Here is a 141,724-nt window from a genome sequence, read left to right as displayed (position 1 = left end):
CTCATTGTTATATTTATCCTGATACCAGATTCGAATTTACGCAACTCTAACACTAGTCACTTTAATAATGGCATTTTAATGTTTACATATCTTGCATTACTCATCTCATATGTATACTGTATTCTATATTATCGATTGCATCTTAGCATCTGCTGCTCTGACATTGCTCATCCATATATTTATATGTTTCTTATTCCATTCCTTATTTAGATTTGTTGTGGAATAGTTTGATATTACTTGTTAGATATTGTTTGACTGTCGGAACTAGAAGCACAAGCATTTCGCTACACTCAAAATAACATCTGCTAACCATGTGTATGCGACCAATACAATTTGATTTGCTGATCTAGGGTGTAATCATTAGTCCAACAGTTGCAAACGAGAGTTTCTGTTGGACAGATTCAGATATGTTTATCCCCATTTCACTCCGTTTGCTTCCATTTAAGAAATGTTTTTCAACAGAATCGGCGGAATGGATGCAGTCCTGATCACACGTAACCCAGTTACATTTCATAGCAGCCAGATCATATAATTCCTTCTCGAATCTACCTGCTGTCCTACTCAACTTTTTCCTTTGCTTGGTAACTAGGTAACATAGCATCCCTCTCTGTTTGAGCCAGGTGTCTGGATAGGCTAAACTAGCTAGCTGCATTCGCTAGCTAAGTGAATGTGAAAAAAATTCTAAATATACCTAGGTTTCTCTCTCTCACTTGCTTCTCCATTTTTTAAAGAAATGTATATGTTCAAAACGGTTCTCTTTCTCTCTCTTTGAGTCAACTACTCACCACGTTATGCACCGCAGTGCTAGCTAGCTGTAGCTTATGTTTTCAGTACTAGATTCATTCTCTGATCCTTTGATTGGGTGGACATGTCAGTTCATGTTGCAAGAGCTCTGATAGGTTGGAGGAAGTCCTCTGGAAGTTGTTATAATTATTGTGTAAGTCTATGGAAGGGTTTTTTGTACTGAAGCCAATGTAGCCAGAAGAAGACAGAACCTAGCTGTCCTCCGGCTACACCATGTTTGAAAAAAAAAAACATTTTACTTCACCTTTATTTAACCAGGTAGGCTAGTTGACAACAAGTTCTCCTTTGCAACTGCGACCTGGCTAAGATAAAGCAAAGCAGTTCGACACATACAACAACACAGAGTTACACATGGAATAAACAAAACATACAATCAATAATACAGTAGAAAAATCTATATACAGCATGGTGCTGCCCTATAGAGTGCTGTTGAACCTACTGTAGACCTCCATTGCAAAATACTGTATTTTGTGAATATATTTTGTATAGTTCTATCTAAAAATGATAACTTTTTATGTTTCACTATTTACATTTTTATGAAATTCACTGGAGGATGGTCCTCCCCTTACTCCTCTGAGGAGCCTCCACTGATGTATAGCCAACTGCTATGGTAACACTGCATGCCATCTATCATACATAGCATGGCAGCATACACAGATCTCGGCCCAGGCTAGCACATTTCTACGACATGCACCACCAGCTTGGTATGTACAGCAGCCACTTCCAGCAGCATCACAAACCAGTTCAGCTGTTTCTCTGCCAGTCAATGTTCACCTGTCTGTCCTGTGTGTGTGTGTCTCATACTCTTCGTCCTCATCTTCACCAAGTAGCTTCTCATCAAAAGCATCTTCCTCCAAGAAGTCCATGACCTCTCGGTCCTCCTTATCCTGCAGGTCTTCCTCAGAGATGACCCTTTAGCACGTAAGATGATGAATCTAAGGGAATTGTGAAGACACAAGATATCAACCTGTTTGTAAGGTGACAAAGTTACATTTTATAATTCTAATGTTTTCTCTATAACATTTGAGAAAACAGTTAACATAATTGTATATCTGAAACTCCATAGCTTGACCTCCAGCCTGAGCTTTCATAAGGCTTATGATCTATCATAAAGGTTATACATTCATTCTTGCATTTAACAGCCAGAAGGTTTACTATTTTGGAATCATATCACAGATAAACATTGTTAGAGTCGCATCAATTTGAATCTGGTATCAAGATAAATATGACAATGAGTCACCGATTGTATACTATGTATTTTTTATTAGCTAAGCAATAAGTGGTAAATGCAATTTTCGTATATACGGAGAACTGACTGGTTCTTGACGAAGATGTTATAAATATACCCTGAAAGAAATAGTTCCTGCTTCCGAGCCGGCCTGTCAGTGTAGAGACTGGGCGTGGTTTAAACTCACCCAGCCTATCGTTGATTGTTGGCGCAGAGGCTGGTCCCAGCCCCCGCCCCCTAAGCGCTTCAGTTGATAGATTCAACTGTTGCTGTGAAGAATATCTATGCGCTCATGCTCGATACTGTTATCTCGCACCTGCATAACACAGAATCCTCATAACATACACCTAATGAAATATCTACCTAGCTAATAACATTACTATACCCTCTCTTTTTTCTGGATGTCAGGCTAGTATCTACTAATGCAATCACATCCCAGTTGTATTTAGCTCTAATACTAATGAATACTCTTCAAATTGTACATTTTAGCATTTTACTTTGTAAAGCCATCAAAAGAAAACATTAGCATCAAAACCACAAGACACAAGTTAAATCAAGTAGGCTACCTTGGTCTGTTTTGGGTGACTGACAGAATTTTGAAGAACAGCCAACAGGCTAGCTAGCTACCTTTAGTTAGCTCACAGACGTTCGTACTGTAGCTAGCAATCTAGCTAACGCTATCTGAGGAGACACCCGGGAAAAAATTACATAAAGTAGACAAGTAATTAGTAAGAAAACAAGTTTGCCATCATTATCATATCGTCAAATGTACTTTAGAAAGATGGCAATTGCCATACAACAGGTAGAACCGTTAGTCAAAAATAGCTAGCAATACTAATGGTAGCTGTCTAAAACTCATGAATAGCATGTCCTTTACTTATAATCTAAAAATAAGTACCTAAACACTTACTTCATGAATGGTTGCTGCCCATTTCAAAACCCACGTGTGTACCTAGCCTGTTTTGCAATGCAGTCTGATGAGAAGTGTGCTGTGCATATGCAAATGTTTGGAACTTCAGACCGAACTTCTCTGACAATTATTATGAAAACCAAATCGAAGCCAAATCAGACGTAGTGATTGCTTGAATGGAAGACAGTGCAAAGACACTGCACAATATCTTGCTTATGAGCGGGACCAGCACCAGAACTAGGAAGATATGTAAATAAACAATGAACCATCTTGTTCATTGGTCCATTTTCATCAGATCGCCTTGTGACCTTATGCTTTGGGCCCAAAAACTTCCCACCTGAGGCAGATGAAATTCCAAGCATTTTTTTTCAAACAGCTCTTACACAAAATGGGCATTATCATATTTTCGTGAATTTCAGGTTGTTATTTCGACCTCATAGCGTGGAAATAGCATGAAAAAAATGGTAAATAACATGTTTTTTTTAAAACTACACTGGGCCTTTAAACCTAATAATCTATAGGGTTTAATGACAGGTGGCAGTATATCCGCTTCTGATCAGTCAAAGGTAGTAATTACATGTCTGTTGTGGTTGTTGTTTCCACAGGATGGTGAAATGAATCCTGGGAGGTTAATTTAAAAACTCATTATTTGGGGATTATGGCCAAGCACACACTGTATAATATCAAGAATCATAATAACATGTAGACAGTTTGTGGGGGTGTGTATGTTCTCATGGAAGACTGCCGTGACCAAATGTTCCAGAGCAGCCTTTATAAGGGTCAGCCCTGGTGTGGCTTTGGCTTGAGAGGAAAGGAGAAGGCAAGTGGTGATCACTAAGCATCTAAAAGGTAGGTTTTCAGTCCTTCTAACAGTTTAATTCGAGGAAACTCATCATTTCTAGTACGACTGTGCACCATTGTCTAACTGACCATGTACTTTGTGACAGGAGGACGTGCAGGGATGAGACCCATGGACCACAGCGTGCTGAAATGTTGTCTCTTCTCTCTACTCTTGCTAACAGGTAAGACATTGGGCTCCATTTTACTCTTCTTAAAACAACACAAATTGCACCAGAACAAATGTCATCTTTATTGTTCCTATTAGCATTCGTAAAGTATTCAGACCCCTTAACTTTTTCCACATTTTGTTACGTTACAGCCTTATTCTAAAATGTATTCAATAGTTTTTTCCCCTCATCAATCTACACACAATACCCCATAATGACAAAGCCAAAACCGGTTTTAAGAAATGTTTGACCCCCTCCCCCAAAAAACAAGAAATATCACATTTACGTAAGTATTCAGACCCTTTACTCAGTACTTCGTTGAATCACCTTTGTCAGCGATTACAGCCTGAAGTCTTCTTGGGTATGAAGCTACAAGCTTGGAACACCTGTATTTGGGGAGTTTCTCCCTTTCTTCTCTGCAGATCCTCTCAAGCTCTGTCAGGTTGGATGGGGAGCATCGCTGCACAGCTATTTTCAGGTCTCTTCAGATATTTTCGATCGGGTTCAAGTCCGGGCTCTGGCTGGGCCACTCGAGGACATTCAGAGACTTGTCCCGAAGCCACTCCTGCGTTGTCTTGGCTGTGTGGTTAGGGTCGTTGTCTTGTTGGAAGGTGAACCTTCACCCCAGCAGTCTAAAGGTCCTGAAAGCTCTGGGGGAATTTTTAATCAAGGATCTCTGTGTACATTGATTAGTTAATCTTTCCCTCAATCCTGACTAGTCTCCCAGTCCATGCCGCTGGAAAACATCCCCACAGCATGATGCTGCCACCACCATACTTCACCGTAGGAATGGTGCTAGGTTTCCTCCAGGCGCGACGATTGGCACAGGCCAAAGAGCTCAATCTTGGTTTCATCAGACAGGGGAATCTTGTTTCTCATGGTCTGAGAGTCCTTTAGGTGCCTTTTGGCAAACCCCAAGTAGGTGTTTTACTGAGGAGTGGCTTCCATCTGCCACCTGCAGAGATGGTTGTCCTTCTGGAAGGTTCTCTCATCTCCACAGAGGAACTCTGGAGCTCTGTCAGAGTGACCATCGGGATTTTGGTCACCTCCCCGACCAAGGCCCTTCTCCCCCAATTGCTCAGTTTGGCCAGGCGTCCAGCACTAGGAAGAGTCTTGATGATTCCAAACTTCTTCCATTTAAGAATGATGGAGGCCACTGTGTTACTGGGGACCTTCCATGCTGCAGAAATTTTGTTACTCTTCCCCAGATCTGTGCTTGACACAATCCTGTCTCTGAGCTCTTCGGACAATTCTTTCGACCTCATGGCTTGGTTTTTGCTCTGACATGTTTTTGCTCTGACAACTGTGGGACCTTATATGGGGTGGCAGGGTAGCCTAGTGGTTAGAGCGTTGGACTAGTAACCGAAAGGCTGCAAGTTCAAATCCCCAAGCTGACAAGGTACAAATCTCTCGTTCTGCCCCTGACCAGGCAGTTAACCCACTGTTCCTAGGCCGTCATTGAAAATAAGAATTTGTTCTTAACTGACTTGCCTAGTAAAATAAATATAGATGTGCCTTTCCAAATCATGTCCAATCAATTGAATTTACCCCAGGTTGACTCCAATCAAGTTGTAGAAACATCTCAAGGATGATCAATGGAAAGAGGATGCACCTGAGCACAATTTCGAGTCTCACAGTGAAGCGCCTGAATACTTATGTAAATAAGTTTATTTTTTATTTTTTTGCAAATTTATAAATTTGCAAACATTTCTAAAGACCTGTTTTCACTTTGTCATTATGGTGCATTGTTGAGGATTTTATTTTATTTGATCCATTTGAGAACATAACAAAATGTGGAATGAGGGAAAGGGTCTGAATACTTTCCAAATGCACTGTATGTACAAAAGTATGTGAACACCTCTTCAAATTAGTGTATTCCGGCTATTTCAGCCACACCTGTTGCTGACAGGTGTATAAAATCAAGCACACAGCCATGCAATCTCCATAGACAGACATTGGCAGTAGAATGCCCTTACTGATGAGCTCAGTGCCTTTCAATGTGGCTCCGGTCAACTGTAAGTGCTGTTATTGTAAAGTGGAAACAGCTAGGAGCAACAACGGCTCAGCCGCGAAGTGTTAAGCCACACAAGCACACAGAACGAGACCACCTAGCGCTGAAGCGTGTAGTGTCTAAAAATGGTCTGTCCTCGGTTGCAACACCAATCTGCCTCTGGAAGCAACATCAGCACAATAACTGTTTGTCGCGAGCTTCATGAAATGTCCACATACTTTTAGTCATGTAGTGTATTGGGGCGATAATGGACTAGCGAAAGAGTATCAGGTCACTTTTGACAGATGTTGAGTCACTACTATGAAGACATGCAACAACCTTATATCATTTAATTTAGATTAAGTTGGTCATTTCTTGCACTGTGTTGTTGAACTATTGGAAAGCATCATTGGTTCCTTAGAAAAGCACTATATACAGTGCCTTGCGAAAGTATTCAGCCCCCTTGAACTTTGCGACCTTTTGCCACATTTCAGGCTTCAAACAAAGATATAAAACTGTATTTTTTTGTGAAGAATCAACAACAAGTGGGACACAATCATGAAGTGGAACGACATTTATTGGATATTTCAAACTTTTTTAACAAATCAAAAACGGAAAAATTGGGCGTGCAAAATTATTCAGCCCCCTTAAGTTAATACTTTGTAGCGCTACCTTTTGCTGCGATTACAGCTGTAAGTCGCTTGGGGTATGTCTCTATCAGTTTTGCACATCGAGAGACTGACATTTATTTTCCCATTCCTCCTTGCAAAACAGCTCGAGCTCAGTGAGGTTGGATGGAGAGCATTTGTGAACAGCAGTTTTCAGTTCTTTCCACATATTCTCGATTGGATTCAGGTCTGGACTTTGACTTGGCCATTCTAACACCTGGATATGTTTATTTTTTATCCATTCCATTGTAGATTTTGCTTTATGTTTTGGATCATGGTCTTGTTGGAAGACAAATCTCCGTCCCAGTCTCAGGTCTTTTGCAGACTCCATCAGGTTTTCTTCCAGAATGGTCCTGTATTTGGCTCCATCCATCTTCCCATCAATTTGAACCATCTTCCCTGTCCCTGCTGAAGAAAAGCAGGCCCAAACCATGATGCTGCCACCACCATGTTTGACAGTGGGGATGGTGTGTTCAGGGTGATGAGCTGTGTTGCTTTTACGCCAAACATAACGTTTTGCATTGTTGCCATCTGACCAGAGCACCTTCTTCCACATGTTTGGTGTGTCTCCCAGGTGGCTTGTGGCAAACTTTAAACAACACTTTTTATGGATATCTTTAAGAAATGGCTTTCTTCTTGCCACTCTTCCATAAAGGCCAGATTTGTGCAATATACGACTGATTGTTGTCCTATGGACAGAGTCTCCCACCTCAGCTGTAGATCTCTGCAGTTCATCCAGAGTGATCATGGGCCTCTTGGCTGCATCTCTGATCAGTCTTCTCCTTGTATGAGCTGAAAGTTTAGAGGGACGGCCAGGTCTTGGTAGATTTGCAGTGGTCTGATACTCCTTCCATTTCAATATTATCGCTTGCACAGTGCTCCTTGGGATGTTTAAAGCTTGGGAAATCTTTTTGTATCCAAATCCGGCTTTAAACTTCTTCACAACAGTATCTCGGACCTGCCTGGTGTGTTCCTTGTTCTTCATGATGCTCTCTGCGCTTTTAAATCAAATCAAATCAAATTGTATTTGTCACATACACATGGTTAGCAGATGTTAATGCGAGTGTAGCGAAATGCTTGTGCTTCTAGTTCCGACAATGCAGTAATAACGAACAAGTAATCTAACTAACAATTCCAAAAAAACTACTGTCTTATACACAGTGTAAGGGGATAAGGAATATGTACATAAGGATATATGAATGAGTGATGGTACAAAGCAGCATAGGCAAGATACAGTAGATGATATCGAGTACAGTATAACATATGAGATGAGTATGTAAACAAAGTGGCATAGTTAAAGTGGCTAGAGATACATGTATTACATAAGGATGCAGTCGATGATATAGAGTACAGTATATACATATGCATATGAGATGAATAATGTAGGGTAAGTAACATTATATAAGGTAGCATTGTTTAAAGTGGCTAGTGATATATTTACATAATTTCCCATCAATTCCCATTATTAAAGTGGCTGGAGTTGAGTCAGTGTCATTGACAGTGTGTTGGCAGCAGCCACTCAATGTTAGTGGTGGCTGTTTAACAGTCTGATGGCCTTGAGATAGAAGCTGTTTTTCAGTCTCTCGGTCCCAGCTTTGATGCACCTGTACTGACCTCGCCTTCTGGATGACAGCGGGGTGAACAGGCAGTGGCTCGGGTGGTTGATGTCCTTGATGATCTTTATGGCCTTCCTGTAGCATCGGGTGGTGTAGGTGTCCTGGAGGGCAGGTAGTTTGCCCCCGGTGATGCGTTGTGCAGACCTCACTACCCTCTGGATAGCCTTACGGTTGAGGGCGGTGCAGTTGCCATACCAGGCGGTGATACACCCCGCCAGGATGCTCTCGATTGTGCATCTGTAGAAGTTTGTGAGTGCTTTTGGTGACAAGCCGAATTTCTTCAGCCTCCTGAGGTTGAAGAGGCGCTGCTGCGCCTTCTTCACGATGCTGTCTGTGTGAGTGGACCAATTCAGTTTGTCTGTGATGTGTATGCCAAGGAACTTAAAACTTGCTACCCTCTCCACTACTGTTCCATCGATGTGGATAGGGGGGTGTTCCCTCTGCTGTTTCCTGAAGTCCACAATCATCTCCTTAGTTTTGTTGACGTTGAGTGTGAGGTTATTTTCCTGACACCACACTCCGAGGGCCCTCACCTCCTCCCTGTAGGCCGTCTCGTCGTTGTTGGTAATCAAGCCTACCACTGTTGTGTCGTCCGCAAACTTGATGATTGAGTTGGAGGCGTGCGTGGCCACGCAGTCGTGGGTAAACAGGGAGTACAGGAGAGGGCTCAGAACGCACCCTTGTGGGGCCCCAGTGTTGAGGATCAGAGGAGTGGAGATGTTGTTGCCTACCCTCACCACCTGGGGGCGGCCCGTCAGGAAGTCCAGTACCCAGTTGCACAGGGCGGGGTCGAGACCCAGGGTCTCGAGCTTGATGACAAGCTTGGAGGGTACTATGGTGTTGAATGCCGAGCTGTAGTCGATGAACAGCATTCTCACATAGGTATTCCTCTTGTCCAGATGGGTTAGGGCAGTGTGCAGTGTGGTTGAGATTGCATCGTCTGTGGACCTATTTGGGCGGTAAGCAAATTGGCGTGGGTCTAGGGTGTCAGGTAGGGTGGAGGTGATATGGTCCTTGACTAGTCTCTCAAAGCACTTCATGATGACGGATGTGAGTGCTACGGGGCGGTAGTCGTTTAGCTCAGTTACCTTAGCTTTCTTGGGAACAGGAACAATGGTGGCCCTCTTGAAGCATGTGGGAACAGCAGACTGGTATAGGGATTGATTGAATATGTCCGTAAACACACCGGCCAGCTGGTCTGCGCATGCTCTGAGGGCGCGGCTGGGGATGCCGTCTGGGCCTGCAGCCTTGCGAGGGTTAACACGTTTAAATGTCTTACTCACCTCGGCTGCAGTGAAGGAGAGACCGCATGTTTTCGTTGCAGGCCGTGTCAGTGGCACAGTATTGTCCTCAAAGCGGGCAAAAAAGTTATTTAGTCTGCCTGGGAGCAAGACATCCTGGTCCGTGACTGGGCTGGATTTCTTCCTGTAGTCCGTGATTGACTGTAGACCCAGCCACATGCCTCTTGTGTCTGAGCCGTTGAATTGAGATTCTACTTTGTCTCTGTACTGGCGCTTAGCTTGTTTGATAGCCTTGCGGAGGGAATAGCTGCACTGTTTGTATTCGGTCATGTTACCAGACACCTTGCCCTGATTAAAAGCAGTGGTTCGCGCTTTCAGGTTCACACGAATGCTGCCATCAATCCACGGTTTCTGGTTAGGGAATGTTTTAATCGTTGCTATGGGAACTACATCTTCAACGCACGTTCTAATGAACTCGCAAAGATATAAAACTGTATTTTTTGTGCAGATTTTAACGGACCTCTGAGACTATCACAGTGCAGGTGCATTTATACGGAGACTTGATTACACACAGGTGGATTGTATTTATCATCATTAGTCATTTAGGTCAACATTGGATCATTCAGAGATCCTCACTGAACTTCTGGAGAGAGTTTGCTGCACTGAAAGTAAAGGGGCTGAATAATTTTGCACGCCCAATTTTTCAGTTTTTGATTTGTTAAAAAAGTTTGAAATATCCAATAAATGTCGTTCCACTTCATGATTGTGTCCCAGTTGTTGTTGAATCTGCACAAAAAAATACAGTTTTATATCTTTATGTTTGAAGCCTGAAATGTGGCAAAAGGTCGCAAAGTTCAAGGGGGCCAAATACTTTCGCAAGGCACTGTAAATCCAATGTACTATTCTGAAATTAAATACCTGTCTCTGGTTCCACAGTGTCTGCAGCAGACCCTCCATCCAATGCAGCCATTTTAGCTAGTGAAACGACTCCAGGCAATGCATCCAATACAGCCAATGCAGGCCAAGCACCCAATACATCCAACACAGCCAGTACAAACCAACCATCCAACACAGCCACTTCATCCAGTGCAACGACACCCTCCTGTACAACACGTCGATGTCTGGCCAGCATGCTGATTGCGAAAGAAGCTCTGAGTCAGCCACAGTCTCCATCATGCATCTCAAATATCAGTGTGCCGTTAATAGTGTATGAAACTCTGTCTGTCGTAAGTCACTTTCTGTTCCTTTTAATTGAGTTTTGTACAATGTGATGAGTTTCAGAGATAACATATTGACATATATATCATTATGTGATGAGGAATTATTCTCTTCCTTTTAAGGATACAAAAAACCTCCGCTTCGAGAGTCGTCTGCAGGTCATACTGGTAAGTACACATCAAACATCAAGGGAGACATTCAATGAAATGTGACATTTTGTAATACTTCTCATGACTATGATTCTTCCCCCAAGCCATAAGACTGCTGAACAATGAATCAAATGGCCAGCCGGACTATTTACATTGACACCCTTCCTTTTGTTTTTACACTGTTGCTACTCACTGTTTATTATCTATGCATGTCAAACTTTACCCCTACCTACATCTATAAATGACCTGGACTAACCCGTACCCCCACACATTGACTCGGTACCGGTACACCATGTATACAGCCTCGTTATTGTTATTTTATTGTGTTATTTCTTTTTTACTTTAGTTTATTTAGTAAATATATTCTTAACTCTTGAACGGCATTGTTGGTAAAGGGCTCGTAAGTAAGCATTTCACGGTAAGGTCTAAACCGGTTGTATTCAGAGCATGTGACAAATAACATTTGATTTGATTTAAAACTAGTCTTGGGAAGACCCTGATTTATCATGGGACACATCAGTCTATCATCATGATATGGTGGTCCTGCCTGTCAGCAAAATCTGGACTCCTGAACTCCACGTGACTAATGGGTGAGTCCACTTACAACAGAATACAATAACTTATGTTATGTTTCATTCATTTTAGGTGGCTTGGTGATGGAAAAGCACACTTCTAGATTTATCTCAGTCTTATTAGTATCATGGTTATTATATTTATTCCGCCTACTCTAGAGTTTAAACGATTTAAGTTACTAACACGAAATCAACTTCCAAATGTCCAGACTGAGTGCTTGCATTCAGAATTGTTATAACATTTAGACTTTTTGAACTATAACCATTTTAAATGGTCATAAAAGCTCCATAGGGTTGAATGGAAAGTATTTTAAATTATCATAAAAGCTCCATAGGGTTGAATGGAAAGCATTTTAAATGATCATAAAAGCTCCATAGGGTTGAATGGAAAGAATTTTAAATATGCTCTGACACCAGTCAAGCTATCGACACCAACCAGTGTTTACATGTTCAAACTGAGACAACTTAGATTGTTTTTATACAGACTTGTTATACTATTTATACTTTCTGAACTATAACCATTTAAATGAACATGTGTTTGAATGAGAACCATAGGAATACACAGTAAGCTATTCAAAATGTTTATCAACTATAAGCATTGCATAACTTAGCATGAAATAAAACTCACCAACAATAACGCTTGAACTGTTCAAGCTAGAGACGCCAAACCGACGTTTACATGTTCACTAGATCTATCTTCAGTTGTCTGTTTAGAGTGGCCAAATGTTTAGGTGTGACAGTTTTAGTACATCAATCCTCAGTCTGTCCTCAACCTCTCATGTCTAAAGAGTGCAAACAACGATGAAGCACGGCAACAAGGATTTACTGGTGCACAGCAACGGGACTATAGAGCACATGGTCATCATGAACACTGTGGTGGGCTGTGAAGTCAATCTGTACAACTACCCCTTCGCTTCAGATTTCTGTGCCATCGGAATCAATGTATGGGTATTTAGTGGTAAGTGCATCACTTCAATCCTCATTCTGTCTGCTAAACCGCTCTTGCACACTTACTTACCAAAGATCTTAATAAAAACAAGATGTTACTAAAAACAACTAAAACATTTTAAAATCTGTGTAGCCTACTGCAATTCAGTATATAATGCAATAATGCATGTCTAGTTTTATTTTTGGTCTGGACACAGTAAATATTATTTTTGGTGGTTTTTTAAATTCATTTTTATTAGAATTTATTTTGGGAAACAGACATATACAACTAAATGTACAATGTGGACCCAGAGGATATCACTTGAAAGTATTCATTAAAACGTTTCCAGAGTGGTCCTCAATGATAAAAACAATAACACACATAATGATTAAAAGACCAGACAAAATTATAAACCACCATAAATACTTTCATTTATATTGACATCCTAAAAAAGTGGCACTATTCACTGCCCTTCTCCCTAACCTTAAAAATCAACCATATTCATTTCACATTAAAACAATCTATGAATTGAACATCATACCGATCCTTCAAATAAATCCACCTGACCAGCAGTAGGGGGCACAAGGGGCAGTGGGGTGGTTTCTCTTACTTAGACAACCTTGTCCAAATGAAACATTTTGCTTTTTAAACCTATTTTTACTTTTTCTTTGCTTGATCTCCAAGAGAAGGCTATTCCACAGACAAATGTCTGTATGGAAAAACGTGCTCCTCGCAGTACTGTTTGCTTGGGATTTTTTTGCTTGGGATTTTACAAGACATAACACTAGCTCTGGTATTGTGACTGTGTTGGTTATAGACCATTTCAATGTGGTTTTTCATATAACCTGGAGCGCGATTATTTAAGATGTCAAACATATGATTAAGTTTAAGTTGGTCCACTCTGGACTCCAAAGGCAACAAGCCCACCTCCCAGAACTCCTGTACCCCTATGTGGGTCTTAGCGGGGACATTCAGCATATACCTGATAACATTATTTTGCATGACCTGCATTCTCTTTTTCAGCTTTTTTGAAAGCACACTATACAAAGCAGAGCAGGCATAATCAAAATGACACTGAATCAAGGTTGAGTGAAGCAGTTTATTAACTTTAATGTTAAAATATCTAGTGTTACGATATAAAAATTTCAATTTGTTTGCCATTTTAGAAAGAATTTTAGCAGCAATCAGGTCTCCGACAACAAATTGTCATTACATTTGTGAAAAACTGAATCGATTTTGTTTGGAACAAAACGTAGATTGCTTAGGGCTGACAAGATAACGGTAAACTGTGCAGGCAAGGAGGTTGAATCTCAAACAAGACAACCAATCGCGAACAAAATGCAATTCCTTACTCAGGGTCTTTATGTAAACTGTATCCTTCCCTGATTTTTATTTATTTATTTCACCTTTATTTAACCAGGTAGGCTAGTTGAGAACAAGTTCTCATTTACAACTGCGACCTGGCCAAGATAAAGCATAGCAGTGTGAACAGACAACAACACAGAGTTACACATGGAGTAAACAATAAACAAGTCAATAACACAGTAGAAAAAAGGAGTCTATATACATTGTGTGCAAAAGGCATGAGGAGAGGTAGGCGAATAATTATAATTTTGCAGATTAACACTGGAGTGATAAATGATCAGATGGTCATGTGCAGGTAGAGATAGGTGAGATACTGGTGTGCAAAAGAGCAGAAAAAAATAAAAACAGTATGGGGATGAGGTAGGTAAATTGGGTGGGCTATTTACCGATGGACTATGTACTGCTGCAGGGATCGGTTAGCTGCTAAGATAGCAGATGTTTGAAGTTGGTGAGGGAGATAAAAGTCTCCAACTTCAGAGATTTTTGCAATTCGTTCCAGTCACAGGCAGCAGAGAACTGGAAGGAAAGGCGGCCAAATGAGGTGTTGGCTTTAGGGATGATCAGTGAGATACACCTGCTCGAGCGCGTGCTACTGGTGGGTGTTGCCATCGTGATGGGTGAACTGAGATAAGGCAGAGCTTTACCTAGCATGGACTTGTAGATGACCTGGAGCCAGTGGGTCTGGCGACGAATATGTAGCGAGGGCCGACTAGAGCATACAGGTCTCAGTGGTGGGTGGTATAAGGTGCTTTAGTAACAAAACGGATGGCACTGTGATAAACTGCATCCAGTTTGCTGAGTAGAGTATTGGAAGCTATTTTGTAGATGACATCGCCAAAGTCGAGGATCGGTAGGATAGTCAGTTTTACTAGGGTAAGTTTGGCGGCGTGAGTGAAGGAGGCTTTGTTGCGGAATAGAAAGCCGACTCTTGATTTGATTTTCAATTGGAGATGTTTGATATGTCTGGAAGGAGAGTTTACAGTCTAGCCAGACATCTAGGTACTTATAGATGTCCACATATTCAAGGTCGGAACCATCCAGGGTGGTGATGCTGGTCAGGCGTGCGGGTGCAGGCAGCGAACGGTTGAAAAGCATGCATTTGGTTTTACTAGCGTTTAAGAGCAGTTGGAAGCCACGGAAGGAGTATTGTATGGCATTGAAGCTCGTTTGGAGGTTAGATAGCAGTGTCCAAGGAAGGGCCAGAAGTATACAGAATGGTGTCGTCTGCGTAGAGGTGGATCAGGGAATCGCCCGCAGCAAGAGCAACATCATTGATATATACAGAGAAAAGAAGCTGATACCAGTATGGCTGAATCATCAGCATAAAGCAAGAGTTTGTACTACTGTATCTGGCATATCATTAACGTATATAAGAAATAAGAGAGGCCCTAAAATGGATCCCTGCAGTACTCCACAGGATATTTCTTTGGCCTCTGACAAAACATCACCATTACAAACATCACCATTACATACTTGTGTTCTGTTGGTCAGATAGGTGGATAAGTCAAGTATCAGTGGAATGAGCCGTTCTAAAGCCAGATTGGAGTTCATAAAGAAGTTTGTGCTCCAGAAGGTTGATTAAAAACAAATCTCTCAAAAACTTTGGAAGGTGGTGAGGATTGACACAGGCCATTTGTTTTACTGCTCTTCTTGAGGAGCGGAACCACCCGGGCTGTTTTGAGATCCTTGGGAAATGTACCACTACTAATATAAAGGTTTACAATATGCGTTATCATTTTAGCAGTGACACAAGCACTATCCTTTATGAATCTTGCAGGAAGGTTATCCAGCCCAGTTGCTTTGTTTGTGCTCCTTAAGCAGTGTAGATTGGAAACATTGTCCTCTGTTACCATGCACAGCTCTAACAAATCATTTGTGATACCTTTGGTATGGTAAAAGGTGTTCATGAAAGACTGGCCATAGTGTCCAGAGCAGGTGGGTAACTTCTTAACCAGAGATGAGGCTATAGTGGTAAAAAAAAAAGTGGTAAAATCAGTGGGCTGGACACAGTGAATATTATTTTGGTGCTCATTAGTGGGCTGGACACAGTGAATATTATTTTGGTGCTCATTAGTGGGCTGGACACAGTGAATATTATTTTGGTGCTCATTAGTGGGCTGGACACAGTGAATATTATTTTGGTGCTCATTAGTGGGCTGGACACAGTGAATATTATTTTGGTGCTCATTAGTGGGCTGGACACAGTGAATATTATTTTGGTGCTCATTAGTGGGCTGGACACAGTGAATATTATTTTGGTGCTCATTAGTGGGCTGGACACAGTGAATATTATTTTGGTGCTCATTAGTGGGCTGGACACAGTGAATATTATTTTGGTGCTCATTAGTGGGCTGGACACAGTGAATATTATTTTGGTGCTCATTAGTGGGCTGGACACAGTGAATATTATTTTGGTGCTCATTAGTGGGCTGGACACAGTGAATATTATTTTGGTGCTCATTAGTGGGCTGGACACAGTGAATATTATTTTGGTGCTCATTAGTGGGCTGGGCACAGTGAATATTATTTTGGTGCTCATTAGTGGGCTGGGCACAGTGAATATTATTTTGGTGCTCATTAGTGGGCTGGACACAGTGAATATTATTTTGGTGCTCATTAGTGGGCTGGACACAGTGAATATTATTTTGGTGCTCATTAGTGGGCTGGACACAGTAAATATTATTTTGGTGCTCATTAGTGGGCTGGACACAGTGAATATTATTTTGGTGCTCATTAGTGAGTTTGACACAGTGAATATAATGGTCCACAAAAATGTTGGATTGGATCAGTCCTTGGATTTTTGACAGTTTTTTCTCGGTTTCAGGAAGGAAAAAAATACCATTACACCATTGTTTGTAAATTATAATAATAATGATCGACAATATTTACTGCAAGTTACCTTCCAAATGAATGCCTGCCAGAATGAATCAAACAGCTTCTTAAGGCCATGATTGACAGCTAGTATGAACTTGAGAAACATTGCTTTTATATTGATGACCTTAGAACCTGATACCAGAGCCACTGTAAGAATGGATCCTATCAGTGATGTTGTTACACCAAATTGGCTCCCTCAGAAATATTAGTTAGGCTACTACCACTGTAGTAGGGTTTAAAACGTTGACTACTTTACTCAAAATCATTTCTCATTTAAAAATTTTTTTTTTTATGTGATGGTTTTTCCATCCATTTAGTTTTTCCCACCCTCTCCTGAGAACCCAGATAAAACCGAACCAAGAGCCAAAAATCATGGAATGAACAGGAACCAAATATGTTACACCCACAATGCCTATTGATAGAAACAAATATTTTTTTGTTATAAGCTATGAATGACTGAACTAGTATCAAATATCTGCTTTCCAGGATGTGGCATGTTCCTGAACTTTGGGAAAGTGAGCAAAACTAGTGCAAACCGTGGGGACTGGCTAACCGAGGAGGTGAAACTCAATGCTAAAGGAGGCAGAGATGATCGCAACTATCTATGGGTTAGTGAGAGTTCCTGGTGATTTCAGTAGTTTATGTGATATGTAGAGTATCTTTATCTATGGGTTAGTGAGTTCCTGGTGATTTCAGTAGTTTATGTGGGACATGTAAAGATACTCTACTCTTCCTGTTTTTAAGGGCAGAGCTTAAACAACAATTACACTCAAAAAAGACAATACACTTGAATCAACATTCGCTAGATGTACACAACCGATGGTGAAGGATGTGGACTCATTGACATTAGAGTTCTGAAAACACCTGACAGTTTGATTTTGAAGTGTAATGCTCTTCCCTTTCAATGTCAAACTAACGTTTAGATGCAAAAACGCTTTCTCTCTTCCCTACCCATCTGTCTTCACAGGTGTCGCTGAAAATGCGGTCTGAAAACCCATTTCTGTCCCTGGTCCTGCCCAGTATACTGATCATTGTGGCAGATGTGGTGAGCTTCTCCCTGCCACTGGGAGGGGGCGAGCGTATCTCATTCAAGGTTACACTGGTTCTCAGCTTCATCATGTTCCTCATCATCCTCAATGACCTACTGCCTGGAGGAGGCCAGTGCAGCCCCATCATCCGTGAGTGTCCTGTTTAAACAGGGTTAAACTGTTACATCGCAACAAAACACAACAGCCTAGATCATCAATAAAACATTACATCATACAAGACCTTACTCTATTATTACAAATGTACAATATAAAATCCACCACAACATGACAATGTGTGTTTGTGTGTATAGAGTGCATCCATATAACACTCACACATCTCTCTCTCTCGTTGTTCTCCATAGGAAAGCACTTCTGTTTCTGTTTGGTCATCCTGGTGTTGAGCACGTTGCAGTCTATGGTGCTCACACGCCTGGCTAAGTGTGGCACTCTCTGGCCCTGCAGCCTCTCCAAGTCCAAAGACTCACTGCTTAAAGACACAGACAATGAAGAGGGTAAACATTTTCATTATTCTGTCATCTCAGTTATCCACAGAGCAAGATATATTTTCATGGTTTCCAAAGACATTAACAAAACGTCCTTATACAACCATTTATAACCTGACCATGAAGTCATAATGACGTTACTGCAACCAGTTTTACTGGGGACCCCATAAATTACTTTCATCATCATAAACTAGTCAAGTTGTATTTTAATGCTGAACCTTCCAAATTCAATAATGATACAAGTCTTTTTTGTAGTTACCTGTGATCAGAACATGTGCAGCTGCCAGCACGCATCTGTGTCACAAGTAGTGTGAAGCGTTGTAAATAGCCTAACTAAATCGCCTGTAAAGAAACGGGCGGGGTATAGGTTAAGGCTGCTGTCACGATTGGATTAGAACAAGCGCATCTCTCCCTCTCTCACTTCCTGACTGTCATTCCCCGGCACCTGTCACACATATGCCGTGTTCACGTGCTTATCGATACTTCCTAACTTGTTGTAGTTGTACACGGGAGGTTGGTGGCACCTTAATTGGTGAGGACAGGCTCATGGTAAGGGCTGGAGTGGAATGAGTGGAATGGTATCAAATACATCAAACACATGGTTTCCATTCCATTAGCTCTGTTCCGGCCATTATTATGAGTCCTCCAGTCAGCTGCCTCCTGTGTTATACACCTACCTAGAGAAGAACCTTTTAACCACTTTCAGGAACAAGTGTTCTGTCAACAATGTCACTAAATAATGTAGGAACTCTAAACCAGGCACAGCAACCCTGGCTATTGGCGCCGTACAGACAACATCAGCTGCTATAGAATCACACAGGGTCACAGATACATTATCAGTGTTTCCGGCCCAGAATGGAACCAAACTTTAACCATAACATTCAACACTGGCAGACATTTGATACTGGCAGTTTAACAAGTCATCAACAGATACGAGTTTAATATTATTCATCTTAAATTCCTCACTAAATCCTGTGCATTGTTAGCTGTCGGGATCGTTTCTTAGCTTTGATCAATGTGTGAATGAGTGAAGGAACATACAGATGCGTTGTGAGATGTGCTCTGAGTGACGGCGCAGTAATTTGTGAATGAGGTATGTTCTTTACCTGCATTTAAAGCACACTTCTGGGTTTTCCGATCTCGAGTAAATCCGATTACAACAATCAACTGTGATAAAACGAATACGGTTACAAATAGTTTTGACAAAAATGTCTTCATTTTTTATCTCTTATTTAATAGTGTTATATTTAATTAATAAGGCCTGAGGGGATGTGGTATACTGTATGGCCAATATACGCAGAGTGCCTTGATACAGCCCTTACCCGTGGTATATTGGACATATACCACAAACCCCAGAGAGGCCTTTTTGCTATTATAAAACTGGTTCCCAACTAAATTAGTGCAGTAAAAATGTATGGTTTGTCATACACGTGGTATACGGTCTGATATACCACGGCTGTCAGCCAATCAGTATTCAGGGCTCGAACCACTTATTTTATAATAACTTATATATAATTTTTTCCCTCTCTCTTACTTTGTCTAGTATCCAAATCTGATATTACTGTCATCAAACTGAAAGCCTCTGAGGAAAAGAAGAAGAATACAGCCCTCCAAAAGGTGGTGAAATTTCTCAACAAAATGGCTGCACAAGACCAGAAAAAAGCAAGACGCCATCGCTTTGCCAACAAAGTGGACTTGATCTGTTTCTGTATCTATCTCACCGTCCTCATTGTTTATGCAGTCGTCATTTTATATTTCTCCTTTGGTTCTTCATGCGAGATCAACCATTTAGAATTCTGGGAATACTAAATTGTTAATTTGCTTTTAACAAAAATGTTTAAAGAAATGGTGGTCATATGATAGAGAAAGCATTCCTATATCGTTCCTATTGTGGCATCTGTGAGCGCACAGGCAGTGCCATTGAGGCAATCTCCATTTTGAAGTAGTCAATTTTCTTCTTCTACTATTTCAATGAGTTGGTAAACAAACTGAAAGGGTTTATCCTGCCACATGTAGGGAACAGGTATAAAGTTAAGGTTGATGATTTACTGCCACATGTAGGGAACAGGTATACAGTTAAGGTTGATGATTTACTGCCACATGTAGTGAACAGGTATAAAGTTAAGGTTGATGATTTACTGCCACATATAGGGAACAGGTATAAAGTTAAGGTTGATGATTTACTGCCACATGTAGGGAACAGGTATAAAGTTAAGGTTGATGATTTACTGCCACATGTAGGGAACAGGTATAAAGTTAAGGTTGATGATTTACTGCCACATGTAGTGAACAGGTATAAAGTTAAGGTTGTTGATTTACTGCCACATGTAGGGAACAGGTATAAAGTTAAGGTTGATGATTTACTGCCACATGTAGTGAACAGGTATAAAGTTAAGGTTGATGATTTACTGCCACATGTAGGGAACAGGTATAAAGTTAAGGTTGATGATTTACTGCCACATGTAGGGAACAGGTATACAGTTAAGGTTGATGATTTACTGCCACATGTAGTGAACAGGTATAAAGTTAAGGTTGATGATTTACTGCCACATATAGGGAACAGGTATAAAGTTAAGGTTGATGATTTACTGCCACATGTAGGGAACAGGTATAAAGTTAAGGTTGATGATTTACTGCCACATGTAGGGAACAGGTATACAGTTAAGGTTGATGATTTACTGCCACATGTAGTGAACAGGTATAAAGTTAAGGTTGATGATTTACTGCCACATATAGGGAACAGGTATAAAGTTAAGGTTGATGATTTACTGCCACATGTAGGGAACAGGTATAAAGTTAAGGTTGATGATTTACTGCCACATGTAGTGAACAGGTATAAAGTTAAGGTTGTTGATTTACTGCCACATGTAGGGAACAGGTATAAAGTTAAGGTTGATGATTTACTGCCACATGTAGTGAACAGGTATAAAGTTAAGGTTGATGATTTACTGCCACATGTAGGGAACAGGTATAAAGTTAAGGTTGATGATTTACTGCCACATGTAGGGAACAGGTATAAAGTTAAGGTTGATGATTTACTGCCACATGTAGGGAACAGGTATAAAGTTAAGGTTGATGATTTACTGCCACATGTAGGGAACAGGTATAAAGTTAAGGTTGATGATTTACTGCCACATGTAGTGAACAGGTATAAAGTTAAGGTTGATGATTTACTGCCACATGTAGGGAACAGGTATAAAGTTAAGGTTGATGATTTACTGCCACATGTAGGGAACAGGTATACAGTTAAGGTTGATGATTTACTGCCACATGTAGTGAACAGGTATAAAGTTAAGGTTGATGATTTACTGCCACATATAGGGAACAGGTATAAAGTTAAGGTTGATGATTTACTGCCACATGTAGGGAACAGGTATAAAGTTAAGGTTGATGATTTACTGCCACATGTAGGGAACAGGTATAAAGTTAAGGTTGATGATTTACTGCCACATGTAGTGAACAGGTATAAAGTTAAGGTTGTTGATTTACTGCCACATGTAGGGAACAGGTATAAAGTTAAGGTTGATGATTTACTGCCACATGTAGTGAACAGGTATAAAGTTAAGGTTGTTGATTTACTGCCACATGTAGGGAACAGGTATAAAGTTAAGGTTGATGATTTACTGCCACATGTAGTGAACAGGTATAAAGTTAAGGTTGATGATTTACTGCCACATGTAGGGAACAGGTATAAAGTTAAGGTTGATGATTTACTGCCACATGTAGTGAACAGGTATAAAGTTAAGGTTGATGATTGCAGTTATGGAATGTTTGCTCACAATAATTTATTGGCTGATCCCTACTAATGACCCGAATGGAATCATGTGATCCTTCCTTAGTCCTGCCTTCAAAATGGTTCAAGTCCCATGCTGCTGCCAATGCTAATACAGGCGTTTGGCCACAAGAGGTCTCTATCATTCTCTATGGTTTGGTCATCACAAATTTTGCAAGAACTAGCAAAAAGCTACCTTTTGAGCTTCTGTGTGGTAAAAAAAAATTATTTGTGTATTCTTCACTAGAGATTTACATTTCAACATGTTTAAAAATAGATAGTCATATGTGGAATAATGCATTTAGCAATTAGAATTCTAATAAATACATGGACAGTGGACTGTAGCTGTAGCATTAGTAGTGTGGAAACAAATCAACAGTGTGTTATTTCCTATAGAGGCAGTGTGAAGGCCTTATATTATCACCTAACTAAGCAGGTTCTCAGGCTGAGATATCAAATAGTCTCTCGATCATCTCCTCCACCTGCGCTGGGCTGTATTTGTGGTATTTCTCAGGGTGTTTGGAGAAATCATGGTCACATCTGTGTAAAGTACAGGCAAAGGACCATAATAAATGAATATCACTGTACCAGTGTTCTGTATGAAATTCTTACTGCACATCAATATTGAACAGTGCTGAATTAAAAATATACTTGACATACAGTGCCTTGCAAAAGTAATCATCCCCCTTGGCGTTTTTCCTATTTTGTTGCATTACAACCTGTAATTTAAATTGATTTTCATTTGGATTTCATGTAATGGACAAACACAAAATAGTCCAAATTGGTGAAGTGAAATGAAAAAAATCTAATGTAAAAAATATAGAACGGAAATGGCTATGAAGCCCCTAAATAAGATCTGGTGCAACCAATTACCTTCAGAAGTCACATAATTAGTCAAATAAAGTCCACCTGTGTGCAATCTAAGTGTCACATGATCTCAGTATATATATATATATATATATATATATATATATATATATATATATATATATATACAAACCTGTTCTGAAGGGCCCAGATTCTGCAACACCACTAAGCAAGGGGCACCACCAAGCAAGCGGCACCATGAAGACCAAGGAGCTCTCCAAACAGGTCAGGGACAAAGTTCTGGAGAAGTACATATCAGGGTTGGGTTATTTTAAAAAAAGCACCATTAAATCCATTATTTACAAAAATGGAAAGAACATGGCACCACAACAAAACTGCCAAGAGAGGGCCGCCCACCAAAACCCACAGACCAGGCAAGGAGGGCATTAATCAGAGAGGCAACAAAGAGACCAAAGATAACCCTGAAGGACCACTTTAAGCTGTACACACCATACAGCTGGGCTTTACGGAAGAGTGGCCAGAAAAAAAGCCATTGCTTCAAGAAAAAATAAGACACTTTTGGTGTTCACCAAAAGGCACGTGGGGGACTCCCCAAACATGGAAAAAGGTACTCTGGTCAGATGAGACTAAAATTTAGCTTTTTGGCCATCAAGAAAAACGCCATGTCTGGCGCAAATCCAAAACCTGTTTCATCACCCTGAGAATACCATCCCCACAGTGAAGCATGGTGGTGGCAGCATCATGCGGTTGGGATGTTTATCATCGGCAGGGACTGAGAAACTGGTCAGAATTGAAGCAATGATTGATGGCGCTAAATACAGGGAAATTCTTGAGGGAAACCTGTTTCAGTCTTCCAGAGATTTGAGACTGGGATGGAGGTTCAACTTCCAGCAGGACAATGACCCTAAGCATACTGCTAAAGCAACACTCGAGTGGTTTAAGGGGAAACATTTAAATGTCTTGGAATGGCCTAGTCAAAGTCCAGACCTCAATCCAATTGAGAATCTGTGGTATGACTTAAAGATTGCTGTACACCAGCGGAAGCCATCCAACTTGAAGGAGCTGGAGCAGTTTTGCTTTGAAGAATGGGTAAAAATCCAAGTGGCTAGATGTGCTAAGCTGATAGCAACATACCCCAAGAGACTTGCAGCAAATGGTGGCTCTACAAAGTATTGACTTTGGGGGAAGGGTGAATAGTTATGCACGCTCAAGTTCTGAACAAAGTGTTATTATTTCGAGGGTAGTTTCCAAATGTACAATAAGTTTGACTATTTGTCTCTTCCTTCCTTTATCTACCCCTCCCTCTCCATATGTGTACCAAGCTGTCATATCTTGTCAGTCTACTAGGGACCTTTGTCTCATGTAAGTGTGTATGTGTATACTGTGTTATTATTTAGTTAGTTAGTAATTAAATCAATTTGTGTAGTACTGAATAATCAACTTCTTCTGTGGTGCCCCAAATTCCTAATGTTCCTAATTGTTACATGATTCATTTAACTGGGTAACAATTAAGTTGATTCGATAAATAAGTCATCACATTAATGCAAGTCACATCACAACACCCCTCATCCTAAATTTTGCGCCCTCTTGTTCAACAGGACTTTGATTAAATCGATTTAATGTTTCAATTTGTGTCAATTGTGTTTTTTATCCACTAGATGGCAGTAATGTTCTACCATTGTAATCTAAATAAATTGTCATGACACTGTCTCACTGGGCATTTCCTAATGTGAAAGGTTTGCTGCAACTCTGCATGATTATGGCAGTAGAGTGATACAGATTCATAGCCCAAGGACCGAACCTACAGGCACAAACAACAAACAGAAGACTGGGTACCCTTACACATAAAAGTATTGGACGATGTAGGAGTGCGGTGTCAAAGCCTGACAAATCGTGTCAATACAATATATAAAAAGCCAAACGGATCCTCTATCTGCCCCAAAATGTTTTTGAAGCTCATTAAAGAAGGGCGTGTGGTCAATGGTGAGAGCTTATGGTGAGGCAGGAAAAGCCTGGCCCTGGTGCGTGTGTTTACATGTGTGTTCATTTCTGGACTGATGTAATGGATATAAATTGCATTAAAGAAATGCACTAGAAGGTGAATATAATTGCTTAAAACCACACATTGCATTATATTATAGCACTTCAGTGGTAGTTTTATTGCTGTTTTAAGGCACCTATTGTAGACATACTGCCTAGTAGCCAACGCAACTTGTAGAATGTGCAACTCAATGCATTCAAACCTGACTTTTTGTTTTCAGAGCATCTCCACAAACAACAGACAAGGAGCCAGAGATCATCAGACACCAGTGGATAACTGAAGTACCAAAAAAGCCAGTAGACGTCATACTGACAGAGACCTTTTTAAAGTATAAAGTACAAGTCATATTATATACTGAAGTGGTGCAGCGGTCTAAGGCACTGCATCTCAGTGCAAGAGGCGTCACTACAGTTCCTGGTTGGAATCCAAGCTGTATTCCATCCGGCCGTGATTGGGAGTCCCATAGGGCGGCAGGGGTAGGTCGTCATTGTAAATAAGAATGTGTTCCTAACTGACTTGCCTAGTTAAATAAAACTATTTAAATAAACATTAAGGGCAGACGTGCGTTCTGTTTGCTATGTTGCAGAACGGTTTGTACCGAACAACACGTTTTCCAAAAATGCCGTTGTACGTTCTTGAATAGACTTTTTAGGTATGTTTGGTGGGTGCGGCGAAGTGTGAATTGAAGCAATGAATGACATATTTAAAGGGCAGTGGCCATGCTAACAGCGTTCCCCAACCCCTCCCATTTTTTTTTTAACTGATCGAGCAGCACATCACCGTTTCCATTCAATTGAACGTTCCAGAACTTAAACACGTACTGACCGCAGCCCTGGTTTCCCTGACACAGATTAAGCCTAGTCCTAGACAACAACAAAAAAGCACTTTCAATAAATCATCTCCACTGAGCTTGATTTTTACTCTAGGACTAGCCTCAATCTGTGTCCATTAGCAGCAACAGAAATATTACACTAAGTAGGTGTAGGTAGATACAGAGCCATAGTGGGAAAACTATTCTCCAACTTGCCACTAAAATTACCATGACATTCTCATTCATTATTTAGTTTTATTGTGGCCATGGAACCTTTGGGTCAGCATAGCACCCACCAAAATTGTAATGTCAAACACCCTACGAGAGTTTGTAAACCCAGTCTCTACGTTCAGCGGTGTACACTTTTAACATTAGGATATCCTGTGGGAGCAGCAAGAACCTTTTAGCGCGGAGGTTGCTAATAGGTCAAAGAATATGGCTCCGTTTCACAACCAGGGGCAAATGAGCAAGATTTACTACATTGAAATTAGGACTGTGTTTTACTTTCCTTTTTTTTAACTCTTGACCCAAAAACGACTGGAAAATTGGCTTTATGCTCATGTAACGTTTGTGCGCATGTAAGTGTGATCTGTTACCTTTCAGTAGAGGTGGTAGTACATTACTGCCATCTAGTGGAGGAACAATTGTACAACATGGGTATTCTGTACATACACTACAATTCTGCCATTTTTGAGACTTGACCCAGGATTAGGACCATGCCTTTGGGCAGTTCTTTTCTAGGCGGTAACACCAATTACATAACAGTCAGTAAAAAAATAAATAAATAATGAATGGTCTCTTTCCTAAATTAGCCTTGGATGGAGATAGGGATTTGGACATGTGGTTTTATTTAATTCTCCTTACTGACTAATGATTATGCCAGCGATTCTGATACAAACATTAATTCATACATTGTGCCCCTGGCCTGAGAGGATGGAAGTTCAATATGTAGCTAATGTACTGTAGTAGGCTAATGTTAACTAGCGGCACATCGTTGCCCATGAAAGGAAGTTAGGTTGCGAGCAAGAATTTTAGCCAGGTAGCCTAGGAAAACTAAAACTAAAAGTGTGTACTGTATGACAGAGTCATGAAAGACAGGAGGATGGCATTGGCGTTTCTCTACAAGTAGGGTGAGTCAACATGTTTTTTCAACTTTGCATGCACACGCACACAGTCTTGTACAACTAAACTTGTGGGGACACACAATTCAGTCTCATTCAAAATCAAATTTTCCCTAACCCGTACTCTAACCTTAGCCCTAAACCTCCTAACCCTAAACCTCCCAACCCTAATTCTAACCCTAACACTAATTCTAATTCTAACCTTTACCCTAAACCCCCTAGAAACAGCAGTTGAACTTGTGGAGACAACAAAATGTCCCCAGTTGGTCAAATTTTGGTTTGTTTACTATTCTTGTATAGTTAAACACGTCCACACACACAAAAAAATCAGTACTGAACAGCCACGTAATTTTACCCATGCCTCGCTACTGGTAGCTGATTTTGGTAGTTACCTGTATGTAATTAAGCTATGGAATAAGTAGTACATGATTGTAACAATAAAATAAAACTGTGTGTGTATCTGAAGAAGTCTTCTTTTAAAAGTGGCACGTTTCGATGTCTGCCTGTTTATATAAGCCTCAGTTATTGGTAGGACCAGACCGACATAACTCGGGAATAATATGTGTCTGTTGCTAGTAATGTAGTAGATAAAAAGAAAATGCTTCAGCCACTAACATCAGCATTGGTCAGGGTGAAAGCCTGTCAACAATTATATAAACACTCTCCTGACTTCTGTTGATAACTACACCCATGTAACATATCTGCATACATTTCTCGACAAATAGTATTTTTCTAAAGGATTGTGCTTATCAAATCAAATCAAATTTATTTGTCACATACACATGGTTAGTAGATGTTAATGCGAGTGTAGCGAAATGCTTGTGCTTCTAGTTCCGACAATGCAGTAATAACGAGCAAGTAATCTAACAATTCTAAAAAAAACTACTGTCTTATACACAGTGTAAGGGGATAAAGAATATGTACATAAGGATATATGAATGAGTGATGGTACAGAGCAGCATAGGCAAGATACAGTAGATGATATCGAGTACAGTATATACATATGAGATGAGTATGTAAACCAAGTGGCATAGTTAAAGTGGCTAGTGATACATGTATTACATAAGGATGCAGTCGATGATATAGAGTACAGTATCTACGTATGCATATGAGATGAATAATGTAGGGTAAGTAACATTATATAAGGTAGCATTGTTTAAAGTGGCTAGTGATATATTTACATTATTGCCCATCAATTCCCATGATTAAAGTGGCTGGAGTAGAGTCAGTGTCATTGACAGTGTGTTGGCAGTAGCCACTCAATGTTAGTGGTGGCTGTTTAACAGTCTGATGGCCTTGAGATAGAAGCTGTTTTTCAGTCTCTCGGTCCCAGCTTTGATGCACCTGTACTGACCTCGCCTTCTGGATGACAGCGGGGTGAACAGGCAGTGGCTCGGGTGGTTGATGTCCTTGATGATCTTTATGGCCTTCCTGTAGCATCGGGTGGTGTAGGTGTCCTGGAGGGCAGGTAGTTTGCCCCCGGTGATGCGTTGTGCAGACCTCACTACCCTCTGGATAGCCTTACGGTTGAGGGCGGTGCAGTTGCCATACCAGGCGGTGATACAGCCCGCCAGGATGCTCTCGATTGTGCATCTGTAGAAGTTTGTGAGTGCTTTTGGTGACAAGCCAAATTTCTTCAGCCTCCTGAGGTTGAAGAGGCGCTGCTGCGCCTTCCTCACGATGCTGTCTGTGTGAGTGGACCAATTCAGTTTGTCTGTGATGTGTATGCCGAGGAACTTAAAACTTGCTACCCTCTCCACTACTGTTCCATCGATGTGGATGGGGGGGTGTTCCCTCTGCTGTTTCCTGAAGTCCACAATCATCTCCTTAGTTTTGTTGACGTTGAGTGTGAGGTTATTTTCCTGACACCACACTCCGAGGGCCCTCACCTCCTCCCTGTAGGCCGTCTCGTCGTTGTTGGTAATCAAGCCTACCACTGTTGTGTCGTCCGCAAACTTGATGATTGAGTTGGAGGCGTGCGTGGCCACGCAGTCATGGGTGAACAGGGAGTACAGGAGAGGGCTCAGAACGCACCCTTGTGGGGCCCCAGTGTTGAGGATCAGCGGGGAGGAGATGTTGTTGCCTACCCTCACCACCTGGGGGCGGCCCGTCAGGAAGTCCAGTACCCAGTTGCACAGGGCAGGGTCGAGACCCAGGGTCTCGAGCTTGATGACGAGCTTGGAGGGTACTATGGAGTTGAATGCCGAGCTGTAGTCGATGAACAGCATTCTCACATAGGTATTCCTCTTGTCAAGATGGGTTAGGGCAGTGTGCAGTGTGGTTGAGATTGCATCGTCTGTGGACCTATTTGGGCGGTAAGCAAATTGGAGTGGGTCAAGGGTGTCAGGTAGGGTGGAGGTGATATGGTCCTTGACTAGTCTCTCAAAGCACTTCATGATGACGGATGTGAGTGCTACGGGGCGGTAGTCGTTTAGCTCAGTTACCTTAGCTTTCTTGGGAACAGGAACAATGGTGGCCCTCTTGAAGCATGTGGGAACAGCAGACTGGTATAGGGATTGGTTGAATATGTCCGTAAACACACCGGCCAGCTGGTCTGCGCATGCTCTGAGGGCGCGGCTGGGGATGCCGTCTGGGCCTGCAGCCTTGCGAGGGTTAACACGTTTAAATGTCTTACTCACTTCGGCTGCAGTGAAGGAGAGACCGCATGTTTTAGTTGCAGGCAGTGTCAGTGGCACTGTATTGTCCTCAAAGCGGGCAAAAAAGTTATTTAGTCTGCCTGGGAGCAAGACATCCTGGTCCGTGACTGGGCTGGGTTTCTTCCTGTAGTCCGTGATTGACTGTAGACCCTGCCACATGCCTCTTGTGTCTGAGCCGTTGAATTGAGATTCTACTTTGTCTCTGTACTGGCGCTTAGCTTGTTTGATAGCCTTGCGGAGGGAATAGCTGCACTGTTTGTATTCAGTCATGTTACCAGACACCTTGCCCTGATTAAAAGCAGTGGTTCGCGCCTTCAGTTCCACACGAATGCTGCCATCAATCCACGGTTTCTGGTTAGGGAATGTTTTAATCGTTGCTATGGGAACGACATCTTCAACGCACGTTCTAATGAACTCGCACACCGAATCAGCGTATTCGTCAATGTTGTTGTCTGACGCAATACGAAACATCTCCCAGTCCGCGTGATGGAAGCAGTCTTGGAGTGTGGAGTCAGCTTGGTCGGACCAGCGTTACTCTGGAATGCTACCCTTGCTCGGATTTCATCAACCTTGTTGTCAAGAGACTGGACATTGGCAAGAAGAATGCTAGGGAGTGGTGCACGATGTGCCTGTCTCCGGAGTCTGACCAGAAGACCGCTTCGTTTCCCTCTTTTCCTGAGTCATTTTTTGGGGTCGCTGCATGGGAACCATCCCGTGGCACTGGTTGTAAGGCAGAACACAGGATCCGCATCGCGAAAAACATATTCTTGGTCATACTGATGGTGAGTTGACGCTGATCTTATATTCAGTAGTTCTTCTGGGCTGTATGTGATGAAACCTAAGATGACCTGGGGTACTAGTGTAAGAAATAACACGTAAAAAAACAAAAAACTGCATAGTTTCCTAGGAACGCGAAGCGAGGCGGCCATCTCTGTCGGCGCCGGAAGTAAATTCCTCCTGAGGTGTGTATGGATAAATACATAATGGGCCGGTTTCCCAGACACAGATGAAGCTATTACTGTGGAGAACATGTGTCTGGGAAACTGGGAGTCATTCTGCCATGTTTACAGACTAGAGATGGCATGGTATATCCTCTTCTCTATGGCTCTCAAACACACAGTAATGGAACATTTCTGCTGAAACGCAGAACACCATATCATCCATGACCCATCTACTGTGGTCATGGTAGAGGTGCAGTGTACATGTGGACCCACAAAGTACATCTGGTTATTCTCAACAGAAAAGTCTGGAAATGATTCAGTTGTTCCTGATGCTTTCATCAGAGGAAGGAACCACCATGCTAAGTGGGTGGGGGTTATATCCTGCCCGTTTGGCCCTGTCCAGGGGTATCGTCGGGTGGGGCCACAGTGTCTCCTGACCACTCCTGTCTCAGCCTCCAGTATTTATGCTGCAGTAGTTTATGTGTCGGGGGGCTAGGGACAGTCTGTTATATCTGGAGCATTTCTCCTGTCTTATCCGGTGTCCTGTGTGAATTTAAGTATGCTCTCTCTAACTCTCTCTCTTTCGGAGGACTTGAGCCCTAGGACCATGCCTCAGGACTATCTGGCCTGATGACTCCTTGCTGTCCCCAGTCCACCTAGCTGTGCTGCTGCTCCAGTTTCAACTGTTCTGCCTGCGGCTATGGAATCCTGAGAGAGATTAAAGTAGATGTCACGTGTCAAAATTTTGATTGATGACCCTATGTGAACCTATGTGAACGCTATGTGAACCCTATGTAGTGATGACGTGTGCATGTCTTCTGGTCAGGCAAGCCTGGTTAGGTGGGGGCTATGGGGTGAGTAAGGGTCCATTTGACAGGCCGTTAATGATTGATGACCCAAGCCTGATAGGCAAGCCTGGTTAGGTGGGGGCTATGGGGTGAGTAAGGGTCCATTTGACAGGCCTTTAATGATTGATGACCCAAGCCTGATTTATGACCCTATGTAATGATTTATGACCTTATGTCATGTAGAAGGGTGCATGCCCAGGGTTGAGTAAGTGACCATGTGTCAGGTCAACCTGTTACTGTTTCTCACGGTTTGGGTTGGTTAATGCCCCTTATAAAGCGCCTGAACAATTCCTGTTTAAGAGTGCACATGATAACCCCCCTGAATATTAAACAAAAATGACACCTATGCCAATTTTAGGGATGTTATGCTCGGCTTGTCATGAACCCAGTGACCAAAGCCTTGGCCACGAGACCCGTTGGGAAGGTACCCCTGACTCCTCAGGACAAATATTTCACAGGGTGAAAATACAAAGAAAGAATGGCCGACCGTGCGGCAGCGTGGAGTTCTATATCGGCACCGAGGCAATCCGAAACCCCAACCTTAGGGGTGGTGGCCTGACTGGGGATACCCGACTGCGTCTGCTTATTCCTTTTAAGAGTTGGGATGTACTGGAATTGAAAATGTTGCAACCGTTGGATGCTCTCTTTGTACAGAGCCAACAGCGTCAGAGCCTTGTTCATTTAAAGAAGTGCATAATATATACGAATCGTAAAGATTACGATGCAAAAGAGCCTCAAGAAGATACAGCGTCAGAAGAAAACTAAGTAAGCGGATGCTTTAACCCCGCCCCCCCAGATACCCAAGGGCCTTGTTCTACAATAAAAAGAAAAAAGCAGCCAGTTCTTCATTTCAGCATACACCATGGATCTCCAGACCATCTACGAGGAAGCCACTACGTCATGGGGGCCCGACACTAAAGACTCTATGCCACGAAGCCCTACACTCTACGCACCCCTGGCAAGACCCGTGACACCCCCGACATTTACCCAGCCTGAGGATGTGTTTGATGGGGTGGCCAGTACTATTTTTGTGGATACAATCAAGGCCTCTGTAGCTACACTTTTAAACGTGGTGATTGGCGAATATATACGAGAAAAATGCATCGGCTGTGAGATCAATCATCCCAGCCAGCGTCGTCATCCTTGCCTCTACGACCCTCCTAGATACTACTTTTTCAATCATTTTGAGGAGCTGGTGAAAAGACTGTGGTCCTGCCGTTTTATACCAGCGCTGGTCATCGCCCTGGAGTCTATGGGTATTGCGCCGTCTATCCCTAGAGTTTACGGGGTAACCGAAGCCTTCCTACATGAACTGAAGGAGGCCATCTTCATCCATGAGAAACTCAAAGAAATCCGACACACCCTGGTGGACGACAACAAATACAGGGAAGCTGTGGTGGCTGATGTGATGCTTTTCTGGCTCAATAAATCCCAAGAGACCGAGTGACATTTTGTTTATTTAGAGCTATGGGTAACTATGTGTCTACGATGTTTGAGCGAATAAATACATTTTTTCTTTTGAGAGACCTTACAAATGTTATGCATCAGATTATTGAAAATAAAGTGAACAATGTAAAGTTCTACACAACCCACAATACAGGGGTTATTGTAGAGCGTGTGTTAAAAATGGAGCAAATCATGAAACATGTCCGACATACGGGCGAGAGTTTACAATGGTCACATATGGTATCAAGGCTTGTTGAGGATTCTGAAGAACTAGAAATAACTTTGGCTAAGATTTTACATTATTTGTTTGAACCACCCTTTAATGTGAATGTGTATCATATTTGTTGTTTATATACTTATATATCAGACGTGTGTGTTTTAAAAATTCAGCGAAACAAACCTGTAAATCTAAACAATATATACAGGGTGTTGCATGCTGTGATTGTTGAGAAAACGGGGACTTGTATCTTGCAACAAATCCTGAATTGTCTGTATACGTAATAATTGTTGCATTCTTAAAATAAAAATTCACAAACTGAAATGTTGTCGTTATATGAAAGTGGCTCATTACAGTTATTGTACCTCAGAGAGGCAAGAAGGATGGCTGAGCAGCTGTTGAAAAACATATATTATAATCCCTCTAACCCCGGGTCTTATGGGGGTAAAGAGCGTTTACAGAGAGCTATAGTCGAAGAAACAGGTAGTCTGTTAAGCGATGCTAAAGTGAATGAATGGTTATCAGAGCAAGATGCCTACACTCTACATAAACCTGTAAGAAAACATTTTCCAAGAAATTGAGTTTTTTCTACGCATCCATTATCCCAATTTCAGGCGGATCTATGTGACATGCAGTCCCTTGCCGATAAAAATGATGGAAATCGCTACATGCTAACGGTTATAGATATTTTCTCTAAATTAGCCTATGTAAGGGTGTTAAAAAATAAGAGCGGGGCAGAGGTGACCAGGGCCTTTGAATCGATCTTGAAGGCAGGAGGCGCCCCCAAGAAAGTGCAGACGGATGGCGGAAAAGAATTTTTTAATAAAACATTTCAGAAGCTAATGAATAAGTATAATATAGTACATTTTGCTACAGGCTCTGATTTGAAAGCTTCGGTTGTGGAACGCTTTAATAGGACTTTGAAAGAGCGGATGTGGCGCTATTTTACAGCTCACAACACCAACCGATATACAGACATAGTTCAGGATTTAGTAAACGGGTACAACCACAGCTACCATAAGACTATACGTATGAAGCCCTCGGAGGTCTCTTCGGAAAACTATTTTCAAGTCTTTAAAAATATGTATGGTTTGTTCCCACTTCGCCGTAAGAAAAAAATGACTTTTAAATTCCTAGTGGGTGACTTGGTGCGTATATCAAAGTTGAGGGGTGTTTTCGACAAAAAATACGAACAAGGCTTTAGCTCGGAGTTGTTTACCGTTACCGAATGTCTGCCACGCATTCCGCCGGTCTACAAATTAAAAGATTATGACGGGGATCTTATAGAGGGATCTTTTTATGAGAAGGAATTACAGAAGGTCCAGTTGGGTAAAGACAAAGTCTTTCACGTGGAGGAGATTCTAGATCAGAAGAGAGAAAAGGGTAAAAAATGGTTACTGGTCCGCTGGAAAAACTGGCCTCAAAAGTTCAACAGTTGGGTATTGGAGCAGGATGTGGTGGAGGCAACGGGGCTTAATTTAAACCCCTAGTCATGATAACTAGCGCATCATTCGCGTGTACACAGTTGGGCATCATGGAACACAGCGGCTTCTACCTGACTCTCCCCAGTAATGCGTCGGCACAGATATATCGTAATAATCAGAGTTCGAAGTATACAACCAATTTTCCAAAGCCTATAGAGTTATCAGAGGCTTGGGAAGTAGGTCTCAGCGAGATTACATACCCCCATAGTTGGTATAATATCAAAGCTAAGGACCGTGATTTTTATTGCAAAAGGTTCTCGGAACCTGCGAAACTTATTAAGCTTAAAAAAGGTTTCTATAGAACCGTCGACAGGATCGTCTCAGAGTTGAATGAACACCTAACCCTGAACAAGATGGAAATATTCCTATTCTACAATCCAATCCATAAAAGGATACAAATCTCAGGGCCTGCTAACGGAGGTATAAAGACCAGCGGTAATTTATCCTACATGTTGGGGATGGGTCCCAATAAATGGACGTATGTGAACGATAAATTATTCCCATTCCCTGCGGATATACATGCAGGCTTTTACAACATATTTGTCTATACCGACATCATAACCTATCAAAGGGTCGGAGACAGCTGTGTGCCCCTCCTGCGAACAGTTCATATAGACGGCAAGGATGGGGACATCGTCACTGTCAATTATGACAAGCCGCACTACGTACATGTCAGCAAGAACTATATTGAAAACATTCTGGTTGAGCTTAAAACGGATCAGAACGAAAACATTGAATTTACTTATGGTAAAACGATTGTAAAACTCCACTTTAGACCCACCAAAACCTCTCTACATATATAATAGCTGTATTATATTTATAAACATAATACAAATAAAAGTGTTATGGAGCACCATCAGCTCGACCCTAACCGTTATGTTTCATACTATGTGGATCAAGTGGGTAATGGACTACCAGGATATCATGGAGCGCCGACAATGTATGGTTCGGGGATAGGAGGTATATTCCGTAACCTCTTCAGGATGGTTTTACCGTTTATGAAGAGAGGCTTCAGCATAGCCAAACCACATTTAAAATCAGCGGCTAAAAATATAGTAAGTGAGGTTGTAGCCAATGCTATGACCCGAAGGGCGTCACCAGAGGTGGAGCATCAAGAAGGCTCGGGGCTTATGATATTGTCTCGAAGGCCAAAAAAGAGACCCCCTGGTTTAAGGCGTAGGCCGGCACCTAAAAAGCGGCGGTTAACTGTTAAAAGAACCTCAGTAAGTCAAAGACGGGGTAAAGTGAGGAGGTCTGTACCAAAACAGGCTAAAAGAATACTAGGAAGTATTTTCTAAAAGAATAAGTGACATGGCTCTTTTACATCGAATGTCCTCTGAAGCTATAAAGACAGAACTTGATCTTTTCACGGCACCGTTAACGCAGCATTCAATAGATAGATCCAGTTATGTGGAGATAGCCCCTCTCTCTGCTATTACCGATAACGGGCCTATCGAATTTTTCATACCAGGCCATGGTGACAACTATCTGGACCTCAACAACACCTTGGTGCATTTACGTCTAAAAGTGACCAAAAGAGATGGGTCTAATATTGCAGACGATGCCAAAGTGAGTCTCATTAATTACCCCTTGGCCACCATTTTCTCCCAAGTTGATGTGACTTTGGGTGAACGCCTAATCAGTCAAAGCAGCGCTACATACCCTTATAGAGCCATCATGGAGTGTTTACTAAACTACTCCGAAGACACTCTCAAAACCCAATTTAGCGCCGGGCTGTTTAGCAAGGATACTGCAGGAGCCTCTATGGAATCGACAGACCCTTCCACCGGTGCAAACAAAGGACTAGCGGCACGAGCTCGCTACTGCGCCGAATCTCGAGAGTTTCATTTGCTAGGCCCTATACACTCTGACATTTTCTTTCAAGAACGGTTACTCTTAAATTCGGTTGATTTAAGATTAAAATTAACCAGGGCCAAGGATGATTTTTGCCTGATGTCTCCCCAAGACGGGGATTTTAGTTTGAAAGTGTTGGGGGCAACCCTTTTTATTAAAAAAGTATCTGTATCTCCGGCCGTGCGCCTGGGTCACTCACATGCTTTGATGAAAGGAAATGCCCTTTACCCTCTCCAAAGAATTACCATGAAAACCTTTAGCATACCTGTGGGCAGTAGAATCTGCAGTCAAGAAAACCTATTTCTAGGCCCTTTACCTAGATATGTGGTTATAGGTCTGGTTGATCACGCCTCTAATACGGGCAGTTTAGATAAAAAACCCTTTAATTTTCAGCACTTCAATGCAGAGTATGTAGCGCTCTGTCAGGACGGACGTCAGGTTCCGGCGAAGGCTTTCCAACCACAATTTAATAACAACATATCTGTGCGAGAATTTTACAATCTATTCCTGGCTACAGGGCGACATCTAAAAGATCTCTCTTTACCTATTGACAGAAATGATTTTGCAGAGGGTTACACATTGTATGCTTTCAATTTATCACCTGATGATGACACCTCAGGAAATCTGTCTGTGGTGTCCCAAGGTAACCTCAGGCTGGAAATGCGTTTCCGTACACCTTTAGCCTGTACAGTTAGCATGATTGTTTACGCATGCTCTGATTCAATCTTGGAAGTGAATGCCCGAAGACAGGTCTTAGTGGATTATTATTAAGGACCTTTGAACAAAGACATGAATACCCAAGAGTTGGACGGTCTCATGAGCCGCTTGATTGGAAAACAATTTTGTGGAGTGTTGGCTTGTGATGAATTACCTATTGAGATATGGTCTGAGAGGCCTGCAATGTTTATTGTCAATACCCATCCTAAACACATGCCTGGTGAACATTGGCTAGCTATGACATTAGAACAGGAAGGTGGACGAAAAATCTCAACTTTTTTTGATTCCTATGGCTTTCCCCCCGGTTTTTCACATTTCCCTAAATCTATTAAAGATTTTTTGACCCTAAACGGTACAAAGATCTACTACAACATCAAACAAGTGCAAGATAACCTTTCCACTACATGCGGTCACCACTGTGTATTTTACCTGTGCCAAAGAGCCCGGGGAGTTTCTTTTGAAGATGTTATGTCTCTTTATAAGGATGATTTAAGAAGTAATGATAACCTTGTATCTTGTTTTGTTAGAAAATATCAAAAGTGTTCAAATGTGTGTCCTTTAAGAACGCGTAATCAAGGCGTATGCTCACGTCATATGTTTCAAGAATGCCACAAATGTTAACTTGCTTATTTTTCAAATAAAAAATTTATTGAATTTAATCATAGTCATTCAAAAGTCATTTTCAAAAGTCTAACCACGCCGAGAGATCGGGTTTAGGAAAAGGTCCTGAGACGTTCATGGGAGTAAATGAGTTAGCATCATCGCTTTCATAGGGGGACGGTGTCGTTGGGGCATCTTTAGGGGTGCTGTATCTCGTTGAAGGCTTTTGTTTTAAAGCTTGAATCTGTTGACGAAGCTTATGGTTGGGTACACCGGAGAGGGGGATGTTGAGGATTGCCAGGGCCTTAAGAAACTGACGCCAGCCGGGAGGCCTTCGGTCATCAGCAACCTTGTGGGCAGCCGTGGTACTTTTAAGCAAGTCCTGCATATGGGACCCCCTAACCACAGAGCCCTGAAGGATAAACTCTCCAGAGTCGTTCCAAGCAGCTATCCCCTTTGAGTCTTTTATCTTGTTCATAATGTATTTAACATTCTTCCTGTTACGTAAAGGCACATGTGTCAGTAGGTCATGCATAACTTTATCTTCAAATGGCATTTGAGCTTCACCCGACATATTATCTCCACTAGGTAAGATCGACGGTACAGGCCTTACAGGGGCATGGCTATCGTTAGGTTCGACATCTGTTAAAGGGTCCGGTAGGGAAAGGGTTAAATGGTTAGTCTCTCTCTCCCCTTGCTTTACCCGAGTCAAATACCTTTGCATTAGGTTTGTGTATTTTTGAATCTTATCATAGGGGTTCAATCCTTTTCGGTTCAAAACATCCTTCATGGCCGTATCCAAATCATTTTCCGCTGTTTGTCTGATATCTTCAGGACCCTGCATTTGTTTTTTAAGTCTATCCAACTCTTGTTGAGGCACCAAGTACATTTTAGTGGCCATCACACCACGTGTTCAACCCCCACGTCTGGCCGCAATAAGGCTGGTGATGAAGGGCACGGCTATACTGAGTAAAGGTAGAAGAAAACCCCCAGACTGTTGTATACTATGTCTTTTCTTTTGAAGACTGGCCCTTTTATTGGCAAAGAGTTTGATCGCTGTCTTTTGTCTCCTTAATTTTTTCAATTGGTTCAGGGTGAGTGGAATGCGTCCTTTGAGAAGATTCAAAGCAATCTCACATAGGGCTAATATGAGATCTGAAGAACAGCGACCCAAGATGGCCTTCCGTTCTTTAGCTGTAGAACCTACTAGCCTTCTCAAGAGGGGGAGGTTTCTTTTTAAACGCAGAGACATAGCGTTTACTTTTTAGGAAGGTATGCAGCAGGCCTCTCCCCCGGAAACAGCCCTGTACGTAGCCTAAGGTGTTCTGGAGTATTTGCTTTTAAATCCACGATTAAATAAGAAAATGGCTCTTTGGTAGCGTCCTCATAGCTCTCCATAAAGTATGATTTCCGTCCAGGGTACATCTGCTGAGCTAGAGTGCTAATTTGCAGTTTGTCTCTAGGATTTTTAAACAATACCATGTAGTTGGCATTCAAGCTAATGGTCCGACTATTTTTACCTTGGTGAAACACATTCTGGACCAATTAAAGCACGGACAGGTTTCTATGATGAGTATATTGGGTAAAAGCTCGTGCAATTTCAGGGTGTTCGCTACCAGCAAATAACATATCGTCCAAAACCAGCAGATTATTTACATGTGGGGGGAGAAGTTCATCATCAGACAGAGAATCGGGTATTCCTTCAACAAACTTGATTTTTATTGTCTTCAATAATTCATCATACAGAGGTTGGTAACATGAATAACACCATACAATATTGTCAGGCTTTTGAGATAACACATGTTCAGAATTCTCTAAAATACTTTTTACAAAAAAAGTTTTACCACTGTTTGAAGGGCCTGCAATTAATGCTGAAAAAGGCAATTGTAGACGGGGGTCAAAACCCTCGACAGCAGTCATAATATCTTAAGCTTTAAGACACACTGGGGCTTGTAGCATAAGTCAGTAGCCAAAGGGCAATGTGGTACCGTCAGGCAATAGCTGTCTCTTGTCATAGACTACCCTGAATCTTTTAGTGAGTGGTGCGTTTCTTAGATGGAACCCCTTTTTATCCCTCACTATTTTGTTGTAGGAGCTCAAAATCTCCAAGTCACTATTCTTGTCCTTTACGAACCCCTCGACCAAGCGCGTGATTGATTCCAAGTTTACACGCGGTGCATTTTCATAGTTTTGAGTCACGCCTTTGGCTTTCAACACCACGTGATTGGCTTTAGTCCTAAAAGCATAGCTTTTTGGACCACATGAGGACCATTCTGTAATATGGTCACCCTCTTCGAGTTCACTCGTTAAACCCCCAAGATAGTTGCTAAGTGGGGGGGTCCAATCCCCCGGTTTGCTTACATAGACCACAGAGTCTGTGTCGTGGTAAAGAACCCGCCTCTGAAGCTGTTCCATGAGGGTGTACAGTTCAAGGCGGCCATAGGCTGTGGTAAATGCTGCAAGAAACACATTTACATTACCCGGGGGTAGAACCCACTTTTGGTGGCGCCTCCATTGCACCAAGGCAATGTCTTGACTCAAGAAGGAAAAATGTGAAATTTCGTATTGGTCCGAAAAAACAAATTCCAAAAATTCTTCGGGGTCTTTAATGATCGAAGTTGTTAGCATATTGCATCTCTGCGCTAATTTCCCCCAAAGGGAGTTCAAGTACAATTTCGACACATTTCTTTTGGTTTTGTTGACCTCTATTCTGTCAGGGTCAAGAAGTATGCCTTCTCTGTCATGGTAGTCTTGAATGTACTGGTCTTTACTTTCTTGATCTGTGACCGATGCAGGATAGCCTGAAGCCATCTGCTTGCATCTCAAGAAGGTTTTGATGTACTCTTTAAAAAGTGTGTCTGATTTCCTGGAAAAGTTCCACACTTCAAAGATTTTGGCCACACGATACCCCTTCTCTAAAGCCTTAGAGAATTCTACAGTGACCCATACACCGGTCAGGGCTCTTTCTTGATCTGTGTGATCACAGGGGTTTTCCTGGTTGTGGTTTTCACAGCATGTGCGACAAAGGGGAAAGAAAAGTTTTCCTTTAGGACCCTTGTAAGGCAACACAGGTATAAACAGCCCCCTAGGAGGTTAGACAGTCGCTTTGATTAAACCAAAATAATTTTGGGGTTCGTCAAAGTCGCTGTGAATAATTTCAGGATGCCCTATAGGATAGAATGAGGAACTCATTACATGAGGATATAGGGATGTAAAATCTACATAGCCTATTGTCTCGTCGGGTTGAGCTACATAACGCAATGTCAAAGCATTGGTCCGGCCTCCAAACAAGGCCTGTCGCGGTTCCAGGGGCTCTGGAGGGTCATAATGGGTAAGGAAGGCCTTAACACTAGGATCTGCCTTTTTGAGGGCTGTCCATTCGTGCTCCCACAAAACCACAACTTTTAACCCGTAAGTAGCCTTTAAAGAATTCAGTTTGTCTTGAAACTCTTGGTACATTTCCCCAAAAGTCTTTTGGGTTAGGACACACAAGGTGTGGGGGACAAAGCATAATTTACAACCGTGGAAGAAACAACCGTTGTACTCATACACTGTCTCAACCCCGTCAATCTGTGTGTATCCATCTACATGGTAAGGCCCAAAAGCCTTCTCCCCCCGATTCAAAGCATGTTGGATAAAAATATCTTTATCCTGGGCCAAGTACTCCAACCATTGAATGGAACCACTAGAGTAGGCCTTGAATTGGCGTCGGTAGTTGTCTGGCGATGGGATAGCTATAGATTCAGGAGTTAGATAGTGTGTACGATAGGTTTTCATGCACGCTGATGCAATAGTTGTACAGCTCCAGGGGTCAATGCCCGCATCTTTGATTACCTCTTCTCTGAATCTGAGGCATCCTTCACGAAGTATAACAACGTCATTGTCACAGTATGATTCCATCTCTTTATGGAAATCAAAAGTGCCATGTCTTACGGTCTCGTACCATGTCATGAATCTCTCACGCTCTTTGGGAGACATTTGATCACACCCGTACATTTCGGGGGCTGGATAAGATCCTATATAATGTAGATTCTCCTCAGATGTGAAGAAATGAGGGAAATAGCCTTTGACAGAGTTTTCAAAACCCAAGGCCTCTGGCATTTGAGCCAATCTCATGGGTAAGAAGCTTAAGCTGTCAATGTATCTCTGTTTGAAGGCGGGGTCAACAAAGCATAATATTTTACTCCCTTGAGCTATGACACTGGGGGCCACGCCTTGCTGTATCAAAGGGTTCAGAAGCAGATAGGCGTCATAGGCCCTAGCATTGTGAGCTATAAACGTGAAGTTTCTGTACTGGGCTTTTCTAAAATGTTTTAGAAAGAGCCGGGCACAATTGGGTCCCTCGGCCGACCATTTTTCACCCTTGAAAGTCATGGTTGACACAAAAATAGGCAAATGAACCCCTGATTGCTGATTTGTCTCAAAATCATAAAACACATATTTCTCTGTATGTTCATCTTCAGCCAAGGGCTGAATGTAACACTCATGTGTTACTTCTTGAACCGCTTCCGCGTCTCTGCTTTTCAAAGGACCTTTACAGATTGGGCAGTGTATAATTCCACAAACATGAGGTTTAGGGCTATCTATTTTAAGGTTGTAATTGCAATGACATTTTGGACATTTCTTGTTAATGTCACAACTGCTTACAGATTTACATGCCTTGGGATGCCATGTTTCAGTTTTGTGTTTTTCGTAACAGTAGGCCGAACGACATGTGCGGTGACAATCCGCACAGGGGGTCAAGTTTAGCGGCTGCATAGGGCAATGTTTATCCAGACATACTGAACAGTTGTAACGGCACGAGTGCCCCCCCATGCGTGTGTAGCCGGTATGACAGGCTGGACAGACATATGGCGCGCCTAAAAAGGCTGTGATGTTAGTTACGGCATAGTAATGCTCATTTTGCACATAAAAGTACATAGTCTTAGGATGTGGTTCGGGTATATTTTGGAACTTGAGGAGAGCGTCATTAGCCCTACTGTGGTACAAAACCACAATCTTGATGTTCAGAAAGTTTTCAAATTTGACTATGTCTGAGAAAGCCACAGCATCCTGTATACCGAGACCCACCGCAGTTTGTAGCTCTCGAGCTTTTTGTAACGCGGCTTGATCAGTACATCCTGGGCTGAGTAAGTGGGCCAAACCTATGGCAAAACATAGCTTATTACCTGGATTGTGAACGTTTATGAGATAGGCCCTTTTATTGCTTATGATTTCGGACTGCATTAAACTCTCGAGCTTTCGTCTCTGACCCCCGCCCCCTTGTGGTTGTCGTACTAATTGTACTACAAGTTCGAGGGTCCTATCTGCTAGCACGTTTAAATTTGACTGAACAAGGCGTTCTAGCAGTTTAACAAATTGTTCAAGCTCTGCTTCACCATTCTGTAAAATAAGCGATACCTTGCTCTGTAGACTGTCTCCACAAATTTCCAACTGTAAGAGATCCCTAGGTTCGCTATAATCTCTAATCCTCGCTAACAGTTCATTCAAAGTGTCCATAAGCATTACGTAAAACACAGCATATTCCCGAATCTGACCCCCCCATGCGAAATTGAAAAACTGGCGAACCTCAATATTGTTGAATTTATTTCGACGCAAAACATGTACACTTCGATCAAGACCTCCCCCCTCCAGATTTGCTAGGCAATTGTCCAACTGTTCAAAAACATCGTATTGGGTTTCAGACTCTTCGGACATTGGTGTTAAAGGCTGATTTATAGGTGTCTGGGGTGCCGAATTAAACCTAGCGCTCTCGTTCTGTACACTGATCTCAAGACCGCCCCCCTCCAGATTTGCTAGACATTTGTCCAACTGTTCAAAAACATCATATTGACTTTCAGACTCTTCGGACAATGTTGTTAAAGGCTGTCTTAGAGGTGTCTGTGGGGCCGAATTAAACCTAGGGCTCGCGTTAAGCTGGGTAATTAGAGATATGATGGTTTCGGGAATCTGTGTTAACATGTTTTCCTCGGAAGGCCCTGACTCATTCATACGTGTAATAATGTCTATGAGTTCGGAGGGAATCTGGGATAATAGATTTTCATCTATTGTCATTATGTCAATTACCCCCGAATCATTCATATGGTTAACTATATCTTGGAGCTCTGTAGGGATCCTGGCTAAGAGGGTTTCAATTGTCTCACTTTGGTCTATAGGGGGCGCCATCTGTCTAATTAAGGATGTGTGTGTGTGTGTGTGTTTACATGTGTGTTTTTTAACGGCGGTATTTGCTTGTTTTAGCCCTAATGTTTTTTAACATACGGGGTAGCTCGCTACGCCAGAATGACACATCCTGATTGTATTGATGCTCGAGTAGAATACACATGCGCCTCTGGAGTAGAGCCTTTCGTGATTTTAAACCCAGGGTAAACGCTTTGAAAAAACGTTCTTGGTCTATTTCAGAATCTGCTGTTTCCCCCACAGAATTGGCCGATTCAAGAAGGTTGGCAGCTTCACAGAGCATCAAATCGTCTACCTCAGAAATGTCATTTAAATCTTTGACATCATCAGGTTTCGCTGTTTTCTTGACTGGTGTCTTTGGAGCCTCCTCGGGGATGCTTGTCTGGGCATCCTCCGATGTTTGTGCGTTATCTTTATAAGCCGGTGAGGAGTCTGAAATAAAAATAATACATACAAAAATAGGTTATTAACCCTAAAATATGTTAAAAATGCCAAATACATTTCAGATATAAGCCTATATATTAACAATACATTAATTAAATACCTCGGCTTTTTTGACGAGGGCTGTTCTGAAGAAGCTCTGAAACCAGGGGCTGATGTCTTTGTTCAACCTGTATTACAGCATCTGCAGGTTCGGTAGATGGTGAGCCTGAAAAAAACAAAAAAAAAAAAAAAAAAAAAAAACAGCATTAGGCCTTGTTTTAACATATTCCGGCATAAAAAAAATATATAAATATTAAAATAATAATATATATAAATAATAATATATAATTGATTCATACCTAGTCCTTGGAACGACGTCTCGTGAATATCGGCCAAGTAGAATTGTTCGGGTGAAGCGGAACTGTGGATCTGAGCACTAATTATCCTTTGGTGTTTAGAAATATGGGGGACAACGTTGTCCTGGCCAAGGGGAGTTGACCTGCCGTTTAAAGTCTCTGTTCGCTGCTTTTGTGTAAATACATCCTGGGAGTAGGGCAGAATTGTCTCGTAGTCATATGCTTCGCAGAAACCGTTCAGGCTCCATAGGGCCTCGTTTAACCTTCTAGGCTTTAGGTCCTCTGTAAACATATAAAATAACTTTTAATATAAGATGCCCACACTTTTTGTTTTTAAGGTATAAATATTTTTATGTATGGAATTCTTGGAGCTTACTTACGTTTACAATTCAGGGCAGGCGTTTGTTTGTCTGCACTTTGTTCCGGAGCCCCATTGGATGGTTCGAGCTCAGTTATACCTCGGAGTATCTGCGTGAATGCTTCAGAATCTATAAAACATTCGACAATATTAAAGCTATAATCACTTTAGCTAATATTGCCTTGTTATACGGTAAGCATACTGATCCTAATGATTGTTTAATATTTCTATAACATCCCACGCTTTTCAAACAATTCCCCACAACAACCAAATCTAATAAAGATTTATTTCAAGAACTCACCTTGCGATAGATCCATTAGACTGTTTTCCCCGATTATCTTTTTTAACGCTTCAGTCCGATAACGATTCTTGGAGTTTCTGGAGGTGCTGTTTGCATCGGAACTAAAACGCTGCTAACATTGCCCATGGTTTCTAGCGCTTTTGTACCCTACGACCTAGAGAAAAACCCCTGAATGATTTTTTACATAGCATTTGGGGTTTGTCGTTTTTTTCGGGCTATACCCCCGCCCATGGTATATTTGACACATTTCAAACACATGGTATTGGGTGTGTCTAAACATTAGGATCCTTTTGGATCTTCTAAAATCTCCGGGGTGCTAGCACCTAGATGCATGGGGGGTGGGTTGGTCTCGACATCGCTGGGATGAATGACTTTTTAGCCCACATAAAAAAATAGTTTTATGAAAGGCCTTTAAGATTAGGAGTCGTAAGACACAATATTATTGTTGGGGGGTAGGCATCTGTTTTGCAGGCTAGTGTAAACCTTGGTTTCAAACGACCCACCAGGCATGCAAGGGTATTTTTTTAACAAACAACCCGCCCCCCCTTTTTCTGTTTTTGAAACACACACACACACACACACACACACACACACACACACACACACAGCCACTACAGAAAACTCCCTCACGCACATACGCGCGCACATGGCTTTTTCCGCAAGTTTTTTCTCAGGGACAGACGGCGCTAAGAGTGAACAAACGCGAGAGTTCATAACGTGGTGAGATTCTGATTTTAAAACCATTTATTTCATTCAAAATATTTAGTACATACATTTTATATCCTTACATTCTTAAGGTATTTTACGATGCCTTTCTTACAGATCCTGGGAGCTTATGCAACCAACCGCCATTGTCCGTGTCGAGTTCGCCCTCAAAAGGCAAGGCTCTCTTGCTAGGTCCATCAACACTTGGTAAGTTTTCACTCCAGGGGTAGATCCTCCGTCGGGCCTTTTGGTCTTGACTCTGTCTCAAGGAAAGCCTCGCCCAGCGCTTTAACTGTTCCCCATTTTGGAAGAGAATGTCCAGCTTATTCATAAGTGTTATGAAAATTGGATAATCCACCCATTTAAAACTAAACACAGGAATAAAAAAGTTTACATGTTTGCGTGCTCTGGAAGCTACAGGAGAATTGACAGACTTTGTAGCATTAGCCTTATCATAAAGGTCACAGGCTAAAATTGTCACTTTGTTGTCAGGGCTATAGTCCATTGAAGCAATTCTTAGAGCCTTGAGATCACTGCGGCCGCAGACCTGTTCTTCCAACGCATATCCTGGCACATTTGTAACACTCAGGACCTGTTCAATTTTACAAAGAGCCAGCCTGATGTTTAGCCATTCTCTCATCCCCAGAGCCGGGGGAAAACTCCCAGGTTTTGCAGGATAAAGGGGTTTGGGTCCACGGTCTGTGAATATCTTTACCGTAGAATCCTCCGGGTGGAATATGTAAGACATGTGGCCCTCACTCGTACCCAAAAATCCTTTAAAACATTCTGGAGCTTCACACAGAACTTCTTCAAGGCTTTGGTCACTGGGTTCATGACAAGCCGAGCATAACATCCCTAAAATTGGCATAGGTGTCATTTTTGTTTAATATTCAGGGGGGTTATCATGTGCACTCTTAAACAGGAATTGTTCAGGCGCTTTATAAGGGGCATTAACCAACCCAAACCGTGAGAAACAGTAACAGGTTGACCTGACACATGGTCACTTACTCAACCCTGGGCATGCACCCTTCTACATGACATAGGGTCATAAATCATTACATAGGGTCATAAATCAGGCTTGGGTCATCAATCATTAAAGGCCTGTCAAATGGACCCTTACTCACCCCATAGCCCCCACCTAACCAGGCTTGCCTATCAGGCTTGGGTCATCAATCATTAACGGCCTGTCAAATGGACCCTTACTCACCCCATAGCCCCCACCTAACCAGGCTTGCCTGACCAGAAGACATGCACACGTCATCACTACATAGGGTTCACATAGCGTTCACATAGGTTCACATAGGGTCATCAATCAAAATTTTGACACGTGACATCTACTTTAATCTCTCTCTATCCTGACCTGTTCACCGGACGTGCTACCTGTCCCAGACCTGCTGTTTTCAACTCTCGAGAGACAGCAGGAGCGGTAGAGATACTCTGAATGATCGGCTATGAAAAGCCAACTGACATTTACTCCTGAGGTGCTGACCTGTTGCATCCTCGACATCCACTTTGATTATTATTATTTGACCCTGCTGAACACCTTTTTAATATTTTTGAACATCTTGGCCATGTACTGTTATAATCTCCACCTGGCACAGCCAGAAGAGGACTGGCCACCCCTCATAGCCTGGTTCCTCTCTAGGTTTCTTCCTAAGGTCTGGCCTTTCTAGGGAGTTTTTCCTAGCCACCGTGCTTCTACACCTGCATTGCTTGCTGTTTGGGGTTTTAGGCTGGGTTTCTGTACAGCACGTTGAGATATCAGCTGATGTAAGGTCTATATAAATAAATGTGATTTCATTTTGATTTGAACCCTTCTGATGCTATACATAAAGACTATTACATCAGAATTACTCTCTAATTTAAACTGTGGGTAGTTTCATATGTCCAGACAATTAGTCCACAACCAGCTGTCAAAACAAGCTGCTTCATGAGCCACTAGTGAGGAGATAGCCACCTTTCTCCATTACCCAGAGAGGAGACAGCACCACTGAAACCACAATGCTGTCTGGTGCCCATGCATGATGACATTTCAAATAAACCAACTCAATCCCTTTTGTATTATTGTCTGTATGAAGTCTGTATGCTCAACAATATGATAACAGCCTACGGTCCTATTGAGGTCCAGTGAAACATATCGCCAACTATAGGGTTTAGAGGCAGGTGGAGGTGCAGTATATCCACTTCTGCCTAGTCACAGTAATTAGTAATTACCTGTCTATTGTGGGTTGTTGTTTACACAAGATGGTGAAATGAATCCTGGGAGGTTAATTTAAAAACTCATTATTTTGGGATTATAGCCAAGCACATCCTGTACAATACCGAGGATAATATTCTAATGTAGACAGTTTGTGGGGGTGTGTATGTTCTCATGGAAGACTGCCGTGACCAAATGTTCCAGAGCAGCATTTATAAGGGTCATCCCAGGTGAGGCTTTGGCTTGAGAGGAAAGGAGAAGGCAAGTGGTGATCACTAAAGCATCTAAAGGTTGGTTTTCAGTCCTTCTTCTAACCGTTTCATTGGAGGAAACTTGTCATTTCTAGTAAGACTGCGCACCAATGTCTAACTGACCATGTACTTTGTGACAGGAGGACGTGCAGGGATGAGACCCATTGACCACAGCGTGCTGAAATGTTGCCTCTTCTCTCTACTCTTGCTACCAGGTAAGACATTGGGCTCCATTTTACTCTTCTTAAAACAGGCACAGATTACACTAGAAGAATATCGTCTTTCTCCTTCCTATTAGCAGATTTGAAGTAAACATTGCGAAACAAGCATTTCAAATGGTTAACAAGCTGAAATATTCAAAACATGTTAAAAACAGCCTCGTCCCATTTTGACGCACTGCTTGGGCTGCATGTGAAAAATGCAGCACATTGCCTTTCAAACAGATTATCTTACTAAAGTCATGAAAACAATTAGAAATAAAATATTCAAATATATATTTAAGTGTATTGAAGCTGTATAACATGTTGCACTAAAAGCTGGCAATGTAGCATGTTGTTTGATCTAAACCCGGTACTCTTATCTCTAGTCCAGTATCACTCCAATATAACTGATTTAGAGTACCAGGTTTAGATCACTTTTCAGACGTATTGAGTCACTACTATGAAGCCATCAGAAATACTCTAAATGGGGAGATGGGAAACTCCATTTGATTCGTATTAACGCCCATTGTGTACAATGTCTAAGTGTTGTCAATTGGCCGCACAGTGCATTCTGGGTAAATCTGGGACAAGAAGCGCACTCCTTCAATGAGCGAATGGGAGTCAATTGAGCGCTAGCTCAAAAATCCAACATTAGCATGAATTACACGGAAAAAAAGCACATTAGAAATATATTCAGAGATCTGAGATATGTATCTTGTTTACCTAGTTTTTTATTTGTGACATTACTTACTTAAGAAAATAAACATGTTCTGCGTCTGGGAACTAACTTTCTACATGGGATTTCGGGGCGATTAGTTTAACAACCGCGTGAGACAACATATGACAACGTGAACGCGATTGTCAATGAGCGGAGCGTTATACGTTATCCATTAATTGACCAATGCGATTCCTATCTCCTCATTTCTTAAAGTATTTATGCTACCATGAAGCAAGGCAACAACATTATCCAATTGAATTTAGATTGAGTGTTTTATTTATTGTACTGTGGTTGTTAAAATATTGGAAGGCATCATTGGTTCCGACAAAATCGCTATATAAATCCAATGTACTATTCTGAAATTAAATACCTGTCTCTGGTTCCACAGTGTCTGCAGCAGACCCTCCATCCAATGCAGCCATTTTAGCTAGTGAAACGACTGCAGGCAATGCATCCAATACAGCCAATGCAGGCCAAGCACCCAATACATCCACTAATACATCCAACACAGCCAGTACAAACCAACCATTCAACACAGCCAGTACAAACCAACCATCCAACACAGCCAGTACAAACCAACCATCCAACACAGCCACTTCATCCAGGGCAACGACACCCTCCTGTACAACACGTCGATGTCTGGCCAGCATGCTGATTGCGAAAGAAGCTCTGAGTCAGCCACAGTCTCCATCATGCATCTCAAATATCAGTGTGCCGTTAATAGTGTATGAAACTCTGTCTGTCGTAAGTCACTTTCTGTTCCTTTTAATTGAGTTTTGTACAATGTGATGAGTTTCAGAGATAACCTATTGACATATATATATATAATTATGTGATGATTAATTATACCACAGCGTTGTTGAATACTAATTTCTAATTGGCTGAAAGGGCATTCTAAAATGGATATTAAAACCAGCTAACGGGAAAGTTGAAAAATATATTGTGCCAGTTGGAAAATAAATTGGGACACCTTGCAATCATGATGCATTATGTGCCTACACATGCAGACAGAACTAGCTACAAAGTTACAAAAAGCTAAACCAACAACCACACAAACCGAAATTGGATACATTGTAAACGCAGGTACAACGGGGAAAAACTTCGCTAGCTATCATTGATTTGTTTTTGCAGACTTTTTTTGATCATCTGATGACCTAATGTGGTGAGTAATGAACATACATTTTTGCAGTCATGACGGCGGCGCTATGCTGTCAAATCTTCCCACGTTTCTAGTTTGACCAGCTGTGTTCAACTGGTATTTTTGATTTAGGTTCCCAGATTTGCTAGCAACAAACTATTTAGCCAGCTTCTAGCCTAGTGTTTGATATGTAATGCAATCTTCTCGTAATAAACAGTGTCGAGCGTCCTGACGGGAAGGCAAACTTTAGCTATGCCAGGCAAAATCAGGCACGATGAGCTCACTGTTATGGATGTATCCAAATGAATGTGAATAGAAAAAATCTTAAACACATCTACTTTGCTGTTATTCTGACTGCAGAGATTGTGACACTGTTAGCCATAGCTTGTTGGCTAACTAGCAAGAAATGGACAAAAACAGTGGTAAACATACTTTGAAGTACTAAAGTCGTTTTTTGCGATATCTTTACTTTACTATTTCTGAAAACTTCACTACATTCCTACAGAAAATACAAATAATAATAATAATAAAATTAACTTTTTACTCCATTTTCCTTGACACCCAAAAGTACTCGTTATATGTTGAATGCTTAGCAGGACAGGAAAATGGTCCAATTTACCCACTTATCGAGAGAACACATCCCCTACTGCCTCTGATCTGGCAGACTTACTAAACACATGCTTCGTTTGTAAATTATGCCTTAGTGTTGGAGTGTATCCCTGGCTGTCCATCCATTTTAAAAACAAGACAATCTGCTTTGCTTAATAAGGAATCTATTTATACTTTCACTTTTGATACTTAAGTATATTTTTAGCAATTACATTTACTTTTGATACTTAAATATATTTAGAACCAAATACTTTGACTTTTACTCAAGTAATATTTTACTGGGTGACTTTTACTTGAGTAAAAGTATAGTATAAGAGTAAAGTATACCTTTAATAGAAAGTTATTCAAGTATGACAATTGAGTACTTTTTCCACCACTGCAAAAACGTTGGCAGCGAGCACAACAAATAGAACGCGTCCATAAATATCTAACTAATCTAACGAACGACTGGGTCTCTAGCAACAAAAATATGTTAATGTATGAATTATCTTTATGAAAATATTAACAAACATTTATGTCTAGCAGTAAATGTGTGCTTTAGTATTTTCTTTGGCAACTGTGGGATAAACTCCTCAGTTCTGTACATTACCATGGAAAAATAAACTGCAAAGGGACTTGACTCCGCCGCGTCGTCCATTATTTCCAAGGTAATCATCATCTTCTCAGATATAATGGCGGTCTGCAAACCAACGTTAAAGGTGCATGCCGCCACCTACTGTGCTGGAGTGTGAGGTCAATCACGGTTTACAACATTTCTAAATCATCCTACCTAAATTTAGTACTTCTGTGGAAAAAACGAGCCCTACTAACTTCTAATAGACCCTCTCCCATCCCCGAAATCCCCCCCCCCCCCCCCCCCAACGATCCTACACTTCCATCTGTCCCTCTCTTCAACATACTTACAATATAACACATGCTCCACTGTTTCTTTCCAAGGGAATGTACAGAATATTGGCATTTATCCCTTATTATCTTCTAAATAGGACACAAAAGATCTCCGCTTCGAGAGTCATCTGCAAGTCATGTTGGTAAGTACACATGAAAAATAATCCAGAAACATTCAAGTAAATGGGACATTTTGTAATACCACTCATTATGATTATACACTACAGTCTTGGGAAGACCCTGATTTATCATGGGACACATCAGTCTATCATCATGATATGGTGGTGCTGCCTGTCAGCAAAATCTGGACTCCTGAACTCCATGTGACTAATGGGTGAGTCCACTTACAACAGAATACAATAACCTACCAGTAAGTTATATTTAATTTATTCTTGATTCCTTTTATAACATGATCTTCTAAATAGTGAGTAAAACATCTACAGAAATTAAATAGAGATACAGTATTTATTTTTGGAGTGGCCAAATGTTTAGGTGTGACAGTTTTAGTACATCAATCCTCAGTCTGTTCTTAACCTCTCATGTCTAAAGAGTGCAAACAACGATAAAGCACGGCAACAAGGATTTACTGGTGCACAGCAACGGGACTATAGAGCACATGGTCATCATGAACACTGTGGTGGGCTGTGAGGTCAATCTGTACAACTACCCCTTCGCTTCAGATTTCTGCCCCATCGCCATCAATGTATGGGCACTTAAAGGTAAGTGCCTCATTTCAATCCTCATTCTGTCTGCTAAACAGCTATTGTGCACTATTACTTACCAAAGATCTTATTAAAAACAAGATGTTACCAAAAACAACTAAAACTTCATTAAAAAAAATCTGTATAGCCTACTGCAATTCTGTATATGAAGCAATTCAGTTTATTTGTCATCTTTGGAGTTTTATATGCTCCCTGACTGTCCTCCCTACCAATGATGTACAGTGCCTTCAGAAATTATTTATACCCCTTGACTTATTCCACATTTTGTTGTTATGGCCTGAATTCAAAATTATTAAATATGGTTTCTCTCTCACCCATCTACACACAATACCCCATCATGACAAAGTGAGAAAGTCTTTATAAATGTAAAAAAATACAGAACTCGAATTTACATAATTATTCACACCCCTTTCCTATGACACTACAAATTGAGCTCAGGTGCATCCAACTTCCTTTGATCATCCTTGATATGTCACTATCCACCTGTCTATGTAAGGTCCCATAGTTGACAGTGCATGTCAGAGCAGAAATTATACTATAAGGTCCTAGGAACTGTCCGTAGATCTCCGGGAATTGTGATGAGGCATATCTGGGGAAGGGTATAAAATTATTTCTAGAGTGTTGAAAGTTTCCAAAAGCACAGTGGTCAACATCATTGGGGAAATAAATAAAAACATGGAACTACCCAGACTCTGCCTAGAGCTGGCTGTCAAATCAAACTGAGAAACCAGGCAAGAAGGACCTTGGTCAGGGAGGTAACCAAGAACTCAATGACCACTCTGACAGAACTACAGTTTCTTGGCTGAGATGGGAGAACCTGCCAGAAGGACAACAGTCTCTACAGCACTTCACCAATCTGGGTTTTATAGGTGAGTGGCCAGACGGAAGCCACTCCTGAGAAAAAGGCGCATGACAGCACGTCTGGAGTTTGCAAAAAGGTACATGAAAGACTCGAGCATAAGGAAAAAATATTCTGTGGTCTGATGAGACAAAAATGGAACTCTTTGGCCTGAATGCAAACCACTATGTCTGGAGAAAACCAGGCACAGCTCATCACCCTCTAATGCCATCCCTACCCTGTTGAGCAGCAGGGATTGAGAGACTGGTAAGGATAGAGAGAACATTGAATGGAGCCAAATACATCCTTGATGAGCACCTGCTTCAGAGTGCAAACAATGTTAGACTGGGGGTGAATACTTGCAGCCAAAGCAACGATGGAATGGCTTTCAGAACAAGAATGTGAAAGTCCCTGAGTGGCCCAGTCAAAGCCCAGACTTGAATCTCATTGAAAAAAACTTAAATTGCCGTTCATCGCCGCTCCCCATCTAACTTAAAAATCTGCAGGGAAAAATGGGAGAAAATCCCCCAAAATCAGATGTGTAACACATTTATTTTTAGAATAAATCAAGGGGTATATAAACCCTGGATTGCCGATGCTATGTATTGGCCATTGAGAGGCATTGAAGCCATTCCCCCAGTAGGAGCAGTGCTCCATAGGAATGAATGTAATTCTACAGTATTTCAATGAAATGTTTCAAGGACAAAATTACATGCATTTAAGTATTGTTATGTTATTGTGGTGACATTTGTAATTCCAAAAAAGTATACTTTAAAACTCCCCTAAAGTCTATGCCCACGACCCTGTGGAAATCGAAATAGCATAATAATCCCCATAAAAATCTGTCAATTTAAGATAGGTATCTGTTTTTTGCATGAAATGCGTTTCAAATCACTGCGCCTGCCAATATCGCCCTTCCGCATCTGCGATGAAAGGTGCCAGAGCTAGGGCGGTGTTTATCAGACCATGAGACATCCCGAAAATCGGGCTTCTCACAAAAATGTCTTTAGAGTCCATACGGTTTGGCCTACAAACTATTAAGATGAGACTCTCAGGAACATGACGGTTCTCCGTTTTTGCTCTATGACCCCCACAACAGTCACAGGACTGGTCTGAAGTCAGTACAGCCGATATGCCAACTTCTGTCTGTAGCATCCCAACAGTTTGGGCTACACACTATGACCCCCACAACAGTCACAGGACTGGTCTGAAGTCAGTACAGCCGATATGCCAACTTCTGTCTGTAGCATCCCAACAGTTTGGGCTACACACCATGACCCCCACAACAGTCACAGGACTGGTCTGAAGTCAGTACAGCCGATATGCCAACTTCTGTCTGTAGCACCCCAACAGTTTGGGCTACACACTATGACCCCCACAACAGTCACAGGAATGGTCTGAAGTCAGTACAGCCGATATGCCAACTTCTGTCTGTAGCATCCCAACAGTTTGGGCTACACACCATGACCCCCACAACAGTCACAGGACTGGTCTGAAGTCAGTACAGCCGATATGCCAACTTCTGTCTGTAGCATCCCAACAGTTTGGGCTACACACTATGACCCCCACAACAGTCACAGGACTGGTCTGAAGTCAGTACAGCCGATATGCCAACTTCTGTCTGTAGCATCCCAACAGTTTGGGCTACACACCATGACCCCCACAACAGTCACAGGACTGGTCTGAAGTCAGTACAGCCGATATGCCAACTTCTGTCTGTAGCATCCCAACAGTTTGGGCTACACACTATGACCCCCACAACAGTCACAGGACTGGTCTGAAGTCAGTACAGCCGATATGCCAACTTCTGTCTGTAGCATCCCAACAGTTTGGGCTACACACTATGACCCCCACAACAGTCACAGGACTGGTCTGAAGTCAGTACAGCCGATATGCCAACTTCTGTCTGTAGCATCCCAACAGTTTGGGCTACACACCATGACCCCCACAACAGTCACAGGACTGGTCTGAAGTCAGTACAGCCGATATGCCAACTTCTGTCTGTAGCATCCCAACAGTTTGGGCTACACACTATGACCCCCACAACAGTCACAGGACTGGTCTGAAGTCAGTACAGCCGATATGCCAACTTCTGTCTGTAGCATCCCAACAGTTTGGGCTACACACTATGACCCCCACAACAGTCACAGGACTGGTCTGAAGTCAGTACAGCCGATATGCCAACTTCTGTCTGTAGCATCCCAACAGTTTGGGCTACACACTATGACCCCCACAACAGTCACAGGACTGGTCTGAAGTCAGTACAGCCGATATGCCAACTTCTGTCTGTAGCATCCCAACAGTTTGGGCTACACACCATGACCCTTCTATGGAAAGGTGAGTCTCTCACGAGCTTAGTTTACGTTTTTTTTTTTTTTAAGTATGCAAGAATATATGGAGATAAGGGGTTAAATACTATCTGTGTATCCATGTATGAAGCTGTTATTCAAGGTGTTTCTATGGAGTCTGTAAACTAATAAATGTAGCAAAAACAAATGTAGACATTAATAAATGCTTCCAAAAAAATACAATGATGGGGGGGTGCCAAGATGGAGGCACGGTGGTTCAACACAGCGCCCCCCCATCAGTCATCTACTGTATAGTGTATATATACATCATTGTCCCTTCCAGGTTTGTGGTGACAGAGGTGTGTTTGGGCCGGTGTAGCATGCTGCAGACCCAATTGGCCTTTGGGCTGGACACAGTGAATATTAGGGGTGTAATGGTTCAGTCCTTGATTTTTTTGCTCAATTTTCAGGAGGGGGAAAAAAAATGACCATGATACCATCCTGTGTAAATGATAACGATGGACAATCTTTAATGTAGGCTTAAGCTATCTCCCACATTAAATAAGGTAAATGAATAAGTTAAGCACGAATAAGAATTATATAAACAACATAACAAATGCAAGCTTTTATGTGTTGTATAGTTCACGTCAGAGTGAAATAGACAGATACTGGGGTGAATGGTTTTAGCAGTATTGCATGACGATAGACATGAGAACTGGGGGTGTTATAAAAGAGTGGAAGACAAACACTATGTTCTGAGCGGTATGAAACACCATGAGAGGAGGCAGTGTTTTATTAGTGTGTATGCTGAAAGCAAGAACACTCTAGAAATCCATATTTTTATTTGATTACTACTTAAGCTTTAGCCTTATTGGGGAAGTTCATGATTTTACAACATGATGTTAGATGGTTCCTCACCCTGAAAGTAGTCTAAGGGCCTGGAGAAACATTAACCCATGGTTCAGTTCTCTCTGAACAACAACTACTAACAAATCAAATCAAATTGATTTATATAGCCCTTCGTACATCAGCTGATATCTCAAAGTGCTGTACAGAAACCCAGCCTAAAACCCCAAACAGCAAGCAATGCAGGTGTAGAAGCACGGTGGCTAGGAAATACTCCCTAGAAAGGCCAAAACCTAGGAAGAAACCTAGAGAGGAACCAGGCTATGTGGGGTGGCCAGTCCTCTTCTGGCTGTGCCGGGTGGAGATTATAACAGAACATGGCCAAGATGTTCAAATGTTCATAAATGACCAGCATGGTCGAATAATAATAATAAGGCAGAACAGTTGAAACTGGAGCAACAGCACGGTCAGGTGGACTGGGGACAGCAAGGAGTCATCATGTCATCACTTTAGCCACCGCTAACAAAAAAAATCAATGGGAGTGATCGGGGCAATTGTCAACATTTCATGGCCAAATCAACCATATTTAGTTTGATGTTACTTAATGGTGATTTGGACACTTGTTTTTTTTATTGCATTTTGCAAATGATGTGGCACTTCTCTCTGAGACCCCATGCTAACAAACAAAGGATATGGCTGCCAGAATGAATCAAAGTGAGGTTGTTTCACCAAAGTGGCTCTGAGATATGTGTTACAGTAGGCTACCACCACTGAAGTACTATAGATTTTGTATTATTATTTCAACAAACAAAAAAATTGTTTAAAAAAAAAGGGGTCATTTTTCCATCCTCTTCTGAGAACCAAAATAAGAGTCATATCAAGAAATTAACCGAACAAAAAATGTAAACCTTTACACCCCTACAACAAAAGATGTTTAGGGGTGTGAAGCTACGTACGGTATGATCTTTGAATGACTGAATTAGTATCAAATATCTGCTTTCCAGGATGTGGCATGTTCCTGAACTTTGGGAATGTGAGCACAACTAGTGCAAACCGTGGAGACTGGCTAACCGAGAACGTGGAACTCGATGCGAAAGGAGGCAGAGATGATCGCAACTATCTATGGGTTAGTGAGAGTTCCTGGTGATTTCAGTAGTTTACTTTACTCTACATGTCACATATCTCTATCTATGGGTTAGTGAGTGTTCCTGGTGATTTCAGTAGTTTATGTGACATGTAGAGTAAAGTATCTCTATCTATGGGTTAGTGAGAGTTCCTGGTGATTTCAGTAGTTTATGTGACATGTAGAGTAAAGTATCTCTATCTATGGGTTAGTGAGTGTTCCGGGTGATTTCAGTAGTTTGTGACATGTAGAGTAAAGTATCTCTATCTATGGGTTAGTGAGAGTTCCTGGTGATTTCAGTAGTTTATGTGACATGTAGAGTAAAGTATCTCTATCTATGGGTTAGTGAGTTCCTGGTGATTTCAGTAGTTTGTGACATGTAAAGATACTCTACTCTTCCTGTTTTTAAGGGCAGAGCTTAAACAACATTTACACATAAAAATACAATACACTTAAATAAAAATGTATCAGATGTTTTTATACCTTTCATGAGTAGTGTTCCGTTGAGATAAATACACATCCCAGGCTGTATTGTGTAGACCCACAAATACACATCCCAGGCTGTATTGTGTAGACTCACAAATACACATCCCAGGCTGTATTGTGTAGACCCACAAATACACATCCCAGGCTATGTATTGTGCAGACCCACAAATACACATCCCAGGCTATGTATTGTGTAGACCCAGTTACATGCCACAATTCAGAGATGATCGCAACTATCTATGGGTTAGTGAGAGTTCCTGGTGATTTCAGTAGTTTGTGACATGTAGAGTATCTTTATCTATGGGTTAGTGAGAGTTCCTGGTGATTTCAGTAGTTTATGTGACATGTAGAGTATCTTTATCTATGGGTTAGTGAGTGTTCCTGGTGATTTCAGTAGTTTATGTGGGACATGTAAAGATACTTTACTCTTCCTGTTTTTAAGGGCAGAGCTTGAACAACATTTACACAGAAAAAATACAATACACTTAAATAAAAATGTATCAGATGTTTTTATACCTTTCATAAGTAGTGTTCCGTTGAGACAAATACACATCCCAGGCTGTGTATTTGTGTGTAGACCCAGTTACATGCCACAATTCCAAATGAATTAAAAAGATGAGCACCATGTCAATTCCAAATTTGCAGTGCGTTTCTTTTCCCATTAATTGGGGTGAAGGCATAGTTGGATCTGCACAACCGACGGTGAAGGATGTAGACTCATTGACATAAGGCTTCTTAAGAGTTCTGAAAACATCTGAGTCTGATTTTGGAAAGTAATGCTCTTCCCTTTCAACTTTAAACAAATGCTAAACGTTTAGACGCAAGAACTCAAAAAACAAATGATTTCAGTCTGGCCTACCCATCTGTCTTCACAGGTGTCGCTGAAAATGCGGTCTGAAAACCCGTTTCTGTCCCTGGTCCTGCCCAGTATACTGATCATTGTGGCAGATGTGGTGAGCTTCTCCCTGCCACTGGGAGGGGGCGAGCGTATCTCATTCAAGGTTACACTGGTTCTCAGCTTCATCATGTTCCTCATCATCCTCAACGACCTACTGCCTGGAGGAGGCCAGTGCAGCCCCATCATCCGTGAGTATCCTGTGTGTAATGCACCAGAATGAAACAGCATTTTGTTATAAATGGTGTGTATGTAACAGAGTTAATAATGTTCCAGAAGCTTATTCCACAGCTAGCTTAATGTCGCCAAGGGAGCTATCGAATTTGATATTTTTCTGCAGCTCAATAGTTTGGTATGTTGTCAATTTGGGAGCAGTGATCCTGAACAGCAACAGTGATCTGTTGGGTGCAGAGTTTCACTATTTCCAGCCCGGTATGTTACAGGGACAGTAAAGAAAGATATACTGGTAGCAGCACACTGATGTCGTTTTCATGTATACAGGACCTCTGCCACCATATAACACTCAGATCTCTCTCTCGTTGTTCTCCATAGGAAAGCACTTCTGTTTCTGTTTGGTCATCCTGGTGTTGAGCACGTTGCAGTCTATGGTGCTGACACGCCTGGCTAAGTGTGGCACTCTCTGGCCCTGCAGCCTCTCCAAGTCCAAAGACTCACTGCTTAAAGACACAGACAATGAAGAGGGTAAACATTTTCATTATTCTGTCATCTCAGTTATCCACAGAGCAAGATATATTTTCATGGTTTCCAAAGACATTAACAAAACGTCCTTATACAACCATTTATAACCTGACCATGAAGTCATAATGACGTTACTGCATCCAGTTTTACTGGGGACCCCATAACTGACTTTCATCATAAACTAGTCAAGTTGTATTTTTAATGCTCAACCTTTTAATTCTTACCCTTTAGCTGCAGTTAAAGCATGCAGTCTTTCCCAGCATATTTTCTTGTTAGCATCATTTGTCTGGCGTTTACGCTGGTCTGGACAGCTACTCCATTTGATCTTTCATCTATCACTGAAAACTGTCATTTTACAAAAAGGTCAATAATTTTTTACATCTTTATTTAATCATGTTATATTAATAATAGGTTATCCTTTTTTCTCTCCTTTACTTTGTCTAGAATCCAAGTCTGATATTAAAGCCTCAGAGGAAGAGAAGAATACAGCCCTCCAGAAGGTGGTGAAGTTTCTCAACAAAATGGCTGCACAAGACCAGAAAAATGCTATACACCATCGCTTTGCCAACAAAGTGGACTTGATCTGTTTCTGTATCTATCTCACCGTCCTCATTGTTTATGCAGTCGTCATTTTATATTTCTCCTTTGGTTCTCAATGTAAGATCAACCAATTAGATTTCTGGTCATAAATTCTTTATTCGCTTTTAACAACCATTTCAAAAAATATTGGTGTATTTGGGTCTTCAGAAATTTTGCAAGCACAAACAAAAAGCTAGTTTTGAATTTCTGGGTAAAATAAATAGATGTTTATTCTGAAGTAGGGCTTTAACAATATTTATATAAACACGTTTAGAACTAGCCAGTCATATGTGTAATAATACATTTAGCAATTAGGGCTCTAATGAATACATGTAATGGGGACTGAAGCACTGTAATCCCCCAGAAGAGGCCTAGAACTCTAATGAATACATGTAATGGGGACTGAAGCACTGTAATCCCCCAGAAGAGGCCTAGAACTCTAATGAATACATGTAATGGGGACTGAAGCACTGTAATCCCCCAGAAGAGGCCTAGAACTCTAATGAATACATGTAATGGGGACTGAAGCACTGTAATCCCCCAGAATAGAGGCCTAGAACTCTAATGAATACATGTAATGGGGACTGAAGCTGTAGTATTAGTAGTGTGGAAACAAATCAGTGTGTTATTTCCTATAGAGGCAGTGTGAAGACCTTATTATCTCCTAACTAAGCAGGTTCTCAACCTCAGGCTGAGATATCAAATAGTCTCTCGATCATCTCCTCCACCTGCGCTGGGCTGTATTTGTGGTATCTCTCAGGGTGTTTGGAGAAATCATGGTCACATCTGTGTAAAGTACAGGTAAAGGACCATAATAAATGAATATCACTGTACCAGCGTTCTGTATGAAATTCTTACTGCACATCAATATTGAATAGTGGTGAATAAAAGAACCCATGTCTTGTACCAAACATACATGGGACATCCCAGTTTCACCTACAATATTTGAAAAGCATCAGTTATTCAACCACCTTGTGTGCTGAATTCCAAATGGACCCCCTATTCCCTAGCCACCCTTGCAGATCTAAGAGGATTGGATAGGTAGAAGCAATATGACATTTTCACTAGGCCAATCAGAAGACAAGATGAAGGTATTACCATAATGCTTGTATCCATCCAATCCGCTCAGATCTACAAGAGTGGTTGGGGAGTAGGGGCTGGTAAATAGGGTCTAGTGAATATGGAGTAAGGGCTAGGGAGTAGGGGCTAGAGAATAAGAGCTAGGAAATAGTGAGTAAAAGCTAGGGAATAGGGGTTGATTCTGAATTCAGCAGCAGTCTCCAGTAATAAGCTCTGTGATATGCCATGACTCCCCTCAGCAGAAAGGCTATGTAGGCCTTGGACACCATCTCTCTCTGGGCCTGACAGATGGCCTGGCGCTGCTCTCTGTCTGGGATGGCCCACGCTTTCTGAGCCTTATACAGTTCCTCCAGGCCCTCGTTGAAGCTCTGGACGACACGAGGTCAAAGGTCATATCATTTTTTGGGGGGACCGTCATGTTATCACATATGAGGGCACTGTTTTGTAACAGAAAATGCAAACATTACAATCTTTGGTGTCCATAAATATAGCATGTCACAAACGGTGCCCCATAAATACTAAGCTGACATTCAGATTCAGAAAACTTTAATGTCCTCAAAGAGGCAATTCATCTTGCAGCAGTCATAAAATATATACCATCTAAAAATATAAAATAAGCTGACATGTTGGGTTTAGACGTTTGTGATCATTCTGTTTGTGAGTATGAATAAGGGTTGTTGTGTAGAGATGTAACATGGTACTGATTTAGGGCTGGGAATTGCCAGGGACCTCACGATACCATAATATCATGATACTTAGGTGCCAATATGTTATGTATTACGATTCTATATGTATTGTGATTCTTATGATTCTATATGTATTGTGATTCTCATGATTCTATATGTATTGTGATTCTCATGATTCTATATGTATTATGATTCTCATGATTCTATATGTATTGTGATTCTCATGATTCTATATGTATTGTGATTCTCATGATTCTATATGTATTGTGATTCTCATGATTCTATATGTATTGTGATTCATATGATTCTATATGTATTATGATTCTCATGATTCTATATGTATTGTGATTCTCATGATTCTATATGTATTGTGATTCTCATGATTCTATATGTATTGTGATTCTCATGATTCTATATGTATTGTGATTCTCATGATTCTATATGTATTGTGATTCTCATGATTCTATATGTATTGTGATTCTCATGATTCTATATGTATTGTGATTCTCATGATTCTATATGTATTGTGATTCTCATGATTCTATATGTATTGTGATTCTCATGATTCTATATGTATTGTGATTCTCATGATTCTATATGTATTGTGATTCTCATGATTCTATATGTATTGTGATTCATGATTCTATATGTATTGTGATTCTCATGATTCTATATGTATTGTGATTCTCATGATTCTATATGTATTGTGATTCTCATGATTCTATATGTATTGTGATTCTCATGATTCTATATGTATTGTGATTCTCATGATTCTATATGTATTGTGATTCTCATGATTCTATATGTATTGTGATTCTCATGATTCTATATGTATTGTGATTCTCATGATTCTATATGTATTGTGATTCTCATGATTCTATATGTATTGCTATTCGATACTGTGATTTTATTGCGATTCGATGTTCCAAACATATTGCTCACCATATGTCTGCTGCTGAGACGAGAGAGAGACATGAGAAAACTAGTTTTGATCAGTCATGGAAATAAAAAAGTGCTGAAAACAAATTGTTTCCCTAATAAATTGGCGCCTTATTTAAAATGAAGATGGAGAACAAGCTATGAAGGAAAAATACTGGAGTTTTAGTGCAGGAACAACCAACTAGCACAAATATATTATTGCGGTATTGTCAAAACGATACGATATATCGTCAAAGATAATATCTCGATATGTATCTGTCTCGACCCCCCCCCCCATCACTAGTACTGAAACAGATCCTTTAGGTACATGGAGGAATCTGGCCTCCTTGTCTTACCTTGAACTTGTCTTTAATTACCTGACAGTCTTTTTCTTTCAACTGAAGCCCGATGGTGATGACATATGTAGAAAAGGTGTGATTAGGTTTGAATAAAACAAGCAAATCCACTTAAAGGTAGATAGTGTCATTTGAGAAATATCCTTTTTTAATTTAATATACAGTATCAAAACATCTACCCTCACCTTGTCACCTGGCTTAAAGGTGGGCAGATTCTTTTCAGTCAGGCACTCGGTCACCTTCAACCAACTGCAACACACAAGCAGCACACATTCACTGCACAGATCAGTCATGTTCAGAAGCATAATCATTCATTGGACTGCCCACAAGTCTGGAACCAACAAGCCTGAACAGTTTATACCCCCCAAGCCATAAGACTGCTAAATAGTTCAAAAGTTAACCAATAGGTACAAGGACTATCTCCATTGGCCTGTTTTGCATGAACTCTTTTGACTTATCGAATACACTGCTGTTACTGTTTATTCTCTACCTCAATTACATCGTACCCCTGCACATCGACTTGGTACTGGTGCCCCGTATATACAGCCAAGTTATCGTTACTCATTGTGGATTTATTCCTCGTTATTATTTTCCTATTATTTCTCTCAGCAGTGTTGGGATGGTCCCGCAAGTAAACATTTCACTGTTCGTCTACACCTGTTGTTTACGAAGCATGTAACAAATACAATTGTATTCAAGTTGTAGCATAAGATACTTGATTTAATGTAGCATTGTCCCTGTGTGAAGTAATGGTAATGCTTCACTTAAAGCCTGCAGTTATAATGCATTATGATGCAGTTATAATGCATTTTGATGCAGTTATAATGCCGGTATCATGCATTTTGATGCCGTTATAATGCAAATATGATGCAGTTACAATGCATTATAACACTTGTCATGAGCATGTATGACCACCGTATAATCTATATTATAATATCATAAACCTAGGCAACAAACAGAGCTGGTAGATCAGTCAACCCACACCGGAGAGGGGGGAATTTGATTCAAAACATTACATTTCCAAGGGAAAGCAAGTGCCAGGATCTCACAGGAAATATGGGTGTTTTTAAAATATTCCAGAGTTGACAATATTAGCAGCATATCCAGAGACCGAAAAGCTGAACAGATGAATATCATTTTGAGGAGGAAGTTACATTTAATGATTTACAATGATTCACCGGCCGTAAGGGCAGTATGCTAACCTGGTTACCAATCTGTTCCTGTCATCATTCCACTCCTTGTCATGCAAAACATGACATGTTTTAGCATAGTACAAAAAGTGGAATGTTAGGCTGTGGATTTCAGGCTAGCAGGAGGCAGCTAGTCTCTTCTAATAATACATAATGATCAGGACTAATGTTAGACAATGTTTGATTCCATCACTCCCTTCTTCCTCCTCTGGATTCCTGGTCCCTCACCTGTGCTGGTACACCTGCTTCTGTTGCTCAATCAGTTCCCCGTACTCAACCTCCGGATCCCTGCCGCTGGTTTTAACCACTTCAAACAGAGATGACCTGCAGGTAGATGTCCCTGTCATAACTAGTCTGCCACCCCTGTGAGCTGTGACAAATTCACTTACAACCCTGAACTAAAGAACATGGAAAGTCAAAATGTAGGTCACTTTGAGTGATCATTTTGTTGTGTAGGCCTAGTTAATATCTCAACCTTAGGGGTCTCAAATGAAGATTTATTATAGTTCCGGAACGCGTACTGGTAAACTGCATGACCAGGTTCGTATTCATTAGGGCACGCTACAGAAAAAGTTTTGTAACTGAAAAATAAAATGCGCGTTTCTCATTTCTTAATTCCAGGTAGTCCCTCCCTGTTTGACTGTTTTCTTCCATTTGTTGCCTAATAAACATGACCCTTGTAATGGGAATATTAATGTTTGTGTTTTTCTTATAACTAATTTCTGTGTTCTATTCATCTGCTGTTCTATAAACCAATTTCTGTGTTCATGCAAGTGGCTGACTGTACAAATCCCCTATCAGTAGCTGCAATGTGGCAGTACGCCCAGATCGTGTTTTGAGAACGAACTACCATGTTTTGAGAACAAACAAAAAATCTCAGTTTCAAGGTCTCAGCTTAGAGAGAAAGAAGCCTTGTGAGGTGTTGGTCTGTCACATGTTATGAAACAGTATTGGTCTGTAACATGTTATGAACCAGTATTGGTCTGTCACATGTTATGAAACAGTATTGGTCTGTCACATGTTATGAAACAGTATTGACTGGTCACATGAATGAAACAAGATGGTAATGATTAATGAATTATGCTAAATCATGCAAATATAACTTGTCTATGTATAGTCATATATAAGACAACTGCTGGGACTGCCCAGGCAGAGCTCCTGATTGACATGTGTACTATGGTGCATTGAGTTGGTTGGAACCTCTCCAGCGCGCTGACAATAAACAATGGTTCATTTAAGATTGACTTTGAGTATCCCTGTGTAAGAATTTTTTCACAACACCCTGTTCATTAATATGCAAGGCCCTAATGCCAGACTCAAGCAATGGTTCATCCACACTGAATATTACAGCTAACACACACTTTGGAAATGTACAAAGAGAGGGCCTACTTCTTTATTGACTTGAGGATGTAGTTGTAGTTGTTGAGGAGGAAGATGGCCCCGAGAGCGTGGTCCTCGTACACCTTGGCCTTACTCTGTAGGTTGTACTGGAGATGCTCCAGCACTTTACCTGGAAAAGGGAAATCATGAACATCATGTAAAACCACGTAGCCACCACATGGGGGCAGTCAAGGTTCCTCATGTAAAACCACATAGCCACCACATGGTGGCAGTCAAGGTTCCTCATGTAAAACCACATAGCCACCACATGGTGGCAGTCAAGGTTCCTCATGTAAAACCACATAGCCACCACATGGTGGCAGTCAAGGCTCCCTATTAAACCACATAGCCACCACATGGTGGCAGTCAAGGTTCCTCATGTAAAACCACATAGCCACCACATGGTGGCAGTCAAGGTTCCTCATGTAAAACCACATAGCCACCACATGGTGGCAGTCAAGGCTCCCTATTAAACCACATAGCCACCACATGGTGGCAGTCAAGGTTCCTCATGTAAAACCACATAGCCACCACATGGTGGCAGTCAAGGCTCCCTATTAAACCACATAGCCACCACATGGTGGCAGTCAAGGTTCCTCGTGTAAAACCACATAGCCACCACATGGTGGCAGTCAAGGTTCCTCATGTAAAACCACATAGCCACCACATGGTGGCAGTCAAGGCTCCCTATTAAACCACATAGCCACCACATGGTGGCAGTCAAGGTTCCTCGTGTAAAACCACATAGCCACCACATGGGGGCAATCAAGGTTCCTCGTGTAAAACCACATAGCCACCACATGGGGCAGTCAAGGTTCCTCGTGTAAAACCACATAGCCACCACATGGGGGCAATCAAGGTTCCTCATGTAAAACCACATAGCCACCACATGGGGGCAGTCAAGGTTCCTCATGTAAAACCACATAGCCACCACATGGGGGCAGTCAAGGCACTTGAACTAAACACCACCTGTGGCTGATTCTGACTCATAATCAGGGGTGAAAGTAGATTATGGGACCTCCAGTATAGAATTTACTTTCTTTAGAGCCAAAAGCCCAAAGCCAGCATATTGCCTTAGCTTAATGGCGTCCGCATGCTTCCCAGCCGAAACAGTTCGGAAGAGTTTGTGCATATATTATGACAACATTTTGTATTGTTTTTCTTCGTTTTGTACTTCGGTAAGAGTTTTTCAGTTGTTCAGGCACACACATTTTTTTCTTGAGGCAGGCTGAGGTCGGTAGCTGAAGTCTACCCCCCATCGTCTGTGATTGGTCAACAGTAGGGATTTTTCAGTAAAGTCTTTCTTGTCATTCAATGAGAGACGACTGGTTTTTATGCATATTTTTTCAGAGAAAAACTGCACCAAACATCTTAGTACCCACCAAACACCATAGTACCCTCCAAGCTCGTCATCAAGCTCGAGACCCTGGGTCTCGACCCCGCCCTGTGCAACTGGGTACTGGACTTCCTGACGGGCCGCCCCCAGGTGGTGAGGGTAGGCAACAACATCTCCTCCCCGCTGATCCTCAACACTGGGGCCCCACAAGGGTGCGTTCTGAGCCCTCTCCTGTACTCCCTGTTCACCCACGACTGCGTGGCCACGCACGCCTCCAACTCAATCATCAAGTTTGCGGACGACACAACAGTGGTAGGCTTGATTACCAACAACGACGAGACGGCCTACAGGGAGGAGGTGAGGGCCCTCGGAGTGTGGTGTCAGGAAAATAACCTCACACTCAACGTCAACAAAACTAAGGAGATGATTGTGGACTTCAGGAAACAGCAGAGGGAACACCCCCCCCATCCACATCGATGGAACAGTAGTGGAGAGGGTAGCAAGTTTTAAGTTCCTCGGCATACACATCACAGACAAACTGAATTGGTCCACTCACACAGACAGCATCGTGAGGAAGGCGCAGCAGCGCCTCTTCAACCTCAGGAGGCTGAAGAAATTTGGCTTGTCACCAAAAGCACTCACAAACTTCTACAGATGCACAATCGAGAGCATCCTGGCGGGCTGTATCACCGCCTGGTATGGCAACTGCACCGCCCTCAACCGTAAGGCTCTCCAGAGGGTAGTGAGGTCTGCACAACGCATCACCGGGGGCAAACTACCTGCCCTCCAGGACACCTACACCACCCGATGCTACAGGAAGGCCATAAAGATCATCAAGGACATCAACCACCCGAGCCACTGCCTGTTCACCCCGCTGTCATCCAGAAGGCGAGGTCAGTACAGGTGCATCAAAGCTGGGACCGAGAGACTGAAAAACAGCTTCTATCTCAAGGCCATCAGACTGTTAAACAGCCACCACTAACATTGAGTGGCTACTGCCAACACACTGTCAATGCCACTGACTCTACTCCAGCCACTTTAATCATGGGAATTGATGGGAAATGATGTAAATATATCACTAGCCACTTTAAACAATGCTACCTTATATAATGTTACTTACCCTACATTATTCATCTCATATGCATACGTAGATACTGTACTCTATATCATCGACTGCATCCTTATGTAATACATGTATCACTAGCCACTTTAACTATGCCACTTGGTTTACATACTCATCTCATATGTATATACTGTACTCGATATCATCTACTGTATCTTGCCTATGCTGCTCTGTACCATCACTCATTCATATATCCTTATGTACATATTCTTTATCCCCTTACACTGTGTATAAGACAGTAGTTTTTTTGGAATTGTTAGTTAGATCACTTGTTCGTTATTACTGCATTGTCGGAACTAGAAGCACAAGCATTTCGCTACACTCGCATTAACATCTGCTAACCATGTGTATGTGACAAATAAATTTGATTTGATTTGATTTTAGATGTAAAGTTGCGAAACTAAGATCTCGGCAAAAACGTGCAAATTAATGACAGAATTCTTGATCTATCTTAGATCAATTCTGAATAGAAATTTGGCTTGTCACCTAAAACACTCACAAACACAATCAAGAGCATCCTGTAGGGTTGTATCACCGCATGGTACAGAAACTGCTCCGCCCACAACCGTAAGGCTCTCCAGAGGGTAGTGAGGTCTGCACAACGCATCACCGGAGGCAAACTACCTACCCTCCAGGACACCTACACCACCCGATGTCACAGGAAGGCCAAAAAGATCATCAAGGACAACAACCACCCGAGCCACTGCCTGTTCACCCCGCTATCATCCAGAAGGCGAGGTCAGTACAGGTGCATCAAAGCTGGGACCGAGAGACTGAAAAAAAGCTTCTATCTCAAGGCCATCACTGTTAAACAGCCATCACTAACAAAGTGGCTGCTGCCAACCTACAGACTCAAATCTCTGGTCACTTTAATAAATGTAATAAATGGATTTAATAAAGGTATCACTAGTCACTTTAAATAACGGCACTTTAACAATGTCTACATGTCCTACATTGCTCATCTCATATGTATATACTGTACTCTATACCATCTACTGCATCTTGCCTATGCCGCACAGCCATCGCTCATCCATATATTTATATGTACATATTCTTATTCACCTCTTTTCATTTGTGTGTATACGGTAGTTGCTGTGAATTTGTTAGATTATTTGCTAGATATTACTGCACTGTTGGATCTAGCATTTCGCTACACTCACATTAACATCTGCTAACCATGTGTATATGACCAATAAAATTTGATTTGATTATTTTGAGGAAGTGTAAACTGGCTACGGTGTCTCAAAATGGACAAACTGTACTATTGCCACTTTTTAAAATGATTTTTAAGCGAAGGTATGCGAGCCCACTCGACTTCGGCTAGCCGCCAGCTGAACTGAAGCATGCGGACGCCTTAAGACCCAACGATTCAGCGTCTTGCCCTTGTCAAAGGTCATTCTGGATATTAGACACAGCCATGTTGAACACTCACAGACATAAGGACTCAGTGCTCTCTGATCGTCATTCCCCTTGGACTCCTGACTGTCTGATGGCTGTTCTTCTGATTCATCTGCATCTGGTGAACAAAACAATTCTATATCTACACATCTAATCTCAATGAGGAAAAACCAACCATCTAATAGCCATCTAGTTTTGTAACCGAACACTCAATCTAATAAAACAAAGAGAAAGACTCCGTACCAGTGTCATGTTGAACGTCCACCTGAACACTACTGGACACCTCCATAGTTACTGTGTCACTGTCTACATCATGAGGATAAAGGATGGACCGAACAGCATCTGCAAAGGACAGCAACTGCTGCAGGAATAGAATTGTCTGGAGACAGTAAGAGAATTAACATATTAGACATATTATTAACATATTAGACATCTTTAGTTAGGTCAGTTCAAATGGGATAAAAAATAAAAGATACTTTATTCTACATTTAGTGAGAAACTGACGTGTCTTCTGTCTAGTATCCCATGATACAACAATATAAGGAAACAAACCCTCTCTGGAACAAAACACCCTTGTCCTTACACAAATCTAGATAAGCACATCGGCATTACTGATTCACTTAATTGAATGGAAACTGATGGAGAGGAAACATCAGAGAAGAGAGCTGTTACATTGCTGTTGAATTCATGCACCGTTCCATCCTTGGACATACTCTCCCTATCAGGGTTGTTCTGTGAGAGAAAGGGGAAGATTACAATTCGGGGTTGAGTTTCTCAAAGCTTCCAGATCGTTTTAGTCATTGGAATGTACGCAATCACGGCCCAAATAAATGATCTCAGTGCTATGAAGCTTTTGGGAAACTCACCCGCTTGTCTGTCTGATTAAATCATATTATTACACCGATCCAGTCAGAGGTTCCCTTGCTGGATGATGAAATGTTCTATATTTCAAAGTCCTTCCAACTGAAACAATCTTTGAATGGTTAGAATGTCGTACCTTGACGTGAGCAGAAAAGTCCGTCAGTGCTCTGGCTGCCAGGGTCTTCATAGATGTAACGAGTTTGGAAAACTTGGCCAAGGTGCCGCTTGTTGTGCACTGACAGGCAATATGAAACATGACATCACACAGTCAGCCATAATAATACAGTGGTGGACTAAAGTTTTCAGAATGACACAAATATTCATTTTCATAAAGTCTGCTGCCTCAGTGTCTTTATATATTTTTTGTCAGATGTTACTATGGAATACTGAAGTATAATTACAAGCATTTCACAAGTGTCAAAGGCTTTTATTGACAATTACATGAAGTTGATGCAAAGAGTCAATATTTGCAGTGTTGACCCTTCGTTTTCAAGACCTCTGCAATCCGCCCTGGCATGCTGTCAATTAACTTCTGGGCCACATCCTGACTGATGGCAGCCCATTCTTGCATAATCAATGCTTGGAGTTTGTCAGAATTTGTGGGGTTTTGTTTGTCCACCCGCCTCTTGAGGATTGACCACAAGTTCTCAATGGGATTAAGGTCTGGGGAGTTTCCTGGCCACGGACCCAAAATATCGATGTTTTGTTCCCCGAGCCACTTAGGTATCACCTTTTGCCTTATGGCAAGGTGTTCCATCATGCTGGAAAAGGCCTTGTTCGTCACCAAACTGTTCCTGGATGGTTGGGAGAAGTTGCTCTCGGAGGATGTGTTGGTACCTTTCTTTATTCATGGCTGTGTTCGTAGGGAAAATTGTGAGTGAGTCCACTCCCTTGGCTGAGAAGCAACCCCACACATGAATGGTCTCAGGATGCTTTAATGCTGACATGACACAGGACTGATGGTAGTGCTCACCTTGTCTTCTCCGGACAAGCTTTTTTCTGGATGCCCCAAACAATCGGAAAGGGGATTCATCAGAGAAAATGACTTTACCCCAGTCCTCAGCAGTCCAATCCCTGTACCTTTTGCAGAATATCAGTCTGTCCCTGATCTTTTTCCTGGAGAGAAGTGGCTTCTTTGCTGCCCTTCTTGACACCAGGTCATCCTCCAAAACTCTTCGCCTCACTGTGCGTGCAGATGCACTCACACCTGCCTGCTGCCATTCCTGAGCAAGCTCTGTACTGGTGGTGCCCCGATCCCGCAGCTGAATGGCGCTTGCTGGACTTTCTTGGGTGCTCTGAAGCCTTCTTAACAACAATTGAACCGCTCTCCTTGAAGTTCTTGATGATCCGATAAATGGTTGATTTAGGTGCAATCTTACTGGCAGCAATATCCTTGCCTGTGAAGCCCTTTTTGTGCAAAGCAATGATGACGGTACGTGTTTCCTTGCATGTAACCATGGTAGACAGAGGAAGAACAATGATTCCAAGCACCATCCTCCTTTTGAAGCTTCCAGTCTGTTATTCGAACTCAGTAAACATGACAGAGTGATCTCCAGCCTTGTCCTGGTCAACACTCACACCTGTGTTAACGAGAGAATCACTGACATGATGTCAGCTGGTCCTTTTGTGGCAGGGCTGAAATGCAGCGGGATTTTTTTTGGGGGGGGGATTCAGTTCATTTGCATGGCAAAGAGGGACTTTGCAATTAATTGCAATTCATCTGATCACTCTTCACAACATTCTGGAGTATATGCAAATTGCCATCATACAAACTAAGGTGAACATTTATATTTGTGTCATTCTCAAAACCTTTGGCCACGACTGTACATTTCCCTCAGTATACTGACCCCAATTCCAGACAATTCAGGAACACTGAAATTCCAATTCTCTTCAATGCTTTTCAAGGAGGAAAGTTTGGAATTGGAATTTGGTTACCTTTCTGAATTGACTGGAATTTAAATATAATTTACCCCAACCCTGACCCCCCCCTGACCATTACAACCCCTGACCCTGACTCCCCAGACCATGACACCCCTGACCACACCCCTGAGCATGACCCCAACCATGATCACCCCCTGACCCCAACCCTGACCCCCCTGACCATGACACCCCCCCTGAGCACACAACAATAGAGAGAAAGCTCAACTTTACACTGTCCTCTCAGGATTATATGGCACCTTTAGTAACATGTTAAACTCTTTGTCCTCCTCCAGGAGACGGCCCAGGACAGGTAACATGGCGACAAGGGCTGTGTAGTCGTGACGTGAACAGGCTCGTCTGACAGAGGACACGATGTTCTCCCCATTCTGGATCAGCTGGTTCAGAGCCACCTGAAGGAAATAAGATTACAATTACAAATTAGAACAACTTTATTGTCCACGCAATGTGGACATTTGTCTTCGGCTTCACCACATAAAAACAGACATTAAACACCCTCATGAGCACATCCTTCTCAAGACCATTAAATAAACTCATAATCAAAGTACAAAAGTGCTGCAGTGCAAGATTATGTACATAACACCATGTACATAACAGCACGTACATAACACCATGTACATAACAGCACATACATAACATGTACATAACACGTACATAACAGCATGTACACAATGACATCATTGGTCTAAAACTAGAATCATCAAGATACCCGACAGCCAGGGAGTCCAAATAAATCCACATCACCCCGGTAGTGTAAGATGTAGAACCATGTGTATATATAACCATGATGGTTATACACCTGTAATGAGCTCCATTATGAAGAGCTCCCCATATGAAATGTTTGTTTGTTTTGTGAATCATCTGGCCACTGTGAAGCCTTATAATAGCCAAAAGCAAACATTCACAGTTGTGCAGACATTGACAATAAAGTTGTAATATTTTATTCATCACATTTTAATATCCTTCACTTCTGACCTGGATGAGAGTTTCAAAGGTATTGGAGCAGTTCAGAGGGAAGACTTTGGACACCATGGTGTATTCACTCTTGGCCAGGGACAAGAAGGCTGTGATGCAGGCCATGTAGGTCTCAATCTCAATGTGTAATATGCTGTCCCGCCCTAGTGACACAACACAGGAGTGAAAGGGTGAGTGCCATGGAAATATCATTAACACTACATATCATCTATCTATAGTTTAATGAAACCTTTATTTAACCAGGGAGTACCTTGATATAAGGAATCCTTTATTCTACCAGGAAGTTTGAAATAGAGTCCTATATATAACCAGGAAGTACTTTGATATAAGAAATAAAGGGTAATTATTTTAGGGAAACCTGGATCCATGGCATGCTTAGTAATATGTTCACAAAGGAATGTGCAAACAGAAAAGCATCCCCTGTAACTACAGTGGCTTGTGAAAGTATTCACCCCTTGGCATTTCTCCTACTTTGTTGCCTTACAACCTGCAATTAAAATAGATGTTTTGGGGAGTTTGTATAATTTGATTTATACAACATGCCTACCACTTTGAAGATGCTAAATATTTTTTCTTGTGACACAAACAACTTGAGCGTGACTTGAGCGTGCATAACTATTCACCCCTCCAAAAGTCAATACTTTGTAGAGACACCTTTTGCAGCAATTACAGCTGCAAGTCTCTTGGGGTATGTCTCTATAAGCTTGGCACATCTAGCCACTGGGATTTTTGCCCATTCTTCAAGGCAAAACTGCTCCAGCTTCTTTAAGTTGGATGGGTTCTGCTGGTGTACAGCAATCTTTAAGTCACACCACAGATTCTCAATTGGATTGAGGTCTGGGCTTTGAGATCTAGGCCATTCCAAGACATTTAAATGTTTCCCCTTAAATCAATTGAGTGTTGCTTTAGCAGTATGCTTAGGGTCATTGTCCTGCTGGAAGGTGAACCTCCGTCCCAGTCTCAAATCTCTGGAAGACTGAAACAGGTTTCCCTCAAGAATTTCCCTGTATTTAAAGCCATCCATCTTCTCTTTGTTGCCTCTCTGATTAATGCCCTCCTTGCCTGGTCTGTGAGTTTTGGTGGGCGGCCCTCTCTTGGCAGGTTTGTCGTGGTGCCATATTCTTTCAATGATTTAATAATGGATGTAATGGTGCTCCCTGGGATGTTCAAAGTTTCAGATATTTTTTTATAACTCAACTCTGATCTGTACTTCTCCACAACTTTATCCCTGACCTGTTTGGAGAGCTCCTTGGTCTTCATGGTGCAGCTTGCTTGGTGGTGCCCCTTGCTTAGTGGTGTTGCAGACTCTTTCAGAACCGGTGTATATATACACTGAGATCATGTGACACCTAGATTGCACACCTAGATTGGACTTTACTTAACTAATTATGTGACTTCTGAAGGTAATTGGTTGCACCAGATCTTATTTAGGGGCTTTATAGCAAAGGGGGTGAATACATATGCACGCACCACTTTTCAGTTTTTTTGAAACAATAAAAAAAAATCATTTCACCAATTTGGAATATTTTGTGTATGTCCACTACATTAAATCGAAATAAAAATCTATTTAAATTACAGGTTGTAATGCAAAAAAGGGGGATAAATACTTTTGCAAGGCACTGTATAACCATCATGAAGGTGGTGTGCAAGGTGGACTTTCATGACCTGTTTTTTTGTTCTTCTTGACGGCAGAATCCACACGCCTGCTCTGCAACACCGGGCAGAGGAGGTTCCTACTCTTGTGGTCCTTCAAACCCTTCATGGAGCAGTCCAACTGATTGGAGCGCACCATGGCGTAGTGGGCCTTGAGATCTGTGGAACAATAACAGCTCGACTGATTACAATGACCACTGATCAATGGAGCAAAGGGTGTTTATGTTATGAATCCTAGGAAAGGGTGTGTATGCTATGAATCCTAGGTCCGCTGTGGCAGAGATAAACCGTGTTACAGATACACGAGCCCTAGAACATAAAGAAACAGATACAACAAACATATAATACAATGAAGTGAAGGATAATTGTGCAGGGAGAGGTCAGGGAAACCCCCCCAGAGGGGACATGTGGGAGGGTCTTGGCCCTCACCAAAACGTCAGTTCAGTTACGTATATTTAAGAAAGCTAATTGATACAGATACGCCTCCACCCTCTCAATAGAAGAGATGCCACCAAGACTGCGTTTAACTTACCAAAGGCTGAGCTGGGCTTGGGTCTGAAGTATGGCAGGATGTAGGAGGTGGAAGCTGGGGGCTTGGGTTTGCAAGATGGGAAGGTATGGGAGGTGGAGTCTCTAGGCAGAAATGGGATGGACTCCAAAGACGGTTGTCTAATATCGGGAATATTCAGTCTGCTGTACGGCTTCGAGGTGGATACCTTGGTGAAAGAGCTACTGGATTCCAGTTTTCCGAGGGAGTCTAGTGATGAATTCTTGTCTAGTGATGGCTTTCTGTCCAGGGACAGCGTTTTGAATTTACCAAATGACTTCAGGCCGATCATCTTGGTGAACAGGCTGTTTGCTTTCAGTTTTCCAAGAGAGTCCATTGATGGCTTGTTTTCTATTGATGGCTTTCTGCCTAGAGACTGTGTTTTGAGTTTGGAGCAGTAGGACTTATTGGTGAAAAAGCTGCTGGGCTCCAGTTTTCCCTGAGAGTGGTGGGATGGGTTTCTTTCCAGTGACCGTGTTTTGAATTTGCTGGCAGAGACTCTCCTCTTAGCTGTCAGAGCTGCATCCTCACCTGGATTAACACTGACATCATTAGCACCCTCATCTGGATTAACACTGACATCATTAACACCCTCATCTGGATTAATACTGACATCATTAGCATCCTCACCTGGATCAACACTGACATCATTAACACCCTCATCTGGATTCATACTGACATCATTAACACCCTCATCTGGATTAATACTGACATCATTAGCATCCTCACCTGGATTAACACTGACATCATTAGCACCCACTGACATCATTAACACCCTCATCCTGATTAATACTGACATCATTAGCATCCACTGACATCATTAACACTGACATCATGAGCATCCACTGACATCATTAACACTGACATCATTAACACCCTCATCTGGATTCATACTGACATCATTAACACCCTCACCTGGATTAATACTGACATCATTAGCATCCTCACCTGGATTAACACTGACATCATTAACACCCTCACCTGGATTAATACTGACATCATTAGCATTTGCTGCACTCTGCCTTTAACATCAGGGTTTGGTTCAGTAGGGGCAAGCAACATAGAACACGTATTTGCAACGTCTTATTAGACATGTTTCAAAATAGTTCTTTTTTTCCTAAAGAACACTACCCAAGAATCCACTGAATTATGTGGTTAAACTTTACACCAGGGATGGGATCAATTCCATTTAGAAAGTAAAAAAACAAATTCCAATTGCACATTTTCCTCACTGAAAAGCATTGAAGTGAATTGGAATTTCAGTGTACTTCTGGAATTTACTGGAATTGACCCCAACCCTGGTTTACAACATGGACAAGAATGCTGAGAGTAGGGACCTCCTCCTGTTAGTGACAGAGACATACTACAGGTGAACAGGTAGTACCACTACCTTATCTACAGTATCAGCCAGGTGGAGATGGGCAGCACCACTACCTTACCTATCAGCCAGGTGGAGATGGGCAGCACCACTACCTTACCTACAGTATCAGCCAGGTGGAGATGGGCAGTACCACTACCTTACCTATCAGCCAGGTGGAGATGGGCAGCACCACTACCTTACCTACAGTATCAGCCAGGTGGAGATGGGCAGCACCACTACCTTACCTACAGTATCAGCCAGGTGGAGATGGGCAGCACCACTACCTTACCTACAGTATCAGCCAGGTGGAGATGGGCAGCACCACTACCTTACCTATCAGCCAGGTGGAGATGGGCAGCACCACTACCTTACCTACAGTATCAGCCAGGTGGAGATGGGCAGTACCACTACCTTACCTATCAGCCAGGTGGAGATGGGCAGCACCACTACCTTACCTACAGTATCAGCCAGGTGGAGATGGGCAGCACCACTACCTTACCTACAGTATCAGCCAGGTGGAGATGGGCAGCACCACTACCTTACCTACAGTATCAGCCAGGTGGAGATGGGCAGTACCACTACCTTACCTATCAGCCAGGTGGAGATGGGCAGCACCACTACCTTACCTACAGTATCAGCCAGGTGGAGATGGGCAGCACCACTACCTTACCTACAGTATCAGCCAGGTGGAGATGGGCAGTACCACTACCTTACCTACAGTATCAGCCAGGTGGAGATGGGCAGCACCACTACCTTACCTATCAGCCAGGTGGAGATGGGCAGTACCACTACCTTACCTATCAGCCAGGTGGAGATGGGCAGCACCACTACCTTATCTACAGTATCAGCCAGGTGGAGATGGGCAGCACCACTACCTTACCTACAGTATCAGCCAGGTGGAGATGGGCAGCACCACTACCTTACCTATCAGACAGTTGGAGATGGGCAGTACCACTACCTTACCTATCAGCCAGGTGGAGATGGGCAGCACCACTACCTTACCTACAGTATCAGCCAGGTGGAGATGGGCAGTACCACTACCTTACCTATCAGCCAGGTGGAGATGGGCAGTACCACTACCTTACCTACAGTATCAGCCAGGTGGAGATGGGCAGCACCACTACCTTACCTACAGTATCAGCCAGGTGGAGATGGGCAGCACCACTACCTTACCTACAGTATCAGCCAGGTGGAGATGGGCAGCACCACTACCTTACCTACAGTATCAGCCAGGTGGAGATGGGCAGCACCACTACCTTACCTACAGTATCAGCCAGGTGGAGATGGGCAGTACCACTACCTTACCTATCAGCCAGGTGGAGATGGGCAGCACCACTACCTTACCTACAGTATCAGCCAGGTGGAGATGGGCAGTACCACTACCTTACCTATCAGCCAGGTGGAGATGGGCAGCACCACTACCTTACCTACAGTATCAGCCAGGTGGAGATGGGCAGCACCACTACCTTACCTACAGTATCAGCCAGGTGGAGATGGGCAGTACCACTACCTTACCTATCAGCCAGGTGGAGATGGGCAGCACCACTACCTTACCTACAGTATCAGCCAGGTGGAGATGGGCAGTACCACTACCTTACCTATCAGCCAGGTGGAGATGGGCAGTACCACTACCTTACCTACAGTATCAGCCAGGTGGAGATGGGCAGCACCACTACCTTACCTACAGTATCAGCCAGGTGGAGATGGGCAGCACGACTACCTTACCTACAGTATCAGCCAGGTGGAGATGGGCAGCACCACTACCTTACCTATCAGCCAGGTGGAGATGGAGATGATGTCCTGAAGCCTAGTTTGGGGTATGAGTTGTACCTCCTCCACTCCGCCTGCAGACCCATTCAGTGACTTTTTGTCCAGGACATCCAGGATTCTGACTGTCTGCACTGGCTTGCTGTAGCGCCCCAACAGGACTTGGAACTCGGACTCCAACTGTGACTTGGCACTCTCTAAACGACCTCTCTGCAAAAACCGTTAGAGTAGTGTTGGGGTCAATTCCATTTCAAACCCAGTCAATTTAGAAAGTAAACCAAATGTCAGTTCCTATTCCAAATGTTCCTCATTGAAAAGCATCGAAGAGAATTGAAATTAGAATTTTAGGGGACTTCCTGAAATGACTGGAATTGAACCCAACTGTGGTTTAGAGATCTTAGTTTACTACCATACCCCGTTCAAAGGCACTTAAATATTGTTTCTTGCCATTTACCCTCTGAATGGCACACATACACAATCCATGTCTTGATTGTCTCAAGGCTTAAAAATCCTTCTTTAACCTGTCACCCCCCCCCCCCCCCCCCCCTCCCCTCATCTACACTGATTGAAGTGGATTTAACAAGTGACATCAATAAGGGATCGTAGCTTTCACCTGGTCAGTCTATGGCATGGACAGAGCAGGTGTTCATGTTCTGTACACTCAGTGTGTGCTGTACGTTCAAATCGGAGGATCTAACAGTTATTGGATATAGTGATTTAAATCTTACAGTTATTGGATAATGTCTATATAGTGATTTAAATCTAACAGTTATTGGATAGTGTCTATATAGTGATTTAAATCTAACAGTTATTGGATAGTGTCTGTAGTGATTTAAATCTAACAGTTATTGGATAGTGTCTATATAGTGATTTAAATCTAACAGTTATTGGATAGTGTCTATATAGTGATTTAAATCTAACAGTTATTGGATAGTGACTATATAGTGATTTAAATCTAACAGTTATTGGATAGTGACTATATAGTGATTTAAATCTAACAGTTATTGGATAGTGTCTACATAGTGATTTAAATCTAACAGTTATTGGATAGTGTCTATATAGTGATTTAAATCTAACAGTTATTGGATAGTGTCTGTAGTGATTTAAATCTAACAGTTATTGGATAGTGACTGTAGTGATTTAATAGCGACCATCTCTTCTAGTAAAATAAGGCATCTTGTGATTAATGAGCACCCTTTCACTGAAGCGAAGCATACTCTATTCTCTTGTCCAACTGTTTGATAGTATTCATACGTCTACAAAGAGAACCTGGCTTGATTGAATTAGAGATGGCAACAGACATACATGAAGACAGTGTTACCAGCATATTCAGCTCAGGCCCGTCCGGGTCTTCCTGTTGAAAGTACTCCTCTGCTTTCTTGAGTCGGTGAACACAGGCTAGATAGTCAGATAGTCTTCCTGTAGGCCTTTGCAAAGAAACACGTACATACAGAAAAAAATTATGTATTTAATTCTAAAATTATCAGTTGATCAGTCATGTATTTGACACACATAGTTGACACAAATATGACTATTCTCCCTCTCCCTCTCCTTCTCCCTTGACCCATACTGAATGTCTATTAACAGAACATCATACTGAACCTCTATCAACAGAACATACTGAACCTCTATCAACAGAACATCATACTGAACCTCTATTAAAGAACATCATACTGAATGTCTATTAACAGAACATCATACTGAACCTCTATTAACAGAACATCATACTGAATGTCTATCAACAGAACATCATACTGAATGTCTATTAACAGAACATCATACTGAACCTCAATTAACAGAACATCATACTGAACCTCAATTAACAGAACATCATACTGAACCTCTAACAGAACCTCAATTAACAGAACATCATACTGAACCTCTAGTAACAGAACATCATACTGAATGTCTATTAACAGAACATCATACTGAATGTCTATTAACAGAACATCATACTGAGGGACAGTGCACATTAATCAACGTTTCAGTAAAAGTGCCGGTTTTAGCCACCCGGCTAATTTTCAACCGCAGTCCCTGGGCAGGTTATTAAAAACAATTACAATATAGACAATAGCAACATAGAACAAGCAAGACATAGCAACATAGGACAAGCAAGACATAGCATACAGACAGAGCAACATAGGACAAGCAAGACGTAGCATACAGACAGAGCAGCATAGAACAAAAAGCAGCAAGACAAAATTCATAAAAGCAACAAAGTGTTTCCACACCTCACAAGCTACAGACAACATGGAGAGCGGCAACACACAGCTAGGGACCATGTTCACAAATCTGATGGACCTTTAGCCATGTCTTCAAGCATTTTGTGAAAGTGTGATATGTGGTGCAGTTATGTGTGTCTGATGGCAGTGTATTCCAGACATGGGAAGCTCTCACAGAGAATGCAGATTTACTAAAGGTGCTTTTCCTTAGGGGAACTATACAGTCACCTCTCATGGCAGACCTTGTGGATCTGCTGCCATATGTCTGGGTTTTCTGTTTAACAAAAATATTGAGTGGAGGGGGAGCCAGGCCATTGAGGATCTTGAATACAAGACATGCGTCGGTGTATTGCACAAGATTTTCCCAACTCAAGAGCTCATGCTTTCTAAGGATGTGACAATGATGATGGCTATTGGGCTTCCTATCAAGCACTTTGAGAGCCTGTTTGTAGACAGACTGAATAGGTTTTAATGTTGTACAGCAAGCTTGGGCCCAACTAGTCAAGCAGTATGTTAAGTGGGGGAGTATCATATATTTAAAGTACAGTTTTGCTACCTCTGTAGTCAAACAATTTCGTATAAATCGGAAATTAGCTAAGTTGAATTTGGTTATTTGAATTACCTTTTTCACATGCTTTTTAAAAGAGAGGTTGGAATCAAGTATGATGCCAAGGTACTTAAAATCGGATACCACCTGGAGCTTCTCCCCTGACACATAGACATCTGGCTCAGTAGCATCTGTTGCCCTCTTTGTGAAGAACATGCAAACAGTTTTTTTCACATTGAGAAACACGAGTCACTGAGCCACTTTGTAACCTGGACCATTACAGTAGTGAGTTCTTGTGCAGCTTGTTGTTTGCATGCACATATATCACTGTATCATCTGCATACATTTGAACTTCAGACCCAGTACAGACAGAAAGAACATTAAAGAACATCATACTGAACCTCAATTAACAGAACATCATACTGAACCTCTATCAACAGAACATCATACTGAACCTCAATTAACAGAACATCATACTGAACCTCAATTAACAGAACATCAGTAGTACTCTTTTCACTCTCTCGTGGTTTCTCAATACAAACTGTGCTGGCTTGGATCATTGTCCTTTTCCAGTATATTTCCAGCAACTAAATGTAACCTAACCAGGTCAGTGCAGGCCAACTCCACACAGTATTGTGAATAGGGTATACGAGGTCAAATATGGGGCTTGTGTGAGTGTGTGTGTTACATCGTTCTCCCTACTCTCACCCCTGTATGATGACCTTGTCTGTGTCTCGGACGGCTTGGTAATGGCTGATGGCATCGTCCAGGTAGAATAATGTCTTCTGCGTTGTCCCCTTCAGCTGCAGTAGGTTCTGTGTGCTGTTGTGCATGGGAATGACCGAGTTCTCCAGGTGCTCCAAACGGCCCTCCAACGACGAGAGAATGGACACCTAGGACACCACACCTTGAGCTACACTGTCTCACGTTAAAGCTTGCATAGAACTGAAGCTATCTTAAGACATGGCATTTGCAATTCAATACATTAACTCACCAATACGTTTTAGCTAATAATATTCTGTAAGAACTCAAGTAGTAGCACATTTGAGGTGTGGTACTCAGTTCCAGTGCGCTCCGGCCCATATCAAACACTGATTTAATTCATATCTGTGACACAGTAACTTTAGTTGGACACAAGTCAGGTAGCTAACAGTTAGCTAGCTTAGGTAAGAGGATTCAAGTTCTTTGATTTCAGATTAAGCTTACCATGCCTTTAGTCAGCTGATCACTTCTTTTGAGGCTGTCGCTAACGAATGTCAGCAGATCTTGATCCTTGAGAAGAAAACGGATTGGTAGCTAGCTAGTTTAATCTAATTTGGCTAACGTTAGCTCTCCCTACATATTATTGTCGCATTTAATGAGGCTACAGTGAGTTCTCATACAAATAGTCAAAACGTTAGTAAGTCTACTACTCTAGCAAGCAATGTCATATAATATTTGGACAGACATGTGAAGTGTTCACTAGCCATTGTGTGGTCTGAATGACACCCTAACCCAGGCGTGTTACTAGATACAAGCTACAGCTGCTAACGTTAGTCCTAGTTCATGGACGAGAACTTGATTTGCTAACGCTAGCTACTGTAATTAGCCAGCGAGCCTAACGTTACCCGTTTGAGCTTCTCCTCAATCTTCTCTCGCCACAAATATGTTTCATCTTTCGCAGTCATTCTGTTGACAATTCCCTTTTTAGGTATAACTTTACTATTTTATTGTCAAGCATTTGTAAAACAGTTCACCCCCTGCCAGGTAAATGAGTTAGCCAACTGAACCACAGGTTAAAAGGGTTGTTGACGGTTAGTCAAGTGGCTTCTGCTTCTTTGCGCCAAACTTCCAAGGACAAATTCCATTGGCTGCATTTAGTGTGGACATTTTTTTTGCATGATATTATTACAACTCACTTGACTCACACACTTTTGTTTTTATTCATTCACCCAGACATTTTATGTCAATATAATATTTACAAATGTCTTATATTACAATCAGCAGTTATCATTAACAAGGTTGTATTTTGAATATTTAGCAGGAAAACAAATGAATCAAACATACAAAGAAGCCTAGTAGTCTCTTAGTTTTATACTACATCGTTTGTAGGACTCTGTGGGAAACAACCCCTTGCCCTCAGAAGAGAGAGATGCCTTCCACCTGTTCAACAGGAATTAAGAAAAATAACAGTAGCCTATGCCTCAGTTAAAGCAAGGCAAGATCCTCTTGATAACATAAAATATTACATTAGCAGAAATGCTAATGTTTCTTCTCTCTGCACATCCACCTCTAAGGTCCCTGTTTGGCCATTGCCTATATAAAGAAAACAAACATGAATGTTTAGATGGCAGAAATATCATATATTATCACAGACAAAAGTAGTCCATGTTGCAACTGAACCCGATCTCAAATGGGAAATAAAATTGTAGTCGAAATTAAAAATGAGTTGGTGTTTATTATCCTCCGAATTGCTACCTATGAGCTGAAATGTCTAATATGATCTGTTTTTAAATAAGAACTATATACCTGTTTGAAGAACTGGCTGCCAAGGTAGTTGGTTGCCATGCTCCTCAAGTTGGTCTTCCCGCCTACTTTGCATCGCACATATCCATACAGGTTGGCCCACTGCAATGCCACACCCATGATCACCACTGCCTGCAAGGGGACATGACATAAAAATGCAATGCGTTGTGATTATTTATGTTTCTTTGAGAACCCAAAACAATGCATGTATCTGTTTATGTTAAATCATATAGCTAGCTTCATACTAGGTTTGACATATTAATTATCGGGTGGGAAATTAGAGATGTCTAAATTCAAATGGAGAAAGGAAAGGTACTGAACCCACCAGCCACTTAAACTTGAAGGAGAAGAGAGTACTGAACACAAAGATGACCCAGAGGACTGGACACACAACCAGACCCAGCCAGAAGATCTGTGATTCAGAGTTGGTTGGAACTTTTCTACTGGTTGCCTAGAGAGACAGTTGGGAAAATTAAGCACGTGTCTACAGAAGTCTTAGTTGTTGCAATTCTTTCAGTCGTAGACTCTGTGCTTTGTTTAATTGATTGAACAGTCTGATTTTCTATATACCGTTTTTTTTGGGGGGGTGCAATTTTAATATAAGCCCTCTTGGATTTCCAAACCCACCTTGTTGTTTATCGGCACTGTTTGTCTTTCACTTATATTTTGTGGGTGCGAATAAATAAATGAAAACTAAACTAATAGACAGGCACAACTACAACTCCACTCAGCCTGTTACCAACCCTTAGTAACCTTCTTGACCAGATACAATGCTATTTTACAGTAAACAAATTGCCTGAGAGAAATTGATAAAAAGATTGTGGGGGCTGTTTTGTTAGACTTCAGTGCGGCTTTTGACATTATTGATCATAGTCGGCTGCTGGAAAAACATACGTGTAATGGCTTTACACCCCCTGATACATTGTGGATAAAGAGTTACTTGTCTAACAGAACACAGAGGGTGTTCTTTAATGGAAGCCTCTCCAACATAATCCAAGTAGAATCAGGAATTCCCCAGGGCAGCTGTTTAGACCCCTTACTTTTTTCAATCTTTACTAACGACATGCCTCTGTCTTTGAGTAAAGCCAGTGTGTCTATGTATGAGGATGACTCAACACGTCAGCTACTACGGCAACTGAAATAACTGCAACACATAACAAAGAGCTGCAGCTAGTTTCAGAACGGGTGGCAAGGAATAACTTAGTCCTAAATATTTCTAAAACTAAAAGCATTGTATTTGGGACAAATCAATCCCTAAACCTCAACTAAATCTTGTAATGAATAATGTGGAAATTGAGGTGACTAAACTGCTTGCGTAACCCTGGATTGTAAATTGTTATGGTCCAAACATATTGATACAACAGTAGCTAAGATGGGGAGAAGTCTGTCCATAATAAAGTGCTGTTCTGCCTTCTTAACAACACTATCAACAAGGCAGCTCCTACAGGCCTTAGTTTTGTCACACCTGGACTACTGTTCAATAGTGTAGTCAGGTGCCACAACGAGGGACTTTGTAAAATTACAATTGGCTCAGAACAGGGCAACATGCCTGGCCCTTGGATGTACACGGGGAGCTAACATTAATGATATGCATGTAAATCTCTCATGGCTCAAAGTGCGTGAGAGATTGACTTCATCACTACTTGTTGTTGTAAGAAGTGTTGACAAGCTGAATGTACCGATCTTTCTGTTTAAATTACTAGCACACAGCTCAGACACCTATGGATACCCCACAAGACATGCCACCAGAGGTCTCTTCACAATCCCCAAGTCCAGAACAGACTATGGGAGGCGCACAGTACTACATAGAGCCATGATTACATGGAACTCTATTCCACATCAGGTAACTGATGCAAGCAGTAGAATCAGACTTTTTTTTTTTTATAGATAAAAATACACCTTATGGAACAGTGGGAACTGTGAAGAGACACACAAATGTACAGACACACGCATACAAATACTAGCACATACGTATATTGTAATATGGTATTATACATTTTGTATTGTAGATATGTAGTGGTTATATGATGTACTGTTTTATCTTTTGTTTTATATGTAAGTGTCTTAATGTGTTTGGACCCCAAGCAGAGTAGCAGCTGCATTGGCAGCAGCTAATGGGGAGCCGTAATAAATACAAATACAGTCATGGACTATACTGCAACCGTACTGGTCTGGACTCAAACACCCAGTGGCTCTGTCCATCCTCATCCACCTGGTTCCACCACCTGAGGCCCACCATCAACCTGCCAGACACATTCTGAGAAAGAAACACAATGGGATCACTGACCAACTGGACCTATAAAACAAAGGCAACTTTGACCCTTTTCACACTACTCTGTCAAGCTGTGCTAGCCTGGCCTGGTTACACATCCAACAATCGCTGGAAACATGTGGGAAAGGGCAACGTGAAAAGAAAATATCCAGGCCAACACGATAGTGTGAAAAGGGTATGACCAAATAAAGTTGTACCACATCAAACTGTGACAACCCACCCACCTTGACTGTCCAGAAGTCACATGAAAGGAGGAGGATGATGGTGACCATACAGACGATGAAACTACTGCTCAGGATTTCACACAGTAGGTAGACTAAGATGGCACTGGTGCGGAAGAAGAGATGGAAGAACGTGGCCAGGGGATGCCTAAAACAAGAGCAGGTTTTGATCACACACACATATGTGTGTAATATATATACACATACATACATACATACATACATACATACATACATACACACACGAGAGAGGGATACAGCAAAACAACATCTCTTGTTCTGGTAAATCGGAATAGGTGATACGGGTTGAAATGACAATATCAGTTTGTTCTGTTACTCCTCATCAATTAGTGAATCAACTTCCAAAACGCACTTGATTTCTGATTTCTTCTGTCTGGTGGCGGTGGGGGCATCATCATCGTCACCAAAGAGTGGAGCATCTGCCTCCTGTGAATCCTTTCAAGAAAGAAATGAGCTGTCAAACAAGGCTCATGTTGAGGTGGCTAACGCTACTTAGATAGTTACAGTAGTAGCTTACAGCTACCTGACATGACAGTGAGTGACACACTAATTAGATGGCTCTGGGGTCATTTGTGCATTCTAGCGAAATAGTTCGGTTTAAAACATTACAAAGGTTTATCTATTGAAATAATTGCATAAAAACGTAGCTAGCTAGCTAAAAGAACAAGTGAAGTTAAGTGAGCGAGCTAGCTAACAGTTAGCTAGTAAGGCTCACTGAAGTAGGGCAACAAAGTTCGCTAAGAAAAACGCCATGAGAGCAACTTGAACAGTAAAGCGTTACCAGGCATAGTGTCATCAATAATTAAAGATATAAAACAACTTATTTGTTTGAAAATAGTAAGAGATCTCACCAGTCTCATCATCTTTGACACTCACTTCCGGATGACGTGTAGGTAAACAATAAACATGCTTGTATGAAGGACCCCACTCATGGGTGCAAAATAAATTGCCTGGTTGCAACTTTGTAAAGATCTGAACCAGAGATTTGAAAATCTAATGTGATGTGAAATGTGATATCACTAATTGTATAAATTAATTTATTAATTCATAAAAACATATTCATAGCGATATCTTTACCTCGAACATAACTTGCTGCTTGTGATTAGACTGATCATTTTCAGGTCTTTAATTTGTAATGGTTTCATTTCATACCCACCTTGATCATCTGCAAAGCGTCTCACCCCCAATAAAAGAATCCATCACCAATATGTATAGCGCCCACACGACCCTATATCAGAGGTGCGTTCAATCGTTGCAGAACGATTAGTTCTGAACAACACGTTTCTCCAAAACGTTATTGAACAGACTTTGAGGTATGTTTGCGCCAATGACTGGAAATATGAAGGTTTGCTTCCATTTGGTGGGTGTGGCTTTAAGCAATGAGTGACGTTTTTAAAGGGCAGTGGACATGCGGACAGTACTTCCCAACACACAACCCCTCCCTGTTTTTAAACTGGTCGTTCAGTACAGAAATGTTTCTGTTCAATTGAACGTTCGAGAACGTAAAAACATACTGAACGCAGCCCAGGGTTTCCCAAACTCGGTCCTGTATGCACATTTCGTTTTTTGCCCTAGCACTACAATGCTGATTAAATTAATCAACGTTTGATGATGAGTTGGTTATTTTAAATCAGCTGTGTAGTGCTAGTGCAAAAACCAAAATGTGCACACAGGAGGGGCCCCAGGACCGAGTTTGGGAAACTCTGCCTTAAATGACTGGTAAGTATATGGGAACAGTTTGACAAATCTTTTTTTTTTTTTTTACATAGAATGTTTAGATTTAACATTGATGAGTTCCCAATGACTTTAAAAAAAAATCAATTCCACCGCTGGTCACAAGAAACATCACTATAGCGGCTTTTACTTTTACTGTAGATGCAATTTTTTTTAACACTATACAGTTTTCACCATACAGTTTTTAGGCATAAAGGCTATGAAAAGGTGTAGGCCTAAATCAAATCACTTTTCTTTCATAGAGACATCTACACTGTTATTTTGGAGTGTAATTGCTGCGGCTGCAGCAGCAGTTAATCTTTGACCAAGCTGGTGACCAGCTGGTAAAGATGAGTCTACCAGAGATCATCAACTTCATAATCTGGGAACCTGTGCACTCACTCCCTCATGTGACAGTCACACTGCCAGAGACAAAGGTCACCCCGTAGTTCATCCACTTCTGTCACAAGCATTCAGGATGCCAAATACACCAGCCAGGTTTCTTCTCCTCGGTCTCTGTCTGTTCGGGGCAGCTGACGCCCTGTACAAGCAGTGGATACCCGACACTAACTATGAAAACAAGACCAACTGGGACAAAGGGTCCGTGCCCTGCGGTAACGACATAGTGCAGTTCTCGGCTCAGAGGAAAGTGTCTGTGTATGTGGAGACGGTCCACTCTGTCCAGGAGATCCGGCTACCGGTGGACGGAGAGTTCATCCTTCCCTCGGGGGGTGGCTTCACGGTCAGTAATGGAGGGGACCCCGGTTGCGGGGCCGGCGTCACCGCCCAGTTCAAAGATGCAGAGTCTCTGCAGTGGTTCGACCCGGCGCTGTGGCAGGCGGCAGAGTCTTCAGACGACCTGGAGAAAGGTCGCTTCCTGTTCTCGGTACACGAGGAGAGCGTACCCTGCCAGTATGACAACGTGTTGTTCCGCGCTGGCTCCTCGTTCCGCGTGGACACCACCTCCAACCAGCCCAGCGTCCCTGTCCAGAGTGTGTCCGTTCTGGGGAAGAAGTTCAGCAGCAGCTCGGAGTTCACCCATTATCTGGGCTCACACTCTGGCCGGCTGCAGTTCCATGGAACCTCATCCCCCAGCGTCGGGGCTTCTGGCTGCAGTGATGCCTCTGGCTGTGACTGTGGGAACTCTGCGAATCACAACAGGATCTGCGGCACTGTGACATGCGCTCCTATGAGCTGTAAGAAGCCACTGTACCCCATAGGACACTGCTGTGACGTGTGCAGCGCCATCGTCACCATCCGGTATTCCTCAGGCTTCATCCTTGAGTCTTATCGGAATCGACTGCAGCACCTCTTCCTTGGTCTGCCCTCGTACCAGTCCATTCAGCTAGGCATGTCCAAGGTGCTCAAATCTCAGTATTTCCTCGGGGTGATTCCACGTGCGGCTGCAGCTGAGATCCAGATCGTGCTCCTGGATGGGGAGTCTGGTGCGGTGGCAGAGGCCCTGGCTCGGGACATATTGAAGGACGTACAAGCCCAAGGCTCAAACCTGGGCATAACCGGGGCTGAGTTCCAGGCCTCTTCTGGGGCCACCAGTGGTGACGGGGCAGGGGACAACGCAGGAGTTGTGGTGGGAGCCGTGTTCGGCATCCTGATAGTAGTCATTGGTCTCCCCCTCCTGGCTGTCCTCTTCCGCAGAGGCGTCATAAAAATGCCAACCATGCCCACCATCTCCATCCCTTCTCTGAGCAGCTTAAGGAGAAGCCAGGAGGAGATAGGGGACTTCACGGACCACGGCTTTGAAAACCCCATCTTCGACAAGCCCACCATGATGCCCGAAGTACCAGGTATCTATGGGACTGAAGCCGCCAACTCTATCTCCCTGACGCCGTCAGGTGTGCATTTTGTTAATCCTGCGTATGATGAGAACGAGACCTCAATCGATTTCTCTGCCTGAGACTGTGTCATGGTATCTGTAAATATTTTGTGCACATTCTTATGAGAATAATTTCTTTGGTTTCTTAGGTAATGTATCTAAAATGTAAAAATAATATGTTTCATGCTTAATTTCATATTAAGTAATAGGTATTTTAAAAAGTCAAGCAATTCATATTTGTAAATCAATTCTAAAAATATTTGACAAAAGCTTTGTCACATTGTTAATATGATTTACATTGGATTGAACATTGACACAACAATGAAAGACAGCCCTTGAACTCATCTTGGTAGTTAGTACTCAGCACAATGTCAAATAAACATAGTATGTTTTTGCATATGAAAGACCAATCACAGTAGTTAGCAAGTCAGTCACATGCTAACCTGTTCCAATAAAAAGGGCAGTTAAAGGTTATTACTCAATCCCTCAGTGTCATGTTTTGATCTATATCAAATCAAATTATACTTGTCACATGCGCCGAATACAACAGGTCCAGACCTTACAGTGAAATGCTTACTTACAAGCCCTTAACCAACAATGCAGTTCAAGAAATAGAGTTAAGAAAATATTTACTAAAATAAACTAAAGTAAAAAGTTAAATAAAAAGTAACACAATAAAATGACATAACAATAACAGGGCTATATACAGGGGGTACCGGTACCAAGTCAATGTGCAGGGGGTACCGGTACCAAGTCAATGTGCAGGGGTACAGGTTAGTCAAGGTCATTTTGTACATAGATAATAAACAGCGAGTAGCAGCAGTGTAAAAACAAAGTCTGGGTGGCTATTTGATGAATTGTTCAGCAGTCTTATAGCTTGGGGGTAGAAGCTGTTAAGGAGCCTTTTGGACCTAGACTTGGCGCTCCGGTACCGCTTGCCGTGCGGTAGTAGAGAGAACAGTCTATGAGTTGGGTGACTGGAATCTGGAGAATTTTTTGGGCCTTCCTCTTGACACCGCCTAGTATATAGGTCCTGGATGAGTGCAGATACCCCCTGTAAAGTCCCTGTCTGTTGTCTTGTGATACTTGATGCTGTGTCCTGTTAAATAAGTACAGTATCAGTCACTTAAGGCAACTGCTTATGAATAGAATAGATACTTTATTGTAACAGAAATGTGTACTGGTCCGCCTCTCTAACCTAACTACACTTCTGCAGTCAAAGTATTATGATTCTGGACTGACAGGAGCTGATGTTGCCATGGGAGTGATGGGGGTGGCAGGCAGAGTTGAGCTCTTCATTAGTGGGGGGTCCTTAGGACCAACCAATAAAACCACACTGTCCTTCTTTGAGAGCCAGACAGTAGGATACAAGGGTTCCATGAACTCAGCCTTGTACCTGTAGAGGAGTATCATAGCGATGTCAGTCACACCATAGAAAGCTAATGAGCCTGAGTCAAAGTCGATGTAGACGCCGATTCTCATGAACACATTTGTGGCTTCCACGACCGCCTCCATATCAGCATGCCAAGTGGAAAAGCTCCGCCCCTCCCTTCCGAGGCTCCACGAGAAGTCATTTCCTGTGATGCAGCTGCCTCTCTCCACGCCTTTCCGGTCGATGCTCTTGTAGGTGAGTCCCACGTGCACGCCCTCCCCACTCAGCTCTGCCTCAAAGTAGTGTCGGCCCAGGTAGAGGCTCTCTGAGGTCATCACCTGGCGCCAGTACTCGAAGCGTTCGGGCGTGTCTGGGTAGCTGTGCTGCCAGGGCGTGGTGTTGGTCACCTTCCTGTCGTCTTCGGTTAGTCTCAGGAACTTGTGGACAGTGTCTGGGTCAAAGGTCAGACTGTTGGCATCTGCCAAGTAGACACATTTAATTGAATAAACTTTATTAATCGTCAGAGGGGAAAATGGATTTGTCGCCAGCACAGGACACATGCAGGGACAATACAAACACACACATACGTATTCAAAGACTACCTCAGTCGCTATAACACATGTGAAAGGTTACACCAAGTCAGGCTATTTCTCAAAAGGGTTAGCTCATTGTGAAGAGCACTAGCTATGCAAATCAAATTAGAAATGGTTGCTTAGAAATGCAATAAAAAAGACATCTTACACGTGAGGAAGTCGTCTCGCATCTCAGGCTCAGGCAGTGAAAAAGACTTTGACATCTTGGGATGGACCATGGTTGTAATGCCCAGTTTCTCTGTAGGTCAGTGTAGGAGAAAGAGAAGTTATCCTCCAGGTAATACATAGAGAACTCTCTATAATACAATGCATTGGGAAGACTATGGTTACTTATCCAACCGTTATTTAACTTTTATTTAGCTAAGTCATTGGGAGAATATTCTCTTTTACACTAACAACTTGGGTCGTTTTCATTATGTCATGAAACAGCATATGTCAACAAAAAAACAAACAAAGGAAAATGAGCAGTTTTTCCAGGCTTCTATAGTTTTGTTGTGTTTGGTGCCTAATGAACACAGCCCTGGTTAAAATGTGTACACTCATCACCAGTCCTGCAGATGTCCTTCAGTTTGTCCCTGTAGGTAGCCTTGAGCTGGTCACACAGTTCCTGGGTGGACTCAGTGAGCAGGCAGCTGAAGGAGGCCAGGCGATCTGTGAGGCCGACGTAGAGCCCAGGCAGACAGACATCCACAGCCCCCGTCTTCCACTCAGAGTATTCCTACATTCACCAGCAGGAGGAGCCACTCACACTACTGTCACACTACTAAGACAGCTATCACTGCTTCCCAAATGACACCCTATGCCCTTAATAGTGCACTAATGCTGCTCCATCACAGCATGAAAGTAGTGTACTATAAAGTAGTGCACTATATGGGAACTAGGGTGCCATTTGGGATGCAAAATAGGGCTCCGTCCAGAAATAACCCCAAACCTCTACCCCCGAGACATTTCAGATAGGTTAAAGCAATATGGTAGTATTGCTTTCCCTTGAATAGACTTGGTAGGTTCTTGGCTATACTGTTAATATCTATCAAATCCTTTCAAAATCTAAATGAAGTGTCTATGGTAAGCAGCGGAGGCTGGTGGGAGGAGCTATAGGAGGACGGGCTAATTCTAATGGCTGGAATGGAATCAATGGAAAGTATCAAACACGTAAAACATATGGAAACCACTAACTTCCATTCCAGTCATGACAGTGATCCTGTCCTATAGCTCCTCCCACCTGTCACTTCCCTCACACTGTGGACACTGTCAACACTACAAAACCGCTGACCGAGACGAGTCATAATGACTGACCGAGACGAGTCATAATGACTGACCGAGACGAGTCATAATGACTGACCGAGACGAGTCATAATGACTGACCGAGACGAGTCATAATGACTGACCGAGACGAGTCATAATGACTGACCGAGACGAGTCATAATGACTGACCGAGACGAGTCATAATGACTGACAGAGACGAGTCATAATGACTGACCGAGACGAGTCATAATGACTGACCGAGACGAGTCATAATGACTGACCGAGACGAGTCATAATGACTGACCGAGACGAGTCATAATGACTGACCGAGACGAGTCATAATGACTGACCGAGACGAGTCATAATGACTGACCGAGACGAGTCATAATGACTGACCGAGACAATATTTAACAGATCATAGGGGAAGGGGAAGATATTAGTCCTCTCAGGATGGGGCTCAGAATGAGTCCTGAGCAGTCAGGGGCAGCAGGGTAGCCTAGTGGTTAGAGCGTTGGTCTAGTAACCAAAAGGTTGCAAGTTCAAATCCCTGAGCTGACAAGGTACTTATCTGTTGTTCTGCCCCTGAACAGGCAGTTAGCCCACTGAAAATAAGAATTTATTCTTAACTGACTTGCCTAGTAAAATAAATACATTTCCAAACACTGCAGTGTGATACAGTATATACCATCAACCTATAAAATACATGTAAATCTACAGTGCCTTCAGAAAGTACCCCTTGACTTTTTCCACATTGTGTTACAGCCTGAATTTAAATTCCATTCTTTTTGTCACTGGCCTACAAACAATACCTCATAATATCAAAGTGGAATTATGTTTTTCAAACTTTTTACAAATTAATTCAACATTTTAAGCTGAAATGTCTTGTCAATAAATATTCAACGCAGCATCAACCAATAGAATGTAAAAAAATCATAATAATACCTCTCATAGTATCATGACACAGGAGACTTGAAGGCAGCAGGTTGATATTGTGCTTTTCAGCAACAACACTAGCTGCATGTGTTCTGTTTCATTTCATGTGTGACACTCACCAGGAATTGGGGTCAATTCAATTTAAATTCAGTCAGTTCATTTTCCTCAATGCTTTCCTACACATTTGAGTTTAATTCCTGAATTTACTGAACTGAAATGGAATTAAACCCAACCCTCTCTGGTGCACTCTAAAGTTGCCCCGGGCCTAGACGCTGATCTTGGGTCAGGTTAGCATTTTTCCCACTAATGGTTAAGGTTGGAGGAGATCCAAGGTCTGTACATAGGATAAGTTTCACCCCGAAGCCCCAGTCTCTCACCTGCAGGAAGTCTACATCCCTCTTGTTCCTGAAGAGTCTCTCCACTCTGGCCAGGGTCTTCTTCAGCTCTTGGCTCTTCTGCTCCAGGTGGGCCTGGATGCCCTCGGCCTGGCTGAGCGCCTGCCTCTGCTCCCCCTCCAGAACCTCCGTGGCCCTCCTCCGGGCCTCTTCTACGGCCCCTAGCAGCAGATAGAACTGCTGCTCCATCACAGCACGTACCCCTGCCACCGAGCTCTGGGGAGAGAGAGATGGACAGAATATGTGATAAAGAGAAAGAGGAGGAATGAAGAAGAACTTAGTAAATGTGTATCAGCTGTATGTTTTGAGGTTCATTAAGATCAGAGACGATGTTATAAGTGATAAATGAGCAATATGCGGGGAAAGAATGTATGGAGAGAATGTGTGACATACTTTTTTTTAAAGGAGAGGAGGAGGTGCTTAGTTGTATCAGCTGTGTGTTTAAGGTTCATTAAGATCAGAGGAAATGGTCAAAGTAACGCGGGTGTAGTGAAAAACCTCTATGGATGCAGTGTTGCTCTGTAGCTTGCCAATGGAATTCTCTGCCACTGAGACGGTCTTCATAATCTCCCCTTGTTTCTTCTGCAGCTCTGTCTATAGACACACACACACACACACACACACAGGGCTCTGTTTCTTAAAGAGTACCATGTGATGGGACCAGTGCCAGGTTACCAGCATAGCCCATGGGAAATGCCTTTGCTTTATTTACTACACTAGCTTTGAGAGAGGGCAACCTATTGGACGAGAACAATGGGCAGTATCACATGTCACACAGAAGGTTTCTTATCACAGAGAAACGTACTGAAGTCTTGTGATAAACAAATGATGTAATAAAAGCTAATTTGCCTGGAGACTCCCTATCCTATGCTCCCTACATCGTGTCCTGGATCACTAGACAATACTGACACTTAAAAGAGGAGTTTTGGACTTCAAAACCACAACAACCGGTGCCTTTTGAGAAGTGTAACTTGGTAGAAAAAGAAAAAGTTTGGTTTTACCAAATTTGAACATTCTGTCAGAAATAACTTAATACAAAACTAGTTTTCCCATCTGAAGAGGTTAACAAAAGAACAGGCAGTACCTATGAAAGGGGCAATCGGCCATTGCTGAAGCCATTTGTTTTACTTATAAATTAATTATATGTACCCATTGATTCTTGAAGAATATAACTTATAAATGTTTCATTAGTTTAGTTCAACTGTCATACCCCATCAGAACCCAAAATATAAGCTTGTTTTACTGCAATGTTTGGAAACAAAGTAAATGTAAACACACTATTTAGCCTCGAAACATGTTTAAAACTAGAATTTCATATCATTGATGGTCAGTCCTTTGAATTTGAGAGTGGTTTTATTTCTCCAGGCCCATCCTTCAGCTTTGTACCGAAACAGGGGCGGGGAAACCACTTTATTATTGTTTCAACTGCTGAGTGCCAAATAAGGCAACGGAGTTGAACGTAACCGGGTTGACCATTTCCTGTTGAATAGTTTCACCATTTTAAATCGAGACTTCAGTTCACGTAACAGGGTTGACCATTTCCTGTTGAATAGTTTCACCATATTAAATCGAGACTTCAGTTCACGTAACAGGGTTGACCATTTCCTGTTGAATAGTTTCACCATATTAAATCGAGACTTCAGTTCACGTAACAGGGTTGACCATTTCCTGTTGAATAGTTTCACCATATTAAATCGAGACTTCAGTTCACGTAACAGGGTAGACCATTTCCTGTTGAATAGTTTCACCATATTAAATCGAGACTTCAGTTCACGTAACAGGGTTGACCATTTCCTGTTGAATAGTTTCACCATATTAAATCGAGACTTCAGTTCACGTAACAGGGTAGACCATTTCCTGTTGAATAGTTTCACCATATTAAATCGAGACTTCAGTTCACGTAACAGGGTAGACCATTTCCTGTTGAATAGTTTCACCATATTAAATCGAGACTTCAGTTCACGTAACAGGGTTGACCATTTCCTGTTGAATAGTTTCACCATATTAAATCGAGACTTCAGTTCACGTAACAGGGTTGACCTTAAAATGAAGGGCCAACGTAAATTAATCACTAATCACATGAAATAAATAATCATCTCCAGACAAGGCTTTGTCATCAACATAGATGCTGAATGTTGGGGTTAAGTGGGTTCAAATCTTCCCAGAAGTCACAGCGGGTGACATGTCAAAATTGTTAATTTTGGCACTTTAACAAATAGTTTTTCACATTAATCTGCCGTGGACAGATTCATGTGATTCAACTTTTGCGAGAATTCCCCTTCTGGGTAATAAAGATTATATTCATATTAAAGATGTATTGAATTCTCCATGTGGTCTATATTAAAGGACACTTCATTTAATATAACAAGCTTTTAAAATGTAATATTGGTGCACAATTTCTACTTAAAATATCAAAGGGCTGCAAAAGCCAGTGTTTTCATGGAACCACCCAAAACAACATGTCCATGCCAGAGAAAAGGGGGCACTCATACAGTTATCACTCACTGTCTGTGAAATGGAAGTGTGTCTGTATGTATCAGTGGAGGAGAGAGAGAGAGAGAAAGGGGAGGAAGGGCTCAGCCATTACAAAGAATCCAGTCCTCCCTAGTTCCCCCTCTACCAGCCTCCACTGGTAAAATATAAATGTTACCAATACCTGGATCTGTCTTCGAGCCTCCTCTACAGGTACAGTACTGTGCCCCAGATGCCCCTGTCCCTCACACTCGCAGCACACACACACACCGCAGCCGTCCGTCAGGCAGTATAGTTCAAGCGGTAGCCGGTGCTCCTCACAGGTGCGACACTCAATGTCCTGTAAGGGCTCCACCAGTCGGTGATTCTGGAACCTCTGGTTCTCCAGGTGGGGTCTGAGGTGGGCCTCGCAGTACGACACCAGGCAGGTGAGGCAGGACTTCTGGGCCCGGCACGGGATCTCAATGCAGGAGTCACACAGCACATCTTCTGGGGTGACAGTAAACCCGCTAGAGATTGTCTGGGGCTGGGTGTTCTCTCCTAGTTTATCGTGTGTTGTTGTTGGGTCCTCTTGTTCCTGGTTCTGAGGCTGGGTGTTCTCCCCTGGTTTATCGTGGGTTGTTGTTGGGTCCTCTTGTTCCTGGTTCTGAGGCGGGGTGTTCTCCCCTGGTTTATCGTGCGTTGTTGTTGGGTCCTCTTGTTCCTGGTTCTGAGTCTGGGTGTTCTGCCCTGGTTTATCGTGCGTTGTTCTTGGATCCTCTTGTTCCTGGTTCTGAGGCTGGGTGTTCTCCCCTGGTTTATCGTGTGTTGTTCTTGGGTCCTCTTGTTCCTGGTTTAGGTTCAGGTCCCACATGTTTATCATGGATGTGGTGACATCTTTGCTTCCAGTTGTGGGATGACTCTCTTCTGTATTCTCTTCGTTCTTGATGATGAGGGTCTCCATGTTCTCTTTCTCTGGTTTGTGGATGTCCTGTGTGTTGCTGGTGTGCCAAGACACAGTACCTCCCTCCCTCACTCTCTCCTCTCTACTTCAGGCTGCAGGGTGTGACTGCTGGGCCTCTGTCTGGGTCTCTGGGCCTGAACAGGCAGACGGTGCAGATCTTTCTTCACATCTTAGTTTATCATGACATCCTATACAGGCCTCACTACTCTTATAATTCCTATTCTCTTGCTCAGTAAGTCGCTTTCTCTCTATCTCTCTCAAAAACACTTTCTTTCACTCTCACCGTCTCTCGCCCTAACTCTCACACCCTAAGACTGTCTTTCTGAAGGTCTCCCCTCTAACTCTCTGTCCAGCTCCCTAACTCAAGATAATGTAGTGAGAAGACAAGAACAGAACTGAGGACCGCGCCTTAATAACTGTATCCGTGTGAGTCAGCGGCAGCAGCAGGAGCCTCCTCTTGTTACACTCCTCCCTTGTCTCTCTTTCTCTCCTTTTCTCACTCTCTCCTCCCTCATTCAGTTGGGTTCAGGGAAGGCGGAGTTGGTTTGAGTGGAGAGAAGGGGGAAGTGGGTATTGAGGGCAAGGAATGTTGAGATCTCTGTTTTAACAGGACAAATAACAGGACAAATACAATATAAGCCCCAAAATAATAATAATTATTATGAATCATGAAATCATTACTGTACAGCCACACTCCCCTCATAGAACATCCCAGACGTGGCAATTCCAAAGTTGTTGTCTAATAGCATTTCGTAGAAAAAAATACTGTTGTATCAACAAAGATGATCTGGGTCAGCTGGGATGACTGTCTTCTGCAATATAATCTGTGAAAACTAGAATGTCAACATCCTGGAGAAACCTGCATCACTGAAAAGTTAGCTTTTCAGGAGTCATCACAATGTGTTTGGAATGACTGGTCCTACTCTAAAGTTATTATATGTTCACAGTAGATGAAGGAGAATAACTAACAAACGGACATACATTGAGATAAAAGGTTTTTCAGATGCCGTTATGGTTGACATGATCACAGAAGAGTCATCCAATGTCTGGAGAAACTATATTACTAATGTAATGCAAAGTTAAGGAAGTCAAGGAACCACAGTGACCAGGCCTTGTTTCCTACTGTTTAAAGAGAAGGGATGTTTCTAGATAACATTATGTTCCTGCCGCACCCTAACTTCCTGCAACTATTTATAACTATACTCCAACTTATCTTACAATAATGTAGTGAGAGACTGAGCTGGTAACAGAATTCTTTTGACATTTTGGAAATCTAACAAACACACATTTGTCTTTCATATACAAATACAGCTCGAGAAGGGGCTCGTTTCAGCCTGACTAATTTGCTGTTTCTCTTTTGTTGAAATGGAACAATTCAGTTTAGGTCCAGACTAGGCAAGATTCAATATAAACAGTAAATGTAAACAGGAATTAGATTGTCTGGATATAGAGCCGTTGTAAACAATGAGAGTAAGTCTGGCATAGAAAAAGAATTACAGAACATTGAATGGAAGTCAGGTACAATGACCGGTTATGACCAAAAATCCAAGCTCATGTTGTGATCCAGTTAGTTGTAATTTAATGCATACCTGGAAAATGACTCAATAATATCCTTGATTGACAAAACAGTCCTTACCTACTGTGCACATATTAATCAGTGGGAACGATCTTGGGCTTCTGAGTATCAGTTTACTTAAATGACCCATAACTTCTGACTCCATTGTTTCCCCTATCCCTCCATCCCAATTTTCATTTTTCTGGAAGTGTGCTCTAGTTTATTTCCCTTCATGGATTTAAAACTGAGGGTTGGCATCATTCATTTTGTGAAAATGCATGTACATGCATTGAGGAGTGCACAATTGCACACTTCGGGTGAAAGGACAGAGAATCGGGATGCAGGTTGACGAAGTTAAGGAGAATTACTCCCAGGTCGGTCGGGTGCAGGGTGAGGAAGTTAAGGAGAATTACTCCCAGGTCGGTCGGGTGCAGGGTGAGGAAGTTAAGGAGAATTACTCCCAGGTCGGTCGGGTGCAGGGTGAGGAAGTTAAGGAGAATTACTCCCAGGTCGGTCGGGTGCAGGGTGAGGAAGTTAAGGAGAATTACTCCCAGGTCGGTCAGGTGCAGGGTGAGGAAGTTAAGGAGAATTACTCCCAGGTCGGTCAGGTGCAGGGTGAGGAAGTTAAGGAGAATTACTCCCAGGTCGGTCAGGTGCAGGGTGAGGAAGTTAAGGAGAATTACTCCCAGGTCGGTCGGGTGCAGGGTGAGGAAGTTAAGGAGAATTACTCCCAGGTCGGTCAGGTGCAGGGTGAGGAAGTTAAGGAGAATTACTCCCAGGTCGGTCAGGTGCAGGGTGAGGAAGTTAAGGAGAATTACTCCCAGGTCGGTCAGGTGCAGGGTGAGGAAGTTAAGGAGAATTACTCCCAGGTCGGTCAGGTGCAGGGTGAGGAAGTTAAGGAGAATTACTCCCATGTCGGTCAGGTGCAGGGTGAGGAAGTTAAGGAGAATTACTCCCAGGTCGGTCAGGTGCAGGGTGAGGAAGTTAAGGAGAATTACTCCCAGGTCGGTCGGGTGCAGGGTGAGGAAGTTATGGAGAATTACTCCCAGGTCGGTCGGGTGCAGGGTGAGGAAGTTAAGGAGAATTACTCCCAGGTCGGTCGGGTGCAGGTTGAGGAAGTTAAGGATAATTACTCTCAGGTCTGTCGGGTGCAGGGTGAGGAAGTTAAGGAGAATTACTCCCAGGTCGGGTGCAGGGTGAAGTTGCTCCTAGTTGCTCCCCCACTACTGGTTAAGGTTATGATTGTAGTAGGGGAAGCTGATCCTAGACCCTGGAGCGGCCTGCCTCAGTCAGAGTCCTCTCTGTTGCAGCTTCACATACACAATGCAGAGAAGGACATATTAGTATATTTGTTTATTTAAAAACACTGTTTGATCTTTTAAAAAATGAGGCATTCAATGTGGACATTGTTTAGGTTTCATGTGCATCTGATAAAATCCACCACCAAAACCAATGACACATACAATATAATTGGGAAGACTTCGTCACATGATCAGAACAGAGACATACAGAACATTCCATAGACATACAGCGCAGACTGAAGACTACACTGATGGTTAGAGGCAATAGAGAACTCTTAGCCTCTATGGGTGCTCTTCAGACAAAACGGGTCCTTTAATCTAAATGGACAGAAATAGTTTCCAGAAATGACATCATCGTACAGAAAGAGGCACATGTCCCCATAACCACGAGAAAAAGCAGAACATATTACCTGCCTACAATTCAAGACTTGTGTAGTTTCATGAATGGATTAGAGTAATATCCAGTGTTCCAGGTTTCTATGAAATAGGACCTATAATGAATTACAATATAATGAGTGAATATACTTTTCCTTCCCAAATGTTTTAATTAAACATGTTAAACAGCAGCTTTTCTGTGTTGGAATGGTGCAGCCATACCCCAACACCACAACGGTGTGGCCATATACCAATCATTAAAAATGCTAGTAGACCGCTGATTGGCCAGCTCATCCTCCTTAGGAGGATGACATCATCCTCTATGAGGAAATAGCAAGCAGTTTTTTCAAACGGTCTGTTTGAGGTGGAGTTTTTTAAGTGGAGTTTTTTCTCAAATGTATGCTTTTGCCACAAATAATAGTATAGGATGAGTCAACAACATTATTTGGGTATGAGTTAACAGAATATTAACTTTTAAAAGTGAGATTTTCACTGGACAGTTACTTTAGCATCATGCCAAACCAACATGTGTAACCATACAGCCAACCTTCTAGCTGAAATTTGACGTGCAACAATTAGTAAGGAAACTTCCATAGTGTAACATGGTTAACCTGTACGCTGGACATCTATATACTGTATCAGAAAATCATCAGAAAAATAACTATGACAATGGATTTAACTGTGTATGAGGTTTACCTCTCGAAACATTAAATAAGCCACTCAATACGTGTTTAGTTGAACATTCTCACATAGCGTCAACTTTCAATGAAAATAATAGATTGGCCTCCTTTATCAGTGAACCAAACTGAAAGTGGTTGACCTGGCATACTGTGTGTAAACAAATGGTACAAAATGGAACAATGCATAGCAAGATGAATGACCCGAGCCAAACCAATCAACATGTACAAAAAATGCCTTAATAGCAGAGAACTGGTAATGCACAAATAATGGTAATATTGTAGCGAATTGGAGGCAACCTGACTATGACTCGTAACCACCCTACAAATTTGATACATTATCTCCATCAACAATGGAAGTATCTATACAAAACTATGGATTTGACACCTTGGCTGGGATTCTACGCAAGGCGCGTTATAGCACTCACTATACAGCCGACAATGTGCTTTTTAAAGGCATTTTCCCAGAAGTTTGAGGAGATCGCATTCATTGTAAATGCTGCGTATGCAGGCTAAAGAGTAAATTACCTTTAAAAGCCTGCTATGGTGCACCGTGTTAAAACGCATCTTGTATTGAATCCCGGCCTCTGTCTAATGGATTAATAAACAAATACAAAACAAATAACCATATGCTCATGTATGTAAAAATCCTGTCCTTAACAAATGCACTGGCACTAGGAACACAGGCCCAGGGGATGGTAGTACAGTACGTCACATGCCCCATCTACTGACACCAGGAACACAGGCCCAGGGGATGGTAGTACAGTACTTAACATGCCCCATCTACTGACACCAGGAACACAGGCCCAGGGGATGGTAGTACAGTACTTAACATGCCCCATCTACTGGCACTAGGAACACAGGCCCAGGGGATGGTAGTACAGTACGTCACATGCCCCATCTACTGACACCAGGAACACAGGCCCAGGGGATGGTAGTACAGTACTTAACATGCCCCATCTACTGACACCAGGAGCACAGGCCCAGGGGATGGTAGTACAGTACTTAACATGCCCCATCTACTGACACCAGGAACACAGGCCCAGGGGATGGTAGTACAGTACTTAACATGCCCCATCTACTGACACCAGGAACACAGGCCCAGGGGATGGTAGTACAGTACTTAACATGCCCCATCTACTGACACCAGGAGCACAGGCCCAGGGGATGGTAGTACAGTACTTAACATGCCCCATCTACTGACACCAGGAGCACAGGCCCAGGGGATGGTAGTACAGTACTTAACATGCCCCATCTACTGACACCAGGAACACAGGCCCAGGGGATGGTAGTACAGTACTTAACATGCCCCATCTACTGACACCAGGAACACAGGCCCAGGGGATGGTAGTACAGTACTTAACATGCCCCATCTACTGACACCAGGAGCACAGGCCCAGGGGATGGTAGTACAGTACTTAACATGCCCCATCTACTGACACCAGGAACACAGGCCCAGGGGATGGTAGTACAGTACTTAACATGCCCCATCTACTGACACCAGGAACACAGGCCCAGGGGATGGTAGTACAGTACTTAACATGCCCCATCTACTGACACCAGGAACACAGGCCCAGGGGATGGTAGTACAGTACTTAACATGCCCCATCTACTGACACCAGGAGCACAGGCCAAGGGGATGGTAGTACAGTACGTCACATGCCCCATCTACTGACACCAGGAACACAGGCCCAGGGGATGGTAGTACAGTACTTAACATGCCCCATCTACTGACACCAGGAACACAGGCCCAGGGGATGGTAGTACAGTACTTAACATGCCCCATCTACTGACACCAGGAGCACAGGCCCAGGGGATGGTAGTACAGTACTTAACATGCCCCATCTACTGACACCAGGAGCACAGGCCCAGGGGATGGTAGTACAGTACTTAACATGCCCCATCTACTGACACCAGGAACACAGGCCCAGGGGATGGTAGTACAGTACTTAACATGCCCCATCTACTGACACCAGGAACACAGGCCCAGGGGATGGTAGTACAGTACTTAACATGCCCCATCTACTGACACCAGGAACACAGGCCCAGGGGATGGTAGTACAGTACTTAACATGCCCCATCTACTGACACCAGGAACACAGTCTCAGGGGATGGTAGTACGGTGTCTAACATGCCCCATGTACTGACACCAGTCTCTGACACCAGTCTGACACACAGTCTCAGGGGATGGTAGTACGGTATCTAACATGCCCCATGTACTGACACCAGGAACACAGTCTGAGGGGATGGTAGTACGGTGTCTAACATGCCCCACAGGGGCCAACGTATTGGGGTCAGACAGAGAGGTGTTGGAGGGGGGCAAGCCACACCTCCTTGTTCTTCTCTCTGTACACTGTGCCACATGACATACAAGAACACTGCTGCACATCAACACTGTGTTCTGTGGATACAGATCCAGGCAGTCTTTGGCTGACTGCGTATGGTGACGCAATGCTCCAAAAGATGGCATGCCATAGCTCTCTGTCCTTCACGGAAGCAGCAAGGTCCTCTGTAGTTCATTAAAACGGTCAACAGTTTCATTTAGTTCATTAAAACGGTCAACAGTATCTTTTAGTGCATTAAAACAGCCAACAGTGTTGTTTAGATCATTAAAACGGTCAACAGTGTCCTTTAGTTAATTAAAATTGGTCAACAGTGTCGTTTAGTTAATTAAAACGGTCAACAGTGTCTTTAGATCATTAAAATTGGTCAACAGTGCAGTGGACTTCCAGATTCAAAATACCTTTCAGATTTCTTCAGCTCTTCTCCTTCATTTACAAAGTTCATAGAAAGCTCAGGTTTCTGTATTTTACTTGTCTTCTTTTGTTCACTGAGATGTTTATCTTAACAATGTCCTCCTTTCTGCCTAACAAGTCACAGGGTCACCCAGGGAATGAAATGACAACATTTCTCTGAATGTCCTTACATAATCGCAGAGTCAGATAAGCGTGTCCCTGAATATTGCATACACTACAACAAACCGCTATTTATGTTGTAGCTGTAAAGTCTCTGAATGTTGCATACACTACAACAAACCCCTTTGAGACATTAGCCCTAACAACACTGAGCAACAATGCGCCACTGACCTACCTTTAAGGTAGGAAGAGCATTCTGCTGGACCTATACAGTGTGTCCACCTAGTGGTCTCCAGAAGAATAGCAATGACATATTTGAAGAGAGACAAGAATGAATTCTATGCTGGATTGTTACTATTATCATCAACCAAAGAAAACACTAGATGCCTTCCTTCATAACTATGTGTAGAGGAGAGCAGCGACAATACTAACATGTCCCACTGAAAAATCCCCACACTACACACTCAGATGTAATCTGGAGGTTAGGTTTACTCTGTAGGTTAGGTTTACTCTGTAGTGTAGGTTTACTCTGTAGTGTAGGTTTACTCTGTAGTGTAGGTTTACTCTGTAATGTAGGTTTACTCTGTAGGTTAGGTTTACTCTGTAGGTTAGGTTTACTCTGTAGGTTAGGTTTACTCTGTAGGTTAGGTTTACTCTGTAGTGTAGGTTTACTCTGTAGTGTAGGTTTACTCTGTAGTGTAGGTTTAGTCTGTAGGTTATGTTTACTCTGTAGGTTAGGTTTACTCTGTAGTGTAGGTTTACTCTGTAGGTTAGGTTTACTCTGTAGGTTAGGTTTACTCTGTAGTGTAGGTTTACTCTGTAATGTAGGTTTCCTCTGTAGGTGAACGTCACAGTAGTAGAGGTATACAGTACCTACACAGCATCTTCAGATCCAAAAGTGTCATTCACCATTCACAGCAGGGTGTCCTCGATGTAGTCAGGGTCCTCAAGGGTCTCCAGACGTCTCTTGCAGGCATCTAGGATTTTCTTCCTGGGCCCCAGGGGGATGTGGATGCTCTTGAGGTCCTGGTCCGAGCACAGCAGCAGCGCCTCCAGGTCGATCTTCTCCCGCCTGAAGACGGTGAGGAAATCGCCCATGGTCTGCGCAGCCAAGAACACCTCCAACGGGCTGGTCACGGCCTCGCAGTCATCATCCAGCCCCAGCTCCAGCTCGTCCCAGGGAAGCTCCTGGCGGTTCCTTTCCCGGAGGCTGCTGGCACTGCCGATGCTGTCCCCCCCATCGTCCAGGCTGGGCGAACGCCGCAGCCGGCTGCGCAGCCGCACGTTGGTGCTGCCAGCCCGTTCGGTTCCTCCGCCGAGGCTCCCCTCGTCACGCCCGCCGATGCCGAACAGGCCGCCGCTGATATAGTTGCGTCGGAACACCATGGTTCCCAGACCGGGACGGTTGAAGAGAGAGTCGTGGCCCGAGTCGGTGCTGACCTCAGAGTATTCCATGTCGGGCCGGTAAGACAAGTCCGGCTCGCTGATGGCACGAGAGATGGCGTCGTCGTTGGCGTCTCCGTGGAATATGTCTCGGAGGTTGCCGCGGCGCCCTGCGCGGTCCCGAGGGCCGACATAGGTTCCCTGTTTAAGGAACATGACATCGTTGCCCAGCTGAAGGCCCGAGAGGGAGCGCACGCTCTTCCTGCCGTCCTCGTAGATCTTGAAGGTCCCGTCCCCTTGCTTCCTCTTCTCCAACCTCTTCTGGATCTTGGTCTTGCCTCGGGTTGTGGCGTGAAGAGTAGCCTGCAGGGACAAAGAGCAACACAGGCTTCAACCACTAATTATAGAGGAGCACACATCTCAAATTTAACAGATGACACATGTTTAATGTTGGGAGTGTAATGTCCCTTTAATTGTCAACATGGCGTACATAATTATAGACTGCAAATAACTGTCATTGTATCCTCTCCTTTCTCCACTGATGGGAAATGCTGCTGTTCCAACTGTTGCATGTGAAATGGTACAGCAGCAGACATAACAGATAGGGAGTTTCACATGCACAACAGTTGGAACAGCAACATTTCCCATCAGTGGAGAAAGGAGAGGATACAATGACAGTTATTTGCAGTCTATAATTATGTACGCCATGTTGACAATTAAAGGGACATTACATTTGTCAAACATGAGATAAGTCCATATCCCAGGTCATTCATTTTATAGATGCAGCTTTGTGCTACAATCCTAAATGAAGGGAAAAGAGAAGCATCATATTATTTCCAGATGTGCTGTATTCATCTTTCCCATTCATTCATTTAGCTTGAGGCATCATATAGCTGGAGCTACACAAACAATGGAATGTGCACTCCTCTTGACATTGGACTATTTTTTTATTTAAAAAAAACTATTTTTATCTGACAAACATTGGTTTTGGAGTGGAATGTCCCTTTAAATAAATATTCAAAAGCCAAAAATGGCTGGATGAGGCTGTACTGTACTGACCTAAGAGTACGGCACACTGTCACACCCTGATCTGTTTCACCTGTCTTATGCTTGTCTCCACCCCCCTCCAGGTGTCGCCCATTTTCCCAATTATCCCCTGTGTATTTATACCTGAGTTTTCTGTTGGTCTGTTGCTAGTTTGTCTTGTCCCGTTAAGTCCTAACAGAGTGTTCCTGTGTTCTAGTTTTTTTTTTTTTCCCTTAGCCTTCCCAGTTCTGACCTTTCTGCCTGTCCTGATCCTGCCTGACTCTGATTTGGGAGACACCTGGAGGGAGTGGAGACAAGCACAAGACAGGTGAAATAGATCAGGGTGTGACACACACTGACGGTGGTGGCGTTTAGGTGGTGCAGCTTGTACTGACCTGAGAGTATGGCACACTGACGGTGGTGGCATTTAGGTGGTGCAGCTTGTACTGACCTGAGAGTATGGCACACTGACAGTGGTGTTTAGGTGGTGCAGTTTGTACTGACCTGAGAGTATGGCACACTGACAGTGGTGTTTAGGTGGTGCAATTTATACTGACCTGAGAGTATGGCACACTGACGGTGGTGGCGTTTAGGTGGTGCAGCTTGTACTGACCTGAGAGTATGACACACTGACAGTGGTGTTGTTTAGGTGGTGCAGTTTGTACTGACCTGAGAGTATGACACACTGACAGTGGTGTTGTTTAGGTGGTGCAGTTTGTACTGACCTGAGAGTATGGCACACTGACAGTGGTGGTGTTTAGGTGGTGCAGCTTGTACTGACCTGAGAGTATGGCACACTGACAGTGGTGGTGTTTAGGTGGTGCAGCTTGTACTGACCTGAGAGTATGGCACACTGACAGTGGTGGTGTTTAGGTGGTGCAGTTTGTACTGACCTGAGAGTATGGCACACTGACAGTGGTGGTGTTTAGGTGGTGCAGCTTGTACTGACCTGAGAGTATGGCACACTGACGGTGGCGTTTAGGTGGTGCAGCTTGTACTGACCTGAGAGTATGGCACACTGACAGTGGTGGTGTTTAGGTGGTGCAGCTTGCGGCTCACTGAGCTGCTTGTGTAGCTGGAGAAGCTCATGGCGTCTGACATGGACTGCTCCGACGCCGCCTCTTTGTGGAACTTGCGCTCCATACGCTTGTGGTGCTTCCGCTGCAGCTTCACACACTCCTTAATCCTCCTCTCGGCCTCGCGGAAAGCCCGCTCCTTCAGCTTCCCCACCAGCTTGGGGTTGAGGGCCGACTGCTTGGCGGCGATGGAGTCCAGGTAGCGGACACAGTCCATGTGGCTTTTGGTGGCGGCCATGTCCAGGGGCGTGTGGTAGTCGTTGTCCAGGCACCACATGTTGGCACCGAAGGACACCAGGAAGGACAGGCAGTTGTGGTGGCCGTTGGCGGCAGCCAGGTGGAGAGGTGTGTTCCCCCATATGTCACACTTATCAGGGTTGCCTCTGCAGAACAAGACGAGGTACAGACATCAGCTAGAATGTTGCTCCAGAGAGGCTGAAGGAAGCAACGGGCATATAGCACACATATGGCCTCCATATTAGACAGTCTTCATTCTAATATGGATGTTGTACACAGACCTGGGACGAACAGGACTATGCAAAAGTATTTCAAATACTTGAACTGCTGGATTTAGTCCCCCCCCCCCCCAGAACCAATGGAGTAGTCCCAAATGTGAAAATATAAAGCTAAATCTAATTCACCACAAATACGTGCTCTTAGTAAACAAGATACTTTTTTCCCACTCTTACCTGTACTTGAAACATCAATTTTGCAACGATGTCAAGATCATCCCCAACTCTTTACAGTGCCAATGAAGACCCGTGCCAAGACAGAGGTGATGATGCTGTTACAACAAGTCATGCTGTTCTGTTCCAAAGGCATTCAGTAAGTGCTATCTGTGAGTAATATGAACCAGGAGAAGGATAACTCACTCAGATACTCCTAAACATAGCAGGTACCTTGTGAGAAAGCCCATGATTTTTTAAATCATGATTTCAGCACTGAGATCTCATCCATGGGCTGTTCATCGAGTCTTCATAAATCATGTTTAACCTTCCATCACAGTACCCTTTAGCACTGATAAATCTCTGCAGCCACAGCACCAGCACCACAGTAAACTAATCCTTAATGACACCAAACAGATACACAAGTTATGAGATGAACAATACCACTGTTTGGACCTGTTGTCATTACGTTTAGAGGACTTCTCTGTCTTCTCCATGCTTTCCATTCCCCTACCATCAGCCTACCATGACCCCATGGCACCTCAGCCTCCACTAGGACCTACAGTGGGGCAAAAAAGTATTTAGTCAGCCACCAATTGTGCAAGTTCTCCCACTTAAAAAGATGACAGGCCTGTAATTTTCATCATAGGTACACTTCAACTATGACAGACAAAATGAGAATGTTTTTCAGAAAATCACATTGTAGGATTTTTAATGAATTTATTTGCTAATTATGGTGGAAAATAAGTATTTGGTCACCTACAAACAAGCAAGATTTCTGGCTCACAGACCTGTAACTTCTTCTTTAAGAGGCTCCTCTGTCCACTCGTTACCTGTATTAATGGCACCTGTTTGAACTTGTTATCAGTATAAAAGACACCTGTCCACAACCTCAAACAGTCACACTCCAAACTCCACTATGGCCAAGACCAAAGAGCTGTCAAAGGACACCAGAAACAAAATTGTAGACCTGCACCAGGCTGGGAAGACTGAATCTGCAATAGGTAAGCAGCTTGGCTTGAAGAAATCAACTGTGGGAGCAATTATTAGGAAATGGAAGACATACAAGACCACTGATAATCTCCCTCGATCTGGGGCTCCACGCAAGATCTTACCCCGTGGGGTCAAAATGATCACAAGAACGGTGAGCAAAAATCCCAGAACCACACGGGGAGGACCTAGTGAATGACCTGCAGAGAGCTAGGACCAAAGTAACAAAGCCTACCATCAGTAACACACTACGCCGCCAGGGACTCAAATCCTGCAGTGCCAGACGTGTCCAGGCCCGTCTGAAGTTTGCTAGAGAGCATTTGGATGATCCAGAAGAAGATTGGGAGAATGTCATATGGTCAGATGAAACCAAAATATCACTTTTTGGTAAAAACTCAACTCGTCATGTTTGGAAGACAAAGAATGCTGAGTTGCATCCAAAGAACACCATACCTACTGTGAAGCATGGGGGTGGAAACATCATGCTTTGGGGCTGTTTTTCTGCAAAGGGACCAGGACGACTGATCCGTGTGAAGGAAAGAATGAATGGGGCCATGTATCGTGAGATTTTGAGTGAAAACCTCCCATCAGCAAGGGCATTGAAGATGAAATGTGGCTGTGTCTTTCAGCATGACAATGATCCCAAACACACCGCCCGGGCAATGGAGTGGCTTTGTAAGAACCATTTCAAGGTCCTGGAGTGGCCTAGCCAGTCTCCAGATCTCAACCCCATAGAAAATCTTTGGAGGGAGTTGAAAGTCTGTGTTTCCCAGCAACAGCCCCAAAACATCACTGCTCTAGAGGAGATCTGCATGGAGGAATGGGTCAAAATACCAGCAACAGTGTGTGAAAACCTTGTGAAGACTTACAGAAAACGTTTGACCTCGGTCATTGCCAACAAAGGGTATATAACAAAGTATTGAGAAACTTTTGTTATTGACCAAATACTTATTTTCCACCATAATATGCACATAAATTCATATAAAATCCTACAATGTGATTTTCTGGATTTTTTTTCTTATTTTGTCTGTCATAGTTGAAGTGTACCTTACAGGCCTCTGATCTTTTTTAAGTGGGAGAACTTGCACATTTGGTGGCTGACTAAATACTTTTTTGCCCCACTGTACACCTCTACACTACAGTCAGCCTGTAACACAACCACCGGCTTGTCAACACCACTACACTAACCAGTGTCTTGTTTCACGGGAGGCCCGGGCCAGTCAGGCTGCCCCTGACTCAGGAGCGTACTACCAGGGTGTGCATACCTGGTGATGTCATGCTCAATTCCTTCAGTCGCGCAGCATTGGAGCTGAGTTTTCCCAATGTAGTGACATTACAGATTACTTAATGTCACTAATATTTGTTTAGGGACAGTACAGTTGACTTAAAGTCACTAATATTTGTTTAGGGACAGTACAGATGACTTAACGTCACTAATATTTGTTTAGGGCCAGTACAGATGACTTAACGTCACTAATATTTGTTTAGGGCCAGTACAGATGACTTAACGTCACTAATATTTGTTTAGGGCCAGTACAGATGACTTAACGTCACTAATATTTGTTTAGGGCCAGTACAGATGACTTAACGTCACTAATATTTGTTTAGGGACAGTACAGATGACTTAACGTCACTAATATTTGTTTAGGGCCAGTACAGATGACTTAACGTCACTAATATTTGTTTAGGGACAGTACAGATGACTTAACGTCACTAATATTTGTTTAGGGCCAGTACAGATGACTTAACGTCACTAATATTTGTTTAGGGCCAGTACAGATGACTTAACGTCACTAATATTTGTTTAGGGCTGAGGGGCAGATTTGAGTTTAAAGTGTTCCATAAAACATTGATAACATCTCACAACGTGATTCGTATTTCAGTTCTATTCCCAGGAAAAGGGAATTGTTTACAGGAATTACATGTAAGTGAAGTCCTGTTTACCGCCAGCTTGTACTTCAACTTATCCTTTCAGAGGTTTAAATATTAACAGGAAGTTCCTCTATTTAAAGGCAGTGTATAAACAGCTGTCAGATTCGGAATGGTTCTGGATGGTGGTACACTAACCTTATTGCTGATCTTAAAGGGGAAGTTCATGATATTACAACTTGATGTTAGATGGTTCCTGACCCTGAAAGTAGTCTAAGGGCCAGGAGACCAACTTTAATCCATGGTTCGTTTTTAAATGTGTATATATTTTATTTATCCAGGTGAGTCAGTTAAAACCCCTTACACTGGTGGGCATTGGGCTAAATGAAATGTTTTCCTCAGAGGAAGTATGGAAAGCATAATCATGGTAGCAATTAAAAGGGAACAGTTTGGAGATTATGGGACAAGTATTAGACTAAAGGTGAGAACAACAGTTCACCTGACACAAGACTGAATCCACTGTTGATTTAATGTGATTTTACATTTACAGCACTTTTTACTGCATTTGTTTAACTAAACCAGAAAATACTCTGGATACATTCAGTAAAATGATAAGAATATTATTGTGAAATCTGGGGTAGGTGCAACATAAGACAATAGAATGACAAGGGTTTGAGTGAGAGGACTAACTGGGGTCTCCAAGGGGCCACACACTTCTCTAAGTGTGAACAATTCCTAAGTCATTTCAATGCATTTCCATGACTCAAAAGGAGAGTCTTCAACTATAAGGTGTTTTTGTATGTTCTATAGTCAACATGAGAGCCCCATTATAACATGACATTAGTGTTAAGGCTTTCACAGGGCAATTCAGAGCAGCAGATTGTAATTATGTTGCACATAGAATAGAGTCATGAGTGCATTAAAATGCGTGGTCCACTGCAAATCGTTGTCCCAATACAACAAACATTGTCTCATTCTGTTCAGAACAAACCCAGGGTATAACACCATCTCATCTTGTAACTGTACATCAGTGTTCATAAATGCTGACATTGTTTATTACATGAGTTTTTAATGATATGGAAATGTGAAGTGCACATGTATACAGCCACTGCCTTACGATATAGGCCCTTATCAGAGTTCAAAGCTGCCTGTAAAGGACTACAGACAAATTCTTATTTACAATGACGGCCTGGCCAGTGATGACTAGGAAGTGTGGTGCAATAAATCAAATCACAACTAAACATGTGACAACACAGAAGGACAGGGACATGTGACAACACAGGACAGGGACAACACAGGACAGGGATGACATGTGACAGGACAGGGGCATGTGACAACACAGAAGGACAGGGACATGTGACAACACAGGACAGGGACAACACAGGACAGGGATGACATGTGACAGGACAGGGGCATGTGACAACACAGAAGGACAGGGGCATGTGACAACACAGAAGGACGGGGGCATGTGACAACACAGAAGGACGGGGACATGTGACAACACAGAAGGACGGGGACATGTGACAACACAGAAGGACGGGGACATGTGACAACACAGAAGGACTGGGACATGTGACAACACAGAAGGACTGGGACATGTGACAACACAGAAGGACTGGGACATGTGACAACACAGAAGGACTGGGACATGTGACAACACAGAAGGACGGGGGCATGTGACAACACAGAAGGACGGGGGCATGTGACAACACAGAAGGACTGGGGCATTTGACAACACAGAAGGACGGGGACATGTGACAACACAGAAGGACAGGAACTGAGGGGTCACTGTCTAAATCATTTAGAAACAGGGGTCACAGTCTAGAAGATTTAGGAACTGAGGGGTCATAGTCTAAATCTTCTAGGAACTGAGGGGTCACGGTCTAAATCTTCTAGGAACTGAGGAGTCACAGATGTACACAGAATAATAGAGAACAATGAAACAAATATACTTTATATTGGTTAGGGTCTGGTAGGGTTTTATTTATTATTGAACCTTAATTTAACAAGGCAAATCAGTTAACAAATTCTTATTTTATAATGACGGCCTACCCCGGCCAAGCTCCGCCTTATGGGACTCCTGATAATGGCCGGTTGTGATACAGCCCGGGATCAAACCAGGGTCTGTAGTGACTCCTCTAGCACGGAGATGCAATGCCTTAGACCACTGCGCCACTTGGTAGCCCATTAGGGGGTCAGATAGGGTCAGGTAGAGTGTATTCTACTTGTACAGTAGAGGTCAGGTATTATTCAACACTGTTCTATAGCTGGAGGATATGTTGACAGGCCGATTGATGGAAATGTGAATGTGTGCTGTTCATCATAATCAGTGAGAGAGAGGTACAGTACACATTTAGTGTAGTAAATGTTTTATAAGCTGTATACCGTGGGAATTCCTAGAACTAGGTTTGTTATCAGTTACTTTATCACCACACTGTCTAAGTGGACCCGCCATTGTGTTACTTTGTGTGCATTTTCCCTCAACAAAATGGTGGAATGATGAAGCCCATCTTGCTTCTCTGGGGATCCCTTGCATGTTGAACTGTAGATGACATCCCCATAGTCAAGCATGGGGAAGATCATCTGTATTGGTGTCAACCGGGCAGAGGGGTGAAAGAGGTCCTGTTACAACAGAGTCAATCCAATCACTTTCTTGACAACACCCCTTTTGATTTGAACAAAACCTTCCATACATATTTGCCCATTGTAGAAGTGATCAGAAAGTGACTCTTTTTGACATTGAAGAGATAAAGGTGCTCAATGTTGACCCCTGTTGCATACCCCACCATACCATGAGACTTGTCTTCATCACTGGAAAAGATCAACGGTTGAGATGATCTTTTAAAAGCTTACAAACAGGGTTGTCAAACTATTTGATACTTTATAAAAAACGTTATTCTTTTCAAGAAATTGACATTTTTAAACCTTTACATGTGTCTCAACCAATGGAGGCACAACGCAACCTCAGATGATGTGAAGTAGGGTCTAAGTTACAACATATGCAAAAATAAAAATGATCTGAACACTCAAACTCCATTTACGTTAAATGTAAATAAATAAAAGAGCAACAAATGACAACTGTATTTCTCCATCCACTTACTTCATCATTTCAGCCAATCACTTTTCCTGGCATGTTTTCCATCTGATCCTTTAGATTGCTGCTGCTTATTACTATGATAAATCACATGGCGAGGACGTTTTCTATCAAGCTAATATATCTAATAAGTGGTGCAAGGCAAGTAGGGCTGACCCCAATTAGTCGATGGTTGATTGTTTGGTCGATCAAGATTTTTTTTTAGCCGAGCAGTATACACACTGCTCAAAAAAACAAAGGAACACTTAAACAACACAATGTAACTCCAAGTCAATCACACTTCTGTGAAATCAAACTATCCACTTAGGAAGCAACACTGATTGACAATACATTTCACATGCTGTTGTGCAAATGGAATAGACAACAGGTGGAAATTATAGGCAATTAGCAAGACACCCCCAATAAAGGAGTGGTTCTGCAGGTGGTAACCACAGACCACTTCTCAGTTCCTATGCTTCCTGGCTGATGTTTTGGTCACTTTTGAATGCTGGCGGTGCTTTCACTCTAGTGGTAGCATGAGACGGAGTCTACAACCCACACAAGTGGCTCAGGTAGTGCAGCTCATCCAGGATGGCACATCAATGCGAGCTGTGGCAAGAAGGTTTGCTGTGTCTGTCAGCGTAGTGTCCAGAGCATGGAGGCGCTACCAGGAGACAGGCCAGTACATCAGGAGACGTGGAGGAGGCCGTAGGAGGGCAACAACACAGCAGCAGGACCGCTACCTCCACCTTTGTGCAAGGAGGAGCAGGAGGAGCACTGCCAGAGCCCTGCAAAATTACCTCCAGCAGGCCACAAATGTGCATGTGTCTGCTCAAACGGCCAGAAACAGACTCCATGAGGGTGGTATGAGGGCCCAACGTCCACAGGTGGGGGTTGAGAACACCAAGATTGGCAAATTTGCCACTGGTGCCCTGTGCTCTTCACAGATGAAAGCAGGTTCACACGGAGCACATGTGACAGACGTGACAGAGTCTGGAGACGCCGTGGAGAACGTTCTGCTGCCTGCAACATCCTCCAGCATGACCGGTTTGGCGGTGGGTCAGTCATGGTGTGGGGTGGCATTTCTTTGGGGGGGGCCGCACAGCACTCCATGTGCTCGCCAGAGGTAGCCTGACTGCCATTAGGTACCGAGATTAGATCCTCAGACCCCTTGTGAGACCATATGCTGGTGCGGTTGGCCCTGGGTTCCTCCTAATGCAAGACAATGCTAAACCTCATGTGGCTGGAGTGTGTCAGCAGTTCCTGCAAGAGGAAGGCATTGATGCTATGGACTGGCCCGCCCGTTCCCCAGACCTGAATCCAATTGAGCACATCTGGGACATCATGTCTCGCTCCATTCACCAACGCTATGTTGCACCACAGACTGTCCACGAGTTGGCGGATGCTTTAGTCCAGGTCTGGGAAGAGATCCCTCAGGAGACCATCCGCCACCTCATCAGGAGCATGCCCAGGCATTGTAGGGAGGTCATACAGGCACGTGGAGGCCACACACACTACTGAGCCTCATTTTGACTTGTTTTAAGGACATTACATCAAAGTTGGATCAGCCTGTAGTGTGGTTTTCCACTTTAATTTTGAGTGTCATTCCAAATCCAGACCTCCATGGGTTGATAAAGTTGATTTCCATTGATAATTTTTGTGTGATTTTGTTGTCAGCACATTCAACTATATAAAGAAAAAAGTATTTAAGAATATTTCATTTAATTCAGATCTAGGATGTGTTATTTTAGTTTTCCCTTTATTTTTTTGAGCAGTATATAGGATGTATATAATACACACACACACTACCGTTCAAAAGTTTTGGTCACTTAGAAATGTCCTTTTAAAGAAAAGCACTTTTTTTGTCCCTTAAAATAACATCAAATTGATCAGAAATACAGTGTAGACATTGTTAATGTTGTAAATGACTATCGTAGCTGGAAACCGCTGATTTGTAATAGAATATCTACTTAGGCGTACAGAGGCCCATTATCAGCAACCATCACTCCTGTGTTCCAATGGCACGTTGTGTTAGCTGATCCAAGTTTATCATTTTAAAAGGCTAATTGATCATTAGAAAACCCGTTTGCAACAAAATATTTCTTGCTTATATGATTTGAGAAACTAATCATCAGGAGTAGGCAGCGCCATAAGTGAGTAAACTGAGATACAACTAGGGAGTTAATCAGGGCAAATTTGTCCATAAATAGACAGGTATTTACCTCCATGGTTGCAGGATCTTGTCTATTTTTACAAGTTTTCTATTGAAATTCATTGTGGAGAGCTCATTTATATATTTTGTGATATGAATACCAAGTATGTCTACTTCACCATAAACCCATTATAAAGGTAAACTGCAGGGTCATGTAAAAGTTATTTTTTAAAGATCCAATACGTAATATTGTACACTTATCATAATTAGGTTTTAGTCCAGAAGAGTTATCTAGATCTTCAATGAGACATTGCAGGGATCTAGGTTGTGAACTTAATACAAAACGTGAGTCATCAGCATACATGGACACCTTTTGTTTTTAAGCCTTGGATTTCTAATGTAATGGAAAGTGTTGTGTAAATCTAAAGGGATGCTGTCAAAAAGTGGATTTACCTGATATAAAAACCCAAGTCTGTAATTTTCCAGTTTTCTTTGAAAAGCCATTAGGACCTTCACTAACATTAGCCACCGCTAGCTAGCTAACAATCAATGGAAGTTATAGGGACAACCGTGAACTGTTTAAAAAAAAAAAAAAAAAAGTTCCAGATGACCTTTAAGCAATAATTGAATTGATTTCAGTTGACTTTCCAACATAAATGCTTTAACAGACAGGGTTTGAGCTCCGTCGTAGCATCCCTATATACTGTAGCATTAGTTCTCCAACAGGCTTGATCAATAGTTGATGAGGTGCAGCTAGCATTGCACTGGTCGCGGGGGCTAGGGATACATTATTGATGGACAAAGCTGCAAGGTTTTCACAGACAACGGAGAAGCTGTGTGCCTGCCACGCTAGTCCCAACCAGAGCCAGGATTAGCACCTTTCACCAGCCTGATCTTGATTTCTTGTGTGACCAACCCGGGTCTCGTGCGCAACACAACAGTTTTAGTCCAATGAGTTAAAGGCATTAACTTGGAACGCCAGCAGATTAACACCTCACCTGCCTGATCCTGATTCCCCCCCCCCCCCCAGGAGAGCCATAGGATTAACTAACTCCTAACTTGCCTGACTTTAATTTCTTCCTGCCCTGATCTGACAATCCACACTCTTAGAAAAAAAGGTTCCAAAAGGGTTCTTCGACTGTCCCCATAGGATAAACCTTTTTGGTTCCAGGTAGAACTCTCTGTGGAAAGGGTTTTAAATGGAACCCAAAAGGGTTCTACCTGGAATCAAAAGGGTTCTACCTGGTATCAAAAGGGGTTCTTCAGAGGTTTCCCCTATGGGGACAGCTGAAGAACCCTTTTTGGTCCTAGATAGAACCCTGCACTATGAGAAAAAAGGTGCACATTACTGTACTTAGCCTTCTGAGCTAAAGCCTCTGCATTAGCTCAGGGAGCCAAATGATTAAAATATCACCTGCCCAACCCTGGTTTCTCACAGTCTAGTGTTACCTACAAGGGTTCAAACTGGGTCTCTGGAATGTATTTGCTGTCTCCTCTCTAGTGTGCCAATTTTAGTGTCTTGTTTTGCATGTGTCGTCTTGTCTGGAACATAAGACAAAGGTGGTCTGGGATGTCTAAATCCTCTAAGAACTGAGGGGTCACAGCCTAGAAGATTTAGGAACTGAGAGGTCAGTCTAAATCGTCTAGGAACTGAGGGGTCACGGTCTAAATCTTCTAGGAACTGAGGGGTCACAGACGCATACAAAATAACAGAACAATTAAAAAATATACTTTATATTGGTCTCTACTATTCTGTATACATGAAACATCCTTGAATTCATCTGACCTGCATATTCTACTGTACAGGTATGGTCAGGGTTGGGTAAGGCGTATTGTACTTGTATAGGGTCAGGTAGGGCTAGGTTTAGGATCAGGTATGGTCAGGTAGGGCTAGGGTCAGGTAGGGCTAGGGTCAGGTAGGGCTAGGGTCAGGTAGGGCTAGGGTCAGGTAGGGCTAGGTTTAGGGTCAGGTAGGGCTAGGTTTAGGGTCAGGTAGGGCTAGGTTTAGGATCAGGTAGGGCTAGGTTTAGGATCAGGTAGGGCTAGGTTTAGGATCAGGTATGGTCAGGTAGGGTTAGGATCAGGTAGGGTCAGGGTTAGGATCAGGTAGGGTCAGGGTTAGGGTCAGGTTTAGGATCAGGTAGGGTCAGGTTTAGGATCAGGTAGGGTTAGGTTTAGGATCCGGTAGGGTTCAGGTAGGGTTAGGTTCAGGTAGGGTTAGGTTCAGGTAGGGTTAGGGTCAGGTATGGTCAGGTAGGGTTAGGTTAGGTTTAGGATCAGGTAGGATTAGGATCAGGTAGGGTCAGGTAGGGCTAGGTTTAGGATCAGGTAGGGTCAGGTTTAGGATCAGGTAGGGTTAGGTTTAGGATCAGGTAGGGTTAGGTTGAGGATCAGGTAGGGTTAGGTTTAGGATCAGGTAGGGTTAGGGTCAGGTAGGGCTAGAGCTAGGGTCAGGTAGGGTTAGGTTTAGGATCCGGTAGGGTTCAGGTAGGGTTAGGTTTAGGTTAGGTTAGGTTTAGGATCAGGTAGGATTAGGATCAGGTAGGATTAGGATCAGGTAGGTTTAGGATCATGTAGGGTCAGGTTTAGGATCATGTAGGGTCAGGTTTAGGATCATGTAGGGTCAGGTTTAGGATCAGGTAGGGTCGGTTAGGGTCAGGTAGGGTTAGGGTCAGGTAGGGTCTGGTAGGTTTAGGGTCTGGTAGGGTTAGGGTCAGCTAGGGCTAGAGCTAGGGTCAGGTAGGGTTAGGGTCAGGTAGGGTTAGGGTCAGGTAGGGCTAGGGTCTGGTAGGGCTAGGGTAGGGTTAGGGTCTTGTAGGTTCAGGTTAGGTTCAGGTAGGGTTAGGGTCAGGTAGGGTTAGGGTTAGGTTAGGTTAGGTTAGGTTTAGGATCAGGTAGGATTAGGATCAGGTAGGTTTAGGATCAGGTAGGGTCAGGTTTAGGATCAAGTAGGGTCAGGTTTAGGATCAGTTAGGGTCAGGTAGGGCTAGAGCTAGGGTCAGGTAGGGTTAGGGTCAGGTAGGGCTAGAGCTAGGGTCTGTTAGGGTCAGGTAGGTTTAGGGGCAGGTAGGTTTAGGGTCAGGTAGGGCTAGGGTCAGGTAGGGTTAGGGTCATTCTGTTCTATTAAAACCTCTTCGGGCTAGGGGGCACTATTTTCACGTCCAGATGAAAAGCGTGCCCAAAATAAACTGTCTGTTACTCAGGCCCAGAAGCTAGGACATGCATATAATTGGTAGATTTGGATAGAAACAATCTAAAGTTTATAAAACTGTGAAAAAAATATCTGAGTATAACATAACTTATTTGGCAGGCGAAACCCTGAGGACAAACCATCCAGGAAAAATAAAAATTAAGGTTACTGTGTTTTTCAATTGGTTTTCTATGGGAAACTATATTTATGAGGCACCTGGTTACAGTTCCTATGGCTTCCACTAGATGGCAAGTCTTTAGAAATTGGTTGATTTTCTTTTGAGAAATGAAGAAGTACAGCTGCTCGTTGTGAGTGTCAAGCCAAGTGGACTCTGTTTGTTGCGCACGACCTGGAGCTCGCTCCACGTTGAATTTTCCGCTATTGAACACAGTATATTCCGTCTTAAATTTGATTTGATTATTTATGTTTTAGGATACCTAAGGTTGGATTAGGAAAGTTGTTTGGACCAAGTTTACAGGTAACTTATTATATCATTTGTAGTCATGTTGGGCGAGTTGGAACAGGTGTATTTCCGAATCAAACGTGCCAAATAAATTGACATTTTGGGGATATAAAGAAGGAATTTATCGAACAAAAGGACCATTTGTGATGTTTCTGGGACATTTTGGAGTGCCAACAGAAGAAGATCTTCAAAGGTAAGGTATGAATTATATCATTATTTCTGACTTTCGTGTTGCACCTCCCTGGTTAAAATATGTTTGTCATGCATTTGTATGATGGGCGCTGTCCTCAGATAATCGCATGGTTTGCTTTCGCTGTAAAGCCTTTTTGAAATCTGACATGCCGGCTGGATTAACAAGTTAAGCTTTATTTTTAATGTATTACACTTGTGATTTCATGAAAGTTTAATATTTATAGTAATTTAATTTGAATTTGGCGCTCTGACATTTCACCAGATGTTGTCGAGGGGTAACAGGGGTAGCCGTAACAGGTTAAGAATATATATCACAGTTTAACTGAGTTACAAGAGTACTTTTCTTCATTAAATCTTTATTTGTCAAAATGCTAATAAAGATTTTTTTTTCTCTCATTTTTGATTATCAGTGTCTTTTGGGGCTCCTTTTTTGTCTACTCTCCTGGTAAATGTTTTGGGGTGCAAATGTATGTGCAAAGGGGACTCAAAGGGTCAAGCGCTTTAAAGGACTGTGTCACAAATGCCCGGGCCTCTGGGCAGACGAATCTCAAATAAATCTAAATATCAGTGCTATTATATAATATCTGCCAATTACCAGACACTTTATCCAAAGCCACTTACATTGATGCATACATTTTATGTCTGGTCCCAGGAATCCAACGCACCATCATGGCATTGCACACATCATGCTCTACCAACTGAGCTACAGACGACCAGCTATTTGATGATACATGATAATGTTTATTATGCAATTACAGCTCCAGTTGTTAGACATTACATGATTTTACACATCCCTCACTCTTCTCTGGGCACCTTTTACTGCAGGTCACAGCCCAATAATAACACACAATAACCCTTGTTCACTTAAAATATGATAAGAATGGAATTAAAAAGGACTGCACTGTCCTCACTATCCTGACTATGCTTGTTGTTACATCATAGAATGACAGATTGTTGCTCCCTACTGCTACTGTTTCACTATCCACTATAAATTCACTATAAATCCACTGTAAATCTGCCAGGCCTGTATTTCAGCAGCAAACCCAATAAAGTTGTCAGACATCACTGAAATGGTCTCCCTGGATCTCAAGGGTGCTGCTGTCTAGTAGTCAGTCACTGGTGTTGTGAGAAACTATGGTGACTATGGAAGTATTTTTAGTACCACATGTCACGCACACTTTTTCATGGTGTTAGAACTGCTGTTTATCATAATCAGTGAGAGATGGGTACAGTACACATTTAGTGTAGTAAATGTTTTATAAGCTGAATACCGTGGGAATTCCTAGAACTAGGGTTGTTATTGGTTACTTTATCACCACACTGTCTAAGTGGACAAGCCATTGTGTTACTTTGTGTACATTTTCCCTCAACAAAATAGTGGAATGCACAGAGGACTAATGAACCCCCTCAAACCTAATTTGGCATTTGCTTACAGTATATTTGTGTTCCTGAAATGCACACAAGGCCCACTTTAGTCTGTGTGAGAGAACGAGAGATCGTACTATGCCTGGCAGAAGCAGACACACTGACAGAGAGAGAAATAGAGGAGAAAGAGAGGAGAGAGAGCGAGAGAAATTACAATGAGAAAGAGACCGGGAGAGAGGGAGACTAATTACACCAAACACATTTGGCCCTTTCACTGGTTGAATACCTCGGTCACCTGACCTGTTCGACAATGGGAGCTTATAGAGCACCCTCCACCTACACCCTGCCATGCTCTCAGCCCACACAACCCCCTGCCACTGATGCCCCTTCACTCCCGCTAAGCTCCTGATGTGCCTAACTTCCTTAACACTGAGGGTGAACAGTGCATTGCCCCCCACCTTCGCAAACTTCCCCAGGATCGGAGTGTTAAAAGTCAGTACGTCCTCCGGACCTTCCTGCCAGTCCCTAGTGTCTGCTGTCACTTGCAATGGTGGAAACGGTGGCTTAGGCAGTTTCTTGATGCCATTAAACATCCCTGCAGGGTGGCTGAACGACCTTAAAGGGATCTGTGGGTTGTGGAAGATGGCCTCCCATGGCCCATGCACCACACCCCCTTCTTGTGTGGTCCTTGGCAGTTACCAGGCACTCAGTACTAGAGTGTAAAAGTCTAAGACCCCTGCTGTGTTCAGCCTCATGAGGAGAAGTTGCCAGCCCTCCTCAACAGAGCACATGCTAGTTCCCTCCAGCCATCATCAGTGTGGTATATTCTCTGTGCCACTTTGGGTCGGAAGCCTGCCACCCTGCTCTCCAGGTCCATGAGGCCTTGTCTCCCTTCCTGGACAGGCAGCAGACTGACGGGGCCGTTGAGACCAGTTTATATCATAGGGACGATGCCACCAAGTTGTTGATGATCCCTCCCTCTGTATGACACTTGGTAGAGGAGCCACCTCCACTTCGCCTGGCTTCGACACTCCCTCCCGGTTCTTCCTGACCCACCCCTCCAAGCCCAGATACATCCCAAGAATATTGAGCCCTTCACAGACCCACTGCCCCCCCCCCCCCCACTGCCCCCCCCCCCCCCCCCCCCCCAGATACTCATGGTCCATCCTATCAAAGGCGTTCTAAGGAAGAAGGTCCAAAGGTCCACATTCTGAAGCCTTGATTATTATGTCTCTGATTATGAACAGATGGTCTGTGATTGAGCATCCTGGTACACAGTACATTTGGTCCCAGTGGGACTTCAGTCTGTTAGAGAGGACCTTGACAAAGACCTTATACCAACAGCTTAGTTGCAACTCCTCCTCCGACGCACTCACAAAACACAAAACAAAACAAGTCCTGTCCAATTCACTTTTTTATAAAAGTCCACAGGCAGACCATCGGCCAGAGGCCATCTTGGAGATAGCAGCCGAGAGTTTGTGAAACGTCCGGAGAAAATCTATTTAATTTCTCTGAATTTGGGAACGTCCGTGAGCAGAACCTGAGAACACACAGGAGTTACACACCCGTCAGGCTCCCTCATCTCCCCACAACAGAAGTTACCCCACCAGACAAACTCTGTTTTTTCAACCCAAAGAAGAGCTGGGAGCATCCATCCCTCTCAACATGGAACATCCTAGCTCATACAAGTGCTCCTTTTGCTTTCATCTGAAAGAAAACACCAAGCGTAGTTCAGAGAGATTATCTCGCAGCCCGGCCCTACCTTGCCCCATCAGCTCAGCCTCTACCTCACTTATGAACCTCTCAAGCTCCCCAGTACTCTCCTGGACTCTGAAAGCTGAATACTGCTGACAGAACAGCTGAAACTGGGCTTTCCCTATGTCCCACCACTGACTGAGACTCTCCTTTCCACTGTCCCCACCTCTACCAAAAGCCTTGGAAGCTTGAGAAATGGTGGCATCTTGTAAGAGCTTTACGTGTCATTTCCAATAGGACACCTGACAGGGCCCTGGTGAAACAGATAACTGAGCCATGGAAAGATAAGGGTCTGAAACGCCAGCTGGGAGTACGGAGGCCCTCACCAGCCTATTGCTCTGGTGGTTGATCGTATGAATACGATCCTCACCCTACCTCTAACCACCTTCACCCTCGTATACTACTTTGTGGTGGGATACTTAGTTCTCTATGTGTCCACTGTCGTTACAATCTCCCCCCTACACAAGGTATGTGTGAAAGCCCCTGTCTTAAACACCCAAACAGGACCCCCCCCCCCCCCCCTCTCCCAACCCATATTAGGTGCATACACATTTATGGAGAGAAATAGAGATTAGAGAGCGAGAGAGAATTCCCCCAAACTTTTGCCAATGAACTACTTTGCTAATGGGCTTCTTTCTCTGGACAGGAAGGGAAACCAGGTCAGCCAGAAACACACTGAAGAGAGCTTTGTGTACTCCAGTTTACTGGTGCTTCCTAATCTAAACCCAACATACAGTCAGGTCCAAAATTATTGGCATCCCTTGATAAAGATGAGCAAAAAAGACTGTATAAAATAAATAATACAAATACTGAGTTATATTGTACGCTCAATAAAATTGGGAAATGTTTACACATCTTTTTTTAATCACATGTTAAACACTCTCTTTCTCTGATCAATTGAATTAGTATATAAAATAATATTTTCCCTTTTTTTTGTGCATACAATATCTCAGTATTTGTATTATTTCATACAGTCTTTAAAAAAAATCTTTATCAAGGATGCCATATGTTTTGAACCTGCCTGTTTAGATAACGTCTCATTGGCCACTGGTCATTTGCACTGATTGTCCCAAATTAGATGTATTCATTTTCTATCCTGAATAGAATGTTTTGATCTGAATTAATTTTATAGCTACTGACAAATTACATACATGGAAACTAAGTGACATTGTCTGTCTGTAAAAAAGCATTACACTTTACATGTTTTTACTGAAAGAAGAAATAGCATGATGATGACGTGTGATGAGATCAATTGTTGCATCACATAATTCTGACCTGCACAATAACCAGTAAAGTAACATTCTACATCTAGAATTCTAATCCCACCCTCTCTGACGTTCTGATGTTTTTTCAAAAAGCAATGTTAAACTGAGGAGAGGATACAACAGCCTTAACTGATCATGGTAGGCTTCCTTTTGTTGCAAACATTTATGTTGCTAGGATATGAGTAGAGATGGACACTTATGGTTATTTTAAAAACAGTGACATAACTAAGCAGTAGCTTGCTCATTGGTTAGTCTATAGTTGGAGCCAGTAGTCCCTCCACAAAGAAAGTAGGGCGAGGCCAAATCAATCAATGCACATCATCACGTCAACAAAACATTTATCAGATCCAATGTTATATTTTTGGGGGGTATTTGGAAGTTTTATTGACAGATATAGAATATGAGATGAGTGATACAGTAGTGTAGAGTGACTGGTAGAACAGGGGATTGAACCACTGCCTCAGTGCACTGCTAGGGGCACTATGTGACATTAAATGTCTGGAACTAGCGAACCTACTCAGTTAATAGTCTATCAATGGAAAGGTTCATGATTAAACTGGTCTACACAGCTGGGCTATATCCTCGTGGCTGACCCTAGCTGTGCCAGTCAATATATGTCTGGGGTTATTTGGGGAAAAGGAGAAGGCCATTTTTGTTCTAACCAAATTAACAATAGATATATTATTTTCTATTCTATGATATTCTATTCCATGATACTCTATTCTATTATATGATATTATGTTCTATTATATGATATTCTATGATATAATATGATATTCTATTCTGATATTCTATTATATGATATTCTATTCTATGATATGATATTATATGGTATTATATTCTATGGTATTCTATTATGAAATGATCTATTCTATAATATATTATATTCTGATATTCTATGATATTCTATTTTATTATATGGTATTCTATTCTATGGTATTCTATTATGTGATATTCTATTCTATGGTATTCTATTATGTGATATTCTATTCTATGGTATTCCAAAACACAGAAAACATATACTGTCCAATAAATGTACAGGGAATGTTCACAGTAGGTAGGCCTCTCTACAGTATACACTATTAGTGTGGTCAGTGTGGTGGTGGTATTGGTGACCTTTTACTTGTTTACCCTGAGCCAAAACAGTTCATTTCAATGGAACAAACATACATGACTTCAATAAATCCCCACTGACCACCACCTAGGCATTATGGGTGTGGCTAACCTGCCACAGACAAAGAACAAACTAAAGATCAGTAGGCTACTGTTACTTTATTTATCCTGCATCAGTCGGTAGGCTACTGTTACTTTATTTATCCTGCATCAGTCAGTAGGCTACTGTTACTTTATTTATCCTGCATCAGTCAGTAGGCTACTGTTACTTTATTTATCCTGAATCAGTCAGTAGGCTACTGTTACTTTATTTATCCTGAATCAGTCAGTAGGCTACTGTTACTTTATTTATCCTGGATCAGTCAGTAGGCTACTGTTACTTTATTTATCCTGCATCCTGAATCAGTCAGTAGGCTACTGTTACTTTGTTTATCCTGAATCAGTCAGTAGGCTACTGTTACTTTATTTATCCTGAATCAGTCAGTAGGCTACTGTTACTTTATTTATCCTGAATCAGTCGGTAGTGCTACTGTTACTTTATTTATCCTGAATCAGTCGGTAGGCTACTGTTACTTTATTTATCCTGAATCAGTCAGTAGGCTACTGTTACTTTATTTATCCTGAATCAGTCGGTAGGCTACTGTTACTTTATTTATCCTGAATCAGTCAGTAGGCTACTGTTACTTTATTTATCCTGAATCAGTCAGTAGGCTACTGTTACTTTATTTATCCTGAATCAGTCGGTAGGCTACTGTTACTTTATTTATCCTGAATCAGTCAGTAGGCTACTGTTACTTTATTTATCCTGAATCAGTCGGTAGGCTACTGTTACTTTATTTATCCTGAATCAGTCAGTAGGCTACTGTTACTTTATTTATCCTGAATCAGTCAGTAGGCTACTGTTACTTTATTTATCCTGAATCTGTCAGTAGGCTACTGTTACTTTATTTATCCTGCATTCTGAATCCGTCAGTAGGCTATGATCTCCTCTTTCATGTGTTATGGCACACCCCTCTAGCACTACTGGTGCTGCACCTTGCTACTGACCCTATTAGCCCTGCCTAATGTTACAGACCTTTAATACTAGTCCTACCTAATGTTACAGACCTGACCTAATGTTACAGACCTTTAATACTAGCCCTACCTAATGTTACAGACCTTTAATACTAGCCCTACCTAATGTTACAGACCTTTAATACTAGCCCTACCTAATGTTACAGACCTTTAATACTAGCCCTACCTAATGTTACAGACCTTTAATACTAGCCCTACCTAATGTTACAGACCTTTAATACTAGCCCTACCTAATGTTACGGACCTGGCCTAATGTTACAGACCTTTAATACTAGTCCTACCTAATGTTACAGACCTTTAATACTAGCCCTACCTAATGTTACAGACCTTTAATACTAGCCCTACCTAATGTTACAGACCTGACCTAATGTTACAGACCTTTAATACTAGCCCTACCTAATGTTACAGACCTTTAATACTAACCCTGACCTAATGTTACAGACCTTACCTAATGTTACAGACCTTTAATACTAGCCCTACCTAATGTTACAGACCTTTAATACTAGCCCTACCTAATGTTACAGACCTTTAATACTAGCCCTACCTAATGTTACAGACCTTTAATACTAGCCCTACCTAATGTTACAGACCTTTAATACTAGCCCTACCTAATGTCACAGACCTTTAATACTAACCCTACCTAATGTTACAGACCTGACCTAATGTTACAGACCTTTAATACTAGTCCTACCTAATGTTACAGACCTTTAATACTAGTCCTACCTAATGTTACAGACCTGACCTAATGTTACAGACCTTTAATACTAGTCCTACCTAATGTTACAGACCTTTAATACTAGTCATACCTAATGTTACAGACCTTTAATACTAACCCTACCTAATGTTACAGACCTGACCTAATGTTACAGACCTTTAATACTAACCCTACCTAATGTTACAGACCTGACCTAATGTTACAGACCTTTAATACTAACCCTACCTAATGTTACAGACCTGACCTAATGTTACAGACCTTTAATACTAGCCCTACCTAATGTTACAGACCTTTAATACTAGTCCTACCTAATGTTACAGACCTTACCTAATGTTACAGACCTTTAATACTAGCCCTACCTAATGTTACAGACCTTTAATACTAGCCCTACCTAATGTTACAGACCTTTAATACTAGTCCTACCTAATGTTACAGACCTTTAATACTAGCCCTACCTAATGTTACAGACCTTTAATACTAGCCCTACCTAATGTTACAGACCTTTAATACTAGCCCTACCTAATGTTACAGACCTTTAATACTAGTCCTACCTAATGTTACAGACCTTTAATACTAGTCCTACCTAATGTTACAGACCTGACCTAATGTTACATACCTTTAATACTAACCCTACCTAATGTTACAGACCTGACCTAATGTTACAGACCTTTAATACTAACCCTACCTAATGTTACAGACCTGACCTAATGTTACAGACCTTTAATACTAGCCCTACCTAATGTTACAGACCTTTAATACTAGTCCTACCTAATGTTACAGACCTTTAATACTAGTCCTACCTAATGTTACAGACCTTACCTAATGTTACAGACCTTTAATACTAGTCCTACCTAATGTTACAGACCTTTAATACTAGCCCTACCTAATGTTACAGACCTTTAATACTAGCCCTACCTAATGTTACAGACCTTTAATACTAGCCCTACCTAATGTTACAGACCTTTAATACTAGCCCTACCTAATGTTACAGACCTTTAATACTAGTCCTACCTAATGTTACAGACCTTTAATACTAGTCCTACCTAATGTTACAGACCTTTAATACTAGTCCTACCTAATGTTACAGACCTGACCTAATGTTACAGACCTTTAATACTAGCCCTACCTAATGTTAGACCTATAATACTAGCCCTATCTAATGTTAGACCTATAATACTAGCCCTACCTAATGTTAGACCTATAATACTAGCCCTATCTAATGTTAGACCTATAATACTAGCCCTACCTAATGTTAGACCTATAATACTAGCCCTACCTAATGTTACAGACCTTTAATACTAGCCCTACCTAATGTTACAGACCTGACCTAATGTTACAGACCTTTAATACTAGCCCTACCTAATGTTACAGACCTTTAATACTAGTCCTACCTAATGTTACAGACCTGACCTAATGTTACAGACCTTTAATACTAGCCCTACCTAATGTTACAGACCTTTAATACTAGCCCTACCTAATGTTACAGACCTGACCTAATGTTACATACCTTTAATACTAGTCCTACCTAATGTTACAGACCTTTAATACTAGTCCTACCTAATGTTACAGACCTTTAATACTAGCCCTACCTAATGTTACAGACCTTTAATACTAGCCCTACCTAATGTTACAGACCTTTAATACTAGCCCTACCTAATGTTACAGACCTTACCTAACGCTACAGGTTTTACTAGACCAGACCTAATTCCTACAGAGGTGATGCGTTCCATAGGAGAATATACATAAACTACACCGAGCACTGCATGAAGGGGTAGGCTAGCTAGTATAGGTGGGCAATAGAATAACTATTTAACACAGGGGGAACTTTACCTATCGTATCTATCCATGATATGAGTGCGCAATAATACTTAAATGTTTTATTACACAATATTATTAACCACACGAGATATGGACACTATCTATCCGTAGCTACTGCACGAATTGAGCAAAAGGAATACAACATTCCACACGTGACGAAAAGTACATTTTCAGTTCTTAAAAGTCTACTTGCCCTCTGCCCACGATAAGTCGCAGAGCCTCCAAGTTGCCATGATAAGCGGCCCATAACGTCGGTGTCATGCCATCTTCATCCGGCGCGTTCAAGTCCTTCCGCGTAGCCTCCTTCAGCAGGTCCAGGTAGCCATCCCGGGCCGCCTTGTGATACCTGTCATTCATGCTATCAACGGGCCCTCGACTCCATTGCTCTCGTTCGTCATCTACCCATCTCTCGGTCTAAATGGCAGGCACCACAGGCTACAGTTCCACTGCCTGCCTCCGCCTGTGTTTCATTGTAAGAAAGCGCCGTTCCTCTGGTCTGAAATGTTATTGTGGCGTATGCCGTTGCAGTGACGGCCGCGCGAGCCGAGAAGGAACGCGCATTTGGTATCCAGGGGCTATCGCGTCCAGGGCTGTTGTTAGGTTATGATGTGCACAAAATGCACGGAGCCAAATATAAATGTGAAAGAACATAGAAAAATAAAGAAAAAAGCTTGGAATATATAGGCATTTAAAAATAACTTCAAGTTCAATATTCATATTCTACACATGCAGCCTATACCTCTTAGAAAAAGGGTTCCAAAAGGGTTCTTTGGCTGTTGCCATGGCAGAGCCCTTTTTGTGTTCCGGTAGAACAATTTTTGGTTCCAGGTAGAACCCTTTTGGGTTCCATGTAGAACCCTGTTCTACATGGAACCAAAAAGGGTTCAACCTGGAACCAAAAAGTGTTCTTCGAAGGGTTTTCCTATTGGGACAGCCAAAGTACCATTTGGTATTCTAGATAGTGCTTAGGAGTGTAGGTATTCATTTCCGATAGCCATTTAGAGTCCGTTGAAATGTTGATTCATGCATAGAACAACATAACATTTGATATGCTTTTAAACATTTCATGTGCCATTATAAAGGCTCATACACACTTATAAGGAGTTGTACCTCATTATAACAGCAGTCTGCCAGTGTTACTGAACAGACCATCATATCCACTGACTCATCATTAAAGGTGTGATGTTAATGATTTGAGTTTTGATGAGCACATCACAATATGATGAGCCATGTTGTGACAGTGAAATACTAAAATGTTGAAAGGTGTTTTTCTAAGCAGAAGCTTGTTATACGTCCACACATGAGTGTTCTTTTGATAAATCATTAAAAACACTCCCTATGTGTGGACATATAACAAAGCATGTTGTTTCTCATAGATGTTTGACATTTATGACTGTCTGTACATTGGTGTTGTTGTCTGTAAATCAGGCTGTGGCTAGGGATGGCTATAAAGCCATGAGGGACACGGCTCCCCCAGGCACTCTGAACCTGATCACACACACCTCCCACAAGGTAAGCGGCTGCTCAGGCATCCTCATATTGATCATCAATGTATTGATCTATAGGTATAAGATTGACTGAGTGAACTTAATCCTGAGTCTAACTCAGATTTTTATGTTGTTCATAGAACTCAAAAACATGCTTTATCTAATTGTATTTGATAGGAAAGGTGTAGACCTTACAGTGAAATGCTTAATTACAAGACCTTAACCAACAATGCAGTTTTGAGAATACATACAAATAAAACATAAAAATAATAATAAAAGTAACAAATAATTAAAGAGCAGCAGTAAAATAACAATAGCGAGGCTATATACAGGGGGTACCGGTAGTCAATGTGCAGGGGCACCGGTTAGTCAAGGTAATTGAGGTAATATGTACATGTAGGTAGAGTTATTAAAGTGACTATACATAGATAATAACAGAGTAGCAGCAGCATAAAGGGGGGGGGGGGGGGACAATGCAAATAGTCTGAGTAGCCATTTGATTAGATGTTCAGGAGTCTTATGGCTTGGGGGTAGAAGCTGTTTAGGAGCCTCTTAGACCCAGACTTGGCCCTCTGGTACCACTTGTCGTGCGGTAGCAGAAAGAACAGTCTATGACTAGGGTGGCTGGAGTCTTTGACCATTTTTAGGGCCTTCCTCTGACACTGCCTGGTATCGAGGTCCTGGATGTCAGGAAGCTTGGCCCCAGTGATGTACTGGGCCGTTCGCACTACCCTCTGTAGTGTCTTGTGGTTGGAGGCCGAGCAGTTGTCATACCAGGCAGTGATGCAACCCGTCAGGATGCTCTCTGGTGCAGCTGTAGAACCTTTTGAGGATCTGAAGACCCATGCCAAATCTTTTCAGTCTCCTGAGGGGAATAGGTTTTGTTGTGCCCTCTTCACGACTGTCTTGGTGTGCTTGGACCATGTTAGTTTGTTGTTGATGTGGACACCAAGGAACTTGAAGCTCTCGACCTGTACCACTCCAGCCCCGTCGATGAGAATGGGGACGTGCTCCTTCCTCCTTTTCCTATAGTCCACAATCATCTCCTTTGTCTTGGATATTTATTTTTTCATTTGTGTGTACTTAAATTAAGTAACTCAGTAACTCATTATTTCTGACACTCTTATTGACCTGTTAGATAAATAATTCAGTCAAGTCCAGGAAACCAATTGCTTTTGATAAACTGAGCAAATAATATTGGGCACTGCAGCCTTTTCTCACCATTAGTGTGTTTACCAGACTGCCACTCTAATGCGTTTGTATTGAGATGTGGATGGCTGTAATCAATTCATAGAATGTCAAACTGACCAATTGGAACCCCATTCATAAGCATCCAATTAAATTGATACTATCCCAAGTAACCTAGTAGTCTGAGTCCCACTCTCTTTAGCTAACATGCTACTCCTTGCCACTCATTGTCATTGCCAAAGAGACTGGCCTTTACACAATCTCAACGTTCGCTGGATTTATGGTGGAGTTGCTCATTGGTTGTTGGAAATAACATTCATATTTTCCATGACAACATGTGGTGCCTTGGAAATAGAATTTATAAGTCAAAAAACAACATTTAGCTGTTAGTTGTATTTTGACATTTTGTGGCTGGAATTGCAGTATGTATTTAGTGTGAGAATTTAGACTTCAGCTAGCAACTTTGAACATACCTGGACAAATAAACACGGTTGCTATACCAACGTGTTCTGTGGAGTTCCAATATTTGCATAATCATTGTGATTGGAGGATGGTTGTGAGGTTGATCGACTCAGGATCAAATCCTCTGAATCAGGATCAAATCCTCTCATTAATGATAGAAGGTTTGAATTTGAAGTTGAAAGAAAGGCCAGTCTCTTTGTACATGACATGGAGTACAAGGAGTGGATTAGCTAAAGAGACTTGTACCCACAAAATCCATAAAATGTTACATTTTCCACAACAATGTATATGCTAATACATGCATCAATGCATTATAATAAGTACACCCAATTAATTACAGTTTCATCTTAAAAGTACAGAGAACTAGGCAATATCAAGTGCTGTCAACACTTTGTAAAAAAAAAAGTATTGTGATAAATAAATACAAATACTATTTCAACTGGACTTTTATCAGCATTTACAGTTGGGCTGATTTAAAAATAAATGTTTATGTACTGCAAAGTGGATGTAATGACTACACCGTCATGTGAATATTTCAGAAACGTCACCCACATATTTCATTACATTGGCTATGTTATTGTTAGATTGCAGTTTGACAGTTTGTCAGTGCTGCAACACAGGCATTTTGAAAAATCACTTTTGAACCAGCACACCTATATGGTGTGTAATGATTAATATATTATGAGGAAATTCGGGGATCCAGTAGGGTATTTCCAGTTTACGTTATGTTAGCCTATGATTCACTGTGTTTTCAGACCTCCGTTTTGGTATTGGGGAGTAGCCTTCTGTTGTTCTAGGGAACAGTCAGCGCTGCCATAGAAACAGACTTATTAGACAGAAACTGAAAATCGACTATTTTTTTATAAAAAATAATAAGTTGGTTTCCAGGAAACAAAACATACCTGACCTCGTGAAGATAAAATACCAATGTGTGTTAGTAAATATGAACTGTGAGGATTTCTTTGTTCATTTCAATTTAATCAAACACTGGCATTGACCCAAATCAAGCAAGATAAACTCATATTCATTGAAGCATGGTGGACTGGCACTGCTTCTGATGATAAACAGGGAAATGATAAGAAACCTTTTATATTGTCATATCACTGATGGACTTGACATTGATGATGACATGAGGTTAGAAGCTGGGTTATGGGAAGGAGGGACCTTCTTCTACAGGCAGAGCCTTTTGAGTGGACGGTTAGGTGTTCACACAACTCTGATCAGAACAGACATGCTTTCTGAACTCATTAGATTTTCTACCTTTGGAAAGGATATGACATTTTGAACAAAGATCGCTTGGATTGTAACAAATCAGAAACAAACTGTGGACTAGACCTTTGCAGAATGAGAAACATCATGGACTTGACCTTTGGCTTCTTTTCATGCGAATCCAGCAAAATGACATCTGAAGCTGAGATGGCGGTTGAGGAGGGCTACATATCCCCCCCGCCCACCAGGCCCACCCTCCCTTCCACCCAGTGTTCCATCCACTTGGGAGTCCAGGCAGGGAGTATGAGGAGGGGGAGCGACGTCTTCTCGACCAGCAGGGGCACGGTGAGCGAGAGGGGCCGTAACCGCAGCTGGCTACTCTCTAGCATCATCACTTTCAACGTCCTGATCCTAGGTATTGCTCTGGTCAGTGGCAGTGTCTTCAACAACATTAAGATCAACGCCATCAACCTGCAGATCTTCCTCATCGTCCTCATCATCCTCACCACTGCCTGGATGCTGTACTACACCATCTACACATCCAGGGAAGATCATGCCGTGCTTTACAAGGATAGCCATGCCGGGCCTGTGTGGCTCAGGGGTAAGAGAAGACACTTTTCTGATCTTCTTGGTCTACAGCTGCTAAATTCCAGAGTTCCCAGTTGTTTGTTTTTATCCCTGGAAATCTGGGAAGTTTGTGGAATTTTGCAACCTTACCCTGTAGGATTCACTGTCTGGAAATACCACTGGACTGAATTAATAATCTCTCTTTGGATTGGGGAAGAGTTCTATTCTAATAGGATATCATTTACTATACCTAGACAAAGTTTTACATTCACCCATTGGTTTTTAATGAGTGTGATTATTTCAAATTGGATTTCATTCCGTTTTTTTCTCTAGGTGGACTGGTGCTGTTTGGCTTATGCAGTCTGATTATGGACGTGTTTAAGATCGCTAACTACGTAGGCTACCTGCACTGTGACTCTGCTGTGAAGATAGCGTTCCCTGTCGTACAAGCTGTATTCATACTTGTCCAGGTAAGAACACAAGTTCTGACATCTCAAATGGAGCTTCCATTAGGTGATATGGCATTAAGGAAACCACTGAGGGATTTGGCTGGTGGGAAAAATGCAAGTGTAGGTGATCATTGTATCTTTTTCAGACATACTTCCTCTGGCTCCACGCTAAAGACTGTGTACAGCTACAACGGAACATAACTCGGTGAGGGTAACTAACTGCTACTGTATAACTGAATTGATTTATTTATTGATGTTGTAAATTGATGTTTGATTGATGGTTGGACATGTAAACATTGCCCGTTGACCTTAAACTTTGCTTGGGAAACATGAAGTCTACTCTATTCTATTAAATTCAGTTCTGTTCTCTTCTATTCTTACAGAATTAAATAGTATTTAAAAAAATAGTTAGTATTCTATTCTGTTCTGAACTCTTGTTTCCCTCTTGAAGCTGTGGGCTGATGTTGACTCTGTCTACCAATCTGATGTTGTGGATGGCAGCAGTCACAGAGGAGTCCATACACCAGACTGTTGTTCCCCCAGAGGACGACAACAGCACACATTCCTATGACATCAGAGGTAGAGAACATTGTGTTGTTGAATCTTCTCTAGAAAATCTAAGTATGTAAACTGAAATGGGAATTCCTTGTTTAAATGAAGGATCATTAAAATAAAATAAATTCAGTTTACTTTCTGAACTTACTGTATTTAAATAGAATTACCGTCGACTATGAAATACAACCGACATAACAAAACATCACCTCAGAGTCAAACAATAATGTTTCATTTTATTTCAGCCCCTGGTGGATCCAGCAGCTGTAACTGCAGCCACTCTGCCTGTGCCGTCTTAGAAAAGGCCTATTACTACCTGTACCCATTCAACATCGAGTACAGCCTGTTTGCCTCGGCCATGGCCTACGTCATGTGGAAGAACGTGGGCCGCCTGGTAGATGAGCACAACCACCACTCGCTCCATTTCCGCCTGAAGGACGTGCTGGTGGGGCCTGCGGTCGGGCTGGTCATGCTGGTGGCGGGCCTGGGAACCTTTGTCATCTACAAGGTGGACGTGGAGAAGGGGGACCCGGGGAAACGTGACACGGTGCTGATGATACACTACGTGATGAACACGGTGGCTGTGACGCTCATGTCCGTCTCGACCGTGGCTGGTTGCGCCATCTACCGGCTGGACCAGAGGGACCACGTGTCGGGGAAGAACCCCACACGGAGCCTGGATGTAGGCTTGCTGATCGGCGCCTCATTCGGACAGTTCACCATCTGTTATTTCACCATCGTGGCTGTGGTGGCAACGGGGGCCGAGGGCCACCTCAACGCTCTCAACCTGGCTGTCTCCCTGCTCACTGTGATCCAGCTCTGCCTGCAGAACATCTTCATCATCGAGGGCCTGCATCGTGAGCCCTTCCACGAAGACATGCACCAGGCCTCTGTATTCACAAACCCATACGTCCTTCAAGCCCAAGCCCATAGAGACATACACAACCTCCCAGGGACATTCATGGAGACCAAGACGTCCCCGGCCCTCACAGTTCACAGTATGCATGTTGCTCCTTCTGCTCTTTCTAGCTCCCCCCTACCTCAACGCCATAGGCTGACCTGGAAGAGGAGGGCCCTGAAGGAGATCTGTGCATTTCTGCTGCTCTGCAACATCCTTGTGAGTAGCCTACTGAGTACCCACCACTGTCCTTTTCAAAATGGCTCTTTTAAAGGGCTTGTTAACCTAGGATGTTGTCCTTTCATCCAAAACCGTTTTTATTACGTTTGGATGAAACGCCCTACCCACAGGGTACTCACTGGTTGAATCGACTTTGTTTCAATGATATTACATTGAACCAACATGGAATAGACGTTGAATTGATGTCTGTGCCCAGTGGGTATGTACAGTAGGTCGAAAATAAATAGAAACTACTGAACCATCCCTTAAAATTTTTCCTGTTTGCCTAACTTGCTCATGAGCCAAAGGGCTCCCTAGGATTTGTGCAGTACAATACATCATAGTAGAGTATGATCCTAACTAGTATGTTTAAGTTGAAAGATTGGACTGAACATCTTTACTCTGTTTCCGTTGACAGCTCTGGATCATGCCGGCGTTTGGCGCCCGCCCCCAGTTTGACAACCCGATTGGAGCAGAGTTTTACGAGTTCACCATGTGGGCGGCTGTTGTGAATATCGGACTCCCCTTCGGAATCTTTTACCGTATGCACTCAGTCGCCAGCCTCTTTGAGGTCTTCCTAACCTCCTAAGTTGGCGAATTACAGAAACTATTCTGAAAATGTATAAAGATCATTTTTTTTTACAATCTATGTTTTGTTATTCTTTGTTCTGTCCTGAGCATGCACTGAAACATATATAAAGGATACAAAGAATACAATTTCATTTAATGAAATATGTCAATATCAGTGAGCTATTAAACTGTATCTAGTAAACTGTATAAATAGTTTTATAGTAATTATAATTGATGATGACTTTAATAAATTGCACATACATTTGAGTCATTCTTCTTTGTGGCACACTGTAATACAACACAGACCAATCACAAGCACTACTTATTTTTACTATCTCATGAGTTTACAACAACTGTCTTACCTGTAACACAACACATGTTTTAATACCCCATTGATTACAAACATGGTTAAAACTATAATTTTAACCTGATGGATGGTAAGGTTTTGCATAGACCAGTCTATGGATGCATATTTCTCCACTCCCGTCCCTCAAGTGTTCAGCAAAGCAAGTGGGGGAAAAAACGCATTGTTCTTGTTAGAATCCCAGGTTGCCCCTTTAATATTACGTACAGTACTTAACCAGTGTTCCCTTCTCTGTATTATCAAAGGTATTCTGGTCTGGCTTCCTCTTTCTGTTCTGTCTACTCTAGATTCCACTGTGTTACATAGCTCAACTAGCCTGGTCCCAGATCTGTTTGGGTTAAACAGCTCAACTAGCCTGGTCCCAGATCTGTTTGGGTTATACAGCTCAACTAGCCTGGTCCCAGATCTGTTTGGGTTATACAGCTCAACTAGCCTGGTCCCAGATCTGTTTGGGTTAAACAGCTCAACTAGCCTGGTCCCAGATCTGTTTGGGTTAAACAGCTCAACTAGCCTGGTCCCAGATCTGTTTGGGTTAAACAGCTCAACTAGCCTGGTCCCAGATCTGTTTGGGTTAAACAGCTCAACTAGCCTGGTCCCAGATCTGTTTGGGTTATACAGTTCAACTAGCCTGGTCCCAGATCTGTTGGGTTACACAGCTCAACTAGCCTGGTCCCAGATCTGTTTGGGTTAACAGCTCAACTAGCCTGGTCCCAGATCTGTTTGGGTTACACAGCTCAACTAGCCTGGTCCCAGATCTGTTTGGGTTAAACAGCTCAACTAGCCTGGTCCCAGATCTGTTTGGGTTAAACAGCTCAACTAGCCTGGTCCCAGATCTGTTTGGGTTATACAGTTCAACTAGCCTGGTCCCAGATCTGTTTGGGTTACACAGCTCAACTAGCCTGGTCCCAGATCTGTTTGGGTTAAACAGCTCAACTAGCCTGGTCGCAGATCTGTTTGGGTTAAACAGCTCAACTAGCCTGGTCCCAGATCTGTTTGGGTTAAACAGCTCAACTAGCCTGGTCCCAGATCTGTTTGGGTTAAACAGCTCAACTAGCCTGGTCCCAGATCTGTTTGGGTTACACAGCTCAACTAGCCTGGTCCCAGATCTGTTTGGGTTAAACAGCTCAACTAGCCTGGTCCCAGATCTTGTCAAAGTTAGTGGCAAAGCGGCAGATAGACAATTCACACAGCTGTGCCAAGTTGGCAACTATCTTCTCAACTATCTGCACCAGACAACAACCTGCATTAGTTCCTCTTAACTATCTGCACCAGACAACAACCTGCATTAGTTCCTCTTCTCATCTCTCTGCACCAGACAACAACCTGCATTAGTTCCTCTTCTCAACTCTCTGCACCAGACAACAACCTGCATTAGTTCCTCTTCTCAACTCTCTGCACCAGACAACAACCTGCATTAGTTCCTCTTCTCAACTATGCCAGTCAGTTGATTTCGGGAATGCCTTACAGGTGTGCTGATTAGTAATCCTGCACAGCTGTGTTGGGTGTTGTCTTCAGCTGGCCTGGTGCTGAAGGTAGTGCAGCCTTCCACAGTTCGGAACTGAGTCCACAGTGCTGCAGCCAGTGTCTCTGTCCATGGTGCTGAAGTGAGTGTACCTGCCTACTATGCTGAGGTGGGTGGCTCTGTCCATGGTGCTGCACTGGGAGTCCTTCAGCCACACCTATGCCCATGTATCTCACGGTGCCACAGGGCCCTCAAGCGTGCATGAAATGCATTGAGTTTGTCTGGAAGAGAGGCATCATTGGCAGGAACATGGCTGGGTCTTTATTTGTCATTTGTAATGGACTGTAGCCCCTGCCAAACGCGGTGGGCATCGGAGCCTGTGTAGTATGATTCCACCTCATACCTATATTTTTATTTTGTTTGTTTAATGACTCTGCGGAGGTCGTAGCGGGACTTCTTGTTCCTGTCCTCAGCTGTAGCCTCAGGGTTGTCTGTGAAAGCCTTGTGTTCTGTAGCCTGGTCCTTTAGCTTAGCGCCAACCTCAGAGTTAATACAAGGCTTCTGATCAGGGAAGCAGCAAACCTTCACAATGGGAACAGTGCATTTCCTTATGAAGCCGGTGACGGAGGAGCTCGTCGATGTTGTCGGCTGAGTATCTGAACATATTTCAATCAGTGCAAACAAAGTAGTCCTGTAGCATAATCTCTGATTCTGATGACCATTTCTCAACGGTGTGAGTCACAGGTATTTCCTGTTTGAGCTTCTGCTTGAAAACAGGAAGCAGGAATACGGAGTAATGATCTGATTTGACGAATGGCGGACAAGGAAGGGCCTTGTATGCTTGCTAGCTGGTAGAGTAACAGTGGTCTAAGAGATGTGTTGATGGAAGTTGGGCATGACTTGTCATAGTGACACTGAATTAAATAACCGGCGACAAGGAAGGCAGCCTCCGGATGTATGTTTTCCTGCTTGTTTATAGCCTAGTACAGTTTGTTAAGTGCCATCTTGTTATATTTCCTGTCCTGAGGTGGAATGTTTACAACAGTCATGATAACAGCTGAAAACCCATTCAGGAGGTGGAAGGGTTGGCATTTGACCCTCAGGTATTCCAAGACAGGTGAGAAATGAGCCGAGACTACCCCTGCACATGAGTCAGCACATCATTTGTTGTTGATGAAGAGGCAACCCCCCCCTCCCCCTCGATTTCCCTGACTCTTATATGCTAGTTGAATGGATAATCCATCGAGTTGGATAGCCATTGCAGGTATCTTGTCCAAAAGCCATGTTTCAGAAAAGCATTGAATATTTCAGTTACGAGAGTCCCGTTGGTAGCAAATCTGCGTTTAGAGGTCATACATCTTATTATCAAGTGACTGTACATTGGGCAATAAAATGGAGGGAAGAGGTGGCCGGTTTTACCTTCACCTTGATCTGGTCAGGAATCCCCCTCTCCTGCCTCTCTGGTGTCTGTTTTGGGTTGGAATTACAGAAAGAGACCAGGGCAGATGAGTTCAAGTTCAAGTTGAATCCAGAATTGGGGTAAGTAACTGCAGATCTGATGTTCAGAAGTTCTCGTCGGTTATAACAAATGATAGTGGATACATTTTGTGAATATAAAGTAAGATAAATGCCCAAAAAAATACAAAATAGCAGAGTTGGGTCGGAGTTTGCAAAACAGCAGTAACAGCGCCATCTATATTTCAGAAGCCACCCATAAGGCTATGTGAAGTTGTGAAATATCTATGTGCTATTATTAGTAACAGTAACAATTGAGTTGATTCCCATGTTTTTCACCTTTCCAGGCATGTTTCGTCAGTGATTACTTCAAGGAAGGGAGGACTTGCACATCATACTTGCACATCATCATCTGCACATCTATCACTCCACTGTTCATTTGCTAAATTGTAATAACTTGGCTACTACGGCCTTTATATTGCCTTACCTCCTCATGCCATTTGCACACACTGTATATAGACTTTCTTTTTTTCTACTGTGTTATTGACTGTACACTTGTTAATTCCATGTGTGACTCTGTGTTGTTGTTTGTGTCGCACTGCTTTGCTTTATCTTGGCCAGGTCGCAATTGTAGTTGTTCTCAACTGGCCTACCTGGTTAAATAAAGGTGAATTAAGATAACGGAGGATGCACTTTTAAGGATGCACTTTTAAGGAACATGAATGGGGCAGATGGTTCGACAGCACTGCCATCTACGGTCCAAATGAAGAACAGGAAAAAGAAACAACTAAACTCTGGATCAGA

General features: G+C 42.5%; 8 protein-coding genes across 20 annotated transcripts; 4 read left to right on the top strand and 4 right to left on the bottom strand.

Annotated features, from left to right (window-relative positions):
• Positions 1–3,893: 3,893 nt before the first annotated feature.
• LOC109898746 (5-hydroxytryptamine receptor 3A-like) lies at positions 3,894–22,460 on the top strand. The gene is made up of 9 exons (XM_031814408.1): positions 3,894–3,964; positions 10,401–10,690; positions 10,805–10,849; positions 11,315–11,421; positions 12,192–12,361; positions 17,057–17,178; positions 17,538–17,748; positions 17,961–18,110; positions 19,645–22,460. Exons 1-9 carry the CDS (start codon positions 3,904–3,906, stop codon positions 19,908–19,910), a joined length of 1,422 nt encoding a protein of 473 aa, XP_031670268.1. The 5' UTR covers positions 3,894–3,903; the 3' UTR covers positions 19,911–22,460.
• Positions 22,461–48,121: 25,661 nt separating this feature from the next.
• Positions 48,122–61,066, top strand: LOC109877413 (5-hydroxytryptamine receptor 3A-like). Of its 3 annotated transcripts, XM_031814405.1 has the most exons (10): positions 48,122–48,248; positions 48,350–48,424; positions 49,516–49,871; positions 51,858–51,902; positions 51,987–52,093; positions 52,309–52,478; positions 57,458–57,579; positions 58,938–59,148; positions 59,510–59,659; positions 60,101–61,066. In XM_031814405.1, exons 2-10 carry the CDS (start codon positions 48,364–48,366, stop codon positions 60,343–60,345), a joined length of 1,467 nt encoding a protein of 488 aa, XP_031670265.1. In that variant the 5' UTR covers positions 48,122–48,248; positions 48,350–48,363; the 3' UTR covers positions 60,346–61,066. The 3 variants fall into 3 exon arrangements, with proteins under 3 accessions (XP_031670265.1, XP_031670267.1, XP_031670266.1); XM_031814407.1 differs by lacking the exons at positions 48,122–48,248; positions 48,350–48,424 and adding an exon at positions 50,259–50,289 and having other exon boundaries at positions 49,752–49,871; XM_031814406.1 differs by lacking the exons at positions 48,122–48,248; positions 48,350–48,424; positions 49,516–49,871 and adding an exon at positions 49,995–50,289.
• Positions 58,034–83,342, bottom strand: LOC109877207 (exocyst complex component 7). 7 transcript variants are annotated; one of them, XM_031814395.1, is made up of 20 exons: positions 83,180–83,342; positions 82,779–82,844; positions 82,281–82,465; positions 80,125–80,230; positions 78,806–79,013; positions 75,662–76,207; positions 75,142–75,288; positions 73,477–73,619; positions 72,741–72,893; positions 70,700–70,798; positions 70,375–70,434; positions 69,946–70,081; positions 69,737–69,820; positions 65,855–65,975; positions 64,694–64,789; positions 63,461–63,524; positions 63,276–63,317; positions 61,550–61,683; positions 59,881–61,021; positions 58,034–59,634 (listed from the first exon to the last, which is right to left on the bottom strand). In XM_031814395.1, exons 1-19 carry the CDS (start codon positions 83,237–83,239, stop codon positions 60,922–60,924), a joined length of 2,550 nt encoding a protein of 849 aa, XP_031670255.1. In that variant the 5' UTR covers positions 83,240–83,342; the 3' UTR covers positions 58,034–59,634; positions 59,881–60,921. The 7 variants fall into 7 exon arrangements, with proteins under 7 accessions (XP_031670255.1, XP_031670256.1, XP_031670257.1 ...); XM_031814396.1 differs by having other exon boundaries at positions 58,034–59,631; XM_031814397.1 differs by having other exon boundaries at positions 63,297–63,317.
• A 128-nt stretch (positions 83,343–83,470) lies between these two features.
• LOC109877088 (Golgi apparatus membrane protein TVP23 homolog B) lies at positions 83,471–87,952 on the bottom strand. 2 transcript variants are annotated; one of them, XM_020469414.2, is made up of 7 exons: positions 87,748–87,952; positions 86,944–87,026; positions 86,574–86,718; positions 86,245–86,334; positions 84,403–84,528; positions 84,081–84,209; positions 83,471–83,867 (listed from the first exon to the last, which is right to left on the bottom strand). In XM_020469414.2, the coding sequence occupies exons 1-7, from the start codon at positions 87,754–87,756 to the stop codon at positions 83,844–83,846; spliced, it is 606 nt and encodes a 201-aa protein (XP_020325003.1). In that variant the 5' UTR covers positions 87,757–87,952; the 3' UTR covers positions 83,471–83,843. The 2 variants fall into 2 exon arrangements, with proteins under 2 accessions (XP_020325003.1, XP_020325002.1); XM_020469413.2 differs by lacking the exon at positions 87,748–87,952 and adding an exon at positions 87,443–87,548.
• A 393-nt stretch (positions 87,953–88,345) lies between these two features.
• Positions 88,346–90,620, top strand: LOC109877089 (protein amnionless). The gene has a single exon (XM_020469415.2). The coding sequence runs from the start codon at positions 88,783–88,785 to the stop codon at positions 90,217–90,219; it is 1,437 nt and encodes a 478-aa protein (XP_020325004.2). The 5' UTR covers positions 88,346–88,782; the 3' UTR covers positions 90,220–90,620.
• LOC116360004 (tripartite motif-containing protein 16-like protein) lies at positions 90,405–98,531 on the bottom strand. 2 transcript variants are annotated; one of them, XM_031814403.1, is made up of 6 exons: positions 97,333–98,531; positions 95,175–95,270; positions 94,659–94,892; positions 92,650–92,821; positions 92,252–92,341; positions 90,405–91,988 (listed from the first exon to the last, which is right to left on the bottom strand). In XM_031814403.1, the coding sequence occupies exons 1-6, from the start codon at positions 98,089–98,091 to the stop codon at positions 91,363–91,365; spliced, it is 1,977 nt and encodes a 658-aa protein (XP_031670263.1). In that variant the 5' UTR covers positions 98,092–98,531; the 3' UTR covers positions 90,405–91,362. The 2 variants fall into 2 exon arrangements, with proteins under 2 accessions (XP_031670263.1, XP_031670264.1); XM_031814404.1 differs by lacking the exon at positions 92,650–92,821 and having other exon boundaries at positions 95,207–95,270.
• A 2,312-nt stretch (positions 98,532–100,843) lies between these two features.
• ush1ga (Usher syndrome 1Ga (autosomal recessive)) lies at positions 100,844–130,570 on the bottom strand. Of its 2 annotated transcripts, none has more exons than XR_004206860.1 (3): positions 108,266–108,820; positions 104,743–106,600; positions 100,844–104,508 (listed from the first exon to the last, which is right to left on the bottom strand). XR_004206860.1 is itself a non-coding variant. In XM_020492160.2 (3 exons), the coding sequence occupies exons 1-3, from the start codon at positions 130,393–130,395 to the stop codon at positions 105,767–105,769; spliced, it is 1,455 nt and encodes a 484-aa protein (XP_020347749.2). In that variant the 5' UTR covers positions 130,396–130,570; the 3' UTR covers positions 100,844–105,766. The 2 variants fall into 2 exon arrangements, 1 of the variants encoding a protein (XP_020347749.2); XM_020492160.2 differs by adding an exon at positions 130,232–130,570 and having other exon boundaries at positions 100,844–106,600; positions 108,266–108,722.
• Positions 107,429–137,918, top strand: LOC109897428 (proton channel OTOP2). Of its 2 annotated transcripts, XM_031814393.1 has the most exons (8): positions 107,429–107,591; positions 109,086–109,164; positions 134,570–134,985; positions 135,285–135,421; positions 135,547–135,605; positions 135,852–135,979; positions 136,198–137,069; positions 137,488–137,918. In XM_031814393.1, exons 2-8 carry the CDS (start codon positions 109,091–109,093, stop codon positions 137,656–137,658), a joined length of 1,857 nt encoding a protein of 618 aa, XP_031670253.1. In that variant the 5' UTR covers positions 107,429–107,591; positions 109,086–109,090; the 3' UTR covers positions 137,659–137,918. The 2 variants fall into 2 exon arrangements, with proteins under 2 accessions (XP_031670253.1, XP_031670254.1); XM_031814394.1 differs by lacking the exons at positions 107,429–107,591; positions 109,086–109,164 and adding an exon at positions 131,532–131,550.
• The last annotated feature ends 3,806 nt before the right edge of the window (positions 137,919–141,724 follow it).

This window comes from Oncorhynchus kisutch, unplaced genomic scaffold (assembly GCF_002021735.2).
Source record: "Oncorhynchus kisutch isolate 150728-3 unplaced genomic scaffold, Okis_V2 Okis06b-Okis10b_hom, whole genome shotgun sequence".
NCBI lineage: Eukaryota > Metazoa > Chordata > Actinopteri > Salmoniformes > Salmonidae > Oncorhynchus > Oncorhynchus kisutch.
This window is presented reverse-complemented; position numbering and strand designations above follow the sequence as displayed.

Coding starts and splice junctions, on each gene's coding strand:
- LOC109898746 (XM_031814408.1), top strand. CDS start 3,904: ATGAGACCCATGGACCACAGCGTGCTGAAATGTTGTCTCTTCTCTCTA. Junction 12,362..17,056: donor CAATGTATGGGTATTTAGTG/GTAAGTGCATCA, acceptor TCTGCTTTCCAG/GATGTGGCATGTTCCTGAAC. Junction 17,749..17,960: donor CCAGTGCAGCCCCATCATCC/GTGAGTGTCCTG, acceptor TGTTCTCCATAG/GAAAGCACTTCTGTTTCTGT.
- LOC109877413 (XM_031814405.1), top strand. CDS start 48,364: ATGAGACCCATTGACCACAGCGTGCTGAAATGTTGCCTCTTCTCTCTA. Junction 52,479..57,457: donor CAATGTATGGGCACTTAAAG/GTAAGTGCCTCA, acceptor TCTGCTTTCCAG/GATGTGGCATGTTCCTGAAC. Junction 59,660..60,100: donor AGACACAGACAATGAAGAGG/GTAAACATTTTC, acceptor TACTTTGTCTAG/AATCCAAGTCTGATATTAAA.
- LOC109877207 (XM_031814395.1), bottom strand. CDS start 83,239: ATGACTGCGAAAGATGAAACATATTTGTGGCGAGAGAAGATTGAGGAG. Junction 64,790..65,854: donor ATCCTCAAGTCAATAAAGAA/GTAGGCCCTCTC, acceptor ATCTACCTGCAG/GTCATCTCTGTTTGAAGTGG. Junction 63,318..63,460: donor CCTTTAAGCCAGGTGACAAG/GTGAGGGTAGAT, acceptor ATCGGGCTTCAG/TTGAAAGAAAAAGACTGTCA.
- LOC109877088 (XM_020469413.2), bottom strand. Junction 86,335..86,573: donor GTGACTTCTGGACAGTCAAG/GTGGGTGGGTTG, acceptor TTTCTTTCTCAG/AATGTGTCTGGCAGGTTGAT. Junction 84,529..86,244: donor GGGTGTTTGAGTCCAGACCA/GTACGGTTGCAG, acceptor CTGTCTCTCTAG/GCAACCAGTAGAAAAGTTCC.
- LOC109877089 (XM_020469415.2), top strand. CDS start 88,783: ATGCCAAATACACCAGCCAGGTTTCTTCTCCTCGGTCTCTGTCTGTTC.
- LOC116360004 (XM_031814403.1), bottom strand. CDS start 98,091: ATGGAGACCCTCATCATCAAGAACGAAGAGAATACAGAAGAGAGTCAT. Junction 95,271..97,332: donor AGGCTCGAAGACAGATCCAG/GTATTGGTAACA, acceptor GTGTGTCTATAG/ACAGAGCTGCAGAAGAAACA. Junction 91,989..92,251: donor GCGAGACGACTTCCTCACGT/GTAAGATGTCTT, acceptor TCTACTTGGCAG/ATGCCAACAGTCTGACCTTT.
- LOC109897428 (XM_031814393.1), top strand. CDS start 109,091: ATGAAGACCCGTGCCAAGACAGAGGTGATGATGCTGTTACAACAAGTC. Junction 109,165..134,569: donor TTCTGTTCCAAAGGCATTCA/GTAAGTGCTATC, acceptor ATGCGAATCCAG/CAAAATGACATCTGAAGCTG. Junction 135,606..135,851: donor CTACAACGGAACATAACTCG/GTGAGGGTAACT, acceptor TCCCTCTTGAAG/CTGTGGGCTGATGTTGACTC.
- ush1ga (XM_020492160.2), bottom strand. CDS start 130,395: ATGAATGACAGGTATCACAAGGCGGCCCGGGATGGCTACCTGGACCTG. Junction 108,723..130,231: donor CGACTTATCGTGGGCAGAGG/GCAAGTAGACTT, acceptor CTTGTTCTGCAG/AGGCAACCCTGATAAGTGTG. Junction 106,601..108,265: donor TCAGTGTGCCATACTCTCAG/GTCAGTACAAGC, acceptor TTGTCCCTGCAG/GCTACTCTTCACGCCACAAC.